The sequence below is a fragment of the Hibiscus syriacus genome, unplaced genomic scaffold, assembly GCF_006381635.1.
Source record: "Hibiscus syriacus cultivar Baekdansim isolate YM2019G1 unplaced genomic scaffold, ASM638163v2 tig00110383_pilon, whole genome shotgun sequence".
NCBI lineage: Eukaryota > Viridiplantae > Streptophyta > Magnoliopsida > Malvales > Malvaceae > Hibiscus > Hibiscus syriacus.
This window is the reverse complement of record NW_024062714.1, coordinates 119,179-263,357: the sequence shown is the minus strand read 5'-3', so window position 1 is coordinate 263,357 and position 144,179 is coordinate 119,179. Positions and strand designations below refer to the sequence as shown.

Genomic DNA, 144,179 nt, shown 5'->3' with positions numbered 1-144,179 from the left:
TCGACCTAAATGTAGAGAGCATGGAGGAGCCATCATCTCTTCCAAAAGAACCACTTCGTGAGCCTGGTGCAGATGGTGCTGAGACTGGACTATTCATTCACCCAGAATCACCGCAATTCAACTCCGATGATGATGATGATGTAAATGAAGTTTCAGGAAATGTGGCACAAACTGACCCTCCAGCACACATGTATGAAGTTGATTATGGTGCAATATATGGGCCAGAATTTGCGGATATGTCTCATCTCGGTGGCTATGGATATTACTCATCAATAAATAATGGTGAGTTATCTTTAGGCATGGAGTTTTCAAGCAAAGAAGAAGTGGTGATGGCTATAAAAAATTACAATATTCGTAATTCTGCTCAGTCTAGAGTCAACCGCTCGACGACTGAAAAATATGTATGCTACTGTACCCGACACGAAAATGGATACAATTGGATGGTTCGCGTATCGAAGAGGAAGAGGAAAAACAACATATGGGAACTAATAGTATACAACGGTCCTCACACATGTTGTGCTGGAGGGGTCAACCAAGATCAACCCAACTTGGACTCTGAAATGATATGCCAAGCCATCATGCTCATGGTAAAAACAAGCTCTCATCTAGCTGTTACAGTGTTGATTTCAGCTATACAGTCGTAGTATGGGTACACTGTCTCCTATAAAAAAGCTTGGTTGGCAAAACAAAATGCCATTGTCAAACTTTATGGCGAATGAGATGCATCTTACAACAAACTTCCAGGTTGGTTTAGGCTGGTGCAAACGTTGAATCCTTGGATAATTGTGGACTTTGAAACCTTCTATACATACCATAATAATCGAGTTCTTCGCGATCGATGCCAATTCTACCGGGTTTTTTGGACTTACCCACATTGCGTTAATGCTGTCAAATACTGCAAGCCTGTGGTCCAGATTGACGAGACTTTCTTGTATGGAAAATACAAGCAAGTTTTATTATTGGCAGTTGTCCAAGATGGCAATCGCAACATTCTTCCAGTTGCTTTTGCTCTTGTCGAAGGAGAAGATACATATTCTTAGGCTTTTTTCCTCCAAAATTTACGTGCACATGTTATCACGAGGGGAAAAATCTATGTCATTTCAGAACGCGAAGCTGGGATCAAAGAAGCAATGGAGTGTTGGGGTCCAATGTGGCAACCACCCTTTGTCCAACATAGGTATTGTCTCCGACACATTGCTGCAAATTACCATGGAAGATACAAGAAGAATGATGAGCGTCAATTACTTGTGCGCATGGGTAAGTGAAACTAATGTAGTTTGTTTTCTTTCGATCCTTTTGATTAGGTTAGTAAGTTATACATTTTTTGATCAGGTTACGAACTACTTCCTCGAACGTTTGAATCAATGCTTCAAGATTTACGGGCGAAGAACGAGGAAGGATACGATTACATCAGCCTCATCGATAAAGAAATGTGGACGAACGCATATGATGGTGGATATCGATATGGACACATGAAGACTAACTTGGCAGAGGCAATCAATCCAACCTTAAAGGGTGCACGTCACTTACCTATAGCGGCTTTGGTAAAGACTACATATTTTCGTTTGGGGGTGCTTTTTGCGAAGCTCGGGGGACAAGCTCAAACCTGGATGCAAGGCGGTCATGTCTATTACCCTAGATTAGTTGCAGATCTACAAAAAAAATTGATGCATCAAATGGAATGTATGTAACAAGCTTCTCTAGAAGGCATAAAATGTTTCGTATAAGAGTTACCGTGACCTTTTCAAGGGATTGAAGTTGTATCGTTAAGAGTAAATCTAAGGAATATAACGTGCGACTGCGGGTTTTTTCAAGCTCTGAAGTATCCATGCTCTCATGTGATAGCAGCTTGCTCGCATACACGTCAAGACTATAACCATTTTGTGGATCCCGTATACCTACTATATGAAGTTTTTAAGGTATATGAATTTGAGTTCCCCCTATAGGTAATGACAAAGACCCTGATGAGGTTCAAGATTGGCTTCCGATTGTACCAAATCTGAGTTTATTGAAGGAGCGTGGCCATCCAAAATCCAATCGAATTCATTGTGATATGGATATTCGAGAAAGATCTAGACAAGACAGAAGATGTGAGCATTATAGAAACCCAGGACACACTAGAAAAACATGTCCACTTATGTTGTCATCAAGTAACAATTGATGAGGAAATGATGTAGTTGTGTATCAAATAATAATTATTGTACTTTAATTTGCATTTACTTCAAGTTAATGTTATTCGATAACCACTGATGAAGATTAAAAAAACAATACAATTATACGAGATTGGACGTTGGAGTTATATTAACGAATAACTGATATTAACGATACAATAAGTATTAAATGATAAATGATAATCAAATTACAATAACTGATATTAAATGGTAGTAAACAAAATTAAGCAAAAATAAATTAGCAAAAACTCCAACAAATTTAACAAAATAAATTAAAATAAATCCAACTATATTAACAAATTAAAGTAAATATTAAATGATAAATAATAAAAAATACAATAAAAAGTTCAATAAACAACTAAATAAAAAAGTACTAAATACAAATATAATAAAAAAAACAAAATCTATCGATGTCTGCGACGCGAATATGTTCCGCAGGGCGGTGGCTGTCGGTCTCGAGGAGGATTTCTTCATATCACTGGTTGTGACTCCTCGCTGTCATCATCATAGTCCTCGTCCTCGTCCTCGTCCTGAGCAGCTAAATTTTATTGATGAGGAGCTGATGACGATGAAGCACCTCCATAGAATAAGGACCCTGGAGGTGTATGACTGACTATCTCACCGGCCTGCGAAAACTGGGAAAACTTATAAAACCCAGACATCGCTGAGTGTGAAAACTATACAGGAGGCGTCTGTGCTGCGGCCATGGGTAATGAGGATGAACCCGCCAAATATCTAGCATATGAACCCCAAGTTGGATCTGCAAACATAGACTCATAGTAGCCTCCAGGATGGGTCATATAACTCTGTGACGGCGGCGGCGGCATCGAGTAAGGGAATGGTAGTGGCGACATCGGGTAAGGGAATGGTGATGGCTGCTGTGAAGGTCCTGCTGGTGCAGCTGAGGATGAACCGGAAGCACCTACTCTCCGTCCATGAGTCGGGGGACGTTGGTTCTGTGTCGGTGAACGTCTCTGTCAACGTCGTGGAAAGGTCTGCCCTCATGCATCCTCGGGAAGCAGAAATGGTTTCCCGTTACTGTTGAACCACTCATAATAATCGTCAGTAACCATCAAGAGGTCATCAAAAATGGGCTCTCTACGGGGAAGGCACCGATGTCTATCCTCCCACAACACGACACACTCATGATGCCTCACCAGCCAATATGTATCTGTCTTGCCACGTCTATCTGTGCTATGCAACTTGTCCATATTGTGAGGTGCTTCCGGAATTGGTTGAAAACAATCAAATTGTCAGAGCACGCATTCAGTGGAGTGCCACTCGACGGTCGCATAACAGATCAAAGGAACCATCGCCATCCAAACATCTGATAGTCCCCTCAACTCAGGTGGGATCATCGCCCTCACATCATCAGTATAATATGGCACCCATTAAAACTAAAACAAATATATATAATTTTTATCAAAATAATAATTTAATTATATAACTATAATCTAAAATCGATTTTTAAACATTAAAATTCATACATGTGTGACAGCCTTTTGATCGATGAGCACCCTAATTTTTTTCTAAATCATCAGGTAGATCCTGATGATTTTTCCTATCAGTAAACCACCTATTCGAGGAAAAAAAATTATTATACGCTGTATAAAATGATTAATATAAGAAATTAGTTTTACAATTACCTCAAGAGTAGCGTAAATACGAATGGGTTCTTCAACACGGGACATAAAAAGGGCAATCGATACCATGTCCAAGACTGCAGCAGCAGCAGGAGACATCTACCGATAGCATTACGCCTGTAGTCAGTGGCTCGACACATCTCCCTGTACAAGAAAGCCAAAACTGTCGAGCCCCAACTGAGTGATCCGACCAAATAAAAGTCACCAAGGTGTCGCAACCACATGCAGTGAACTTGGTTGCACGATTTTTCTGGCATCAACAATCCTCCTATCAGCTGCAATATGCATGTCCGTGCATACATTTTAACTTCACCCTCAGACGCGTCCTCGCTCAACTCCCGAAAATTGGCATCTAACAAATTTAACGGTATCCGACCACCTTTAAAATTTTCTGGGACACGTCCTAGATTTTCCCGGCATAAAGAAGTCTGGGAACCCTGCACGATTCCTGATATCACATCTCCATCCACTGGAAGCCCCAGGTGCATAACAACATCCTCAAGTGTAATCGTGCACTCTCCGCACGGAAGATGAAATGTATGGGTCTCCGACCTCCATCGCTATACTAAGGCAGAAATAAGGTCTGGTTCTATCTTACAGTGACCCTGATATCTACCTATGTAATTAAATCCAGCCTCTACTAAATACGACAAGACACAGCTAGGTATCACTAACTTAAGATTCCTAATAAAAGGATCTAATACACGATCATTCTCCTAAAATTAAATAATTACAAAAATTAATTCTTAATCTAATAATCATGCATTAAATAAATCAACAAAATATTACTAATAATTTAAATTAAATTAACACGTTAAAATGTTACCGTATCAACAAAGTGTCGAGATATATGATTTTCATCCAAGCGAAGTAGATTGCCTTCCATTTTATATCTGCAAAAAAAGTAAATAAGTAAAATATTAAATAAATTAAATACAAAATATTAAAAATATAATAAAATATACCTTAGAGAGAGATTATAGAGAATTTGAGAGAATTTGGTGTGATGAAAGTGATTGAGGATGGGGGTATTTATAGGGAGGATTGGGGGTATTGAAGAGTCGGGGTAGGTGTGTAATTACACATAATGTGCGGCGCAGGGCGCGCGCCTTCCTGAAGCGTGTCAGATTTATAGGTAAGGCGCAGCCCCTGCACCGCGCCTTAGGTGTAATTACACACCTACCCTGCGCTTTACACACGTGTATACATGTCAGCATAAGATGCGTCGCAAGAGGCGCGCCTTATCTCACGTGGCGCCAAATCAGCGTAAAGCGCGCTGCAGGGGGCGCGTCTTTTTGCAAATGGTGTTAGATCGGGAAATATAGTCTGAACGGTGCCTGATCGGGAATATTAAATGGGAGGGGTGATTTTTCGGGAAAAACACCCTTGAAACTAGTATTTGTAAATTATCATTTTTTAAATAAAAGTGGGGCCTCATTAAAAAAATTCTTCATAACCGCTATTGAGCCAAGATTCAACATCGAAATGCGGAAGAGGAAAAAGAGCACCTATTTATTATAGTAGAACTCTCCGAATTCAAAGGTCCATACATACGAAAATAAGTTTATATCTTGGAGCTACTAAGTATAACAAAAATAACACAATTTCAACCTAAAAATTTAAAGAAGATTAAAAAAAACCTAACAACTATCAATAATGCCTTTTTCTCTATTTAAAATTAGACACAATATTAATGTAGGCGTAGAGATTGAGAGAACCAATATTATATATTGTTCCGCGAACGATTCTAAATGTATTGATAAATTATTGTAAAAGAGGATCTAAGTATGTGTGACCATTGATCTTTCCTGATGAGGAGGTGCACCGCAATGAATGCAACACGAAACGTCAAACTATCATAATGGTATACAAAATTGTGTCATAGAAATAGAAAAACAATTGTGCCATAAAAGTAGATAAAATAATGTTAAAACAATATATGAAAAGAAAGAAATCAAAACGGAAGAATATTTATTCAGATATAAATTAAAAAAATTAAACATATAGAAAAAGAAAATAAGAAAAAGAGAGATGACGAGAAATATGACACTTTGAAAGAAAAATTAAAAATTACTTTAGAGAGAAAATTAGGTCAATTTACGGGGTTTCTTATCAAATAATATTTTATATTAGACTTAAGAGTGTAAATAAAATGAGAGAGATCATGAGTTACTCGAGTTCAACTCGGTCAACACTCATTTAAATGAATTCAATTCGAGTTAGAACTCAACTTGTGTTCTTAACGAACCAAAACGAGCCACTTAATACCCGATTCAAAAAGCTCGCGAGTAAGTCAAAAAATAATATATAATTTTTTAAAATTAAATTAATAATAATAATAACATTTGTATATTTTTTTATAAAATATGCAATATAAGGTTTTTATGTACTTAGGGTTTAGGTTCGAGCATTAATCGAGCCAAGTCTAAGAATATTTCGAGTTTATTTTTTTTCAAGCTCAAGTCGAGCTTCAAAATTTTTATTTTGTGTCCAAGTTGAACTTGACAATTTTAAGCCCACGAGCTTTTGAGTTGAGTCAAGCTCAACTTTAAACTTTTCGATTCGAGTTGAACTAAACAATATTCAAACTTAGTTAATTCATTTTAGGCCTCGGTAATGGATGGGCATAAGAGCGATATGTTTTTATAAAATTTAGTTGCTTTATATTTTTGTAGTGTGAATGATTGATGTTCACTAATTGTTCATAATGTATGTATGTGGTCTAATTGCTCAACAAAAATAGATGCAGATATCAACCATTAAATTTAATCATCAATGCTTCTAAAGGATCTCGATTTCTTCATCTTTGATATTTTAATGGCTTAATATCTCATTTATTTTGGTAATATTTTTACTCTTTCACTGTATACACACTACAATACAATAGGTTTTAGAGTTGAATTCATATACTCTCTGTATAGGATGATATCTTTTTTCAAAAAAATATGTAAATAGCTTGATGTTGTATTTATTATGATTGTATTGACTATATTAATATTTCTGTGTGATTTTTAAGCAGATTATTAATCTTTCCATGCATATTTTCAACAATCATTTGGCCTTTGGAGCAATTTATTTCCCTACCGTTAATTTATCCCTACCCTTAGGGTGCGTTTGGTTCACGGAATGTAAGATTATCAGTGTGAAAAAGATTATCGGCGGGAATAAGATTATTGGGAATGTTGTATTTTGTGTTTAGTTCATTTAGCATGAATGTAATATTATAGTGTTTGATTAAAGGAATAAAAGATTATTGGAATATATATTTTACCAAATTGTCATTATTATATATTTATTTTTTAACAAGTTGAATTTTACTATAATATTACTATAATTAATTTATATATTTTCTTTAAAAAAATAAATTCATAAAATTTATATACTTTTTTTTTACAAAATTGAAAAGATAAATAGGTTTAATGAAAGGGTAAAATTTTATTTTAACCCCTGAACTTCATATAAAATTCTAATTATATAAAATTCTAATTATAGATTTTTTTTGTAAATATAAAATAGTTTAAGGATAAATTTGTAATTTAACCTTCGTAGAATTTTTATTATTCAACGACAGAAGAATGATATTTTTGAAAGAAAAAATATTAAGGGCATTTTAGTCCAAAACGCCGGTAATCCAATAATACCTAAGGGAATGGGATAATCACATTCCTGTTAATATACCCCCAAAATATCACTGTTGGTAATAAAAGATTATCAGAGAATATGATTACTGGCCAACCAAACGGGGGAATGACATTACATTTCCTCTGTAATCTCATATTACTTGAATCAAACACCCCTTATTGTATTATTTTGTTCCTTTTTATTTTTAAACATATTGTTATGAAGATGGGTTTTGAATAAACTACAATAAAAAGAAGGCTGCTTATCGAAAGACATCAATTTTTAGTTATTAACATTTGATGGCATGAGAAATTTAGCTATTATGACAAAGCAAAATCAACACTATTCTCAAAAGTCTCTAAAACCTTTTAGATTTATTTAAAAAAATTAAATAATTTATTTAATATATTAGATTCAATTCTTATTGGTTGAATTTTTAAATATTTTTCCACGAATTTAATTCGTCTTAAATTCATATTTAATAATAAAATATTTAAATTTAAATTTAATTATAGAGTTATATAAAATGATAAACCCTAATGGCCAAATTAGAAAAGGGGGGAGAGTAAAGTGAATTCGGGTTAGAAATGGATGCTTAATATATAAACCCTAGTGTCTTACAAGGTCACGCCTCGAAATTTACACAATTCCTATGGTATATAAGTTATCTTTTTGAGTTTTAGGAGGAGGAACTAGGTCTGTAAACGAACTTTACGCACATGAATGGATGTATGTTCATGTTCATTCATTTAATAAATAAACGAACATAAACGAACACGAACATAAACGAACAATTTTTTTTGTTCATGTTCATTCATTAAGGAATATAACTTGTTTATGTTCGTTCATTTAATAAATAAATGAACATAAACGAACACGAACATAAACGAACACAAACATAAACGTTGGAGACCCTACATTCCATTGTTCTTTCATGAAAAATAGTCGACAATGCAAATCAACCAAATCTACAGTGATAAATAGCGTAAGAGCTAATTAGCAGTGATGAAATGTTTGAAGATATCATATATTTCGATCGATCTTTTAAAGATATTAAATGATCCACACGACTTTAATTTAATATTATAATATTTATCTTAGTGATCCATGATTACATATGAACAATCATTTTCCACTACGTTATTCTAATAAATTCGATGGCTAAAAGTTTTGTGACATCAATGTCAGACTTTAGTGAGATTTGTTAATAATGATCCTTTCCATTAGCAGAATAGAAAATTTAACAACATGAAGATTTCGAATGGTACAAATTGGACTACAAGACAATAACATAGATCCGAAATCCCTCCGATGCTACATATCTAACTGATATTATTGCTAAACCATCATTCAAAATTTTAACCTATCTAAAGTCTACTCCACAACTAAAGGTCACACAAGAACTATGAAAACAAAAGTTCATTGTCAAAGTGTATTTTCTACTTATAAATGGGTTCTTCCTGGGAAACTCATTACTTCCGCTATTACACTCCTTTTCAGAAATTGAATAGAAACCTTTATTTTGTTTTTTTGACAAATTCTATATATTTTTCTCTTTACTGATGCTCATATACTTCCGATTATTACATTTATCTTCTTATCTATTTCTAGAAAGAAGTATGATGTTTTCTTGAGATTTAGATGTGAAGATAACAACAATAACTTTACATATAAACTATTAAGCCAAATAAAATAGAGAAAGAGATGAAAACAGACCTATAAAACTTCATATTGCACTATAATATAACTTGTTTTGAAGCTTTCACCGATCGTCTCCACTATCCAGTGAACACTAGGGTTTGGGAAAAAAGGAGGAAAATGAATATAGGTGCGAGGTGTCTCACGGGTTAACATATTAGATTTAATCTCCAAATAAAATTGGGTTAATTATAGAGTTGGTCATCAAAATATGGGATTAATTAATATTTTTAAGATACTTACAAATTGATCACCAAAATTGATTTAAGAAGATTAGATTAAACATAAATGAATGAATATAAACGAACATAATTGAACGAACATAAACGAACATAACCGAACGAACATAAACAAACATAACCGAACGTTCACGAACGTAAATGAACGAACGAGACCTATGTTCATGTTCGTTCATTTAATTAAACGAACACAAAATCTGGTTCATATTCCTTCATTTAATAAATAAACGTATATAACGGTTCGTCAGTTCATTTACATGTAAAGGTGGAACCGTCATTTCATCTTCCCTTTCTAGCTTTTCGTTCTGTTCTCTCCTTTGATCATTTCACGGCGAAGATCCGGCCCTTTTCATCACGTCGTCTTATGCATCATCGGTGGTTACCATCTACATCAACATTTGATCGCGAGTATAACCCAGATAACCGTACTCTCCCTTCGTCCACCGGTTGGGTGAAACGAAAGAAAACCTCTCGGGGTTTTTAAAGGCACCCGTGGTCCACCGTTAAGTAATCTGGTAAGCCTCTGAGTTCTCTTTTCTTCTTGTTATTTTCTTTTACCCCCGTCGGACGTCTCGCACGTCGATGTACCGTTTGCCGCCGATGTCCCTGAGCTGTTGGTTGTTACTCCTATGGAAATATTGCAATTCTTTACCGTAGGCAGGTCAAGCTTACTTTATAAGTGTTAGTATGCTTGAAATATGAACTATATTCTGTATGTTTACTGAGATGTATTCGCATCTATTTGTTGTACATGGTTCAAGGAAAGTTTTATTATTTGGTAGTTCTAAGTTTTTCAAATTGGTATGACAAGGTCAGAATATCTAGTTGAGATGGGCTTTATATGTGTCCTTTGTAAGGAATAACAAGCCTATTTTCACATATATATACTTGTCTAAGTTGATGATATTATTATCATTAGACAATCAAACAAGAAATAGAAGAAGTGATAGCTTGTTTAGGCGCAAAGCTTTCAATAAAGCATTTGGGTGAACTCCATTATTTCCTTGGTATTGAAGCTCAGAAATGTGGAGAGTCGATGCTTCTAAGTCATAAGAAATATATACTGGAGTTGTTGAGAAGACTAAATTGGATCTGGCGAAACCTACTTATTATCTTTAAATTTTAAGTTAATTCAACTTTCTATTTTTACAATATACCTTAGTATATTATATGATGTGATATGATTTGAAAAAAAGTTAATTTTCTAGTAGGAAAAGAGAAAAAGGGGGGGTTTTGGATTTCAACGGGCCTTTTCTTAATAGAAGCATGAATGGTAAACTGCCCAAGTATCGACCATTTTATGTAGGCTAATAAAAAAATCAAACTCATTATATTTTATTTATTAAAAAAGAAAGAAGAAACCTCTTTCAAGGGGTTTTGAGTTAACATTGGTCGTCTTTTCTTACAGATTATCGAAGTAAAAATCCAAATGGGGAGCACTGCAGTCGAGAAGACAGCAGATGAGCTTCAGCGAGAGATCGATGAGCTTCATCGGCAACAACGAGAGGTTTCTCTTTCCTTCTTTCTTTGCGTTTTCCTCTTTAATGTGAGTCCACAGTATACTGTTAAGAATTAAGATGTATATTTTTAATTAATCTGTTTATACTGTATTATTTATATATAGATCACGGAGAGGCTGAGGGATCCTAGAGGTCTCCGAAGGGGAGGATTGTCGAGCATCGGTACTCGTAAATTAGCATCCAATGGTTCTCGTCAACATGGCTTTCTTCGACCTGTATGGTTATGTTTCTCTTTAAGTCTTGCTTAAGCTCCTTCTCTCTTTCGAGGGTTCATGGAATTTTTCTATTTTCTTTTCCTAATGCTTGTAGTCAGATGGGACAGATGTAGAAGATCAACCTCCGGCTAAGAAGCGATTGTCATCAGCTGTTGTAAAGGTAAACCTTTTCTTGCTGGATTGAGTAAGACTGGATTTACGTAGATTTTCTTTGCACTTCCTTTATACTGTTTTTCTATGGCGCCTGAAACATTCTATTACGATTTTCTTAATTTCGGACTGAAGGTGGAAGATGGAGAGATTGTTGATGATGAAGTGGAAAAGGATATCAGTGACATGGCTGTTGAACGATCTGGTCCAGTTGATGAGAGTGATAAAAACATTCAACTCTGCAGCAAGATGGTTGGTCTAGAAGGGATGGAAACCAAAGACTGAAGAAGGTTTTTCCGCATTCTAAATTTAAATTTTATTGAACCGTGACATTATTTAGGTCCATGAATGCATGATATTTTTTGTTGTCTTTTTTTGTTAGGATGCTGAAGTTCCAATTGCAGATCATGTTCCAAGGATTCTGCCCAAGGATGAGGACCCAGGCTTGATTAATAGGAATAGAAGGATGTTGGGGCAACTTTTAGGGACTTTGGAGGTATTTTTATTGTGATTGTTGTCTTAGGGAATTGGTAATTATTGAAATTCCTTCTCTGGATTGAAATCAGACTGCCTAAACTTTATTAAGTAAAGCAAAGATCTAAAGAAATGGCTTAACAAGAAGCTGTGAGCTGCAAAGTTGCACAACGGTTGCAATATAGGTCTCTTTTTCGTAGATAATCAATTTCAGCCTCCCATCTCCGCTTTTGGGTGGTTTTATATCAATAGATTTTTGAACTGGAACTTGGAAACCCATCTTTGTACTTAACTCTATTATTACCCGTTTCTATGTGCTGGTTTTTGTAGATTCATGATAATATCTTCTTTTAGTTTGCATTTTTGCAGAGATTCAGGAGAGAAGATAAGCAAATTTCGGAGACAGAGGCATATATGAGACGATCAAATTCTTTGCAAAGAGTAAGCTTTGGTTTTTCCATACTGTGATTTCTGGTTTCTTATGATTAGCTCAGTGATTCTTAGGGAATTCAAAATGATTATCAATTGGCTGGAAAAACCATTGGGTGACATTGTTTCCATGAGACTCCTAATTTTTTGTGTCTCAAGTACAAATAAATAATCATTGAACAGTTTGGGGATTTGCTGGTCACTACATGTTTGGATTTCTTTGTAGGCCGAGCAAAGAGCTCGTGAAGAAAGTGAGAAGCTGAGGCAACAAGAGCGTGAACAGATTGCAGAAAAGAGGAGGAGAGATCTGGTTGTCATTGACCATTATTGCTGTTAGTGTTCAATGTAGAAGGAAGTAAATGGTTCTTATTGCTTTCTGCTTCTGCTTTCAGACTCTCAGGGCTCGGGTGGCTGCGAAGGCTGAAGAAAAGAAGATGGAGTTGTTGTTTCTTCAGTGGAGTGAGCACCACAAAAAGCTTAACAATTATATAAGGTATTTATGTATTATCAATTTTATTATTATATGGTGTCAGCGCCTTTGGGGCATAAAATCTTTTCTGCTTTAATATTGCTTTGGCAATGAATGACTCTAGCATTAACACCCGTTCTGCACACCCATCTGTTGCAGGTTAATTTTAACTTTGATCCAGTACTATCCATATTCACAATTTTATTGAGACAGATAAGTTTCTGATCAAGTGCATATTTGTTTTGAAGCATCCGAAGACAAATTCCTGCTTTCTGGGATTTAGGTAGATTGCAATAGTTCTTTGATAAATTTGGGCTAATTTTGATTGCTTTTGGAATATGTTTCAGGACCAAAACCGAGCCTCCAATATATTATTTGCCAACTAAACCATTGTATGAAGATGCGGCTATACATGAGCAACAAAAAGAACAAGTAGGTTCTCTCCCCTATTTGTTTTGGCATACTGAGAAAAGTTATAGCATATAAAGAAAAACTTTCTTTGCTAATTTTTTTTTCCCTTCAAAAGCTAGGGGTGTCATTTTTTTTCTTGTGCTATCTAGCTATATTTTATTAATATGTGATGTTAATGTTCATGATATGTATATATTTGCATTTGCATAACAGGAGTTTCTAGAATGGAAGGCAGCTAGGAGGGAAGAATTATCTAAATATCAGAAACAAATAGGAGAAGAGTATGTTGGAAACGTAGAAAAGGAGTTGGAGAGGTGGCAAAATGCCCGGAAAGCTAGGAAAGCAAACAATGACATGAACCTACAAGAAACTATGGACAAAGAATTGGATAGCCACAGACTGGAGCATGGTCCAAAGAAGAGAAAGATACCTGGTGGAAACAACAATGAAGATGAGGAAAGATGTGGAAGATATCAATGTTGGGGAGGATGATATGATGGATGATGTTTTGGATGTTGATGATAATAATGGGAGGGCAGATGAGGCGGCCAAAGTGGAGCTTGTAAACACTAGTCCAGTCCCTGATAATGCTGAGCGGCCATGACCGTAGACAATGCCGTTGATCAGGTCAAACTTATATGAGGTCTTTTGTATTATTTTTGTTTTTGTTGTTGAAGTCATTTTGTCACGATCAACTTGTTCTTAACGTGCTTTAGCTCAAACAAATACCACCCACAAATAAGAAATTTGTTGTAGGATTCATTTTGTCATGACCGTAGAATTCATCTCTCTTTTCTCTAAGCAAATAAGTAAATTTAGCTCAAACAAATCCCAGGAAAGCAGAGTGAGGGAGAGGGTCCTATGAAAAATAAAGAGTAAAAACCAAATGCCACCCGCAAACCTGAAAACACCAGCACATCCAAAGGCACATAAGAGAAATGCGTCCAACACCCAACTGGCGGCCACCACAGACAGTAGGGATGTTCAACATTGGGTACTCGTATTTTCAGGCATCCGAAATTTCGGGTAATCGGGATTTCTGAGTATCAAAATGTCTGTGTTCCAGTCTGTTGAATTTTTGGGGTAATCATAAGTTGGTTATCTTAAAATCTAGGTATCTATATTTCTGTGATGTTCGGGCACTCATAAGTTGGGTATCCGTAAAATCTGGGTATCTATGTTTTTGGTTCCGGGTATTTGGTTCAATTTTTTTCTATTTTCTTAAATTTTATTATTTTAAAAAATATTGTGTAAAAAAATAAAAAATTTGAAAGTTTATAATACATAATTACAATGTAAAATTTTAAAATTTAAATTATATGATTTTAAAAATAAAACTTATTAACAAATAAAATTGAAGAACTATAATTAAATTTAAAATATTTTGACTGATTGGAGATTGCGTTTTCGGTTTGCCCCTCGTGAATGTAATGCGATAGCGAACGGTACGGCTCGGTTGGCATGGAATTGACCGTTTGGGACTCACTTTTCACTGTCCACCCGATGAAATTAATGATACTGTCCAGGGAGAAGCTCATGGTACCGGTGTATTGAGTGCCATCAGATTAGTAGTTATTTCTCTTTATCATTCAATACCTTTTACAATATTTTAAAATTAAAAAAATAATTTAGATATGGGTGAAATAATTTTAAAAAGTAGTAATTTAAAATATTATGATGAAATAATTTAATAAATTAGGAATTTAGAATGTTATAATGAAATAATTTATGAATTATAAATAATTTTTTAATATAAAAAAATAAAAATAAAAAATATAAGAGATCGAACTCTGGGTTGACGAATATCCGATTAAAGGATATTTTGTGATCTGAATTTGATCCTGAAACTCAAGAAAAACAATGGGTTGAGTACCCAACTTGTAAAATCATGTATTTTTATTATAAATATCACGTATTTTTTAATTTAATCAACTGGCCATATAATTTGGATCAGATATTTTAAACACCCTAAACATACAGGGTCTCTCAGCCTTACCTCCCAAACACCGCCTCTTTCAAAGGTTGTTGTTAGGGGTGTAAAAAGATCTGATTCGATGATCTGATTCGAAAATTTAGATATTCTATCATTTTATAAATTTTTGAATAATTCATATCAGATATTAAAAAAAATCGTATAATCAAATAGGATACAAATCAGATAAATTTCAATTATGAATTATTTGAAAATTCAAAAAATAAATGGGACTTTAGTCCTAAGCCCTAACTGAGACATTTTCAAGCCTTACACTGTTATTATGGCTTCAAGTATCTAATACTCGGACCCCCACCAAATGCTAGGCGCCTACTATGTTCATGGACCTTTCCTTCTCCAGATATAAACAACCCATTTCGCCTTGGCTTCTTCATTAATCTTCTGGTACGCAAGTGACTAAAGATGGAAGCAATGAATGTATGCTCATCTTCTACAACATCATCTAATTCATCTTCTTTGGAGTCTAATGTGCCTGCAAGGGCTTGTTGAAAGATATGGACCTGGAAACTGGTCTGGATTTTCTAAATTAGATTTTAAATATTAGACACAGAAGGAGGGAGCTCAACCGCGTTCGTACGTGTTCTCAGACCGCAAAATCTACTCTCTTCATCTCAAACGGCATTCATGTGTGTTCTCGAGTTCGATTCAGTCAAGCTTAAAGTATCGAAGTGAGCTATTTGATACCTGACTCAAAAAACTTGCAAACAATTAAATATTAATTTTTAATTTTTTTAAATTAAAATATTAATAATATTAACATTTATATGTTTTTTAATAAAAAATATAATATTTTTATGTACTTAAAGTTCAAGTTCGAGCTCGAGTTTAAGCTTCTCAAGTTAAGCCTGAGAATGTTGAGTTTAATTTTTTTTAATCTAGAGTCGAGTTCTAATTTTTGATTTCGAAATCGAGTTTGTCAATTTTAAACTTGCGAGCTTTTAAGTTGAGTCGAGCTCAATTTTAAACTTTTTTGAATCGAATCGAACTTAATAATACTCAAACTCAGCTTAACTTATTTATAGAGTTAATTATACTTATGCTTCTTAAAGTAAAGAGAACGTTAAGATTTGTACAACAATGACCTTAGTGTATATAGTAGAAGATGCAAATTGCAATTGACATTTTTGAGTTGGTGACAATCGTTATGGAAGAAACCTGGGGAGCCCTACTTTATAACCATATAGTTGAACATCATCCTGGACTTTCTGCATATATTCCCTAAAGCTAAACTTGGTGTAAACCGAGGGGTTACTGCAACTCTCTATCACCGTCTCATTAGATGGGCACAGGAAATATGCAGCCGAAAACCTTTCTTTTGTTGGATGCGTGACCACACAATGTTCAACACTTGTATAAAAATCATTGCTCCAAGCCTGCACAAATATCAATCAATAAGCATCCAATTCAGCAGCTCTTTAACATAGGGTTAAATTGTGGAAACCATTAACAAGTTTTATACTAACCTGAAATAAATCTCCAATGTTGATGATTAAAGCATCGGGATTGGGTTTAACAGAAATCCATTTCCCATCTTTCACTAATTGCAAACCTCCAACCTGATCTTGACGCAATATAGTGATGAAGTCGCTGTCGGTGTGTGGCGTTATACCATAAATGTCTAAAGGAATGGGACAAGGTGGGTATCTGTTCAGTCGGAGATAGCAAGTGCTTGGCAAACAACTTTCCTGGAAAAAAGTCGATTTATGACCTAACTTCTCTGCCAAAATTTCAGCTAGTTTCTGAGCAACACTAGCAACTTTTGTTGCAAACGGCTCCATTGATGAGCTGGTTAACACAACGAGATGGTTAACATATATATATATATATATATATAGTTTGAAGAAATGAAAATTGAAAAAAGGATCTCCCAACTATGAGGAGGTGGGTCCAATCGTACGGTAGGGAGTAGCAGCGTTATAATTATTTTTTTCCTGAAGGTAGCTGCGATATACGCATTGATCATCAAGAAAACGAGGACCATTGTTGAGGCCACATCAAGCTTGTCAGACTGAACGTCTAAATAAAGTCGTGACCTTCACGTCTGGAAGGTAAGTCGCCATGAATAAAAAAGAGAACATGCATGGCAAGGAAACCCACCATGATGCTGATTTTTCATACCCTTTGTTTTTGACAGGGTGCAATGTATCTGTGGTGTAAGCCGATTACAAACACTTAGCACCAACTTGACCACGAGAAATTAAAGCCAACATTGATTGTGTCGCTAAAATCTGAGAAAAAAGCTACTGAGACGTTGCAGAAGCTAATTCCACAAAGAGGGTGACACCTCACACATTTGACTATGGATACATGTGATAATAACTCAGTCTGAAGCAGGACCACCGACTATGGCCATGGAAAAAAAAAAGATAAGAGTTTTCTTTCTTAGCACGGATTCGAACCGGAGTCATCTAGGGCTTCTTTGATAACCAAATACACAACCTAGGCAATTCAGAAGGCAGTGTGTCTTACCCTTTTACCACTTGTGATGAAATGAAACATTCAGTTTTCCAAATTTGGTGACTATAGGGCGTTTAATATCAACCTCTTGTTTGTAAATTATTAGGACATGAAAAGGAAAGTTATCAAATCAAATAAAGATGGATACAAAAGAAATGTCTCTCTTTCGATCTTCAATTGATATGCACTATAACATGTGTAACTACGTCCTAGGCTGATACATACTGATAAATTTTAGGTGAAACTCTTGTATCTATATATATATTTTTTTCAAAATAGAAAACTATATGGATAACATTGAGGAAATTTATATTGTTTTACTAACTTTGAAAATTCTAAATTTTACTGTGTTTGGGAGGGTAAGATATCTTCTTATCTATAAGATATACAATAACATAACTAAAGGAGGGCTTCAAGATTTTCTTTTTGAACAATCCCTACCTAGGAAAGGAGGTAAGAAAATTTTACTCCTAATAAATATTGAACTCACAGCTTAAAAGAGATATGAGGTACGTAACAACTTAAAGCTTTTAACTACCGGCTCTAAGATTATTCACCCTTCAAGATTTTAAAAATTTATCAACAGACTTTTTGACATTTAAAAAAAGGTTAAATTTTCCTAGATGCTAAAATCTAATATGACAAAACATTGATAAGATACTAATGAAATATCATATGAAACATATATATATATATATATATTTAGTCTTTTCCTAGGTTTTTCATTTTAGTATTACATATTTTATTATTAATCAAATCATAGGACTTTTGATTTTCTTTTATTTTTAATATTTTTAATAAAAATCAAATATGAAAAAAAAAATTTGGAGAATAACCAAATTTTTTGGAATCACTCTTAATTCTAAATTCACGAAAATTTAGAGTTTATAAGAATAATTTTTTTTAGATTCTTAAGTTTCTTTTATAACTTCAAATTCCTGCCAATTTATTCAAGGGAAAAATAAACCCTGTGAAAGAGCTTATAGTGAATGTTTAATTTACATAATATTTTGACAAAATATTATTTTTAATCAAAATTTATCTTCTTGAAAATTGATAAGAATCAATGATTGAGATTATATTTATGGCTTGACAAAATAGAGGGTAAAAATATAGATATGATCACGGAATGAAAAAATATTAAATATAATTTCAACCATGGATCTCTATTAATTCAATTATTATAAATTATTGTAAAATTGATTAATTTTATATTGTACAAATAGATCATATTTCTATTATTAATTCATCACTAAAATGATAATATGTTCTACGACTTTTTTAAAAAATGATATTTTTTCATTATAATCTTAAATATTAAGCTTTTATGCCTCTATTAATATTAAAGCCGTCTAAAAACTACTTAAACTCTATTAATAATTCTTTTAAATTGTTTTATAATATATGAATCTTTTTTTAAACTGAATAATGCTGTCCTTCACTGAAATATTGATTCTAGCCAACCTTCTAACTTTTAAATAATATATTTATATTTTTTTTCTACTCAAATAAGATTAAAGTATTAACATATTCAAATCTTATGTTCTATTAATCCATTTTGTTGGTGAAACTGTAAAATAATAAAAACTTACCACATCTAATCACATGGTAATCTTACACAAACATCAAAGATTTAATTCATCACATCTGCTCCCATGCCATGATTAACAGCACAGTAGTCTCCACACCTATAAGCTCTGCTAATCAATCTTTAAGCTAGAGTTTTATTAAGAGATCATTTTACAATTGAAAACAAACCATATATATTAATTAGCGATTCTCATAACTGTATATAGCTTCTCGTTTGTATACTCCTTATTTGTTCAAAAATGTAGAGAAAAACATTTCTTAGGTTTAATACAACCTTAAGCTTAGACACAATTATGTTTAAATAGATTTTGTTGATATTACGGGAATTGGGACCAGAAAAAGAGCATGGATTTGAGCCATGTTGTCTTGTCTCGTCGTTATAATAGTTGGTTTCTTTCCAAGAAGAAAAAACTATAATATTTGTGTGTAGTAGCTAAGCTTAAATTACATGCCGACATGAAATATCAGCAGTTATACACTACACAAATGATAGTAACAGAAAAAACAAAAGGCTTAACCGTCGTAGCTTAGAAAAGGGTAGAATACGAACAACTGATTCCTGGTTAGTAGTATTCGTTATACCGAATTTGCCGAAAAGAAGAGAGGTAAGGAGATGGAGAGAAAGAGAGATCATTAAAAAAAAGGGGGAGAAGGGAAAATATTTCATAGAACAATTAAAAAACCTACCTTGAGATATCGGTCATGGGGATGTGGAAAGCTTCAGACCATGATAACTGCCCTATCGAAGTAGCAGTTGGAGTGCCCCAACGGTAACTGCCAGCGGAGAAATTAAGGAACTTGTCTTCTCTGCACTTGTTTTGGAAAGGTTGTTTGAACACTCTCACTTGCTCCTCTCTCAACTTCTCCAATAACTCCATGGAGATCCCATGGTTTATGACTTGAAAAAAGCCCCATTCATGTGCTGCCCTAGCCATCTCTTCCTTGCACTTTTCTTTCTCCAGCTCGTTCTGGCTTAAACGGCTGAGATCAATCGATGGAAGGTCGCGTTCCTCCACCGTGACAAGGCGGCGGCGGTTGTTTGAAGAGATTTTGGTGTTGTCGAAGAGGGGCTTGTAGGTCTCGTGAAGAGGGGGGTCTGGATCCATGTGGAGAGGCTGATCGAAGAGAGAAAATTGTCAAATAATAAGCGGTTTGTAGGGCAGGAAAGAGAATGGAGACAGAGAAGATTGGTCGTTGTTTGGGTTCGATGAAAACGTTAATATGGGGGTTCCTTTCCTTTTTCTCTCATTTTGGACTTTGGAGACAAAGTTCCATTGCATGTCTTTTTATTTACACATCTATCTCTAAACCGTCAAATTTTATTACACTCTCTCCCTCTCTCTCTAAACCGTCAAATTGCTTATCCCAACCCAGTATTACATTGAAATCATAGATACTACTAAGACATACCGAAACATATCATCAATTAAGTTATTTTTATTAAATAAATATTGAAAAACTCAAAGACCACTCTACTATTAATCCATTTTAAGAATTTAATTTTAACTATAATTAGATTAATTATAGATATCCTTGAGTTTTTTAATATGAGTATATTATTTAATACACAAATTATCACTTTTATTTCGTTTTAATAATTAAATTTTTCTTTTTTTCAAAATTAAATATGTGCTTATACCGAAGAATCCGCCCTTCATATATTACGGAATTGCAAGGAAGCACACTGTTTGGCTCAAAATGCTAACTCCAGCCCTCTCTTCTTTTTTTCTTCTGAATTTGGAGGATTTGACTCAAGAGTGCATAAGTTCTCATGCTATTGTTTCTGAATGGAACCTTCCATGGCCTATTTTATTTGTTTCAACTCTTTGGCAGCTTTGGAAAGCTCGGAATGACTATGTCTTCAATGCTGTTGCACCTTCTTCAATAGGTATCCTGAACAGAGGGTTCACTTGGGCTCGATATTATTCTGATTGCTCCACCCCATCCACCTCTTTATCTGCCCTGCATCCAGCTGCTCATTGGCATGGTCCGGAACTAGGGTGGTTATGCTTGAATGTTGATGCGCTGTATCGTCGACATTGGTTTTGGCTCTGTTGCTGGTCTCCTACGTGATCAATCAGGATCTTGGCTCTCCAGTTTTCAGAAGGCTATTGGGATTGTGCAAGCTCTCCAAGCTGAACTCTAGGCGGTTCTCATTGGGCTTCAATACGCTTGGGAACAGGGGTTTGAATTTGTGCAGGTTCAATTCGATTGTGCAGAGGCAGTCAATCTCTTGAATGCTTCGACCGCGAGTGTTAGTCCACTCTCTATAGTCAGGGCTATTGACAATCTCAGACAGTACAGATGGGCTACGGATATTATTTGGATTTCACGTAACTGCAACAAGCCAGCTGACATGCTCGCCACAAGTGTTGATCCTAGCTGGCTGGAAACCATCTACTTACCTTCCCCACAAGCAGCGATAATTCCACCGTTAGCAATGGATTCCTTGCATTTATCAACTGTAGGACATTAGTTCCTTTAACTCTCTTTAGGATTCAAAAGAAGAAGAAAAAATCTGTTAAAGTAGATGTCTAACGTTTTCTATGTTATAATTTTAAATGTTTATGTCCCTTAAAAAATCGTTAATCGACATATGTCACTATTATATTTTTTGATTTTTTTAAATAAAATTATTGTTATTTTGGGTAATTTATGCATTTAGTACCTAAATTATCAGCTTTTATATGTTTTTGTACCTAAACTTTTAATTTTTTTCAAAATCATACCTAAAGTTTACTTTTTGTTTCATTTTAATATATTTTCGTTAAAAACTTAATGTGTTTAGTACTTAAATTATCAGTTTTGATCCGTTTTAGTACCTAAATTTTCAAAACTTAAGTATGATTTAAATACTAAACGTGTTTTGATACCTAGACTTTCATTTTTTTTCAAAACTTAACGGGCGAGTACTAAATTGAAACAAAAACTAAACTTTAGGTATGGTTTTTAAAAAATTAAAAGTTTAAGTACTAAACCGGATTAAAACTGATAGTTTAGGTACTAAATGCATATTCTACCCTAATATTTTTAAAAAATATCCAAATTTCTATAAAATTACAAACAAATCCCAAAATCTTAAAATGTCTAATATCAATTCTCATTTTCAATAGTCACTGGTCATCATCGTCATACGATCACTCATACGTCGCCATCCATTCAGTGATCTATCATTGTTCTTACCATCACTTGATCCCTAAAATCTCAAATATCAAAATCCCTAATAATAAACCCTATTTCCCATGTTATAAAACCCTTAGTTTATAACTTAAAGGTGTGATATGTTTGATGCAAATGTTATGATGAAATTGCATCCCATTTTTTGGGAGCTTTCAGCGGGGATGATGGGGGTGGGGGTCTGTGCTAGGGGACGATGCAAGGGGAAGGGAATTTTTATTTTCTAAAAAATGTTTTTTTTTTCTAATAATACTTTTAATTTAAAAAGTAAAAATTAAAAAAAAAACATAAACATTGTACATGTCAGTTAACAATATTTTTTTTAATGGTTGTCATGGTGTATGTACTTAAAAGTGTAATGAAAAATGTTAGACTCTTATTTTAAACGAAAAATTCTTTAAAGGGTTAAGATCCACTTACACAATGTAAAACTTTTTAGTTTTACAACCGTTGGATGAGTGAGAATAGATGGTTGAGATTGACTCCTTATTTTTTTCCAGTAAATATATTCTCATATCCTATTATTATTCTCAACCATCTATTTTCACTTATCCAACGGTACTACATTCGTGTGTAACTAAAAGAGTTTAACATTATATAACAAAATCCTATATAATTTAAACACTTATTTTTACATTAAATATAATTAAAAATATGATTTTATGGTTATTTCAATTTATGAAATAAATCTGATGAGATATTAGGATGTTAGCATATACCAATATCTGAAAACAAATAGTAAATGCCGATGAAACCAGGAGCCCATTGGAATAAGTGGACAGCTACAAGCGTCTCATGCAATGTTTTATTACCATTTCCATGTCGGCTAAACTATTCCTCCATCAAATTCGAACACTTGTCTCCGTTTAAACTATTATAAAGATGATGAGTTATCAATAAATACAAGGTTGAATGACAACATTGATATAATATCCAGTATTCCCACTGGTTAGCTATCGACTCTTGATTTTACCCTTTTTTTATTGCCACAAATCAATCAAACTAATCAGCTCTCTGTGTAGATCCTGTTAATTTTCAACAGGAAATGTCTTTGGGTGTATTTCTTTTTATATGCATTATTATTATTATTTGCAGTTACGAATTTTGAGGGAAAAATATTTGGATAATGTACTAGAAAAAAGTTTGGTTTATCATTGGAAAATTTTTGAAACATCTTTCAGAGGACATTAAGTAATTCGTACATTTTTCTATCATCGATACTATAATAAATACTCTTTTTAAAAAATAAATTTTTAACCCCATAAATCAACTAATTTTACAGAGAGAAAAAATGTCCAATATTTCCGAGTACATGCATCACTCGAGTTTCATTTCAGGTGCGTCGAGAAGAGCTTTAATATATGAAGCTAAACAAAACATGCGTTTAATGTGTGTGAAAGTAATAGGTTTTTATTACCGTTGCAGGAAGGTTTTAACATAACAAGTAACGTGGAATATTATGCATAGATGATTCTATATGGTCGCTGCTAGAATAACGGCAGTTATATTATGATAATAATATCGTCTAAAATTATTATTGTACGACTTTAATACATAATAACTGTAATAACATCTATTTTTTTCGCAATCACAATAAATACAACATAATTAAAACACGATTATAACCTTAATTTAAATCTTGGTCTCCAAGATCATTTATTTTGTTGTGCTCATGTAATCATGAGTGTCACATGGATGACAGGAATGGGAGAGTGGAGAGGATAAGGAGGATGAGGCTGTGAATGATGATCATCTGTGCTTGTGGAACCTTACCTGCAATGCTAGTCACTTTTCTTGTGTCAATACATACCACACCGCCTTTCCTTTTCTATCAACTGGGGATATTATGTGTGTGATATTGTCCAAAATTCAAATTAAAAAAAGCATGTGATTCATTCTCAGGTGCAGAAAGCATCAGTGCAGCAGTTGGGTCGTCCCTTGGTACCTTCTACCTTGAGGGACCAACAAATGCAAATATCCGCGTAATGAATTAAACAGATGAGTTAGAAAATTGAACAGTGTTTTGGCCTCCATTATTGCCTAGCAATCGACTTGGACGATTAGTGTGGAAACAAAAAAGGAAATATTCTCTAGTGGCGGTCGATGGTGGGTCATGTCGTTTGTTGGGAACCCCCGTCGCTTCCCTTCCGTTTTCCGACCATATATTTTTTCTTTTTTGTCCCAGTCTAACTATTCATATTGATTGACACAAACCTTTAATTGTATTGTATTAATTAGACGGCCACCCAATCATTAAGACTCCCCAGAGATTCGCTCTTTTCATCTTTAATATGCAAAATTTTTGGTTTTCCAAGTCGTGGCCATTTCCCATTCAATAGGTACGGTGAGATAGCCTTTTAGCACAGTCCTCCCCTTGCCGACCTGCCATCCTAATGGTCTACTCTACAGCAGTAAATTTTCTATTGGGATAATATTACCAATGGTCCTTAATGTCGAAAATTGGATTTTCAATACACCGAAAGGTGCAAGTTGAAAGTTGAAAAAAAAATGCACCGAATGATGCATGGTCAAAAAGGTGCAGCATTTGTGGAAATTTCAACAATGGTAAAACTCAATATTAGTTATTGTAATTTAGGGTATTTACAAATTAGTCCTTAAGTTTCAACTATAAATATCCTAGCTCATTTAGTTTCAAAATCATCCCAAAGTATTCTAGCTTTCTTTCAATACTAGAGAGAATTTAGAGAGTTTCTTGAGAGTTGTTTTCACCTTTTTATCAAGAGAGAATTATCATTGTTTTCTCCTTGGTAGATTGAGAGAAGTTGTAATTCCTATTTTCTCATAGTGAAATTCTTCTACTCTTACCCGTGGTTTTTACCCTATATTATTTAGGGGTTTTTCACGTAAATTTTGTGTCTATTTTATCTTCATTTTTATTTTCTCAAATTATCAGTTGTGATTTTGCTCTATTTGATAGCCGTCTTCCGCAACAATTGGTATCAGACTAGATTTGAGTGTGTAATATCTGCTTATTGTCTTTGTGGTTGCTACCAAAAGGTGGATCCTCCAACATAAGAAAGTAAGAAGGTATTACCCATTCTTTGAAGGTTCCAGAGAACTATTCACGATAGTGAAATAGTGGGAGCTATCTGTAATAGAAGCTATGGCAACGAAATTTGGTATTGAAAAATTCAATGGGAGAAATTTCTCATTGTGGAAATTGAAGATGAAGGCCATCTTGAAAAAAGACAGTTGTCTAGCAGCTATCAGTGAAAGGCCGGTAGATTTCACAGATGACAACAAATGGATCGAAGTGGACGGGAATGTTATGGCAAACTTTCATCTGGCATTAGCAGATGAAGTATTGTCAAGCATCGAGGAGAAGAAGACAGCTAAGGAGATATGGGATCATCTCACCAAATTGTGCGAGGCCACATCGTTGCACAATAAAATTTTCCTTAAGAGGAAATTGTACACTCTCCGGATGCCAGAATCTACTTCAGTGACGGAGCACTTAAGTACACTTAACACTTTATTTTCTCAGCTTACATCCTTAAGCTGTAAAATATGAGAACAAGAACGTGTTGAACTTCTACTTCAAAGTCTACCGGATTCGTATGATCAACTCATCATCAACTTGACAAACAATAATGCCACTAGTCTAGTCTTCGATGACGTTGTAGCTGCTATTCTACAAGAAGAAAATCAGTGTAAGAACAAGGAAGAAAGACAAGTAAATCTGCAATAAGAAGAAGCGTTGACAACGATGAGAGGGAGATCAACAGAACGTGGCCAAAGCAGTAGTCACAAACATGGTAGATTGAAGTCGAGAAGCAAGAAGAATTTAAAGTGCTACAACTGTGGAAAGAATGGTCACTTGAAGAAGGATTGTTGGAGTCTAAATAAAAACTCCAATCCACAAGGCAATACTGCAAACACTTCAGATGATGGAGATGATCTATGCTGTGAAGCGTCAACCACCGTGGAAGGTAGAAAAAGATATGCAGATATATGGCTCATTGATTCGGGAGCAACATATCACATGAACTCAAGAAGAGAATGGTTCCATCATTATGAACCTGTCTCAGAAGGATCTGTGTATAGTTGCAATGATCATGCCTTAGAGATCGTTGGCGTGGGAACCATCAAATTGAAGATGTATGATGGAACAATCAAAGTTGTTCGAGATGTGCGGCACGTGAAAGGCCTGAAGAAAATTTTATTATCCTACGGATTATTGGATAATAATGCAAGCAAGATTGAAACACGAAAAAGAATAATGAAGGTGTTCCGTGGAGTGCTTGTGGTGTTGAAAGGCGAAAAGATAGCATCAAACTTGTACATGCTGAAGGGAAAGACTTTGCTAGAAGCAAAAGCCTCTGTTGCCTCATATAGTTCAGATTCTGCAATGTTATGGCATCAGAAACTTGGACACATGTCAAAACAAGGAATGAAAGTCCTTGTGGAGCAAAAACTACTTCCGGGCTTAACAAAGGTATCACTTACTTTGTATGAGCACTGCATAACAAGTAAGTAGCACCGATTGAAATTCAACACGTCAAATTCTAGAGGCAAAAGTGTTCTAGAATTGGTTCACTCTGACGTATGGCAAGCACCAGTTACATCCCTAGGCGGAGCAAAATACTTTGTCTCATTTATTAATTACTACTCTAGGAGATGTTGGTTGTACCCTATTAAGAAGAAGTCAGATGTGTTTTCAATTTTCAAAAACTTCAAAGCGCAGGTGGAACTTGATTCTGGAAATAAGATCAAGTGTTTCATAACAGATAATGGAGGAGAATACACAAGTGAAGAATTTGATGACTTTTGCAAAAAAGAAGGCATCAAAAGACAGTTCACAGTGGTGAACACTCCTCAACAAAATGGAGTGGCAGAGCGGATGAACAGAACCTTGTTAGAGAGAACAAGAGCAATGTTGAGAGTTGCAGGCCTAGAAAAATCATTTTGGGCAGAAGCAGTCAATACCGCCTGTTATTTGGTGAATCGAGCTCCATCAACTGCAATAGAGCTGAAGACACCAATGGAGATGTGGACTGGTAAACCAGTTGATTATTCAAACCTCCATGTATTTGGAAGTATTGTGTACGTGATGTACAACTCCCAAGAAATCTCAAAGCTGGATCTAAAATCCAGGAAATGCAATTTTTTGGGGTATACTGATGGAGTAAATGGGTGTCGCTTGTGGGATCCCACCGCCCGCAAAGTGATCATCAGCAGAGATGTTATCTTTGTAGAAGATAAACTACAAAGAAAAGAAGACGATGATAGTGCTGAAAAGTCAGAGACTACTCAGATACATGTGGAAAAAGAGTTTGAACAAGGAGATTCTTCTGAAGCAGAACCAGCACATGATGAACAATAACCAGAGAGTTCTAAATCTCCAACAACTCATCAATCAGATCGTGTGAGAAGACGTCCCAATTGGCACTCAGATTATGTTATAGAAGGTAATATTGCATACTTCCTTTTAACAGAGGACGGTGAGCCATCAACATACCAGGAGGCAATAAACAGCTCAGATGCTTCACTGTGGATGATGGCGATGCAAGAAGAAATTGAAGCCCTTCATAAAAATAATACATGGGACCTTGTGCCACTACCACAAGGAAGGAAGTCAATTGGTAACAAATGGGTCTTTAAAATCAAGCGAAATGGTGACGATCAAGTTGAGAGGTATCGTGCAAGACTGGTGGTCAAAGGATATGCTCAAAAAGAAGGTATTGATTTCAATGAAATATTTTCTCCTGTGGTTTGACTAACAATAGTTCGAGTAGTTTTGGCAATGTGTGCTACATTGAATTTACATCTAGAGCAGCTAGATGTTAAAACAGCTTTTCTTCATAGAAATCTTGAAGAAGAGATTTACATACTCCAGCCTGAAGGTTTTAAAGAAAAAGAAAAGAAGAACTTGGTTTGCAGGTTGAACAAATCTTTGTACGGTCTAAAGCAGGCGTCGAGGTGTTGGTATAAGAGATTTGATTCCTTCATTATGTGCCTTGGATACAACAGACTTAATGCAGACCCTTGTGCTTATTTCAAGAGGTCTGGTGATAACGATTTTGTTATATTGATGTTGTATGTGGATGGCATGTTGGTTGCAGGACCCAACAAAGATCATATTGAAGAATTGAAGGCACAACTGGCCAGGGAATTTGAAATGAAGGACTTGGGATCAGCAAACAAGATTCTAGGGATGCAAATTCACCGAGACATAAGTAATAGGAAGATTTGGCTTTCACAAAAGAATTACTTGAAGAAGATCTTGTCAAGATTCAACATGCAAGATTGTAAGCCAATTTCTACCCCTCTTCCTATTAACTTCAAATTATCCTCCAGTATGAGTCCTAGCAGTGAAGAAGAGAGGATGGAGATGTCTCGAGTACCATATGCATCAGCAGTGGGAAGTTTAATGTTCGCTATGATATGCACAAGACCAGACATTGCACAAGCAGTGGGAGTGGTTAGTCGGTACATGGTGAATCCAGGCAAAGAGCATTGGAATATAGTAAAGATGATCCTGAGATACATCAAAGGGACCTTAAATGTTGCATTATGTTACGGAGGATCAAATTTATTAATCAATGGGTTTGTAGATTCTGACTATACAGGGGATTTGGATAAAAGCAAATCTACTACAGGGTATGTGTTTAATGTTGCTAGTGTAGCTGTAAGTTGTGTTTCAAAATTGCAGTCAGTTGTGGCTACATCCACAATAGAGGCATAATATGTAGCAGCTACACAAGCCAGTAAAGAAGCAATTTGGTTGAAGATGCTATTGGAGGAGCTTGGGCACAATCAAGAGTATGTCTCTATGTTTTGTGACAGTCAAAGCACCTTGCATCTAGCAAGGAATCCAGCATTTCATTCAAGGGCAAAGCACATACGAGTTCAGTACCATTTCATTCGTGAAAATGTGGAAGAAGGAACTGTAGATATACAGAAGATCCATAATAAAGACAACATAGCAGATTTCATGACGAATACGATCAACGCTAATAAATTTACCTAGTGTCGATCCTCTTGTGGCCTGTCAGAGACGTAAGCAACATGAAGGTACAATGTAGAAAGAATGGTGTGAAGATATGATTGTTCCAATCAAATCTTCAAGTGGGAGATTGTTCAAAATTGGATTTTCAATGCACCGAAAGGTGCAAGTTGAAAGTTGAAAAAAAAACAAATGCATCGAATGATGCATAGTCAAAAAGGTGCAACATTTGTGGAAATTTCAACAATGGTAAAACTCAATATTAGTCATTGTAATTTAGGATATTTACAAATTAGTCCTTAAACTTCAACTATAAATGCCCTAGCTCATTTAGTTTCAAAACCATCCCAAAGCATTATAGCTTTCTTCCAATACTAGAGAGAATTTAGAGAGTTTCTTGAGAGTTGTTTTCTCCTTTTTATCAAGAGAGAATTATCATTATTTTCTCTTTGGTAGATTGAGAGAAGTTGTAATTCCTATTTCATCATAGTGAAATTTTTCTACTGTTGCTCGTGGTTTTTACTCTATATTATTTAGGGGTTTTCACGTAAATTTTGTGTCTCTTTTATCTTCATTTTTATTTTCTCAAATTATCAGTTGTGATTTTGATCTATCCGATAGCCGTCTTCCGCAACACTTAACTATAATAAATCTTCTGATGTGATATCCGTATTTTAAAAATAATAATTTCTATACTTACACGTATGTATCTACTCAAATATTGTTAAAAAGAAGTAACTGCTGTAAAATAAGTGGAATGAAACCATAAGAAGAAGAACAGGAAGAAAAGACATGAGAATAAAGAGGGAAATATGTATTATTATTTTGATCTAAGTTGTTCTTCTTATTGTTTCATTCGGTTTATTTTACAACACATTATCAACATGGTTTATTTATAAATGATAATTTTATTTACATTAAAGGTCAAATTCACCATCCACGATTCTTCATTAGAAATCATAGCTGATAAAGACCAATATTTTAACAATATCAATACATTACAATTTCATATAAGTATATTTCATACCACTTTTAATTTGATAAGTTAGTATATTCTGTTTTTGTGTATATATCAACCATATATTTATAAGATAGATGGCAAAAAATATGATTCAATCGCAAAAATACACTTCATGTCGTTATATTAATTTGCTCATATATATATATATATATATATTCTTCGATTACTCACAAACTATGTACCTTATGTGGAACGAATATCATAACTTTGAGAGACCTACTGATTTTGACATTCATAATTTTTTTTTATGTTGGTTTTGTCATTCATGATTTTAAATGTACTTTATATCTTTAAATATATAAATAATACAGATTTTTTTCTTTATTCTAATATTTCTTTTTCCTGTTCTTTTTATTACTTTAATCTGCTTATTTTACGACAGTAACATCTCTTCCATTACAATTTATCACATACATTATATAATGATAAAATATATTAAACTAAAAAATAATTATCTTTTAACAATAAAAGTTTAACATATGATATCATACAATGATAATTCTTTCCCAGTAAAATTTAAAATTTATTAATATATAAATGCATAACACTGCCAGTAATAGGTTACAGTCAAAGGAGGCTGTCAAAACACCTCCCTGAGAAACAAAGACACCAGGAACAAAAACAAAGGAAGCGAAACTGCCAAAACATACCAGATCATCAAAGGACAACAAGAATTCACCCATCAAAACCATTCATCCACCATAATGATCAAGAATAAAAGCCAACCTCATCAAAACAAGAACATGCCTTTTCTTCTCAGATCAATGCTCAAAACCTTATGAATTGAATTACCTCTCGTAATGATCAAACAATAACGCCACTCTCATGAAATCCACCTCCTCAGGCATCACTCAATAAAGCCAAACCCACACAATAATATCACGTGTCAAAATACAACCTTTTTCGTCTAATAACAAAATTGATATGTGACATCACACAATAACACCATATAATATTATGGTATGGTATCATATGTTAAGTCTTTTAATTTTAAATTAGATTAATTGTATTTTTTTTTTCTTTTTACAAAATCACACAATATGTTTGTCACATGCCAATTATTTTTAAGGATATATTTTAGAAATATACATGAACATTAACAAAACATACAATGTTACATATGAACATTTGATTTGATTAACTTTTCACGCACAATTAATACTATTATTGACGTAGCATCATTTGACATTTACATATTACGTACATAGATAGTTATATTTATTTAATATAAAAGTAAATAAATTTCTTTAAATGAGTATAGTTAAACCAACATAAAAGTTTTATGTATAAATTTAAATCACAACTAAAGTTTCATAATTATAGTTATATCGAATCTAAACTTATGAATCAAATTTCATATTATATCAAAATGTATGTATAAATTTGATATTTGTATCATTTTATTACAAAAATTTAAAATATTTAATTATTTATTAAGATATAAAACATTATTGATGGTATAATTGGAATATGATGGATCGTGAAGATTTATTAGGATTATATTGAACACAGAGTCATTTTATAAAGTGGTTTGAGGTTTGTAAATGTCGTTGATTAGAGGGAAAATAGGTTGATGTCCCTTCACATAAAGCCTTTATTCTTTTTCTTCCTATTATGCCTTTGGTATGCGGTTCCTTAGCGTTCCACGTGCATCCCAAACAGATGAGTCTAAGATTAATAATTTGGATGAGTTTAGATGATTTGTGGATATCATTGATCCAAGTCTACTAAGGGTAAAGCAATTAATATCCACACACGGATGTCGATTTTCGATTTCCAATAAAAAATGACGAATCTAATTAGAATCTATTGATACGGGCTAAACACTCGGCTAACTGATTCGTGCGTCCCTTAGATATCTCGTTCGGTTATTTGGTGTCTAAGTCAGTCTAAACTCCTCGGTTAATGTTGTTATAACGATAAACACGATGAAAAAGCATAAAAAACGTAAATAAGTGTGTGTAGAAAAAATTTTAGCACGAATGCCTGAGTTTATTTACACAAAACTCTCTATATCCAATGGAGGTGGGAAGACCTCCTTTTATATTGAAGTCCCCTTGCATCTCATGACTACTCTTAGTCTAACTACAAGTAAAACTCTTTACTTTAGTTGAAACTCTAATATTTGAGTCATATTCAAACAATGACTATGCTACTTGACTTTATTTTCCAAGTAATTGTCAACCTTGCTAGGTGGACAGACCCTAAGTTGGTGCTGACCTCGGCCCTTAGTGCACCCTCGGTGTGCGCAGGCCTTGGCCCTATGTGCCCCCGATGTGTGTTGCCCTTGTCCCCAAGTGGCCCTCTTTGTGCGTTCATATCGGTTCTAGGTGCATACCCGGTGTGCGTTGGCCTCGACCCCTAGTGCATCTCGTTGCTTGTTGGCTAGAGCCCTCGGCTGACATTGTCGTGCGTTGGTCTCGACTCTAGGTGTACCTTGGCATGCGGTGATCACAACCCTAGACGACCCTTGTTGTTTGATGGTCGTGCTTGTGGGTAGATTAGGGCAGGCGTGTCTTGACCCTGTTTATAGTTGTGTGCCTTGGTCTCGTGTTGGTCTCAGCACCACAGTGAAAGCAGCTTATTTTGTGTTGGTTGTGATCCCACAGGTAATGTATTGTGTGCCAACTTCGCCCACAAGTTCGCGTACGGTGACATTCTATCATGAATTACCAATCAAATGTCCATGAGCTATATCATAAAAAATTTATACATCTCGAACAAAGTAAAATGAAAATCAGTCTCCAATGCACACAACAAACAATACTTTCCCGTCCATACCCAAACCATAATTGTTGGGTTGAATACCTTTACACAACAATAGGTTTCACACATCTGTTGCCTCACATTTACAGTCGAATGAGCCACCCACAATTAATTTCCTAGCCATTGTATTAGAAGGAAATGCAAAAGAAACATTGAAAGAAAACACTCAGCTGGATTTAGTACCCGCAATCATCGACAAACCGAAGAATTTATGTCAAAAACACTTTCTATTTACCTATCATATAGGCTCAACCAATAAATATAATACATGTCATAAAATGTTACACATATAAACATTTAATCTTAAATCATATTTAATTTTATTTAATCCTATATATTAAATGTAAAAGAGAGGAAAAAAGTTCATCTTCTCTTCCAAACTCTCCAGCACGAGTTTCATGTCGTCTACAAAAGAGCGGATGATCCTAATCTTCGGGCAACGGGGCAAGTGACGTCCGAGAGTCTTGTTCTTATTCTTCATTTTTATTTATTTGGTTAAGTTTTGATTTTAGGGAAATAGTGATGAATGAAAAGACTGGTTCTAATCAAAATGTTGATGACTTAAGAAGATCCAGTTATGGAAAAAGTTTATTCTAAATCTATTCCAGATTTGATTAAAGATGATGATGGAGGAGGAGGTTAAAGTGATGGATCAGAGAGGGTGTTGACTTGATAATGATGCAAGTAAGAGCGAAATTGGTAACTAGTTGGACTTGGAGCTTTAATTTGAACCCCATTGGGCCCTTACAGATGAAATCAAACACCTTATAGTTTTCTTGCCGGCCTTGAGACGTCTGCCTTGCAAAATGTAATTTCTCAAACGACAACAGACACTCTAAACTCTAACCTCAACTCAGATGAACTTTCGCTGCTACTCTCACCGTTTCGTCAAATCATTTTCGAGTCTTACCCCGACAACGAAAACAACAAATCATTCTTCTTCTTCTTCTTCTTCTTCTAATTGGAGAAGTCAAATCAAACAGGCTCAGCTAGTTTCCCAAGTCTCATCCATTCTCTTACAAAGACATAACTGGGCACCACTTCTTCAAACTCTCAATCTCTCCTCCAAACTAACCCCGGCTCTCTTCCTCCAAATCCTCCGCAAAACCCAACATCACCCTCAAATTTCTCTAGCTTTCTTCAACTGGGTCAAAACCCATCTGGGTTTTAAACCGGACCTCAACTCCGAATGTCATATCATCCGAATTTCACTCGGCTCGGAGTTTTCCCCATCCGTGGACCCCATTTTAGACCCTCTGATTCAGTCGCATGCTGCACCGGTTGTTGCAGATTCTATGATTCAGGCTTGCAAAGGTAAAAATTTTGATCCTAGTGCTTTAAGTTCGTTGATCAAATGTTATTCGAAAAAGGATCTTTTTATGGAAGGACTAGTGGTGTTTAGAAAAACGACAAGCTGCGGATTTACTCCTTCAATAAGTTCTTATAATGAGCTGCTTCATGCTTTACAGAGAGGAAATGAGGTGAAACTAGCTTGGTGTTTTTTAGGTTCCATGATTCGAGGTGCTGACCCTAATTCATTTTCGTGGTCATTGGTTGCGCAGATTCTTTTTAAAAGTGGGAAATTTGGTAAAGTTGTTAGATTGATAGATAAGGGCATTTATAATTCTGAAATTTATGATCTTGTTGTTGATTTTTATAGCAAAACTGGGGATTTTGAAGCTGCATTTCATCGATTAAATGAGATGAATGAGAGAAAACTTGATACTAGTTTTTGTACCTATAGCTCAGTACTTGATGGGGCTTGTAAATATGGCAATAGATGTGTGATTGAGAAGATAATGAGGATGATGATAGAGAAGCAATTGCTTCCAAGAAGCCAAGTTTCAGGAAATGATTTGATCATCCAAAAGCTTTGTGATTTGAAAAGGACACATGCAGCTGAAATGATGTTTAAGAAGGCTTGTAGTAAGAACATTAGATTACAGGATGATACTCATGGATCTTTATTAAAGGCAATATCCCAGGTTGGGAGAATAGATGAAGCGACAAACATGTATAGGATGATGTTGAAAAGGGGAATTAAGGTAAAAGAAAGTTGCTATAGTGCATTTTTAAATATCCTTTGTGAGGAAGATCGGTTCGATGATGGATATGGATTGTTGGTGAACATTATGAAACAAGGACATAGTCCTTGTCCATCTCAATTGTCCAAATATATAGCATCACAATGTAGAAGAAACAATTGGAGAAAGGCTGAAGAACTCTTGAATGTGATGCTATAGAAAGGGTTATTGCCTGATTCAGTTCCTTGTTATTTGGTGATGGAGTATTATTGCTTTAACAGGGAGATGGATAAAGTTGTTGCATTGCATGATAAGATGGAGAAAGTGAAGGGAAGGTTAGATGTAACAACATACAACATGATTCTTGAAGGGCTATGGAGGGAAAACAAAGCAGAAGAAGTGGTCCGGGTGTTTGATTATATGATAGGGTTGAACTTGGTTGATAGTGCAAGTTTTACAATCATGATCTGTGAGCTCTGCCGCTTGAAGGAACTGAGAAAAGCCATGAAGTTTCATGATGAAATGTTGAAAATGGGGCTTAAACCTGACAAGCGTACTTATAAGCGGATGATTTCTGGATTCAAGTAATTGATATAGCTAATGCATTTATCACATGGCAATTACACTTTGCAAACACGACTTTTTAGGTTATGCGGCATTCTCTAGCTTGGGTCGTTCCACATGGGAGTACGATAAATTAAGATTTGGCTTTGATACTATCTGTCACGGCATTATTGTGCATTTCTCGCAAAACTAGATTATTAGGATGTGCAACGCCTACATTTATATGTTCATTTTTGCCCTTTTTCGACATGAGATTGAAAGCTCCATGCATAGTTTGTAACATGACCGATGCCATCGTACTCCAGCTTATATAATCCCGATTATGGAAGAATGATTTATGATATGAAAATGCTGACTATTAAGTTTCGAAATGAGAGGGATGATTATGAGCTTATGTTGCCACCATTTTGGTATTCAAAACAACATTATTTTGGTATAAATTGTCATATTATATCATCATTTATTATTCAATTGTAGATTAACTAAAGTAGGAGCAATTCAAAAGTTGAGTAATTAAAATTTTGAAGAAAAATAAGTTTAGCCCATGGGGTTTTGGTTAATGGAACTTGCTCCCACTGTGATCATTGTATATTTTTCTTACCAAAAAACAGAAAAGTGCTGACAATGGTATGGCCGTCCTATGTCCTTAAGATTGTAGTTTCACTCCTATAACAGGGATCTAAATCTCATGGCATTAGTTGATTATGGAGATTTGGTCCATTAGCCAAGTTTAGACATAGTTTCTAATAAAACCTTCGTCAAGCATTAGGAAATTGGAATCCATCTAAAGAGTATTCTTTTGTCAAGGAAAAGAAATGAGGATATATTATCAACTTTCGGCCCACCTCCTTCATTCTCACTTTTAGCATCTGGTTGCTGATGAGTCACTCGCGACCATATAGGGCTTTTAAATATCATAAAAAGGTAGCTGATGAGTCCTTTGGACGACTACAAAAGGCTCTGAATTATGGTGGTGACCCAAATCTAGTCCCAACTCTTTTCCTCCAAACCAACTTTGCGTACACCTGCAGGCATCGGTGTCGATTCCTCATCCTTCAATTACAATTGCACCCTTCATTTTTGCTATAAGAAATCTCTGAACTTTAAGCTAAATGCAAATGAATACGAGGTCACTATGGTCATCTGAATGGCAACCCAGGGAGACAGTCCCCTTTTGGTTGCTTAGCTTAGCCCACATGTTATTCTGTTTATGGCATATTCATTTATCCTTATATTCCCATGGCATGGTAACACTTGAGAAGAAGGGAAATCTTTCCAGAGACAATAACCAATGGAAGAACAAATTGATTTGGTCGGGAAGGCATTTACAGATCATTACTACCATCTTTTCGATAATGATCGGCAAGCTCTCTCTTCTCTCTACAGGCCTTCCTCCATGTTGACGTTTGAGGGCCAAAAGATACTAGGTGTTGAGGACATCACTGCTAAGCTTACCAGCTTTCCGTTTGATCAATGCCAACATGTGATCAGCACCATTGATTTACAACCTTCTACTTTCGCTGGCGGCATTGTCGTCTTCGTCAGCGGCAGCCTGCAGTTGCCCAGAGAGGAGCACCATTTACGGTTCATCCAGGTTAGTTATTTCGTACTCGAGCTTGGTTCTCATTCTTGATTAATAAACATTTCCATTTCTCATTTTTTAGTCTAATTTTTAATGGTGTTACAGATGTTTCATCTAGTACCCGTACTTGAAGGAAATTTCTTCGTGCATAATGACATATTCCGCCTCAACTATGAATGAATGTTTTCCCCATTTGTCGCGCAATATACATTTACTTGAAGGAAGCACATTCCTCTTTACCTTTCATCTTTTCTTCATTGTATTATTGGATGCAAAAACTCTGTAATCTCTGATCAAAGTGTTCCTCTAGTTATCTTATACGATAAAAGGCGTTTTAAAGCATGTTGGGCCATTTCGATTTAATTATTCATGGACCGTTTCGATTGTGTAATTGTTTGCGTTGTGTTAAGAGTAAAAAGCCCTCGAATTCTGTATCTCAATTTACATGCGTGTAACCTAGCAAGAGCCCACCGAAAGTAGTGCAAGTTGACGTACAACACAGCATTTTACCACTACAATTTAAAATAGTTGGCCTTACTATCCTGTCGGTTTTCCAATTAACCATGTCGGGTTACCTACTGACCCAAATATCGTTTTCAAATGTTAAAACTAGACAAAATGCTAGGGAAAATATGAAAAAATGTAACAGGACACAAAAGTAAATACTAATAAAAAAAATAGTGGAAGACAAGGGCAGGTCGTGTAGGTGTTGGGTTTGTTGTTTTAATGGTGAATTTCAGCAATTCCATGATGGCTCACAGTACAAGTGGAAATAAAATCCCCCACTTGAATTCTAAAGTGGCAGGCATTGTCATATGATGATCCATTGCTTTCTCCAAGGCTCTAGAAATTCTACCATTGATGATTAAATTACTCCTAAATTGTCAATAATTAAATCTAATGAGGAAAGAGGTTTGAACGTTTTAGCTTTAGTCCAAGAAACATGGGTACGGGCATGTTCCTGAGCCGAGCTAGCCTTGGCTTGAATATTGCCTCTTTAGTCATTGTGGGATTCAAATAAAAAGTAAAAGCCAAAACATGCTTACTAATGTGAAAATGTCCCCCTTTTCCAAAGTCGACAAAATCCACTGAAAAAAAAAATCAGATCATCTCAAATCCAGGGCTAATGATAACTTCCATCTTCATTCATGGAGTTGATTAAATAACACTTCTTTCGACCTACGTGTTATAGTTTCAATCATTATCCCCTTAATTTGTTTATTAATGCTTTGATTAGGGAAAATCCCATCATAGAGTCCCTTGCTTATTTAAGGATTAATATGTAGGACAAAAGAGCCTACGACTGCAGTTAAGCAGATCAAGCTCACCTGATACCATGGCAAATACCCGTCAGCCTCTACTAGACAGGCCAAGAGCTTCTTACAGCAGGATTCTCCCCCTAATTTTCACATCGGTACTTCTAATATGCTTAGCTGCTCCGGTTGCCATTCGTTTAGTTAGATTTAGCTCCATTGGTACTAATTATCACCCATATGAATATTGTGAGAGAGCTGTTGACCAGAGATCGTGCACAGCCTTGCTCTCTGAAGTCGCCTCAAGCACAAGCATGAGAATGAAGGATGTCGATCTGCTACATGCCTTCTTAGAGCGATCGGCAGCTCATATGCAAAGTGCTATCAACCTGGCTCACAGCTTCAACGATGCGAACAATAATCCCAGAGAGCAAGCGAGTCTAGCCGATTGCCTGGAGTTGATGGAGTTATCCAGGGATAGGACCATGGATGCTATCGTTGATGTTGAAAGACGAGATGTTAATTGGCATACAAATGGTCAGGCATGGCTAAGTAGCGTGCTGACTAACCATGTCACATGCTTGGATGGGCTACAAGGGTCAGTGAGGAGCCTTATGGAACCAGTGCTCTGTGACCTTATATCGAGAGCAAGAACTTCCCTAGCCACTCTGGTTTCAGTTTCTCCTATGAACACAGAGTTTAATGACGACCCGTTGATCGATGGATTTCCATCATGGGTCGGCCGCAAGGATCGAAAGCTTTTACAAGCTTTGCCTAATGAAATCAAGGCCAATGTTGTGGTGGCCAAGGATGGAAGTGGCAACTACAAGACGTTAGGAGAGGCTGTGGCAGCTGCACCAGATAAAAGCACGAACAGGTACATAATTTATGTGAAAAAGGGTACTTACAAAGAAAACGTTGAGATTAGAAAAAGTAAGAAGAATTTGATGATTGTTGGTGACGGCCTGAATTCGACTATAATCACTGGTAGCTTAAATGTCATTGATGGATCCACAACCTTCAATTCAGCCACCATTGGTAAAGATATTTTTCCCACTTTTTTGAACTATTTGATTACAGTTATATATTATCCTTCATGATACCAAATGAGCAGCTAAGGCAGTTTTTGCTATCTACAATGCAGCGGCCGTTGGTGATGGATTTATGGCCCAAGACATATGGTTTCAAAACACAGCTGGGCCACAAAAGCACCAAGCAGTGGCTCTCCGAGTCGGAGCTGACCAATCGGTTATAAACCGTTGCAAGATCGATGCTTACCAAGACACACTTTATGCCCACTCGAACCGCCAATTCTACAGAGATTCCTACATCACGGGCACGGTGGACTTCATATTTGGTAATGCAGCTGTGGTGTTCCAGAACTGCAAACTCGTGGCCCGAAAACCCATGAACTCACAATCAAATATGATCACTGCCCAAGGCAGAATAGACCCAAACCAAAACACTGGGATTTCGATCCAAAGCTGTAATATAATAGCAAGTGCTAATCTTGAGCCCGTTAAAGCCTCCATCAAGTCATATTTAGGCCGGCCCTGGAAAGAGTATTCGCGATCTGTCGTGATGCAATCCTACATTGGTGACCATATTGACCCTTCGGGGTGGTCAGTTTGGAGTGGGGATTTCGCCTTGAAGACATTGTACTATGGGGAGTACATGAACATGGGACCAAGAGCCGACACTAGCAAGCGAGTGAAATGGCCAGGCTTTCATGTCATTACTAGTGCCGAAGAGGCCAAAAAGTTCACTGTGGCTGAGCTTATACAAGGAGGATCTTGGTTGACATCTACCGGGGTGGCTTTTAAAGAATGGCTGTAAAAATTCACTGTCTGTTGGTGTTTTGAATAAATGAAATTTCAGAATCTACTCTTTGACTGTAACAATTTTTGCAATGCATTAACACTTGTTTAAGGTTCAATGAAGGCCTGATTCATTAACTAATCGATTGCTTTGAAGCAAGGGTAATAAGAAATTGCTGTTGTTTTACTCGTACATTAAACTAATCTGGATGGTAACCTTGCACTTATAGTTTCGTCGAACTTGAGAGATTTGCCGAGTACAATACTTGTCATTTGGGCCAAAACTTTTGTACAAAAAAATGCAGAAATCCATTATCGAAGAACAAGGCCGTGTTTCATTCGAAGAGACAGCTGCAACAATCAATTATATTTATAAGATATTGTGATTTCCAAAGACACGCTTGGAAAATTTAGTTGTATCAGATTCCAAGATGATGTTGGTCACAAGCAGTTTGAATAATATTATAATAAACACCCCCCCTGAGAGGAAAACACTGTTGAAAATCAGATTGAATGCCAGAAATATTTTAAAGATACGATTATCCATGTGGTCGTCACGAAATATGCATTCATAATTGCTTGATAGTTATGAAAAGATACGTTTCGGTTAATGAACCGAATAAATGAATGATTCTTTAGTGTTCGACTTCTGAAGAATTAGCATGGTTGTAATAAGGTAGAAAACAATGGGGAAAGTTTAATTTTTTTAGGGAGGATTAAAAAAATTATGAACAGTAAAAGCATATATCTTTGTCCTTCTCCGGCCTCTTCTGGTTTTTACCAGCGACTAAAGAAAGAGGGCTGTATATTTTCTTTCACGGGGTAGCCTTAAAAACATACATATAAAGTACCTGCATTCCGCACTTTACTCACTCTCAACAACAAAGCAGCCAACATACCCCGACAACAAATATTGTCTCAATTCTTAATCTTGTGTTTCTCAGCCAAACTAACAAAGCCACCACCCAGCTTTTTATTTATGTCCTGACTCGATTCTTTGTTGTTTTGTTTTTCAACACCCATATCGTCTCGTCTTTGGCTTTGGGAGTTTCTTATTAGTTCCATCTCAGGGCTCTCCTCCACCATCTCTTCCATTCCCTTTAGAACCCTCTTATCTTCATTCTCTCTTCTCCATCTGCATTTGCTTTACCTTTTCTCTTCCTTGTATGTTTCTTTTAGAAAAAGGGTTGTTGAATCTCTGTTGGGTGTTTCTTTTTAAAACTTTTATCTTTCATGTTTCTCCATTTGTGAAAAAGTGATAGCAAACAAGATGAAGCAAGGAACCTTGCATGAATGCTTGGAGGAGATGACGAGAATTTTGTAGGTACATAAAAGTTGTTTATTTTTTACCCCTAAAAGATCTAGCTTTCATCTATTATCATCATAATTTGCTTTAGTTCCAAAGATAGATACTGAAGATACTAAATTTTTTTATCCATATTATTATTATTATTATTATTATTATTATTATTATTATTATTATTATTATTATCATTATTAATATTATTATTAATATTATTATTATTATTTTTATTATTAAATATATTAAATACAAACCAGTTACAATTAAACCGGCTCAGTTACAAACCAACTGAAACCGGTCCAAATCCAACCGGAAACCCTAAATATTTGGGTTTCCAGTTAGGGTTTCTAAACCCTAATCTAGCCAGCCGCCAGCCGCCATCTTCAATCTCAACCGTTGGATCTGGTTTGATCCAACGGTCCATCATTTGCCAGAGGAAACCCTAGGGTATCTATACCCTAGGGACACGTCCACCGCCGCCGCTGCTGCTTCCAGAAGCCCTCACCGCCTCCGCCGCTGCCACGTCCCGAATGAAGGATCCAGAAGATCAACGTCGGCCGTCCACGCCAAGGCTACGGGGTGAGTCACCACTGGTAGTCCGGTGACTCACCGAAGCCCTCTCTTTGGACCGGTCCGATGACCGCACCGGTGGTGGCTATAAAAGCCACCACCCACCTGCGAAGAAAAAGAAGGAAGAGAACAGAGAGACCGCAGGAGAGACAGAAACCAAAAGAAAAAAATAGAGAAAAGAAAAAAATAAGCTATACCAACGATCCCAGTCTACAACCACAGCAGTAAACCAAAGGAAAAGAGAAGAAGAAGACTTACCCTTGAAGCCTTTGTAGCCCTCGGAAGTCAAACGTTGCCAAACCGCCGTTTAAGAAGGTAGAACCCTTCGGTTTTGTTTAGATTTACTCCGATTAGGAGTCTTTTAGAGAAAACAAAGACCGGAATCGGTCTTAGGGCATTCCGATCTACATTTAGGATTAAAAATATTTTTTACGGCCACCGGCGGCGGTGGCCGGCGGCAGAACTCACGGCGGCAGACGGCCGCCGGATTCCCTCCGGTGAGGGAATCTAGAGAGAGGCCAGAGAGAATTCTGGCTCTCTCTCTCTCTCGGTTTAAGAAAGAAAAAAAAAAAGAAAATGAAATGGCTGGCCCGAAGGGCCAGCCGGTTTGGGACTTTTATAGTCCTTCCCGAACGACGTCGTTTCGGGAAGGACTATACGCGTAATTATAAGAAAATTAAATCCCTTCCGCAGTCCTTAGTGCTTGTACACTTTACATTTTAGTCACTAAATTGAATTTATAATATTTTTAATTCAGGCTTCGAATTTTAATTTCTTCTATTTTAGTCCTTCATATTAAAATAATATATTTAGGATAAATTACAGATTTAATCCCTTAATTTTAATAAATAATTTTTTAATCACTAGTTCATATTTTTAATTTATTCTATTATAAAATTTGAATTTTAAATAATTTCCTTTTGGTCACTAAATTATTAAATAAAATATTTAAATCCTATAATTAATTAATAATTAGTAATTATTTTTATAATTTAGTTATTAATTTTATATGTCTTTATTTATTTTATTGTTTTTAAATATATTGTTTAATAGATTTATTATTTTATTATATTGTTAAATATTTTGATATATATTCATAAATATATATAATAAATATTAACTTTTAAATATTTATTTTTAATATCGAAGAAAAGGACAGTCTTAATATAACTGGATGTCCTATTCTGATGTTTTAAAATTAAACAATATTATTAATATTTATCAATATCAAAGAAAAGAGCTGTCTTAAGGTACCTAGAAGTTCTTTTCAGATATTTTTAAATAAAATTTTTTACAATTTTGAAATTATAAGATTATAAATTAAATATATTTTTGAATTTTTAAATTTTAAATAATAGAGACAATTTATAAAAAAAAAAGTACCAATTTTGGGCGTTGTAGGGGTGCTAATCCTTCCCTAAACGTAACCGACCACGAATCCCTTTTTATTATTAAAAAGAATGAATTTTTGGTTATAAAACGCAGATCAGTTCGATTTTTTAATTGATGTTTTCTTAAAACTCTTTTAAAAAATAATTTTTAGGTATTCGATCTACCTGATCCAAAAGGTCGATGGCGACTCACAAATTATTTTCAAAATTATTTATTAACATTAATTTCCCCGCCAAAATTTAATATTTCGTGCCCGGACGAAAACCGGTTACGACAGCTTGGCGACTCTGCTGGGGACTTGGTCAAACTTTTAAAAAAATCAATTATAAATTGTCTCTATTAATTAAAAAATTAAAATTTATATATTTAATTTTTAATTTTTCTTTTCAAAATTTTTTATATTTACTTATTATTTTTATAATATTTATATGTTTTATTTGCAATTATTTTATATCATTATTTATTTTTTTCTGTCAAAGGTTTGAACATTTCTCCTCACACACAACACTTGCATTGCATTACATAAAGCTCTATAGTTGAGTTGTCCCTTTTAAGTGGAAGTGAAAGCGACGTCTTCGTGAGAATTTATTCTCCGTGTCAGACCTAGCAAGTAACTTTCGGGGTTCATATGCTCTATGTCTTCGTGAGAATTTATTCTCCGTGTCAGGCATAGAGAAATGTATCCCCTCGAATTGAACTCGATTCACTTTAGTCTGTGATGGACTAGGATTGAGGGTTAGCAACCCAAGGGGGCACTAACAAAGACAATTCGGGTACCTTTATTCCTAGATCTGAAACCTTGCATATAAAAAACCCTTAGAAACTCTTCCGATCAGAAGTCATGCCGAAATTTTGTCCAAAATAGGTGTACACACAGGAGAAATGAATTATGTCTTTCCTGTTAATTTATTTTACATGTTTATTTAAATTATTTAGAAAAGCATGTTTAAATTAAATAAATGTTATTATCCTTTAAACTAACTTATTTTCTTTTTGTGTGTTCTTTATTTTTCTGTTTGCATAACATCATACAGGATAAAAGACATTGATCCTTGTGTTAATAGTCTCATTGGAAAACCTTCATCCATGGATAAAAAGGGTTCAAGTCAAGTAATTCTAAACTCAGAAGTAAGACAGTGGGCTGAAGATTTACAAAGACAAGAAGGAGATAGTCTGCCAGATGATTATGTATCTGACTTATCCAGTTATGCTTCAGTTTCACTAAAAAGAAATGATATGCAAGATTTGCGAAGCATTTGGGAAAGTTGGGATTCAAACAAAAAATTGCAGTTTTATCAGACTTACGGAGATATCCCATATCTGCTCTATGTAGAAATTAATGATGAATTACTCCGAGCCCTAGTTCAATTCTGGAATCCAGGGTACAATTGTTTCACTTTCAATAAGGAAGACTTGGTCCCCACTATTGAAGAATACACAACTTTGTTACATATCGAAGGGGCTTTGGAGAATCGAATCTATTCAAAGTCAATAAAAACTCAACCCTTCCGAGTTAAATTAGCAAAGATTGCCGGGGTACGAGAAGAATGGGTAGCGGCCCGTACAAAACAAAAAGGCGAAAGCGAAGGAATTGCTTGGACCAATATCAGGGAGCTTATTCAGAGTCATCCAGACGCTAAAGTACGATTCGATCTATTTGCTCTGGGTATATATGGTATGGTCATCTTCCCAAAAGTATTGGGATATGTTGAAGCTGCAGTGGTAGATTTGTTTGAACAACTGCCAAAGAAGATTAACCCTGTTTCTGCCATCCTAGCAGAGACCTTCAGATCGTTAAATGCTTGCAGAAGGCTAGGAGGTGGACGATTCTCAGGGTGTACCCAGTTGTTATATGTGTGGATCCGTAGTCATTTCTGGAGGACGGAAAAGGTTTCATACCGACGCTTTAATACGGATTACTCACCATTAAAAGAATTTCTGGAGCAGGAATGGCCGAAAGAAATTAAGAAGGATATGTGGATTAATGCCTTTAGAAATCTGCAAAACAATGACATTGTTTGGCGAGCCCCGTGGCAAATACAAAGGGAATTCATTTACAAATGTGGTGATTACAACTGGATAATGCTGCTCGGATTATGGGGAGGAATTGGATATGCACCACTTCTGGTTATAAGACAGTATGAAGGTCGTCAATTTGTACATGTCACTGCTGGACTACAGTCATCTGAGTTCGCATTCCACAGCAAAAATTATAAAAGAAATATCATGGAAGCCGTTACAGCTTGGAAAACAACTTTTTGTATCCGAGCTAAAGCAGCAAAAGAAATGTTAACTCCTGATTATGAAGAATGGAGATCTATCAGGAAAAATGAAAATATTCCTCTACCAGATCAAAATGAGGATATTTCTATGGATGATCGCATCAAGGTGGTTCCATCAGAGATTGAAATCTTGAGAGCTGAGTTTGAAGCAGAAAGAGATGGCTGGTCGAAAGAATTAGAGCAAATGAGACAAGATAAAGCTATGTTGGGGGTTGACATTGACTTTCATTCGTCACAATGTGCAATATTGAGAAAAGATAAAGAAAAAGGTGAGGATGAATACAGAGCTTTACAGAAAGATTACCAGGAGTTATACAAATCCCGAAAAGCATCAGGACCCAGCCAATCAACGGTACAGATAACCAGAGATTTGAATATCGAGAAAAGACGAGTTGAAGATCTAAAAGAAAAGAATAGCCGTCTACTCAAAAGCCTTGAGAAAGGGAAGCAAAAAATGGAAGATTTTGAGGTCGACAGAAGAGAGCGAATTATAAAACACAAGGCTGAGCATCGCGAGATCATGAATGAAATGCAAAGAGAAAGAGATCGAGCCAAAGATTTAGAAGAAATGAAGAATGATATCTTTAATAAGTTTGAAGGTGAGAAAAATAGCATGTTCAAGGGATTTGAATCTGAAATGAACCAGTTGATTGTTGAACTTGAAGTCAGAGGCCAAAAGATGGAAGAATCCAATGTTGAAAAAGAAAAATGGGAGTTAGAAAGAAAAAATTTCAACACCAGACTTGAGGTAGAGCAGGAGGTGGCTAGCAATTGGATGCAAAGATGCAGAAACAAAGATGTTCAAATCCAGAAGCTTAATCAAAGAACGCAAGAAGCACGAACAAAACTTGAAGAGGATCTGGATCAGTCTAGAAATAAAAACTCAGAGTTTAATGCTTACATTTTGCAACTTGAGGAATCATTGTTTCAAGAAAAGGTTCGTCTAGGACCTAATGATCTCAAAGAAAGTAATGAGGAAAATGCTTCACTACGAAGACGCATTAGAGATCTTGAAAAAATTCTGCACAATTGCCAAGTCAGAATCACTGAGTTAGAGCAAACTCTTGAAGGAACAACTGAACGATGGCAAAAGTCAACTGAGTTCTATATCGAAAGAAGTGAAGAAAGAAGCAATATGGTGTTCGAGGCCATGGTACAAATGAGCGAAGTTGCCAGATATGTTGGGGAACTAGCTATTGAAGCCGAAATAATTGAGCATCAAGTTGATCCAGTTTCTAAGTGCGGAAAGAAGGTGTCATGGTTAATGAAAGAAATTATAGAGCTTAATAGGAAAGCTACGCCTTATCTGTAGTTATGAACTATTATAAAGAAATTTTTGTATGCCGATGAAAGTTGTTCTATGACAGTTAACTTTTTGGGATCAATGTTTTTACATACATGCATTTTGCATACATTCATCATTCATTTCATAATTTTCACTATGAATTATTTTATTAAGTTAAAATTCATTAATTAAAATTTGAAAAAATAATATTAAAAGATTTTTCAATCGCAGTTACTCTGGCCAAAAGAGAAATACTACATCACTACGGTACTAGACAAGCCACTAAGAGAATTATGGAGGATAAAATACAGCGTATTGAGGAACAGCATCATAAAGAACAAGAGGAAATGAGAATGAAACTGGAAAAAATTGAAGCCAGCATTGCAAATTCACAAGACAGTATGATGAAGAAGATAGAGGATATGTTTAAAAGGCAGGCTATCAGTGGAAAAATGCAGGAAAATCCTGTATCTTTTGACCAAGAACCCATATACCCTCTAGGTTTTCCACCAGAATCAATTTATCACTCTGGTACTACCCCTATACAAATCAATGCTCGTACATCTGCGTTACAAGAAGTCAAACCACATGAGGAACAACAAGTGGATCCTGCATCTTCAAGCAAAAATCTGCTTATGTCCGATGTGAAAATAGGGGACCTTAATACTGAGCATTTGATCCCAGATTTAAATGAGCTGAATGAGAAACAAAAAGTAAATGAAGAACTGACCAGACAGATCAAGAGCTTAGAAGAGCGAATGAAATCCGTGGAAATAACTGAATCATTCTATGGATTTGATGCTAGTGAGCTGAGTTTGGTTCCAGACTTAATCCTCCCTATCAAGTTCAAAGCTCCCGAATTTGATAAATATAACGGTACTACATGCCCTTCATCCCACATTACTATGTTTTGTCGAAGAATGGCAGGATATGTGAAAGACGAGAAATTGTTAATTCACTGCTTCCAGGATAGTTTGACAGGACCGGCTTTAAAATGGTATACTCAATTGACTAAAGCCAACATTAGATCCTGGAAAGATTTGGCTAAAGCATTTTTAGAGCAGTACCGCCATGTGACAGACATGGTCCCTGATAGATGGACTCTACAGAATTTGGAGAAAAAGAATAATGAAACATTCAGACAGTATGCCCAGAGATGGCGTGACACTGCGGCCCAAGTTCAACCACCTTTGTCAGAAAAAGAGGCCACAGTGATGTTTGTTCATACATTGAAGGCTCCTTATTTAAACCATTTAATGGGGAACGCAACAAGAAATTTTACAGATTTGGTCATTTCTGGAGAATTAATTGAAAATGTCTTGAAAAGTGGCAAGATTGAATCGAATGATGGGTCTAGTTCCAAAAGACCTACATACCGGAAAAAGGAGAATGAGGTCAACAATGCCAATTCTTACAGCAAAGATTCATCGAGAAGTGTTACAATAACCCAGCCAAGGGTTAAGAAAGAGGAAACAAACACTAATCGAGCAGAGTCCAGAGGATCTCGAAAGGAAAATGAAAGGTTGTCTTTTACACCTTTACCAGTATCATATGCAGAGATCTATGATTCGCTGTTAAAAGCAGATGTTATAAGGCCCTATCCTTTGGTTCCCATGCAACCACCATTCCCTCCTTGGTATGATACAAAGGCACACTGTGTTTACCATGAAGGAATTACAGGACATTCTATAGAAAACTGTCTAGCATTCAAAAGGGTGGTTCAAAATTTGATCAACACTGGGAAGTTGGAATTTAATACACCATCCGCATCAAGTCATCCATTGCCAAATCATGGAGATAAAAACGTGAATGCAATTCAGGAAGAGAACAGAAAGAAAGCAAAGACTGACATTTCTGAAATTAAATCTCCATTTGTTTGGATATTTCAACAGCTTTCTTTAGCCGGTATAATTCCACAACAATTCAGGCCAAAGCAGAATGAAGGCAAGAATTATTGTGAATATCATCAGGAGAAAGGGCATAAAATTCAACTATGTCCTGAGTTTAGAAACTTGGTGCAAAAATTGATGAACAACAGAGAAATACAATTCTTTGAAGAAGAACCCGGAAAAAAAGAAGATGATGTTTGCTCATCAGAGGATTCTAAACCAAATCAAAGAATAAATGATCCTGTGATCATTAATGTGAAATCATCCACGGTGATTCCGGCACCAATAAGGCCAAAAGTAGTCATTACCACTCCTCTACCATTTCCATACAAAGATACCCGCAGGGTACCTTGGAATTATACTACCCATGTTTCAATGGTAGGAGGATCTGATTCTCTAACAGAAGAGAAAAAACAGAGTTTGAGTACTACATCGACATCTGAAGCAGTGAGCGAAGTCGGTTTCTTTACAAGAAGTGGGAGATGTTACTCTCCCGAAACATCCAATGCTTCAGAACAAGTAAAAGCAAAAGGAAAAGCTGTGGCAATACCTCAGAAGGTATTTGAAGATGAATCCCTTCCAGCATTCAATGAACCTGTGACAGAAAAGCAAGCTCAAGAATTTTTGAAGTTCTTGAAACATAGTGAGTATAGTGTGGTTGAACAACTACACAAACAACAGGCGAGAATTTCTATTCTTGATCTTTTGATGAATTCAGAAGCACATAGGAATGCTTTGATGAAAATTCTCAATCAAACATTTATCCCCGAAGATATATCCCTCAATAAACTTGACAGAATTGTGGGACATATAGCCGCCGACAATTACATAACCTTCACAGATGATGAAATACCAGAAGGCGGAATGGGGTCAGTAAAAGCTTTAAACATCACGACACATTGTCATGGTCATGTGTTGCCAGGAGTATTGATTGACAATGGGTCTGCCCTCAATTTGATGCCTCTAGTTACACTTCAAAGAATGCCTCTGGATCAATCACACATGAAGAGTTATCAGAATGTGGTACGAGCCTTTGATGGTACTCAAAAAGAAGTGCTGGGGAAAATGGAAATACCTTTGTTAATTGGCCCAGTCGTGTACAATATTGATTTTGTGGTGATGGACATCCACCCCACATATAATTGTCTATTAGGAAGGCCATGGATTCATTCAGCTGGAGCCGTTCCTTCTTCATTACATCAGAAATTGAAGTTTGTTGTTGATGGACAACTAATATGTGTCAGTGCTGAAGAAGAAATCATTGCGTCCGTAACAAGCGATGTTCCATATATTGACACCAATGATGAGGCTCTTGAATGCTCTTTTCGAGCTCTTGAATTTGTAAATGCAACCTTTATTGCAGAAGGAAGCAAAATTCCATATCCCAGACTGTCTGATTGCACCAAGATGACGGTACAACAAACTTTAGGCATCGGAGCTAAAGCTGGAAGAGGTCTAGGAAAGAATCTTCAAGGGATTTCAGTTCCTGTCAGTATAAAGATGAAAAAAGACCGTTTTGGGCTGGGGTTTAAGCCAAATCTTCAGCAAAAGAACAAAGAGATGAAAAGAAGATGTGAAGACAGAAAGGCAAAATTGAAAGGAGGAGAAATCCTTTGGAAACACATGTCTTTCCCACAGTTGAGGACAACATTCAGATCAGGGGGAACAATTAATGTGGAACAGCAGCTTGTTGAAGCCTTTAAAGAAGAGAAGTTGACGAAAGATCAATACATAGTTGAAGAAGCTATGAATGGATTATTTATCAACATGATCATGAATGACAACAAGACTGGCAAGTACTTGGATATGATTCGACCATGTCTTCCTGGAGAAACACTCACCAATTGGACCACTGAAGATCTTCCTATAGTTTTTAATATTAATGCAGAGTAATATTCAGAACTAATCTTTATGTTTAGCTCAAAAATATGAAAACTTTTTGTTATCTTGTAAAAGAAATTATGTTAAATATAAGAAATTTTCTTTAAAATTTTCATATGGCAATCATTCTTTACATTTTCTTACATTTTTACATTTATTTATTTTCATAAATTTACTATATTCTTTCGGAAATGTTCCGATTTAAACTTGCAGGTGTCACAGTGTTAATAGCATGTGTATTCCTAAATTTAATCCAGTGATAAATTTAGAGCAGCCTATATGTCTGGAAGAAATCAATGGTTGTGAAGATGAACTGGAATGTGATGTTCCTACTGAACTATTAAGATTGGTAGAAAAAGAGGACAAACAAATTCTACCACACAAAGAAGAGGTTGAGACTGTGAATTTGGGAACAGATGAAGACAAAAAAGAGGTGAAAATTGGCACTACTCTGACAGTCCCGATAAAACAAGAATTGATAAATCTCCTTCAAGAGTTCAAAGATATATTTGCCTGGTCCTATCAAGATATGCCTGGTTTGAGCACAGATATAGTGATACATAAGCTTCCAATCAATCCAGAATATAAACCAGTCCAACAAAAGCTCAGAAGAATGAGGCCAGAAATGTTGTTGCAAATCAAAGAAGAAGTGATGAAACAAATCAATGCAGGTTTCCTACAGGCATCTAAATACCCAGAATGGGTAGCCAACATTGTTCCCGTACCAAAGAAGAATGGGAAGGTTCGAATGTGTGTGGATTACAGAGATCTCAACAAAGCTAGTCCGAAAGATAGCTTTCCTTTACCCCACATAGACACATTGGTGGACAATACTGCAGGGCATGCATGGTTTTCATTTATGGATGGTTTTTCAGGATATAATCAGATAAAAATGAATCCTGAAGACATGGAAAAGACGACATTTATAACCATGTGGGGCACATTCTGTTATAAAGTAATGCCATTTGGATTGAAAAATGCAGGGGCAACATATCAAAGAGCCATGGTAACTTTGTTTCATGACATGATGCACAAAGAGATTGAAGTATATGTAGATGACATGATTGCCAAATCCAGAACGGAAGAAGAACATATTCAAAATCTGAGAAAGCTTTTCCAGAGACTGAGGAAGTATCAATTAAAGCTTAACCCTGCTAAATGCACTTTTGGGGTAACTTCTGGGAAACTTTTGGGATTTGTGGTCAGCAAAAAAGGAATCGAGATTGATCCAGATAAAGTAAAAGCAATTCAAGATCTTCCACCACCCAACACAAAAAAAGAAGTTCGAGGCTTTTTGGGAAGATTAAATTATATATCTCGGTTCATTTCTCAATTGACTGACAAATGTGATCCAGTGTTCAAATTACTTCGAAAGAACAACCCTGAAGTCTGGAATGAAGAATGTCAGGAAACTTTGGATATTATTAAGAAATATTTATCCAATGCCCCCATTTTAGTATCACCAATGCCTGATAAACCATTAATTCTCTATTTGACGGTCTTCGAAAATTCGATGGGATGTGTACTAGGACAGCATGATGAATCAGGAAGGAAAGAAAAAGCTATTTATTATCTGAGCAAGAAATTTACTGATTGTGAAGTTCGATATCCACCAATACAAAAATTATGTTGTGCTTTGGTGTGGGCTACTCGAAGACTCAGACAATATATGTTATACCATACTACTTGGTTGATATCCAAACTTGATCCTTTAAAGTTCTTAATGGAATCACCAGCTTTGACAGGCAGAATGGCTAGATGGCAGATGTTATTATCTGAGTTTGATATTGTATATGTCAACCAAAAAGCGATAAAGGGAAGTGTCATAGCTGATTTTCTGGCCAGTCGTGTATCAAATGATTATCAGCCTTTGAACTTCAATTTTCCTGATGAAGATTTGTTGTGCATATCCATGAATGAAGAAGTCAGAACAAAAGATGAATTTGCAACTTGGAAGCTTTATTTTGATGGAGCATCTAATGCTTTGGGACGAGGAATCGGGGCAGTGTTAATTTCTCCAGAAAATATTTATTATCCCTTTACAAGTAGACTGGAGTTCTTTTGCACCAATAACATGGCAGAATATGAAGCTTGTGTCATGGGATTGAAAGCAGCTATAGAAAGAAAAATCAAATTTCTCAAGATATATGGAGATTCATCTTTGGTAGTGTATCAATTGCGAGGAGAATGGGAAACAAAAGATCCCAAATTATTGGAATACCGAAATTTTATCCTCGAATTAGTGAAAGAATTTGAAAAAGTTACATTCAATTATCTCCCTCGAGAAGAAAATCAAATGGCAGATGCTTTGGCTACATTAGCTGCTATGTTTCAGGCAACTAAGAAGGTTGATATGATGCCAATCAAAATGCAAGTATATGAAATTCCTGCACATTGTTATAGTGTGGAAGAAGAGGTAGATGGTAAACCATGGTATCATGATATCCTGCAATATATCAAAAATCAAAGTTATCCACCAAATGCATCAGAAATTGATAAAAGAACTTTGAGAAGAATGGCTGCTGGATATTTTCTTGATGGAGAGACTATGTATAGAAGAAGCAGTGATCAAATGCTATTGAGATGTTTAAATACCAGTGAAGCTCGAAATGTCATTGAAGAAGTACACAGTGGAATATGTGGAACACATGCAAATGGTCTTTCCATGGCCAGAAAAATAATGAGATATGGATATTATTGGGCTACCATGTACACAGATTGCATTGATTACGCAAGGAAATGTCATAAATGCCAGATATATGCAGACAAGATTCATGTACCCCCATCTCCTCTACATGTAATGACAGCACCTTGGCCATTTTCTATGTGGGGAATAGATGTCATTGGGGCAATCACACCAAAAGCATCAAATGGACATTGCTTCATCCTTGTGGCAATTGATTATTTTACCAAATGGGTTGAAACTGCTTCATACGCTAATATTAAGAGGTCCACAGTCTGCAAGTTCATAAAGAAAGAGATAGTTTGCCGATATGGCCTACCAGAGAGGATCATTACAGATAATGCTCTGAACCTGAACAACAAAATGATGACCGAACTTTGTACACAGTTCAAGATCAAACATGCAAACTCAGTGGCATATCGTCCAAAGATGAATGGGGCAGTTGAAGCAGCAAATAAGAATATCAAGAAAATCATTACAAAGACTACTGAAACCTACAAAGATTGGCACGAGAAGTTACCTTTTGCTCTATATGCATACCGAACTACTGTTCGAACATCTACTGGGGCAACACCGTTTTCTTTAGTCTACGGAATGGAAGCAGTCTTACCAATTGAAGTTGAGATTCCATCGCTTCGAATATTGAGAGAAATAAAATTGGATGAATCTGAATGGATCCAAGCTAGATTTGATCAATTGAACCTTATTGAGGAGAAAAGATTGAAAGCTATTTGCCATGGACAGATGTATCAAAAACGGATGATGAAGTCTCATGATAAGAAAGTACATCCAAGAGAATTCCAAGAGGGTGATCTAGTACTAAAAAAGATCTTGCCTATATATAAAGATTTCCGTGGGAAATGGATGCCTAATTGGGAAGGGCCATACGTTGTGAAAAAGGCCTTTTCCGGAGGAGCATTGATCTTGGCAGAAATGGATGGAAAAATTCTGAAAAATCCAATAAACTCAGATTCTGTCAAGAAATATTATGCTTGAAGAGAAAAAAAAAAAAAAAGAAGAGAAAGAAAAGAAAAAAAAAAGGAAAAGAAGAAAAAGAAAAAGAAAAAAAGGGGTCAAGGTGAAAACCCGCAAAGGGCATCTTGTAACCAAAGGAAGGATTTGAGTTGAAAACCTGAAAAGGCGGCTCAAATACAGGTTGATATTAGGCATCTGGCAATTGAACTCTCTTAAGATTTTGATGGTTTGGAAGAAGATTCACATCTACAAGCATTTTGACAACGATTGAGATCTTCCAGACAAAGGCTTACATCATTACTCTAAGTTGTGTCAACTTGATTAATTTAGAAATACTTATGCTTATAATTTGTTGAGACATTTGAATTTTTATTATTTTTATGATTGCCAGAATTTTGAATACAATTCTATCTATTTCAAGTTCAATTTATTTGAGATTCAATTTATTTTTGGAAATTCAATTTATTCTTTTCTATTGAATTAACATAATTTTGAAATAATTTAAAGATTTCTGAATATCACTTTATGTTAATATTTTTGAATACATGGAATACAAAGTAAGCAACTCATCACTAGCTTAAAGCCATGAACATCAAGATTGTTACAAGTGGTGCTACCGACAACGAGGTCGAATCCGCTAATTCTACTCATCAATTGCTCCAACCGATCACCATTCAGTTCTTGCACATCTGTTTTCAAAGATATACTAAAACAGTAGAAGATTCTTTGCAGTATTGATTCCAGCAAAAAGAAACAAGACATTGATATCACTAGGAAACATGTTTCTATACAGATCCTTGTATATGGTTTTTAAGGAAACCTAGAAGCATTTCCACCTCATCAGGTTCAAGTGGAGTAACTTTATTCCTTCCAACCCATACTAGATTCCATTTTCAGCACTCATCAAGAACATACTTCTGGACACTTGAAGGTGGCTCATTGTCATAGGCTTCAGAAGCCTTACAGACCCTTTCTGTCAATTCGGCACTTCCTGTACATGTTTATAAACAATTCAACCTTTTATATGTGCCAATAGCATCTTCTGGAAGTGTTCTTTGAGTTATCTGATCTGGTTGGACAGAACATAGCATCTTCTGGAAGTGTTCTTTGAGTTATCTGATCTGGTTAGAAGAACATAGCATCTTCTGGAAGTGTTCTTTGAGTTATCTGATCTGGTTAGAAGAACATAGCATCTTCTGGAAGTGTTCTTTGAGTTATCTGATCTGGTTGGACAGAACATAGCATCTTCTGGAAGTGTTCTTTGAGTTATTTGATCTGGTTTAACAGAACCAATCAGTGAATTTGGAAGATGAATTTGCCAATATCATCTTCTGGAAGTGTTCTTTGAGTTATCTGATCTGATTGGACAGAACATAGCATCTTCTGGAAGTGTTCTTTGAGTTATCTGATCTGTTTGATCATAACATAGCATCTTCTGGAAGTGTTCTTTGAGTTATTTGATCCGAAGAAGTGCATCAGCAGCCTTAGTCATTTGAGCAGCACAAATAAAATTTATCAATTTTACAATTGATAAGTTTGGACCATATTTCTACATGGCTATTGAAGCTTCAGCCTTTGAGAATCCCATCTTGTCAAGTATAACATTTTATTCTCTTCATCAGAATCAGAATTCAAGATTTCTTGGTATTAGAAGAACTATCGATATCTGTGAAATCATCTTGAAAGGTCACTTCATAATCAGATGAATTGTTATCAGAATCAACATGTTGCCTGAATGCAAGCTTTTCAAGAGCCTATACAATTGAGTTTTATTCTCAAGAAATTTTTGTGACATTATATCTACCTCTACATTTGTCAAAGAGGATAGATTCTCTGATTTGAAGAAGAAAGATTTATTGGGTTTCTACAACTGAAGAAATATTCAGTTCACCAATCTGAAATCAAATAACTTAACATTCATGCATCATATTTTAGGTGTTTACAAAAATAGGTGCATTTTCATTCATTTTATTCTTGTTGAATTTTTAACAGGAATTTCAAAGATTTTAGCAAAGATTCAAATTCATCACTTGATGGATCAACATTTCCAGAGAAAGAGTTCATAATGAGAAGAACTCGTCATCTGAAGAAGGAAGAAGAAGTTCATAATGAGAAGAACTTGTTCAACCTTTTGCTTGAATTCATCATTTAATGGATCAACATTTCCAGAGGAAGAGTTCATAATGAGAAGAACTCGTCATCTGAAGAAAGAAGAAGAAGTTCATAATGAGAAGAATTTGTTCAACCTTTTACTTGAATCCGTCATTTGATGGATCAGCTTTTCCAGAGAAAGTTCATAATGAGAAGAACTCATCTGAAGAAAGAAGAAGAAGTTCATAATGAGAAGAACTTGTTCAACTTTTTGTTTAAATTCATCATTTGATGGATCAACATTTCCAGAGGAAGAGTTCATAATGAGAAGAACTCGTCATCTGAAGAAGGAAGAAGAAGTTCATAATGAGAAGAACGTGTTCAACCTTTTGCTTGAATTCATCACTTGATGGATCATTCTTTTCCAGAGGAAGAGTTCATAATGAGAAGAACTCGTCATCTGAAGAAGGAAGAAAAAGTTCATAATGAGAAGAACTCATCAAAAGCTTATTCAACCTTTTGAATGACTCTATCACAGAAAGGAGGTCATCCTCATCCCCAGCAGAGAGTTCATAATAAGAAGAACTTATTTGGAGAAAAAGAAGAATTTATTCAATATCTCCATCATGATCAAAGTAAAGTCAAATGGATAAAAATTTTATTATCTTTTTATCTTTGCCCTATTCTTGTTAACACAAGAATGAGCAAAGAGGGGCAGCTGAAGATACTAAATTTTTTTATCCATATTATTATTATTATTATTATTATTATTATTATTATTATTATTATTATTATTATTATTATCATTATTAATATTATTATTAATATTATTATTATTTTTTATTAAATATATTAAATACAAACCAGTTACAATTAAACCGGCTCAGTTACAAACCAACTGAAACCGGTCCAAATCCAACCGGAAACCCTAAATATTTGGGTTTCCAGTTAGGGTTTCTAAACCCTAATCTAGCCAGCCGCCAGCCGCCATCTTCAATCTCAACCGTTGGATCTGGTTTGATCCAACGGTCCATCATTTGCCAGAGGAAACCCTAGGGTATCTATACCCTAGGGACACGTCCACCGCCGCCGCTGCTGCTTCCAGAAGCCCTCACCGCCTCCGCCGCTGCCACGTCCCGAATGAAGGATCCAGAAGATCAACGTCGGCCGTCCACGCCAAGGCTACGGGGTGAGTCACCACTGGTAGTCCGATGACTCACCGAAGCCCTCTCTTTGGACCGGTCCGATGACCGCACCGGTGGTGGCTATAAAAGCCACCACCCACCTGCGAAGAAAAAGAAGGAAGAGAACAGAGAGACCGCAGGAGAGACAGAAACCAAAAGAAAAAAATAGAGAAAAGAAAAAAATAAGCTATACCAACGATCCCAGTCTACAACCACAGCAGTAAACCAAGGAAAAGAGAAGAAGAAGACTTACCCTTGAAGCCTTTGTAGCCCTCGGAAGTCAAACGTTGCCAAACCGCCGTTTAAGAAGGTAGAACCCTTCGGTTTTGTTTAGATTTACTCCGATTAGGAGTCTTTTAGAGAAAACAAAGACCGGAATCGGTCTTAGGGCATTCCGATCTACATTTAGGATTAAAAATATTTTTTACGGCCACCGGCGGCGGTGGCCGGCGGCAGAACTCACGGCGGCAGACGGCCGCCGGATTCCCTCCGGTGAGGGAATCTAGAGAGAGGCCAGAGAGAATTCTGGCTCTCTCTCTCTCTCGGTTTAAGAAAGAAAAAAAAAAAAATGAAATGGCTGGCCCGAAGGGCCAGCCGGTTTGGGACTTTTATAGTCCTTCCCGAACGACGTCGTTTCGGGAAGGACTATACGCGTAATTATAAGAAAATTAAATCCCTTCCGCAGTCCTTAGTGCTTGTACACTTTACATTTTAGTCACTAAATTGAATTTATAATATTTTTAATTCAGGCTTCGAATTTTAATTTCTTCTATTTTAGTCCTTCATATTAAAATAATATATTTAGGATAAATTACAGATTTAATCCCTTAATTTTAATAAATAATTTTTTAATCACTAGTTCATATTTTTAATTTATTCTATTATAAAATTTGAATTTTAAATAATTTCCTTTTGGTCACTAAATTATTAAATAAAATATTTAAATCCTATAATTAATTAATAATTAGTAATTATTTTTATAATTTAGTTTATTAATTTTATATGTCTTTATTTATTTTATTGTTTTTAAATATATTGTTTAATAGATTTATTATTTTATTATATTGTTAAATATTTTGATATATATTCATAAATATATATAATAATATTAACTTTTAAATATTTATTTTTAATATCGAAGAAAAGGACAGTCTTAATATAACTGGATGTCCTATTCTGATGTTTTAAAATTAAACAATATTATTAATATTTATCAATATCAAAGAAAAGAGCTGTCTTAAGGTACCTAGAAGTTCTTTTCAGATATTTTTAAATAAAATTTTTTACAATTTTGAAATTATAAGATTATAATTAAATATTTTTGAATTTTTAAATTTTAAATAATAGAGACAATTTATAAAAAAAAAAGTACCAATTTTGGGCGTTGTAGGGGTGCTAATCCTTCCCTAAACGTAACCGACCACGAATCCCTTTTTATTATTAAAAAGAATGAATTTTTGGTTATAAAACGCAGATCAGTTCGATTTTTTAATTGATGTTTTCTTAAAACTCTTTTAAAAAATAATTTTTAGGTATTCGATCTACCTGATCCAAAAGGTCGATGGCGACTCACAAATTATTTTCAAAATTATTTATTAACATTAATTTCCCCGCCAAAATTTAATATTTCGTGCCCGGACGAAAACCGGTTACGACAGATACCAACCTTGTTTCACGGGTAATATAGTTCCTCAAATCACATGTAATTACTCCTCTGATACGCTTGAACTTTTTGTCCTTTTGTATTGTTTTTGAGTTTTTGTTGATTATATTAAAGCGAAAAACCTCATCTTAAGTACAACTACTTTCCGGGGAGCAAAATTACAATCTCTTCCCCCTTTATCTAGAGGTTCCTTCAACATTCAATCATTCTTTGAACCGGCTGCTCGATTGAGTTCCTAGTCCACCATCATGGTTACCAAGATGAAAGGGATCTACAAAGGTTTCAAATTCATTTCCCAAATCTTTGGTGAGTCCTTTCTCTGTCTCTTCCTATATAACATCCCAGAAATGTATGAAATATGTATGTATTTATTTGAGCATATTTCCTGGGTTACTTTTGTGTTTGTTTTATGTGTTTTGATTTCTGTGGAACTGAATTGGGAAAGGGTATTGTTGTTGCTATAGTAGTTGTTAAGGAGCGAGAGATGGAAATTGGGTATCCGACAGATATCAAACATGTGGCTCACATTGGTTGGGATGGCCCTTCTGGCTCTGCACCCAGTTGGGTATGTTATTGCTATGATCTATCTCTACTCCGTTCAATATTTTGATTGAAGCCCATTGTGTTCATCTCTTAGTTGTTGAACTTATGCAGATGAACGAATTCAAGACAGACCCTGATTTCACAGCAACATCAATTGGTAACTCCAAAGATTCTAATCCTACATGGTCCTCTCAAGGCATGTTTTCTCTCAATTTACCTTTTCTTGATATGATGAATGTTCTCAACGTGATGCATGATTTAGATGAAATAAGATAGAATATGCAATAGAGAGAATACTAGGTAAAAGCCAACGATTCATTTATCTATTTATTTATTTATACTGCAAATCATGTGTCCCTAAAGCGGTGTCTGTTACCATATGGACAATCCTTAAATAAGAGTAAGACAAAGGATAATAGGGTCATTTCATGGGTCTCGTTGACAAGGGGAGATGCATTATAAATCTCAGTTTTATTTAAGCTAAGTTTCCAAGACACGGAGAAAGCTTTTTAGTTTATTTGCCCCTTTGGCTCTTCTGTCACGGGACAAAAGCTGCCATATCAAGGGGAACCTATATGCTACAAGTCCCGGCTAAAATATCATTCTGGTGGTCCCTTGCAATAATTTTAATGGCCTCACTCCTATAGAGATATGTCTTTTGATGAGGTCTTTCATTGTTTAATTACAGATTTCGAGCAATCAACGGGATGCCAACCTGCAACAGAGATGATGAGGAACCTGTCTGGCACGGATATCCCAAATATTCCTAGGAAACAAACGAGAAAAAAGAAGACAACTTGCTCTCCCAAGTGATACGTTTATGTAATAGGATTGTGGCTTTTGGTTTCTGCTCATCAGCTGTCGATATAGAAGTTCCTTCTAGTATTCAAGATATTCATGAAGATCAGAAAGAAGTGCCAGAATTTGAACCAAAAGCTAGTGTAAATTAGAAAATTCTATTTAATTTACGAAAGGTTAAAGTAAATTAGGTGTGGAACCAAAAGGAAAGATCCAAGTCCAAGGACGCGACTTACCTAATGGCAGAAGAAAGTTTCTGGTTTACTGCGAGTAATGATGCTGCTAGACTTAGTTGTATTGAGTTGTGTTAGTGGAAAGTTTTGGTAATTCAGATTAGTGGTTCCGACAAGTTTGTAAAGGAATCGAACTTTTTTAATGTTATGGATGAAATGACGGTTTATTTTATGTGTCGACTTCCTAGTTTATTTCACGTGCATGTATGTTAGTACAGGTTTATTTGGAAGAAATTACCTTCGGCCAAGAGCAATTTCTTCTTGGCCTGGGAAGATGATGCAGTGAAATTCTGATACGAACTGCATATTATGAGCATCAATCATAAACGATCCAGGGACTGTGTTCTATATCAACAAGGCGCTCCAGGAACCCTCTTAAGAGTTGGGAGACAAAAATCCTGGAATTAAAATCGCAGCACTTCGAGAAAACAATACTTTATTGGTTGTTGGGGATTCTGGCCGAAGACTGGGAGAACCCTCAACAAGTAACATTCTTATAAACTTTATTAATGCATTTGCTGAAGAACAATAATTAAGCTAAAGGGAAGCCAGAGTGTAGAATAATTCACGTACTGTAGCATATAATCATTGAGGTGACTACAACTTTAGTCTAAAGCTGCAGGAGAATAAGAAATCAAAAGAGAGAACTTATCAAAATACAGGCAAGTTTAATTGTTTATAAATTAAATTTAGATGCTAAGACTAAAGCTAGATGGATTGAAATGGAAGATAGTTTTTATAAGTGTTTTGGTAAAGGAGGTGTTGAGATGAAGAAGAGTAGAATTGATTATGGGCAGAATGTGGGAAATGATGGTTTAAACGTTCGGGATGGGAATAGAAGGGTAGTTAGGAGAAAAAGGATTAGTAAAGGAATGAACAAGGAGGTAACTTGTGCGAGGTTCATTACGTTGATAATTGGGGTACGAGTGGAAATGTTAGTGATAAAAAGGAAGGTGATGATCTGTGGGTGACTGACCTATAACAGCCCCTAAAGGGAGTTCATATCTTGGAACTGTCAAGGGTTACGGTAACCCTTGACAGCCAAAATGCTAAAGGAAATGGTGAGAGAGTATGACCCACAAATGGGTTTTCTGACGGGAACGAAGAATAAAGAGTGTTTTCTGGAAAGGATAAAGACTAGGATGAGATGGTCTGCTTGTTGCTATGTACAGCCAGAAGGATCAGGTGTTGGAGAGATATAAGAATATTATTGGTATAGTGATGGAGATTGATGATTTGGGCTATGTTTGTAGGGTGTTCTTGGTATATGAGCCACCTAATTTTGAAGATTAATATGTAAACAGGCTTGGGTATGTATAGGGATTAATACTCCAACAGTTTAGATTAAGGCAAGACTGTTGGAGTGAGGAATTCAGGTTGATTCTTTTTGTTGTTCGTATTCCAAGCAACTGTGGCTTCAAGTGTTTCAGGCCTGTCGTATTTAGGATGAATTAGTTGAATTACAGGATCATTTGAATTGGATTGGATGGTAAGGAATGGAGGAGGGAAGAACTGGTTTACACTTTTTGAGAATTGGTTGGGGTATCTATATATTTGATATCGCAGGAAAGAAACAAGAGTTCATGGAGTTCCTCTCCTAGACAAGTGCAGGTATTGTTTCAACAAGTCATATGTATAGTTTAGTATGGATTGGCAAATACAAATGTTGATTTATCCACACACACAAAAAAAAAGTTAAAACATGGACGTGAATTTATTACGAAAATATTTATGAAATTCATTTATTTATTACAATTCTCTTTTCTTCCCGAATACCTCTTACGTGCATGTTATGTCCATTGCTTATAAGTTATGTCATGCAGTTATGGATGAACTGAAATAATATGGATAATCTCTCTCACGAGAAGAAATGCAAAGAATTAGAAGGTTGGGCCCACTTGGTCCTTTTTAAACTTTTGATTTGTGCTGTCACGACCTTTTGTCGAGGGCATATATAGATCCATTGCATGGTCTTCGTGCGTTTAATAAAATGGTACGGTGGTGAGTAGATTCACTAAGACGTTTTACAGCTCACGATATCAGAAAATGAAGTTTTCATACATGTGCAGAATCTGTATTAGTCTTCTCACAACCCTAATAACTTTGCTTCCTCTCCCACCACTATTACTTCATAGAAAAAGGGTCAAGTTTCTTTTTCTAACAACCTTTTTCTTTCTTATTTTGATTGGTAGGGGTTGGATGAAGAGAGTAAGTTACTGCTCTCTAACCTTTTATCATCTTCTTCCCTCCCCAATCTATGGGCTTGACCTGCATGTTTGGCACTAAAATTCTAAGGCCCCTTGTAAACAGAAATGAGACCTTTCACAACACGAGTGACACGTACCATAAAATGACGGTATATCCTCATTGTATACAATTTAAGCCATTGTGGATCTCCACCAGGGAGATCTAGCTTCATAAGAGTGCTCACCATCATCCCATGAAATTTGACATGCTTGCAAACCAATGGCAACACTTGGCTCTTTCCCAAACTGGACAATCCACTTTGTGACAGCCATTTCTTTATCACTCTCACTAGTGTACTCCTTGTATTTTCCAAATGGGTTTAGCCCTGGGTTTGCCATCTCTGCAATAGCAGATGGCATGTACATCGAATCACCCACTATTGGAGCCCCACAGGCAGCCAGTTGTGCACGAACCTGCATCAAATGTTTAGTAGTTATTAAACTCGGGGCTTTAGTATTATGAAAATTCACATAGAGGTTTGTTTGTTTTCTGCTCCTCCCTATTAATTGAAGTCCCATAAACTAGCACCTAAATGAAGGTTAACGAATGCAGAAATGGACTTGAATAGTTCAGAAACAATTCTAATTGTAGCTGAATCATCAGGAATCAACAAACTTCATTTCCCCAAGGTTTAAGCTTTTTATATTTCTAAACCTCATTATAATCTAAACTAAATATTTGCTTAATATTAGAACTTAGAAGAGCATTCTCTAAGACACATGGCAAGAGATTACTATGATTATCTTTCGAGTGCCACCATGAACAAGGGAAAATGATAATAAGAAAGACTGAATATCAAATTAACTTAAAAGACTGCAAAAAGGAATAACTTGATAACCTGATGAGTTCGACCAGTCAAAAGGTTTATTTTACACTCATAAGCATGATCTTTCAAAGGCCACCCAGAGTCTTCAATATAGTAGTTTTCTTGAATGACAGAATCTGGCCAGGGAACCTCCCTGCATTCCATAACCTCGAGCTGACACAAGTACCATCCTTTAATGAAGTCTGCAAGTCATATAACTCCCAGGCTTTAACCCATATTACAAATGTTGAAATAGGGCAGACAAAAAAAGGTAATGAACAAACTGTGGGAGTGACAAATTGACAATGTAAAAATATATCGAGAAAATTAGGGAGTGAAATCTTTATGCACTTGTAGAAATCATGTAATAAGCAAAAGAATTTTCACACATCCAACGAAAATCCTATATAACAGGAATGCAATTATTTTCTACAGAAACTGGGTACTCATTTCAACAAATAAAATCAAAAGAGGCGAAAAGGGTGAGAAATCATTAGGTCAGACGAGCAAAATATGGAGTATACTGAATCTTATTTTCCATGTTTTTCTCTAGTTCTTAGAGTTTCAGATTTGGTTGAGAAATAGCATAAACAAAATGCTTAGGAGACGGTATTACCTTCTGAGACTAGTCTAGGAGCCATATTGATTGGACGCATATAGTGTGTCATTATTCCAATTGGTACAGGAGCAGCGGTGAGAGCAATATATAGTTTCTTTACCTTTTTCTCCTGTTGTAATAAAACCAGAATATTACGAGTTAATCTATTAACAAAGTGAACAAATATTCATTTGCTAAATTAAATTTATACCCACTCATACATAGTTAATTAGTTAATCTATTAACTTCGGAAAAAACATAACTTCACAGAATATTATGAGCTGAAGCTCTGAAATAGAACTACCTTCCTCAAATTATACAAACCTATTAGAAACTTACTCTGATTTTCCCATGAAAAACCGAGCAATACTCCTTAGTCCTAGCTAATACAACACTGCAAGTGAATTACTAGCTATTACTTATCATACCAACAAATGACGGAAATAAAATAATAAGAAAAAAAAGTCTATAATCAACCACAATCAATGTAATATGTACAAGATACAATACCAGCCTTCTGTGCAATTATCTATCTGATGAGTAGTTTTCAATGGAGTGGAAAATCCCAAGGCTCGACTAGCAAATGTTGAGCAACTTTCTTCTATATTATCTGTAGTTCCTCCAACCTAGCAAGTTGAGACAGAATATAGTTGTTATAATTCATCCACATGCATTAACAAAATGACTTTGCAGAGTTCAAATCACAATTGAAGAAGTAAAGGAACGTTTGGGATGTACATGTACACGTAAGTATGTTCCAGCTTCAACAAACTGCTCAACATGAGTTATACGGAAAGTCTTTTGTGCCTCTCGCACAGTTTTTCCCTTAATGGATGCTCTTTTACTCAAAGCTGATGGTGCTGTTACTTCTTTAAATATCTTAATTTGCTCTGGGGTGGCAGTAGGAGGAGGCTGCGGACACACGAGGGCATAATATACAGCTCCGAAATGGATGAGATCTGCAACAAACCTTCAATGAATGAAATTTTGAATATATCACACTGTCCTTATTAATTAAAGATTAGACCATAACAGCATAAATCACATAGTTTAAAATAAAATAACCAAAAATGATAATGACTTACAGAGGAGGAAGATCCAGTGCTTTACAGATATACTCGAGAACAGGCCCTCCTTCTGAAACAACTAAGTGTTCGACTCTTGGCGGGCCATTGTCCGAGGGGCACGGGAGTAACCGGTCATATTTGGGATAGCTGCACAAGGGAAATGAGTCTCGATTACAAACCATATAATTAACTTAAAAAAAAGGTTGAACGAAAGGGAAAATAATGATAAGCTCAATATAGCACTAAAAATAACAAACTATGTTAGAGAAACCTAAAAGGTTCGCCAAACTGTGACAATGTGAGAACACCCAAAAAAATCCCACCGTTCAAAGCAATTTCATTTGAGATAATAAACTATTCGGAGGAATTCTTAATGCAACTGAACCCAAGAAGCCTCCATGCCTTTCAAAGAGAACCACTTTTTGAGTTAGCTATCTTTGCTTCACATTTCTAACCCGAAAGATATAGTTTTTCTCCTCTAAAAGCAGAAACCAATAAACCAAAAAAAAAAAGCAAAACAAAATAAGTTGAAGTACCCATTAACAGAAGAAGTCGTTGTTTTTTGGACAACATCCACTCTGGAAGAAAAACAAGAAAGCTCTCTCTTCCTTGAACTCAAACAATGCAAAATGGCACTCTTGCTATTGCTCTTGTAATGCGTAAATAAAGAAGAAGACGCTAACGTTCTCAGGGAGGAGACTGGAGCGCTGAGACTCCGGTAGCCATTGCTGAAGATTGAAGCTAAGCCTGCTGAAGCTGAAGCCATCTTCATGGTTTAGCAGCGCCTTGTATTGGCTTTTTGTTTTCCGTTGTCGAGGGTTTGAGATAAGACTATTCGGGCATTTGGGTCGGTGTTGAGTGATTGGGCCCCTTGTTTTGCAATCAACTTCTGCCGGAGACTTTAGGCTCAATTTCCTTTATTTTTCGCCCATTTTCCAGTATAATCCAAAGTACTCCATATATTATAAAGGGTTTATTCTATAAACTGATATATATTTTAATTTTTATCTTAAATTAAAATATAAATTTAATATTTTTAAAGTATTATATGTATTGATTTAATATCATAAAATTTAATAAAAAACTTAATGTGATATTAATTAGTAAATAATAACATTATTAAATATCATGTGTCACAATATTTTTAATTCTTAAAATGTTATAGTAATATTATTTACTAATTTAATTTTTTTAAATTACATATTAATATGAAAGTATTTTTAAATTAAAATATTAACTGGCATAAAATAAAATAAATATCAATTTAAGAAAAAAAATATTTAGGTGTTAATTTGTATAAACAAAGGGAAAGAAGAAAACTTGGATCATTATAACTAATTGTTAAGACTGTCATGAGTACATTATCAGTGGGAATAAAAGATTATCAGGAAATAGAATTACTGAGAATATTGTATTTTGTGTTTGGTTGGTTTAGCATGAATGTAAGATTATAGTATTTGGTTAAAGAAATAAAAGATTATTGGAATGTATATTTTACCAAATTGTTCTTATTATATATTTGTTAAATTATTTTTACAAAATTGAAAAGATAAATAAGTTTAATGAAAGAGTAAAATTTTATTTTAACCCCTGTACTTCATATAAAATTTTAATTATAGATTTTTTTGTAAATCTAAAATAATTTAAAGATAAATTTGTAATTTAAGCTTCGTAGAATTTTTATTATTTAACTACAAAAGAAGTATATTTTTGAAAAAAAAAATTAAGGGCATTTTAGTTCAAAACGTCGGTAATCCAGCAATACTTAAGGGAAGAGATAATCACATTCCCATTAATGTACTCCAAAAAATTTACTGTTAATAATAAAAAATTACCGAAAGCTGAGAATGTTGACCAACGAAACGGGATGAGAATTTTATTTCTTGTAATTAGATATACCTTCAAACAGACCCTAAGATGACGTGGTTTAGTGAATTCTCTTATTTTTATTAATCGTAAAACGACAAAAAGAAAGGACAAGCGTGGTGTCAGACAAACAAACGAGGAGTTCGTAGTTTTCATAGGAAAAGAGAACAAATACTGTTCCAGGTTTCTTTCAGTGTCTCATATCCCTGGAAGTTCCTGCCTATAAATTTCTCTGAAGTGCAATCCTTAACAATAGAAAAAGGAACTTCACTTCTATTCTCAAATGCAAATTTTGTTTTTCTTTCCATGAACAAATGAAAATGTGAATCATCATCAGAACCGTCAGATCGGGATCACAATTCTATTACCCGCGCATTTTTACTGTCCGATCACAATGTCTTGGGGATTAGGATGGAAATGGCTTACGGATACCTTCCGTTTATCTCTAAACTACGGATACGAAGAATTCACGGAAATTCCTGACCGCACAGCATCATCGCCACCATCGCTTACTCGCTCTTCTTCCTTGTCCCAATTATTACAGGCCCAATACCAGCAACAGTTGGGATCCAGGATCGATCTGGATTGGGTGTCTGGAGATGACGAGGACCAGGTGGCGCTCAAGCTGCGATCTCAACTGATGGTGGCGCTTCCGGCGCCTCAAGACGCGGTGGCTATTGAATTGAGAGAGACCGAAGGAAATGCCGTGAGAGTGGAGATGAAGGTGGAGAAGAGAAGGGAGCCGTTACGAGCGGTTATAATGTATAAGGCGGGCGGGTCGAGTCAGCAGAGTGATGGAGTCGGAGTTCTGGTTCGATTGTTAAGGTCGGATTTGGTTCTTTCTGGTGACGGGACTTCCATCGGAAATGGTGACCATTGGAAAAGTATCACTTTGCTTAGTCTTTGTGGATGTGGTTTAACGGTAATTACTTGTTACAAAAAAGTATAAGCCTAAGTCTAGGCTATTTTTAATTAATATCTTCTTTTTTTTAGATTTCTCTTTGTCAGCAATACATATTGGTATTGAGAAAAAGTGGGTCCATAAACTTTAGGTAGGCCTGTTTCTTTTCCTTTCCTTCTGTAGTTTGATACTCACTGCTCGCTTACTTTTTGATACAGACACTGCCCATCGAGCTAACCAGATTGCCAATTCTTGAGAAAATATACCTTGATAACAACAAGCTATCACAGTTACCACCTGAGTTTGGTGAACTAAAAACCTTGAAAGTTCTTAGGGTCGACAACAACATGCTTGTTTCGGTTCCTGGTAAGTATAATCTTGTTTTTAGAGTTGGTAATCTATCATTATTACATTATATTTTTGTTGGTAATTTATGAGCAGTGGAGCTGAAACAGTGCATCGGGCTGGTAGAAATATCATTAGAGCATAACAAACTAGCTCGGCCTCTTCTTGACTTCAGGTCACTTTATTGACTATCAACTTATTTCTTTTAGGCTTTTGAATATGTAGCTTTCTCTTGTCTAATGCTTTTCTCCAGTTGGATGGCAGAGATATGGTTGAGTTACAGATTCTGAGGTTATTTGGCAATCCACTCGAATTCCTTCCTGAGATCTTGCCTTTAAGGAAGCTACGCCACTTGTCTCTTGCCAATATCAGGATTGTGGCCGATGAATATCTAAGATCGGTGACTGTGCAAATAGAGGTGCAGCTCAACAAATATTAGCTGCTCGCCTGCTCATGCCTTTGAATGAGCATAATAAATGTATGAAATGAACTGCTTCTCTTGTTGTATTGCAGATGGAGAATAATTCTTATTTTGGCGCATCTAGACACAAGCTGAGTGCCTTTTTCTCTCTCATATTCCGTTTCTCCTCTTGCCATCACCCTTTGCTTGCCTCTGCACTGGCCAAGATAATAATGCAAGACGAGGGGAATCGTGTATTTATTGGTAAAGATGCGAATGCATTGCAGCAGCTCATAAGCATGATAAGTAGTGACAACCGCCATGTGGTACACTGGCTACACTTCCCTTTTATGAGGTCACATAGGGCATTATATCTTTTTCTTTCCTCTCCCTACTTGCACTGTCTTTATAGTTCAGATTTGTCTCAGGTCAAAGAAGCCTGCTCTGCTCTATCAACTCTTGCTATAGATGTTTCTGTGGCGATCCAGTTGATGAAATGTGACATCATGCAGCGCATAAAATATGTTTTGAAGTCTCCAGCTCCAGGAAAACTGGTTTCCGTGCTGCACATTGTGGTCACACTCGCCTTTGGATCTGACACTGTAGCTCAGAAGATGCTAGACAAGGATGTTTTGAGATCATTAAAAATATTGTGCGCCCATAAAAACCCAGAGGTAACTTTCTGATAATTATCACTCTTATATTGAATGGTTCTGTACGATTAAGCCTCTATATTTAATCAGGTGCAAAGGCTTGCTTTGATAGCTGTAGGAAATTTGGCCTTCTGTCTGGAGAATCGCCGCTGTCTTGTCACCTCTGAAAGCTTGAAGGAACTTCTCATGCGCTTGACTTTTACACCTGAACCACTTGTAAATAAAGCTGCAGCTCGTGCTTTGGCCATTCTTGGTATATTTTTTTTGGATTTGACTTTTCCTTTGAGAATCTTAAGATCATAAGATTATCTTATTGTTTCTTTTTTGTAGGAGAGAATGAAAATTTGAGGCGTGCTATTAGAGGGAGACAAATACCAAAACAAGGCCTACGCATACTCTCGATGGATGGAGGTGGCATGAAAGGTCTTGCAACTGTGCAGATCCTTAAAGAAATAGAGAAGGGAACTGGAAAGAGGATACATGAACTATTTGACCTTATATGTGGAACATCGACAGGTGGTATGCTTGCTGTTGCCCTTGGTATTAAGTTGATGACCTTGGAGCAGTGTGAAGAAATTTACAAAAATCTTGGTGAGTATGCAGCATAAATATTCATTCAAATAACAAATTATCCGTGGCATATTTTTTTAATGTTATTCTCCCATATTGGCTTTGTAGGAAAACTTGTTTTTGCTGAACCCGTGCCAAAGGATAATGAATCGGCAACTTGGAGGGAAAAGTTTGATCAGCTTTATAAAAGTTCATCTCAGAGTTTCAGAGTTGTTGTACATGGATCTAAAGTATGAAGTTCTTAAACCAATGGGAATTTTTATTTTCCTACCAGATAATTTCAGAGGTTTTAGGGAATTTATTATAGTTAACTTTCAGAGGTGTTCATTTTTGTTTTACCTTTCAAAGTATCATTTGCTTTCAACAAGACATAAAAACTTTTAGTATTGCAGCACAGTGCAGATCAGTTTGAGAGATTACTAAAGGAAATGTGTGCTGATGAGGATGGCGACTTATTAATTGAATCTGCTGTGAAAAACATTCCAAAAGTTTTTATTGTGTCAACTTTGGTGAGCGTTGCGCCAGCTCAGCCTTTTTTATTCCGCAATTATCAGGTTGAGGCCAAGAGTTCCTTTTTAATCAAATTATACGAACTCTAGATGGGTTCAAGTTATTTTTTTTATGCTTATTTATGGTAATGTCTCGTTAGCTGTATAAATTTGTAGACATATTTATTTTTCTTGATGTGCAGTACCCTGTGGGAACACCAGAGGTGTCTCTTGCAATATCTGAAAGTTCAGGAATCACTGTTCTAGGACCTCCAACTACAGGTTCTCAGATTGGTTACAAGCAAACTGCTTTTATTGGAAGTTGTAAACACAATGTGTGGCAAGCTATAAGAGCATCTTCAGCTGCCCCATATTATCTTGATGACTTTTCAGATGGTATTTTTCTTCTGCTTGCTTAGATCAACTACTTTTAAGAATGTCTAAGCTTCTTAACCTTCATTTTTCCTTTTGTGTAGATGTATACCGCTGGCAAGATGGTGCTATAGTGGCAAACAATCCAACTGTGTTTGCCTTGAGAGAAGCACAACTTTTGTGGCCTGATACAAAAATTGACTGTATAGTTTCAATTGGTTGTTGTTCTTTGCCAGTCAAGGTAACTGCCGTGCTTTTGCCATCTAAGAAATTTTCATGACATGGCTTTTAGTGGCGCCATAAAACTTTACCAATAAACATGACCATGAACTGCAAGTCACCATTTCGTGAGGATATTCAAGCAGAATAAAAGGAAACAGCATGGTTGCTTTCATTGATGTTCCAAGTTCAATACATTTCAGAGTGGTTTTGATAATTCGACTACTGGATAATAAAAATAAAAAGATATATGTTTCTACTTCCATTTATTTTCATATTGAGGTTTCAGATTCATTACTTCATTTCAGAAATTCATGATTATCTCCTCTGTTGTAGGCAAGGAAAGGTGGTTGGCGTTATCTAGATACCGGGCAAGTATTGATCGAGAGTGCATGCTCTGTGGATCGAGCAGAGGAAGCTTTGAGTATATTGTTACCTATGCTCCCTGAGATCCAATACTTTCGGTTTAATCCAGGTACAAAAGTTAACAGGTTCGTTGTGGCTTTCACAGTTGAGGGTTGGAGGTCTATTTTACCCCTGCCATGATATCTCCATAACTAGCTTTAATCCAACCAGTTTTTACTTTGATCTTTCCATATATCATAGTGTAACAGTTCTTTAGTTAATTAATTACAAACTTTTCATTGTTTTCTATTGTTGTCCCTGTAGTTGATGAACGTTGTGATGTGGAGCTGGATGAGACTGATCCAACAGTTTGGCTCAAACTGGAAGGTGCTGTAGAAGAATACATCCAAAACAATTCAGATTCCTTGAAGAACGCATGTGAAAGGCTTCTTCTACCCTTTACACATGATGAGAGATGGGCAGAGAGTCTGAAATCTCCATCCTTTTCCAGGAAAAAGTCATCAATTTCAGGTGTGGTTGTTTTTGTTAATTGTCACATGTTCTAACTTTCTGGATGCCATGCTGAATCTTTTTCAATTCATTTTTCTTGGGCTATACTAGTTCTAGGAGAAAATAGCCCTTCATTAGGTTGGAGGCGAAATATACTACTTGTTGAAGCTTTGCACAGTCCTCATTCTGGAAGAACTCTGCACCATGCTCGGGCACTTGAGTCATTTTGTTCAAGCAATGGAATAAGATTATCTCTTTTGCATGACATATCTGGAATTCCAAAGACATTACCGGCAACAAGATCTCCAACACCATTAACCCCTCCTCCGATCACTGAAACCTATCCCTCAAGCCCTCATGTTTTCAGTCCTGATGTTAGCTTGCAGAGGCTTGGCCAAATTGACACAGTCCCTCCTTTAAGCTTGGATGGATTAAAACCTGTAAAAATCACTTCTTTATCCCCAGAGGATTCTCCCAGACCCAGGCAGCTTTCTTCACCTGTACAATCATTGCAAGAGAAGTTACAGAATCTACCACAAGTTGGCATTATACATTTGGCACTTCATAATGACTCAGCTGGCTCAATATTAAGGTCTAAAACCCCGTCTGTTTTTTCGCATTATTTGTGAGTGTAGCTTATGGGCCAATTCTAACCTATTATCTGCTTCTTTCACTAGTTGGCAGAAGGATGTGTTTATTGTGGCTGAACCCGGAGAACTGGCTGATAAGTTTCTGCAAAGTGTCAAGGTTACAATGTCCTCAATGATGCAAAACCAGCATCGGAAGGGTCCAGCACCTTTTTCCAATATAGCAACTATTGCTGATTTGGTTCATTGCAGACCATGCTTCCAAGTTGGAAATGTGGTCCACAGATATATTGGATGCCAAACCCGAGTGTGCATGCTTTCCTCATTTGCTTTGAAATGACTCCATTTGTTTTCAGTTTGGTGTTACTGAAACTAATGAACTTCTGTTGTGATTTTTATTATCTGTTCAAGGTCATGGAAAATGATAAAGAAATCATGGCATACATGTTTCGTCGCCACATACCCTCTTTGCACATGACACCTGATGATGTTCGTTCGATGGTATGCATTTGGTTTTCATTTGATTATCTGATTTATCTTCAAAGCACATGAGACCTGAACCCTGATGATGTTCACCTCCATTGTCTATTGACGTTCTGTGTCCTGTTCCGTGGCTTGTTTGTTGCACCTTTTGTTAGACCAATATCTGATTTACCGGAGTAGAGTAATTTCCCTTGGTCCAATTGCACATAAACTTTATAGATCAAGATGACCTTGCTAGACACAAGATTTTGAGTTAATTACCTCTTAATCGTTCTACCAAAATATATATATATATATATTACCTCTTAATCATTGAAGGAATAATAATAAGAACATTATGTTACAAGAATGTGAGGATTATAGTTGCTGAAATCCTTTATAGTTGCTGAAATCCTGTATTATTGATTATCAGTAGTTTTTAGCCAAATAGCATTTATTCTCGATGTTGTATGGCCAATAGATACTGAGCTATGATACACTGAAGAAAATTGTTTCTAACAAATGATACATTGTTGAATAATACTAGGTTGGAGCTTGGAGGGAGAGGATCATAATCTGCACAGGAACTTATGGTCCTACTGCAAATTTAATTAAGGCCTTTCTGGATTCTGGTGTCAAAGCTATTATTTGCCCCGCTGCTGAGCCCCAAGATGTGTCACCAGCAACAAGTACTGGATCAGGAAAGCATAACAGCCTGGAAAACGGGGGGCTCAAGGTTAGTCTGGAAGATGTACAAGATGAAGAGGCTGAACATCTCAGTCCAGTGAGTGATTGGGAAGACAACGACTTAGAGAAGAATGGAAACCACCAATCTGGAGGTTTTCAGGACGAAGAGGAGGAACTGTCTCGGTTTGCCTGTCAGTTGTATGATTCAGTATTTTGTGAAGGAGCAACCGTGGATGTTGCCCTGAAAAATGCTCTTGCCTCCCATCGAAATCTGAGGTATGCCTGTCACCTTCCGCATGTAAACGAGCTTGCCAAATAAATCTCATTCAACGTTTGAAATTAAAGACAGGTAAATAAAAACCAAAGAAAAAGAAGCAGAAAGAGAAAGATATGATAAAATATCAAGTGCGTGACTAAATATGAAAAATAAACAAATTAAAAGGCGGCGCCTTTCAGTTTTGAGGCTTGTAAGAAAACATTTGTTTTATATCTTTCGTTATATGAACCAGGAGAGCCTTTTCTGTATGTGAAATCGTAATATTTCATGTGTGTTCTAACCTAACCCATGTCTTATGAGCTTTTTCTGTAAATTTATATATATGAGCTTTGCTTCAGAGTAGCGGGTGTTTATATTTTAGAGTACAGTAGCTGAAAATCACCAGTTAGTTACTATTGACGGTAAGGGAAATTAATTGAACATGATGCTTGCTATCTAAACTCATTAAAGGGATCATACATTTCAATAAGCTAGGTTTAGCAAAGTTAAAAGTATTTTTCTAGATTATAATTCCTAACATGTCGTAAAACCTTACAGGTTAAATTATGGAGGAGGAAAAGCAAAACTACATTGCTTTGAGTTGTCAATAGGGTAAACAAAAAGAACTTATCAGGGAAACGTGCCTGCTTTCATTGCAAACACAAGTAAGGATATGATTATGTTATCCCTATCCAACGATCCAATCATACAGAAACTCATGATGACCACTTCCTTCGGCCACAAGCTCCCAATAATCATACCACTTAAAATGCAGTATAAAGATAGCTTTATATACACCGAGTTTCCCCTGTTAAGATGGCCGCAACTGCTCCTGTTGCAATATGAACAAGAGGAATTATAGGACCATTTCTCAAGAAGGAAATTGAATGAAATAATTTAATAAACTGAAGTTTTGTTACAAAAACAAATGTTTATGAAGTCCATTTACATTCCCAAGCTACCATGTTTTACAGTCAGCTGCCGTGTCATTGCATACTTGGGAGACCATAGTCAATAACCATAGATGCACTGAGCTTTGCGAAGGCCAAAAATCAAAGAGTTAGGTTTAACAACATATAGAGAGAGATATCTAAGAGATTGGGAGTTTGGGATTAACCATTTTAGTCCTATGGCTAATGACTGCTCCATCTGAGTCCGTCGTATATGGTGAGATAGTGTTCTTAATAAATTGATACACCGAACGAAATGAATTTAGTAGTTAAGAAATTTTATTATCTTTTAAGGTTTTAAGTTTAAGTATACGTAAGGACATGCCATCAATGAGGCAGTGAAGAAACTTCGCGTCACAAGCTGCTAACGTAGTACTCCCTCCATGATCGTGGGACCCCATTGCTCTGGAATCTCAAATATCGCATACGGCATATTGCCATCTAAGACACCTGTGATCCTCTTATTCAGTCAATACAGCCGCCCCTTTTACTATTAAAAAAAATCATACCATCTCATCAACAATAATTTTAACGAATAATTCAATTCTATGATTTGGATCAATGAAGTATACAAGGCATTATACTATGTATTGTGATTTTATTTGTGTAAATTTAATGATTGAATTCATATTGGATATACATGAATTTTGGTCATTGACATATGAGTAATGTAACATATAAAAAAAATGCTAAAACCCTATGATTGAATTTCTTTTTAAGTATGATTAGAATTCATATTGACTATAATTAGATGTACTTTTTATAATGATTGAATTTATACTCACCTTGTCTATGGGTTTCGACAACTAGCTGGAGAAGAAAACAAATTGACTCACCGTTACGATACTAACATGGCACTTCACAGTGCGGAGATAGTAGTCCATGGTGAATGATGACTTGAATGATGAGCTAAATTAATTTTTTATTGAGTTCGATGGTTAAATTATTTTTTTTAATTTCAAAGAGATATTTGATTTTAAAAAAATAAAAAAATATTTTAAATTTAAAAATATAATTTTTTTTAAAAAAAGTTAAGTATAATAAAATATCAAAAATTAAAATTAAATTTCTAAAAGTTAAAATATATATTATTACTTTTTATCTTGAATTTAAAATGATTTTTATTTGAATAATTCTAAACTCGTTTATCTTGCGCAAATTTTATTTTATATATTAACCTCTAATTATCTTAAACTCCAAAAAAATTTCTAATTTTATTTTACTTTTTTATAAAATGAATTAAATAAATCTTATGAAATCTTATAAAAAATAAAATTTATTAAATTAAATTTTATTTATGAATTATCATTAAATTATATAATTTAAAAATATAAGATAAATATTTTTTTAATACCCCAAATTTGGACCAGTGACTAAAATGTAAGTTTAGAAAGTTTAGGGACTAAAGTATAAACTTTGAAAAATGTAGGGACTGAAAATTTGTAATTTTTAAAAGTTATATATATTTTTAGTCTGTAAATGAATAGTTTGGATTAAAATAGAGATTTTAGCGAGAATTAGATTTATATATATACGGGAATTATAATAAAAGCTAGAAAGTAGTAAAGTTCGGTATTGAAATTGGATAATCGAATCAAACCGAAATTTTACGAAAATTTGAAGGATGTTATAAAATGGTTGGAAATATTATTTTCATATTTTAGATTAGAGAGATTTTGCTCAGAACAGTGCAATTTTAAAAATTTGATCGAAACAGTGAAATTTTAGTGACTAAAATGCAATTTTTGGAAAATTTCATGATCAATTTCGAAAGTTAAAGTCAAGTTATATCATCTTTGACCAAGGAATATTTTAATGGAATATAATACAATGGCATTTGGTAATTTTCAAGATTTATTAAGGGTAATTTTGGTATTTGGTTCAAAAAGGAATAAAAAATTCGTTTAATTAGTTTTAAAGGTTAATAATTAGAGATATTTTTTGAGAAACATCGTGAAACTCTTCTCTCTTCTCCAGCTAGTTGTCGAAACCCATAGACAAGGTGAGTCAATTTGTTTTCTTCCATTTTTGATCAAATTTAGTGAGTTTTGGGACTAAATTGTGAATTAGGAAATTGTTCTATCCTATTTTATCTACAAGATGCTATAATTATTTCTTGGTTTCATGCTTAAATGTGAAAATGGGAATTTATGTTGGTTGAAGGGGAAGTTGATTTTGATTGAATTAAGGTTGAATTTGGATCTTAGGAATGTTGTGGACGAATAACTAAGCATGAAAATTGATTTGGAAACATTAAGAGGGATTGGTTTAGTGATTCAGCCAAGGGATTACATGAAGGAAATGGTGAAATTGGAATTTTAAGTGTGGCTTTAGTTGGTTTGAAGTTTAACATGTGTGTAAATGTTTTCCTATTTATTAACCTTGTTTTGTTCCATTTCGTGCCAGTTTCTGAAAGAAAACTCGTGTTCCAAATGTTCAAGTGTCTAATTGTGAACAAGTGTTGCGAGCCTGCTTCGTTTGGAAGTGCATTAGTTAATTTCGTTGAATCATTGTGTTCATTGCATTTAGACATTAATAGTATGATGAGTAGGATTCATTTTTTTACTATAATTAATTTGGAGTTGGTGGGCGTGAATTGGGTACTGGACGTCTGTCCAGTGGAGCACCAATTTTGTGTAAGGTTGGTGAAGATTGAAATGAATTAAAGTAATGTCAAGGGACTTGTTTGCAAGTTATTAAATGTAGAAGTATTGATTTGGGTATGTGATTTAAGTGCTGGAATTTTAGTAATTAATTTACAATGATCATAATAGTGAAGAGCTATTATGAAATTAAAGGAAAAGTTGAGTTGAATTCTATAAAGAAATTAAAATATGTGGTTTGATTTTATAATTGGTAAAAGTTGAAGATCATGTTGGGAATAATTATTCGTGGAATTGAATAAGTGTTTCGAGAAGTTTGAAGTTATAATGGAGTTGTGAGTTAGGTTGATATCAATTTAGATATCGATTTTATTTTATAGATTTTCAAATGTCAAAATGAGTTTATGTTAGAACGATACTAATATATAGTTTAAACATTTTGTGTTATAATTTGGTATTGTCATATTACAATAATTCTAGTAATCCGAACGATTCAAAAGGAAAGGACAAAGCTCGTGATTAGTATTATTATATACAAGTTTTGTAGTGAGGTAAAGGTGAGTGCAAATTATTTATTTAATTATTTTTGATCGAGGAAGACTTGCGATGAGTCAACCTCATTCAAATTTACAATATGATTTATAAAGTTTATAAAGAATATTTTTATAATATTCTATATCAGTTTTATGAATGATTTAGGGTATGAACTACCCAAGCATGATATTTTGATTATGGATTTAATTATGGCACATAAGTCTATTGTATGTATAATTAGAATTACTGGTACACTTGGCATGCTATTAGTTGAGTATTATCAGCTTTGATACATTTGTGTATCAATGTTATCATATCAGCTTTGATACATTCGTGTATCAATGTTATCATATCAGCTTTGGTACATTCGTGTATCAATGTCCAGCACCGTTGGTGCTTATTCAGGTTATGATGGCATTGAAGTGCATCATATCTCAATATCAGTTACGATTTGCACCGTGTTGTGCATAGTGCACACCTTACTCACGTATCTTATGTTATCATGAATATGCATTGGGCTATGAAAATGAATATGCAAGTTGTGAATGATTTTCAGTTGATAGAAAGTATGATATGCTTATTTTATCATATATGATTTATCATAATTATCATGAGTTCATGATTTAAAAAGAAATTCAAGTCTTCATGAAGAAATCGACTGGATAGTTGGTTTGTTATTTAATGTTTTAAGTTGAATTATTTTATTTATGTTTATGATATTTTCATATTTTACTCACCTTAGATTATTACTGACTCACTAGTTATACTTAGCGCGTGATGATTTTCATGTGTAGGTTCTAATAAGGATAAGTACGATCATAAGGAGATGTCGGCATCTTTCTAGAAAGACATACATCATCAGTATTAGTAAGACATCTATGATGTTTCTTTTGACTTATAGTGACATGTATATTATGTCAATAGTTTCTAATTATCGTATTTATTTAAATAATTTGTAATAGTAAGCTAGAACTATTTTAGTTTATTTTACTTAGTTTAGTTTATCGGTATCTATGCATGACAAGATTTATTACATATTATGTTTTTTAAAAGGTTTTACGAAAAGACATGGTTTAGTAAAAGTACTGAATAATTAATGAATTTATTTTCATGTAATAAAGAAATAAATTATAGCTAAACATACTTTAAAATAGATTTTTAAAGTTATAACAAGAGTGTTTTCAAAGGAAACAAATTTTTAGGGAAATTTCAGTACAATAAATGTTTTCAAGTTGATGTGACATCTTTGACTCATATATCGAGACATACGGGTTAAGGGTATTACGTTTATTGATATCATAGCTATAGGTTTATCCGATTCTTGGCCTAACCGAGCTTATATTATATAAAAAATATGTATATGATACTAGGATTGAAATTACTGATCTGGTATGGTTTGAGGATTTTATTTATGATGTTGCTCCTACTAACAAATTTGTAATTTTGTTTTAGATGCAGGGTTCGGAAGGCATAAGACATGCCACGGAACAAGAGGTTCCCGAGGGAATCGATAGTGGAGTAGTAACGAGGTAGAGCACGTACCTCAACGTTAGAAACATGTACATCAGGGAGTACCCGCTACATCAGGGAACGTTCTTACAAGCTCTGGAGCTATACTGGCTCGATATCAACACCTCCTTTTCTCCGCCTCCACCTCCTCTTCCAGTTTCGAGAATATCGGTTCCAAAAGAATTAAAAAGTTTAGGAGCTGCAGATTTAAAGTGAAGCAAATGAAGGCCCATAGTGGCAGACATGTGCTGAATGATGTGAAAATAATGTTAGAGAGTCTTCATTGTTCGGAGGATGAGAGATTGGGGGGAGTAGTTTCACTATTACGAGGTCAGGCTCGTATATGGTGGATGAACGTGACGACACGTGTTCCTCCAGATCATATCACATGGCAGTTTTCTTAGAAGCATTTCAGAAGAAATATATTGGAGAGCAGTTTATTACTCAGATGAAGCAGGATTTCTTTAATCTGATCCAGGGTGGTAAATCTGTTTACGAGTACGAATGTGAGTTTAATAAATTTGCTCGATATGCCTAGAGATGGTTCCCACCGAGAGAGATATATGTCTGAAATTTATTCGAGGTCTCCGTCCAGACTCAGAGAACTTTTGTTGGCTACGAACTTAACCACTTTTCAGGAAGTGGTGAACAAAGCAAAAATTTAGAAATGACGCAAAATGAGAATTTTTGATAGAGCGAGACGACAGTCTAAAAGATCAGGAGCATCATTCTGATCTCAATCTAAAAGAGGTCGAGGTTCAGGTTATCAGTACCAGAGTAAATCAGAAGTTGGTGTACCTAGTGCAGAGGATCCGAGGCTAAGGAAAAGGGCGTCAGGTAAAGACAATGGCTACAAGAGCTGGCAGATTAGCTCAGTCCCAGGGACACACCCATTATGTCTACGGTGGAAAGTATCATTCTGGTAAATGTACAGCTGATCAGGAGTTTGTTTTCGTTGTGGAGACCCAAGTCATTATATCAGAGACTGTCCAATGGCAAGAGAGAGACCTGTTTAAACAGAGATATCAGTGGCAATGCCTCAGAGGTAGTCAAGGCAGGTAGAGGGAGGGGATATTCAGAGACAGCCTCTCATATGTTCATGTTCATGCTCCAGCAATATTTATAACATCAAGACTAATGAGGATCGTGACGATCCAGAGATCATAGCAGGTACTTTCTATCTTTATGATGAGCCTGTATTTGTTTTGATTGATCAGGTTCTACGCATTCCTATGTTAGTTCGGAATTATTTAAAAATAAGAATATTCCGTTAGAACCCATCAATAGTGATATGATAGCTATAAATCCATTGGGTCATAGTGCTAGAGTCACGGATTAGTAGAAATTGTCCGATAAAGATTCAAGGGGTTGTATTCCAGGTGAATCTTTTGGAGTTACCGTTTGACGAGTTTGAAATTATATTGGGCTTGGATTGGTTATCTAGGCTTATGGTTGGGTAAATTGTCGCATGAGCGATTATTATAAAGGATGTAGAGGGTAACGAGATAATAATAATTGGAGAAAAGTGAGATCTTTGCCTAATGTAATATCAACAGTGACGGCAACGAAAATGATGGAAAAAAGGTTGTACAACTTTCTTAGTAAATCTGATTGATACATGGAAATCTGAAATTCGATTGGAGGATATTCCAACGATATGAGAATTTTCCAGATGAATTACCTGGATTACCTCCTGATCGAGAAGTTGAGTTTAAAATTGATATTTTCCCGGGCGCTGCACCTATTTCAATGGCTCCATACAGGATGGCTCCAACGGAACTCAGAGAATTAAAGGCGCATTGCAGGAGCTACTTAATCGAGGCTTTATTAGACCGAGTGTATCTCTATGGGGTGCACCGATACTTTTTGTTAAAAGAAAGATGGATTGATGAGATTATGTATTGATTATCGTTAACTAATAAGGTGACGGTGAAGAATAAATACCCTCTTCCAAGGATCGATGATCTGTTTGATCAGCTTAAAGGTGTTTCAGTATTTTCTAAGATTGATCTTCGATCAGGATATCATCAGCTAAAGATAAAGGAGAAGATATTCCAAAGACGGCTATCAGACCCGATATGGTCATTATGAGTTTGTTGTGATGTCGTTTGGACTGACCAATGCTCCAGCAACATTTATGAATTTAATGAATCGAGTGTTTCAACCATATTTGGATAAATTTATGGTTGTGTTCATTGATGATATTTTGGTGTATTCTAAGATTAGGGAAGAGTACGACACACATCTCTGTATCGTACTTCAGACATTACGAGATAAAAAGTTATATGCTAAATTACAAAATATGAATTTTGCTATCAGAGGTCGCCTTTCTGGGTCATGTAATTTCAGCAGAAGGAATTAGAGTATATCCCAAGAAAGTGCAAGCGGTAGTGGAGTGGAAACCTCCGAAAAATGTTTCTGAAGTCCGAAGTTTCTTGGGTTAGTCGAGTATTATCGAAGATTGTGAAATTTTTTCAATAATTGCATCTCCACTTACCAAACTACTTCGAAAGGATGTACCATTTGTCTGGACTGAAAAGTGTCAGAAAGTTATGATATGCTTAAAAAGATTTTGATAGAGGCCCCGGTGTTAGTGCAACTAGAGTCAGGAAAGGATTATGTAATCTACAGTGATGCTTCTCATAATGGTTTGGGATGTGTTCTAATGCAAGAAGGTAAAGTGGTAGCCTATGCTTCAAGGCAGTTAAAGGCACACGAACGGAATTATCCGACACATGATTTGGAGTTAGCAGTTGTGGTGTTTGCTTTGAAGATATGGCGTCATTACTTGTATGGTGAACGATGCTACATTTATACAGATCATAAGAGTTTAAAATATTTGCTCATTCAGAAAGAATTAAATCTAAGACAAAGGAGATGGATTGAGCTTCTCAAAGACTATGATGTGATTATTGATTATCATCCTGGGAAGGCTAATGTGGTAGCTAATGCACTTAGCCGAAAAACCTTTGCTGCTATGAGAGCGTTAGATGCACGACTATCAATGAATGAAAATGGTTCATTGGTTGTAGAATTGAGATTGAGATCTGCCCTAGTAGATCGAATCAAGGACTTCAGAATAAAGATAAGAAATGTCTAGATAGAATGGAGCAATCAAAGAAATGAGAAATGACAGATTTTGAAATTAAGTCTGATGGATGTTTGTATTATCGGAATCGAATTTGTATACCCGATGACGAAGAATTAAAGAAAGATATTCTTTCTGAAGCTCATTATAGTCCTTTGACTATGCATCCAGGAGGAAATAAAATGTATCAAGATTTAAAAAATCGATATTGGTGGGTATGTATGAAAAGAGATATCACTGAGTTTGTTTCTAAATGTCTAACCTGTCAGCAGTAAAAGCATAACAATTACCTTCAGGTTGTTACAACCTATCTTCATTCCTCAATGGAAATGGGAACGAGTTACCATGGATTTCGTATCAGGTTTACCTTTGACACCCAGTAAGAAAGATTCGATCTGGGTGATAGTTGATAGATTGACAAAGACATCACACTTTATCCCAGTTTGAGAAGATTATTCTATGAACAAGTATGCTGAGTTATATATCAGAGAAATAGTACGACTTCATGTAATACCCATTTCGATAGTTTCAGATAGAGATCCAAGATTCACTTCGAGATTTTGAAAGTATTTGCATGAGGCATTAGGAACTCGATTAAATTTTAGCACATCTTATCATCCTCAGATAGATGGTTAGTCTGAGCGAACTATTCAGATACTTGAAGACATGCTAAGGGCGTGTGTTATTGATTTCAAAGGATCATGGGAAAAGTATTTGCCTTTAGCAGAGTTTGCTTACAACAACAGTTATCAATCAAGTATCAAAATGGCTCCTTTTGAAGCATTATATGGAAGAAAATGTCGAACGCCACTGAATTGGTATGAATTAAAAGATCGAGATGTAATTGGTCCAGATCTAATTAAGGAGGTGGAAGACAAAGTGAAGGTAATCCAAGATAATCTCAAGATAGCTGCAGACAAACAAAAATCTTATGCTGACTTAAAGAGAGAAAATAGATTGAATATCAAGAAGGTGATAAAGTATTTCTTAAAGTGTCACCTTAGAAAACGATTATGAGATTTGGACAGAAAGGGAAATTGAGTCCAAGATTCATCGGGCCATATGAGATTGTAAAGAGAATTGGACTAGTAACTTATCAGTTGGCGTTACCTCCAGAGATGGACAAGATTCATAATGTATTTCATGTATCGATGCTTCGAAAATATCGATCATATCCTTCACATGTGATTACACCGGAGCAAATTGAGATTCAGCCTGACTTATCATACGAAGAGGAGCCAGTAAAGATTTTAGCACATGGAGTTAAAGAACTAAGAAATAGGACAATTTCATTGGTAAAAGTTCTCTGGCGGAACCATAAAGTGGATGAAGCAACTTGGGAACAAGAAGAATATATGAAGAAAAATTTTCCTCATCTATTTAATTCAGATATGTACATATGTATAGAAAATTTGAGGACGAATTTTCTTTAAGGGGGGAGGAATTGTAATACCCCAAATTTAGACCAATGACTAAAATATAAGTTTAGAAAGTTTAGGGACTAAAGTATAAACTTTAAAAAATGTAGGGATTGAGAATTTGTAATTTTTAAAAGTTATATATATTTTTTAGTCTGTAAATGAATAGTTTGGATTAAAATAGTGCACACCTTACTCACGTATCTTATGTTATCATGAATATGCATTGGGCTATGAAAATGAATATGCAAGTTGTGAATGATTTTCAGTTGATAGAAAGTATGATATGCTTATTTTATCATATATGATTTATCATAATTATCATGAGTTCATGATTTAAAAAGAAATTTCAAGTCTTCATGAAGAAATCGACTTGGATAAGTTGGTTTGTTAGTTTAATGTTTTAAGTTGAATTATTTTATTTATGTTTATGATATTTTCATATTTTACTCACCTTAGATTATTACTGACTCACTAAGTTATACTTAGCGCGTGATGATTTTCATGTGTAGGTTCTAATAAGGATAAGTACGATCAGTAAGGAGATGTCGGAGCATCTTTCTAGAAAGACATACATATCATCAGTATTAGTAAGACATCTATGATGTTTCTTTTGACTTATAGTGACATGTATAATTATGTCAATAGTTTCTAATTATCGTATTTATTTTAAATAATTTGTAATAGTAAGCTAGAACTATTTTAGTTTATTTTACTTAGTTTAGTTTTATCGGTATCTATGCATGACAAGAATTTATTACATTATTATGTTTTTAAAAGGTTTTACGAAAAGACATGGTTTAGTAAAAGTACTGAATAATTAATGAATTTATTTTCATGTAATAAAGAAATAAATTATAAGCTAAACATACTTTAAAATAGATTTTTAAAGTTATAACAAGAGTGTTTTCAAAGGAAACAAATTTTTAGGGAAATTTCAGTACAATAAATGTTTTCAAGTTGATGTGACATCTTTGACTCATATATCGAGACATATACGGGTTAAGGGTATTACGTTTTATTGATATCATAGCTATAGGTTTATCCGATTCTTGGCCTAAACCGAGCTTATATTATATAAAAAATATGTATATGATACTAGGATGTTGAAATTACTGATCTGGTATGGTTTGAGGATTTTTATTTATGATGTTGCTCCTTACTAACGAAATTTGTAATTTTGTTTAGATGCAGGGTTCGGAAGGCATAAGACATGCCACGGAACAAGAGGTTCCCGAGGGAATCGATAGTGGGAGTAGTAACGAGGTAGAGCACGTACCTCAACGTTAGGGAGAACATGTACATCAGGGAGTACCCGCTACAGATCAGGGAACGTTCTTACAAGCTCTGGAGGCTATACTGGCTCGATATCAACACCTCCTTTTCCTCCGCCTCCACCTCCTCTTCCAGTTTCGAGAATATCGGTTCCAAAAGAATTAAAAAGTTTAGGAGCTGCAGATTTAAAGGTGAAGCAAATGAAGGCCCAGTAGTGGCAGACATGTGGCTGAATGATGTGAAAATAATGTTAGAGAGTCTTCATTGTTCGGAGGATGAGAGATTGGGGGGAGTAGTTTCACTATTACGAGGTCAGGCTCGTATATGGTGGATGAACGTGACGACACGTGTTCCTCCAGATCATATCACATGGCAGTTTTTCTTAGAAGCATTTCAGAAGAAATATATTGGAGAGCAGTTTATTACTCAGATGAAGCAGGATTTCTTTAATCTGATCCAGGGTGGTAAATCTGTTTACGAGTACGAATGTGAGTTTAATAAATTTGCTCGATATGCCTCAGAGATGGTTCCCACCGAGAGAGATATATGTCTGAAATTTATTCGAGGTCTCCGTCCCAGACTCAGAGAACTTTTGTTGGCTACGAACTTAACCACTTTTCAGGAAGTGGTGAACAAAGCAAAAGATTTAGAAATGACGCAAAATGAGAATTTTCTGATAGAGCGGAGACGACAGTCTAAAAGATCAGGAGCATCATTCTTATCTCAATCTAAAAGAGGTCGAGGTTCAGGTTATCAGTACCAGAGTAAATCAGAAGTTGGTGTACCTAGTCACAGAGGATCCGAGGCTAAGGAAAAAGGGCGTCAGGTAAAGACAATGGCTACAAGAGCTGGCAGATTAGCTCAGTCCCAGGGACAACACCCATTATGTCTACGGTGTGGAAAGTATCATTCTGGTAAATGTACAGCGGGATCAGGAGTTTGTTTTCGTTGTGGAGACCCAAGTCATTATATCAGAGACTGTCCAATGGCAAGAGAGAGACCTGTTTAAACAGAGATATCAGTGGCAATGCCTCAGAGAGGTAGTCAAGGCAGAGGTAGAGGGAGGGGATATTCAGAGACAGCCTCTCAGTCAGATGTTCATGCTCCAGCAAGAATTTATAACATCAAGACTAATGAGGATCGTGACGATCCAGAGATCATAGCAGGTACTTTCTATCTTTATGATGAGCCTGTATTTGTTTTGATTGATCCAGGTTCTACGCATTCCTATGTTAGTTCGGAATTATTTAAAAATAAGAATATTCCGTTAGAACCCATCAATAGTGATATGATAGCTATAAATCCATTGGGTCATAGTGCTAGAGTCACACGGATTAGTAGAAATTGTCCGATAAAGATTCAAGGGGTTGTATTCCCGGTGAATCTTTTGGAGTTACCGTTTGACGAGTTTGAAATTATATTGGGCTTGGATTGGTTATCTAGGCATTATGGTTGGGTAAATTGTCGCATGAAGCGATTATTTATAAAGGATGTAGAGGGTAACGAGATAATAATAATTGGAGAAAAGTGAGATCTTTGCCTAATGTAATATCAACAGTGACGGCAACGAAAATGATGGAAAAAAGGTTGTACAACTTTCTTAGTAAATCTGATTGATACATGGAAATCTGAAATTCGATTGGAGGATATTCCAACGATATGAGAATTTCCAGATGAATTACCTGGATTACCTCCTGATCGAGAAGTTGAGTTTAAAATTGATATTTTCCCGGGCGCTGCACCTATTTCAATGGCTCCATACAGGATGGCTCCAACGGAACTCAGAGAATTAAAGGCGCAATTGCAGGAGCTACTTAATCGAGGCTTTATTAGACCGAGTGTATCTCTATGGGGTGCACCGATACTTTTTGTTAAAAAGAAAGATGGATTGATGAGATTATGTATTGATTATCGTTAACTAAATAAGGTGACGGTGAAGAATAAATACCCTCTTCCAAGGATCGATGATCTGTTTGATCAGCTTAAAGGTGTTTCAGTATTTTCTAAGATTGATCTTCGATCAGGATATCATCAGCTAAAGATAAAGGAGGAAGATATTCCAAAGACGGCTATCAGAACCCGATATGGTCATTATGAGTTTGTTGTGATGTCGTTTGGACTGACCAATGCTCCAGCAACATTTATGAATTTAATGAATCGAGTGTTTCAACCATATTTGGATAAATTTATGGTTGTGTTCATTGATGATATTTTGGTGTATTCTAAGATTAGGGAAGAGTACGACACACATCTCTGTATCGTACTTCAGACATTACGAGATAAAAAGTTATATGCTAAATTATCAAAATGTGAATTTTGGCTATCAGAGGTCGCCTTTCTGGGTCATGTAATTTCAGCAGAAGGAATTAGAGTATATCCCAAGAAAGTGCAAGCGGTAGTGGAGTGGAAACCTCCGAAAAATGTTTCTGAAGTCCGAAGTTTCTTGGGGTTAGTCGAGTATTATCGAAGATTTGTGAAATTTTTTCAATAATTGCATCTCCACTTACCAAACTACTTCGAAAGGATGTACCATTTGTCTGGACTGAAAAGTGTCAAGAAAGTTATGATATGCTTAAAAAGATTTTGATAGAGGCCCCGGTGTTAGTGCAACTAGAGTCAGGAAAGGATTATGTAATCTACAGTGATGCTTCTCATAATGGTTTGGGATGTGTTCTAATGCAAGAAGGTAAAGTGGTAGCCTATGCTTCAAGGCAGTTAAAGGCACACGAACGGAATTATCCGACACATGATTTGGAGTTAGCAGTTGTGGTGTTTGCTTTGAAGATATGGCGTCATTACTTGTATGGTGAACGATGCTACACATTTATACAGATCATAAGAGTTTAAAATATTTGCTCATTCAGAAAGAATTAAATCTAAGACAAAGGAGATGGATTGAGCTTCTCAAAGACTATGATGTGATTATTGATTATCATCCTGGGAAGGCTAATGTGGTAGCTAATGCACTTAGCCGAAAAACCTTTGCTGCTATGAGAGCGTTAGATGCACGACTATCAATGAATGAAAATGGTTCATTGGTTGTAGAATTGAGATTGAGATCTGCCCTAGTAGATCGAATCAAGGACTTCAGAATAAAGATAAGAAATGTCTAGATAGAATGGAGCAATCAAAGAAATGAGAAATGACAGATTTTGAAATTAAGTCTGATGGATGTTTGTATTATCGGAATCGAATTTGTATACCCGATGACGAAGAATTAAAGAAAGATATTCTTTCTGAAGCTCATTATAGTCCTTTGACTATGCATCCAGGAGGAAATAAAATGTATCAAGATTTAAAAAATCGATATTGGTGGGTATGTATGAAAAGAGATATCACTGAGTTTGTTTCTAAATGTCTAACCTGTCAGCAGGTAAAAGCATAACACCAATTACCTTCAGGGTTGTTACAACCTATCTTCATTCCTCAATGGAAATGGGAACGAGTTACCATGGATTTCGTATCAGGTTTACCTTTGACACACCCAGTAAGAAAGATTCGATCTGGGTGATAGTGGATAGATTGACAAAGACATCACACTTTATCCCAGTTTGAGAAGATTATTCTATGAACAAGTATGCTGAGTTATATATCAGAGAAATAGTACGACTTCATGTAATACCCATTTCGATAGTTTCAGATAGAGATCCAAGATTCACTTCGAGATTTTGAAAGTCTTTGCATGAGGCATTAGGAACTCGATTAAATTTTAGCACATCTTATCATCCTCAGATAGATGGTTAGTCTGAGCGAACTATTCAGATACTTGAAGACATGCTAAGGGCGTGTGTTATTGATTTCAAAGGATCATGGGAAAAGTATTTGCCTTTAGCAGAGTTTGCTTACAACAACAGTTATCAATCAAGTATCAAAATGGCTCCTTTTGAAGCATTATATGGAAGAAAATATCGAACGCCACTGAATTGGTATGAATTAAAAGATCGAGATGTAATTGGTCCAGATCTAATTAAGGAGGTGGAAGACAAAGTGAAGGTAATCCAAGATAATCTCAAGATAGCTGCAGACAAACAAAAATCTTATGCTGACTTAAAGAGAAAATAGATTGAATATCAAGAAGGTGATAAAGTATTTCTTAAAGTGTCACCTTAGAAAACGATTATGAGATTTGGACAGAAAGGGAAATTGAGTCCAAGATTCATCGGGCCATATGAGATTGTAAAGAGAATTGGACTAGTAACTTATCAGTTGGCGTTACCTCCAGAGATGGACAAGATTCATAATGTATTTCATGTATCGATGCTTCGAAAATATCGATCATATCCTTCACATGTGATTACACCGGAGCAAATTGAGATTCAGCCTGACTTATCATACGAAGAGGAGCCAGTAAAGATTTTAGCACATGGAGTTAAAGAACTAAGAAATAGGACAATTTCATTGGTAAAAGTTCTCTGGCGGAACCATAAAGTGGATGAAGCAACTTGGGAACAAGAAGAATATATGAAGAAAAATTTTCCTCATCTATTTAATTCAGATATGTACATATGTATAGAAAATTTGAGGACGAATTTTCTTTAAGGGGGGAGGAATTGTAATACCCCAAATTTAGACCAATGACTAAAATATAAGTTTAGAAAGTTTAGGGACTAAAGTATAAACTTTAAAAAATGTAGGGATTGAGAATTTGTAATTTTTAAAAGTTATATATATTTTTAGTCTGTAAATGAATAGTTTGGATTAAAATAGAGATTTTAGTGAGAATTAGATTTTTTTATATATATACGAGAATTATGTTAAAAGCTAGAAAGTAGTAAAGTTCGGTATTGAAATTGGAAAATCGAATCGAACCGAAATTTTACGAAAATTTGAATGATGTTATAAATGGTTGGAAATATTATTTTCATATTTTAGATCAGAGAGATTTTTCTCAGAACAGTGCAATTTTAAAAATTTGATCGAAACAGTGGAATTTTAGTGACTAAAATGCAATTTTTGGAAAATTTCATGGTCAATTTCGAAAGTCAAAGTCAAGTTATATCATCTTTGACCAAGGAATATTTTAATGGAAGATAATACAATGGCATTTTGTAATTTTCAAGATTTATTAAGGGTAATTTTGGTATTTGGTCCAAAAAAGAATAAAAAACTCGTTTAATTAGTTTTAAAGGTTAATAATTAGAGATATTTTTTGAGAAACATCGTGAAACTCTTCTCTCTTCTCCAACTAGTTGTCGAAACCCATAGACAAGGTGAGCCAATTTGTTTTCTTCCATTTTTGATCAAATTTAGTGAGTTTTGGGACTAAATTATGAAATAGGAAATTGTTCTATCCTATTTTCTCTACAAGATGGTATAATTATTTCTTGGTTTCATGCTTAAATGTGAAAATGGGAATTTATGTTGGTTGAAAGGGAAGTTGATTTTGATTGAATTAAGGTTGAATTTGGATCTTAGGATGTGGACGAATAACTAAGCATGAAAATTGATTTGGAAACATTTAAGAGGGATTGGTTTAGTGATTCGTCCAATGGATTACATGAAGGAAATGGTAAAGTTGGAATTTTAAGTGTGGCTTTAGTTGGTTTGATGTTTAACATGTGCGTAAATGTTATCCTATTTATTAACCTTGTTTTGTTCCATTTCGTGCCAGTTTCTGAAAGAAAACTCGTGTTCCAAATGTTCAAGTTTCTAATTGTGAACAAGTGTTGCGAGCCTGCTTCGTTTGGAAGTGCATTAGTTAATTTCGTTGAATTATTGTGTTCATTGCATTTAGACATTAATAGTATGATGAGTAGGATTCATATTTTTTTACTATAATTAATTTGGAGTTGCTGGGGGTGAATTGGGTACTGGGCGTCTGTCCAGTGGAGCACCAATTTTGTGTAAGGTTGGTGAAGATTGAAATGAATTAAAGTAATGTCAAGGGACTTGTTTGCAAGTTATTAAATGTAGAAGTATTGATTTGGGTATGTGATTTAAGTGCTGGAATTTTAGTAATTAATTTACAATGATCATAATAGTGAAGAGCTATTATGAAATTAAAGGAAAAGTTGAGTTGAATTCTATAAAAAAATTAAAATATGTGGTTTGATTTTATAATTGGTAAAAGTTGAAGATCATGTTGGGAATAATTATTCGTGGAATTGAATAAGTGTTTTGAGAAGTTTGAAGTTATAATGGAGTTGTGAGTTAGGTTGATATCAATTTAGTTATCGATTTTATTTTATAGATTTTCAAATGTCAAAATGAGTTTATGTTAGAATGATACTAATATGTAGTTTAAACATTTTGTGTTGTAATTTGGTATTGTCATATTACAATAATTCTAGCAATCCGAACGATTCAAAAGGAAAGGACAAAGCTCGTGATTAGTATTATTATATACAAGTTCTGTACTGAGGTAAAGGTGAGTGTAAATTATTTATTTAATTATTTTTGATCGAGGACGACTTGCAATGTGTCAACCTCATTCAAATTTACAGTATGATTTATAAAGTTTATAAAGAATATTTTTATAATATTCTATATCAGTTTTATGAATGATTTAGGGTATGAACTGCCCAAACATGATATTTTGATTATGGATTTAATTATGACACATGAGCCCATTGTATGTATAATGAGAATTACTGGTACACTTGGCATGCCATTAGTTGAGTATTATCAGCTTTGATACATTCTTGTATCAATATTATCATATCAGCTTTGATACATTCGTGTATCAATGTTATCATATCAGCTTTGGTACATTCGTGTATCAATGTTATCCTATCAGCTTTGGTACATTTGTGTATCAATGTCCAACACCGTTAGTGCTTATTCAGGTTATGATGGCACTGAAGTGCATCATATCTCAATATCAGTTACGATTTGCACCGTGTTGTGCATAGTGCGCACCTTACTCACGTATATTATGTTCTCATGAATATGCATTGGGCTATGAAAATGAATATGCAAGTTTTGAATGATTTTCAGTTGATAGAAAGCATGATATAATTATGTTATCAGATTTGATTTATCAGAATTATCACGAGTTCATGATTTAAAAAGAAATTTCAGGTCTTCGTGAAGAAATCAACTCAGATAAGTTGGTTTGCCAGTTTAATATTTTAAGTTGAATTATTTTATTTATGTTTATGATATTTTCATATTTTACTCACTTTAGATTATAATTGCCTCACTAAGTTATATTTAGCGCGTGATGATTTTTATGTGTAGGTTCTAATATGGATATGTACGATCAGTAAGGAGCTGTCGGAGCATCTTTCTGGAAAGACATACATATCATCAGTATCAGTAAGACATCTATGATGTTTCTTTTGACTTATAGTGGCATGTATAATTATGTCAGTAGTTTCTAATTATCGTATTTATTTTAAATAATTTGTAATAGTAAACTAGAACTATTTTAGTTTATTTTACTTAGTTTAGTTTTATCGGTATCTATGCATGACAAGAATTTATTACATTATTATGTTTTTAAAAGGTTTTACGAAAAGACATGGTTTAGTAAAAATACTAAATAAATAATGAATTTATTTTCATATAATAAAGAAATAAATTATAAGCTAAACATACTTTAAAATAGATTTTTAAAGTTATAACAAGAGTGATTTCAAAGGAAACAAATTTTAAGGGAAATTTCAGTACAATAAATGTTTTCAAGTTGATGTGATATCTTTGACTCGTATATCGAGACATATACGGGTTAAGGGTGTTACAATTTTAGTGAATATAACAAGAGCATCATGCAACCTTTTGTTAAAAAAAAATCGATTTACCTATCAATTTTTGATAGATACATATCTATAAAGTTAATGTGTATATAGACTTCATGTGTTTGAAGGTTTTCTGTCACCCTTAATATTTACTTTTTTAATTTTTTTTCAAAGAATAAAAAATTTATCTCTACAAAATAAAATTAAAATAAAACTCACAATTAGAATTGATATGTACGAACATAATAATATAATTATATAAATAACATAAACTCACATTAAAATTCGTCACTAAATACAATGAATAATTTAACAATAACATTTTCAATCACTCTTGTTATATATATATATATATTAGTAATTTAATTTTAATTTGTATATTTTAAATTTTATATTTTAAATAATTTTTTTAAAAAATAAATAAACTCCTAAACTTTGAACAAAACTAATATGATTATAAAACTCAATAAAAATAAATTTAACCCATCTATTACCTAACCATCGCCTTAGCATCATAAATCATCATTTCAGTATCGTAAAGTACCAATCAACATCGTAATTATTAATAATGAAAATCATTTATCAAATAACCTTATTGAGTATATTTCTAAGTTTAAATACTATATTACATATAAAAATAATTCAAGTATCACTTTATTTTTTGTTTTAGAAAAATACAATAGCCTCGTTTACCTTTTATCAAATATTACAACTACCACGAGCTGGTAAAAGCTTAGGTGAGAGTCGAGAAGGAGAAGAGACGAGAGCGGCCCATAAAAGAAAACAAAAGCATAAAAAAGGGGGTTTCCTTTACTTAAGTACTGAAATTAGATGTTATCTCCATCGTTTTGGACCGTCTGGTAAGATATGTAAAAGAGAAATAAGATTTTCTCTCTCTTCGTGTTTGTCACTCACAGTTGTATTATTTTCTTTCGCGTCCCCGACTTTTCAAAAAGTTTCATTTCAATTTCAGCTCTTTTTGTGTTTTTGCTTTTCTTCGATTTCTGTTTGGCTGAGGGGATTTTGACTTTCCCGAGAAAGCTCGGGGAATTAAGGAAAAATGGTTAGAACGATGAAAATGTCACTGACGCCTATGGAGGTTCCAGCTCTGCTGTCCGATTGGTGGGACGAGATCAATGAGTCCACTAAGTGGCAGGATGGCATCTTCTACACTCTCTGCGCTGCTTATGCCCTAGTTTCCTCTGTTGCTCTGGTCATCTCTCTCTCCCTCCTTTTATTTTAACAATTTTTATGACCTTTTATCGTATTCACTGAATTGTTCAATTTTTTTCTGCTTGGATCCGTTCTGAGTAGAAGATTTGTTATTTTATTTTTATGTTAATACTTTCCAATATTTTAGGATCCAAACCGATTAAGTTTATTTACCTAGGGATTAGTAGTAGGCACTCTCTGTTTGCTCCTACAATTCTTTATTTGTTTATTTACTTAAATGGCTGGAGTAAATACTTCATATACAATCAAAGCTTTTAATTTATATTTCACTCCAGATTTTATTGTTAATGATTCCAGTTTCGAGAAATTTGTTCACAATGTTAGGATTCTGGATTATTTTGTTTGTAATATTTGGTGTTTTTAATGTGCAGATACAATTGATAAGGATTGAACTGAGAGTGCCCGAATATGGTTGGACGACACAGAAAGTTTTCCATCTTATGAACTTCATTGTTAACGGAGGTGATATTTTAAAGTCCTCAAAACTTATGTAGTGTTTTCCATTGCATTATTGTGAGGATTTAGGGTTTTAGTTTGATTATTTGATTGGGAGCTTTGCTGTTTGTGCAGTGCGTGCAATTGTGTTTGGATTTCACAAGCAAGTATTTGTATTGCATCCCAAGGTTAGTTTGCTATAGGATCCGATCCAAAGATATCAGTACATATACTGAAGTCCTCCTTGTCTGAAACAAAGCTTATATTGCGTTTGAAATGTGATATATAAGACTACATTTCATATTTGGGCATGATAAGCAAATTCATTTCACTCTATCTGTTTCACAATCTAGGTTTTGTTGTTTGTGTTTCTCATAAAATTAAGGTTTATTGGGTTGCATAAAGGAAATGAAGGAGAATGCTATTTTGAGAGAATAAGGAGTATGTAACTAACAAGTTGTTATGATCCAATTGAGACGAGGGTTTTATACTAATGTGAGCTGTAACTTCTTGAACTAGGTACTTACACTTATACTGTTGGATCTTCCCGGCCTTCTATTTTTCTCCACGTACACATTACTTGTGTTGTTTTGGGCAGAGATTTACCATCAGGCAAGAACATATTCTTAATTGTTCTTTTTTTGTGAAATAGCGTATCAAATTTAGCTTCTACTTGATCAATAGACTGCGTTACAAACTCGTATACTTGGTTCTTTCTTGTAATTTTGTGAGGAGCTGTGACATTTTACCCTGCCATTCTGAGCAGGCAAGAAGCTTACCAGCAGATAAACTCCGAATTTTTTATGTGTCAATCAATGCTGTTATTTACGTTATACAGGTGCGCTCCAACTTGCATTCTCTTGTGCTGTTTACTTTGCAAATTACAATCATTAATATCAGGTTAATGTGTGAAGGATTGATTATATCTGTTTACTTATTTTTTTTTCGAGTCTTTTTCTCAAAGTTTCCTGCTACCATAGCTCTAACACATACTTGAATTTGCAAGTGAAGCTAAAAATGAAGTTTTGACTTCAGGTCTGTGTCTGGGTATACCTCTGGATAGATGACAACAGTGTGGTGGAGTTCATTGGAAAAATATTTATTGCAGGTAAGTGTTACAGTGAATCATCAAAACAAGTTCACAAGGTTTATCTCTGGGTATTGCTCATTTTTCTTAATGCAAATCTTTTGCATTTCAAGCCTTTTTTTTTTACTCTGCCACTTATTTCGCTATTATTTTCTCCAGTGGTGTCATTTATAGCTGCATTAGGATTCTTGTTATATGGAGGAAGGTAATTCTGGTTTGTTAACAAAATTTTTATGGATAATTGGAGTTTGAATTTCTAATATGACCAAATCCTACTACTCAACTCCTTCCAGACTGTTTTTCATGCTAAGACGATTCCCTATTGAATCAAAAGGAAGAAGGAAGAAGCTTCATGAGGTATTTTTGTTCCTATATAGTTTCTATTAAGTAACAATTCATTTTTGGTAAAAGTCTGACATAGGTTAAGTTTAACCCACATTTCTATGCGCAAATCACTTGGTATTTATGATGGCATAACTTTTATAGGATATTGTCAATATTACTATTGTTTATTTGACGTCTTTTCTGTTTGTAGGTTGGATCTGTTACAGCCATTTGTTTCACCTGCTTCCTTATTAGGTGCTTTGTGGTAAGTTTTTCTTTCTTGACTGAACTTTATGATAGGTTTTCAAGCTACATTATTTATTGCTTGACGGAGAATGTAGCTTTTTAAACCATTACTTGTTTGATATGTCTCTTGCATGTAACTCATACAGAAGTGTCTCTTTTCTCAACAGATGACAGTCCATTTGATTTTATATATTGGGGCAAACTAATAATCTGAACTCGTATTCATGCATTTAGACATTCTACATCCTTCACCTGAGAGGGAACCTCTGAGAGATTTAGTTTTTAACCTTTTTTTATTTAAAAAAGAATTAAAAAACTTCAAACAATATTTTCCAAGGAAAAGTTCAATACTTCACCATGAGTTTATTCCACTTATTTTTCTTTTGAGTTGAAAGGAAGCTTGAACCTTTCCCGGAGCTTTTATTTTCTTGAATTTTTTTCTAATAATGAGTGTAAGATACACATATAGATGGTTCCCATTTCACAAAATAATCCCAGGGTGAACAGCTGAATAGCTGATGTAAGTAAAAATATGTGGATTTGCCCTTTGAGAGAAATATAGAGAATCAGAGAAGAGAGGCATGAGGCTAGGCTTCACCTGAGTTCTGCCTTCCAAGCCTTCAACATAGATTTTCCTTGCAATAGAGAAATAGAAATTGGTCAAGCTGAATGGTATGAGAAAATACAAGTTACATCAGATGCCGATCTTTGACCCAGACTCTTTTAGGTTGACAACTGTTGAACAATAAAACTCTTTCCATCAACCTTTAGAAACATTAACATTAAGTTGCTGATTTCTTGATTTCGTTGCAAAACATTTTTCTTGTGCTTTATGTGCTTTCTTTAAACTACTTTCTCTACATGCAGGTGGTTTTATCTGCCTTTGATGAGGCAGTGTCACTTGATGTTTTGGACCATCCAGTTTTGAACTTGATCTATTACATGGTATTTAACGAATCCATTTTACTTGTGTAGTACTATTTCTCTCACTTATATTCCCCTTAACATGCATTTTTATCGATAAAATTACAGATGGTTGAGATCTTACCTTCAGCTCTAGTGTTGTACATCTTGCGTAAGTTGCCTCCAAAGAGAGTATCCGCTCAATATCACCCAATCCGTTAGGTGAAATGCTTTGTTCGTAGGATTGTTCCGGAAAACACAAAGAGATGGTTTTGGCATGTTTTAGAGGGTCAGTTACTTTTTCCAGTTGAAGGATGGAAGCAGAACCAGAAGTAGAACTGGAATGGTTCATAATGCATGCCAAAAAAAAAATAGTTTGTGTCACAGCTGTTTGCAGCTTTCTTTTTGGGAGATCATTGTTGATTTCTTCATTCATTATTGTGATAGAAGAGTTGGTTTATCTGACGCTTTGCGCGTTTAGTAGTTGTTTCATCAGTTTGTTTACTAGAAAATGAACATGGTCAAGATTTGTCTTGGGCATGCATGCCTTTGTCATGGGCAAAACTGTTGGCCTTACTAGCAGAAGCTTGTTTAAGGGAGAGTTGAAAATATAAATTTTCATTTTCGGTTACAAACTAAAGCTCTTTTCTAGTGCTATATATGTGCTCGCATCCTATTTGACGACTTGAAGTCTCAAAAGAAATGAATCATTCTTGCTTTCTTCTGTTCAATTATGAGTTTTCCGTGTCTTAATTATTTTCCCCGTTTATTTATTGTTACTTTTTCCATCGTTCTTTTAGTTTGCTATACAAATTATAAATATTTTTTATAAAATTTATATATATATATTTTTTAAAGGTAAGGAGGGCCTCGTTAAAAACCCCTCACATCTCGATCGAGCCTAAGCTCAAACAAGACAGGGGAAGGGGAAAAGAGTACTCAGAATTTTATTAAACACAACCAAAAATACACCAAAATCAGTTAATATCCGGTACAAGGGCTTACAATGAGAAGCAAAAGCAAAATCAACCCAAACCAAGAGATTGGTCCTTAGAACAAAAGCAAACAATGCAACTAAAAAAACACCAAACTAGTAGAACGTAAAGTTCTGGATCTAGAACCATGAACAAAAACCAAATAATGTCCAGCGAACCTGCAGCCAAGATCAAAGCACAAATTTTGAATTACATAGCACTGCAATTGAACTTGATGTTCCATGCTTTAGTCTTCACCTGTGGAAGCTGAATAAAAGCTAAAACTGGGCTGATTTAATTGTACAAGCCATTTGAGACACATATGAATTAACCAATACCCTATTTAGCAAGACTGTCTGCATCAATATTACAAGCTCTTGGAATAAAACGGAGAGACATTGTTGGAGCTAATAACACCAGCAACACCACGAACTAATGCTGCAAAACAAGAAGGGCAGGACTCAGGACAAGCTACCCATTCCACCACCAGCCTACTATCGCGTTCAACGATGAGGCGAGGCAATGGAGCACTGCTTGACCGAAAATACATCTCAAGGTCTTAATTTTAGAGCTAAAAGTTAGGCTAAGACATGAGGACCTTGGCCAACTGGTTCCGAGAATGAGCCAATCTTCAATCCTTCAGCATTCCTAAATATTCCACCAAATCCACCAGACAACCCATCCCTACGCATTGCACCATCCACGTTCAACTTAACGGCCCCAACAGGTGGAGGCTTCCACACAGCATTCACAACTGGTTTGGTAATTCTAGTGGCTTGATCAACTAATGAAGGGTCTGCCACTATATCCTCCATTGAAATTTTAACATTGGGATTCTTCACTTTGAACCAAGAAGCTAACCGATATTTTGCTAAGAACCAAAGTTGATTTATATCCAATCGGCTTTTTTGAAAAGCCATTTCGTTCCTAAAGAGCCACACCGGCCACAAAACAACAAAAGGGATAAAATTTCAAATTGAACAGAAGGGGGCAGGAGGACTAGCCTCGTTCCATTGTAGCATGAATGATTTCAGATCTTCATGGAGTACGAGGGAACGACCCCAACAATTTGCAAATTGCATCCATACAGCCCAGGAAACGTTGCAACTAAACAGTAAGTGAGAGACGGACTCCATGTGAACTCTGCAGAGGGGGCAAGAAATATCAGTAATTGATGTTATCCCTTGTTTAATAAGCTCAGACTTCATCGGGATTCGCTTTTGAATGACTTGCCAAAGGAATAGTTCCACCTTCAGGGGAGCCACACCAACCCAAACATTTCTCTTCCGATCAACACTCAATGAGCTATGAATGTATTTTTTTCATCGAGTAAACAGAGTATTTCCTAGCCCCCGAAACCGACCTGCAAATCCAACCCTTCTTCAAATTACTCGCTCAGAACCTACTGAGTGCTGCGTTGAACTCTAGCCATTGGTCACATTCCCAGTCAAACGGCTGCCAACGGGGAACGACGTTCCAAGACCAACCCGATTCTACCTTTGTCCCCATGTCTGCAAGAAACCCATCCTTCTTGCAGGAAAGTGAAAAAATACGGGGAAAACTCAACTTTAAAGGAGTATCTAACAGCCAGGCATCTTCCCAAAATAGTATAGACTTCCAATCTCAAACTTGGACAACGAAATTGTTCCTCAGGCACCTTCAAATGCTGTCCTCACTAAGGTAAGAATTCATCACACCTTTCCATATACATGAAGTTCTGTTTTAACGCGGAGTAGAGGGGATTTGATTTGAGATTGTACTTACAACTGATAACACGTTGCCACAAGCTATCTTTCTCATTTGCAAATCTCCATATCCATTTTTCGATCAACGCTCTATTGTGAACAGCAAGATCTGAAATATCCAGCCCACCCAGTTCTTTTGGCTTACATAATTCAGACCACTTAACCCAGTGTATTCTTCTCCTATCATCGGAGCCACCCCACAAGAAATTCGACATTGAGGTTTGTCAATCTCCTATATACTCGATCGGGCATTTTGAAAATAGATAAAAAGAAAGTTGGTAACGATGCTAACACGGACTTCAATAAAGTTAGTCGACCTCTAAATTATAATTCCTTTGCTTTTCAACCAGCTAAACGATGGACAAATTTTTGAATCACCGGATCCCGTCCCATATGGCAATGGAGTTCCTCTTCGGCCCAAGAGGAAGTCCCAAATACTTAGCCGAGAACTTTCCCACCGCACAACCCACAGAGTTAGCCCATGTGGCTAGCTCGTCTCCAGGGACATTAATCCCAAAAAATCTACTCTTCTTTAAGTTTAGTTGAAGCCTTGAAGCTAATTCAAAAACCCGAAGTATCCTCTTTAAATTCCTTAGTTTAACAAAAGATGCATCACAGAAAATCATTAAGTCATCAACAAACTGTAATTGAGTAATGCTTATTGATCTCTCTCTGTTTCCCACCACAAAACCGGATAAAAGACCCTTCCTGTTTGCTTTAGCTAGCATCAGATTTAACCCTAGCCAACAATGTTGAAGAGTGGTGGAGAAAGGGAACATCCTTGTCTTAACCCTCTAGCTGTCGAGAACCTTTCTGTTGGTGACCCATTAACCAACACTGATATTGAAGCGGTAGAAATGCATTTGAAGATCCAGTCGCAACACCTGTCCCCGAAATTCATCTCCTTCATTAATCGAATTAGGAAGTGCCAGTCCACAGTGTCATAAGCTCTTTTGAAGTCAACTTTAAACACAATTCCCTTTGACCTCTTCTTTACTATTTCATCGATACATTCGTTTGCAATGAATGAGAAGTCCGAAATTTGTGTCCCAGGTATGAAGGCAAATTGAGTGTTGCTGATAATATAATCTGCACAAAGACGAAGCCTGCTAGCCAGTACCTTTGATAGTATTTTGTAGATCCCTCCAACCAAGCTAATAGTCCCGAAATCCTTCAAAGCTTCCGGATTCAATTTCTTTGGAATCAAAGTAATGAAGGAGTGATTGATACCTTCCTCCCATTTTCCGCCACGGTGGAATTCATCGAAGAATTTGAGGATTACACCCTTTAGTTGCGGCCGGAATTTTTTGAAGAAGCAAATATTTAAAAATAATATGATTGCGACATGCATGAATTTAAAATCAATGTTTTTACAATTATCAAAGAATAATACGAACTCATCTCATGATATTAGCGGTGAAGAAGAAGTATTATATTTTAGAAGGTTTGAATTCGAATATGAATTTATAAGATGTCAATAGGTTAAGAAAGTTTTAAATACGTGTCATATTATAATCACTTCAGACTATTTAAAAATAAATAAATTATCATTATTTAATATATTCATGTAATTTTTTTAAATCGATCATGTATCCATTTTTTTTTCTTTTTTAAAAGATTAAAATCTTGTGATATTTTTAAGTTTTAACTTGTTTCTAAGTTTTGAATTTTTAAGTAAAACTAAAGCGTTTTGATCATAATTTTTAATAGTTGGAACTTTGATTTCACTTTTGCATCTATCATAATCAAAATGTTTTGAGATAAACTTTTGAAATTTAAGGTTTTTTATTTTGCAAAAATAAAAATAACAGATCAAAATTGATACACATGGAATAGATGAATTCTCAAAATCAAAATATTTAAGACTTGAGACTGTTTGATTTCTTAAAAACGAATCAAGCTTTATTATTTTTTTTTCTATTTGTTTCTCTAAAAATTCGAAGGGAATAATGCAATCGAAAGTCGTGTATTATTCATTCATTTTGACAATTTTTTATGGACAACATGAAAATAATTACAAAATCAAATGGGACTCACATATTTTAATTTAATAAAAAAACAAATCACTTAAAACAAAAAAATGATATAACTTAAATATTTATTTTATTAAAGATTAAAATTTATATTACACTATTTTTAATACCATAAATTATTTAATTTTGGGTAAACTATTGATTTGATCATTTTCTTCGAGTTTTATAAACCTATGACCACTGGGATCAAAACACATAAATTTCGATCACATACGTTATTGTTTTATTAAAATTTAGTCACTAGACATTAGTTGCCATGAGTTTGATAAAAATGTTTAATGTTTATTTTAGCCCTTAGACTTTAGATAAATTACTAATCATAAGTCTTTTTGTATATAAAAAATAGTTTAAGGCTAAAATTTTAATTATCCCTTTTTACACCTCTCCACAACTCTATCTTCTCTGCAGTCGTCCCTTTCTTCCTGCATTCCCGCTCCCCAACATCTATGCTTTCCACTGAAGGAATCTGAGAAGGAACCCATGGAACAACAGCTAAACAGCCTTCGTTATCCTTCTTGTCCTCTTCGGTTTCGACTGATTTCATGTCGATTGCCCGTAAGAATTGGTCTACACAACAAATTTTCATACCCCAAAATCAGAACCAGGAAAAATACTGCAAGCATATAAGAATTGGAAAAATAAAATGATGAGAAAACGTACTCTTGAAGTCGGAGATGAAGTCGTAATGGAGGGAGACAATAGGGTTAGATGGAGAAGAACACAAGGGAGGTGTGTTACATTGATGAAGTGGGCTTGGGTTAAAGATAATGATGGCTCTTTCGTGATTCTCAGGGAAGGAGTCTTCTTCGATTATGGGGGACAAATAAGCATCGAGACGACAAATCTTGGTAGCCAGCGACGAAAGCAACAAATCGGAGAAGTCGTTGTTCTTTTCCTTAAACTTCCGATCAAACTCATTTCTTTTTTCCTTTCCCCTCTCAGTTTCAAGGAATCATTCAAAGAATATTGTTTTTTTTGTTGTTGGAGAAATTGGTGGGTATTATATATTTGAGAGAACTTAAACGAGGGATGAAGAAATTTATACATTGGATGAAGCTATGGTCTTTTGGCAGAAGAAGGAAAGAATGCAGAAGGGAACGATGTAAAGAAGATGGAGTTGTGGGAGGTGTAAAAAGGGGTAATTAAAATTTTATCCCTAAACTGTTTTTTATTTAAAAAATATCAATAATTAATAATTTATCTAAAATTTAAAGTTTAAAATAAAAATTAAATTTTTTAACTGACAACAAACTCAAGACAACTAACGATCAAATCTTAATAAAATTATAATGTAAATAACTAAAACTTATATTTTTTGAATTCAATAACTATAACTTTAAAAAAACTCAAACGAAAGTAATCAACTTAGTAATTTACCCTTAATTTTTCTATAATTTTTTTAATATAATTAAATTTATTTTTATTAAAATAATTATTTAAAAATTAGTTAGTTGATAAATGATAAATTTATTAAGTGAACATAATAATAAAAGAAAATATTAATTTTTTAAAGGTTATATGTATATTATTAATTGATTAAAAATTTACATAAATATTATTTTGTAATTATCTAAAATAAATTATATTTACTTTTTATTGAACAGCTAATGTGATACGATTGGTTCGTGTAATCTACGTGCTTTCTGGTTCGCTTGGATTTGTCATTAAACAAGACATGTATACAGGTACAGCATAGCCAAATTACTCTCAATTATATTTTTTGTTCTCTATCGCGACTCCCGTCACTTATTCCTTTTGGTTCTTCATTAATCTCTGTTTCAATCGTGAAGAACCCCAAAGCCTAGAAAATCAAACTAGCAATTTTATTAAATTACCCTTTAAGTTATATTGGTTCAATTTTTATTTTATTTTTTACATATTAAAGAGAGCTTTCTTTGTAAAGAAAAGAAAAGAAAATGGCTCAAGCTGTTGAAGAATGGTACAAACAGATGCCAATCATCACCCGTTCTTATCTCACAGCTGCCGTAGTTACCACTATCGGTTGCTCTCTCGAAGTATGCCTCTTTTCCTTTTATTTTCTTTTTAAAATGTGTTCTTATTGCTTTTATTCTTGTTTTGCTGTTATTTTTCTCTATCTGGGCAATATGATTGAAATCTTATCTTCAATTTTCATTGATTAATTATTATTATTTTTTCCTTTTAATTCATATGCAAAGGGGTATGGATATATTCGGCAGATTTGATCTGTGCTCGTCTCAAATTTATGAATTTGGCGACTCCCAATTGGATTTGCCATATGGTTTTTGATTTTGTCATTTATGCTTCGAAATTTATTTCTTGAGAAACTTAATTGGGAATTTCAGCAGGCAAAGCTAGCCAGTAGTTTGCTCCTCCTGTTTGATTTTGGGTATACTAGACAATTGGGTATTATGTGTTTTCCATCCTGATTTAAAAAGAATTTTTTATATTATCGGGGATTGTTATGCTAATCTAATTTAATTCTGAATCTTTGCAGATAATATCACCTTATCATCTGTACTTGAACCCTAAGCTCGTTGTTGAGCAGTATCAATTCTGGCGCCTCATTACTAACTTCTTGTACTTCCGCAAGATGGGTAAATTTCATGTGCTTTTACGTCTGAGCGTCAAGAAATCTCCGGTTTATTTTACCTTTGGAATAATGCTGTGCAGCATGTTGTGCATGTTATTGCTAAAGATGTAGAATGTTCCAACTGGAACAAAAGGGAGTTGTAGTGTGGTACTTAATGAAAAATGAAGAGTTCGAGCAACATGAGTTTCTTTATGCCTGCCTTCAAATTATAGTCAAAAGTATGCAAATGCAGTTGTGTTTTAGATGATTTTATGTGTAGCTAAAAGCGAAATGAGGTATATATTTTTTTAAAGAAGATTTGAGTCCATAGTCCATACCCTCTTCTTGCCCTTTTCATTTCATTTCTTAGTTCATTCTACCACTGACATTAAACATCTTTAAAGTTCATAGTGATTGTCCAGGCATGTATATGTGATAACTTTGATATGATTGAAGCTGGTATTCTCAAATCATTTTATATCTTTAACACAGTATCCTTTGATAACGCCAGATTTGGATTTCATGTTTCACATGTTCTTTCTTGCACGGTACTGCAAGCTTCTCGAAGAGAACTCTTTCAGGGGAAGGACTGCAGATTTCTTTTACATGCTCTTGTTTGGAGCTTCTGTCTTAACTGGGATTGTTCTTATTGGAGGAATGATACCCTATCTATCAGCATCATTTGCCAAGATCCTATTTCTAAGCAATTCATTGACATTCATGATGGTAAGTATGTCTGCCTTCATTTAGATGCAAAATATGGTTTACTAGTATCCATCTTGGAAGCCTTCTTATTGTACTACATGTTATAGGTTTATGTGTGGAGCAAACAGAATCCTTTTATACATATGAGTTTTCTGGGTCTATTTACCTTTACAGCAGCTTATTTACCTTGGGTAAGTACTTTTTTCTTTTATTATTCTTCGATTATCTATTTTCTATTTCAAAGGCTGCTATGGTGGATTTCCCATTGGACTAAAGTTTTACTATTCTTATTTATGTTTGTGATCTTGATCCTACTTCTAGTTAAAGAATGTGATTGCTTCCTTTCCCTGTCTTTCAGGTGCTTTTAGGATTCTCTGTCCTTGTTGGGGCTAGTGCGTGGGTGGATCTCTTGGTACGCTTCCTTTATAGAGCCTACTATATTGTCGAAATATTGGGATAGTATTATGTGATTTTTTTTGCATTATTCCAAAATCCATTGTAGCATGTTCAGCCAATTGGACTGAGCTATACTTGTATAATAAAGCCTTTTCAATCTTTGGTCGCTGCTAGAAAAGCATTGTTTTGTCTCGAAACAGTGTGGAAAAAGGAAAGGGGATTGATGTGGGGGAGTAAGTCTGTCTGTTGGACTGTGAGACTGCCATATAATTGTGCTGTAGCTCTATAAACTTCCACCTGTTCTAGTCTCGCTTTGCGTAGATCATCATTGCTGCCATATTCTACTTTTGCATCTTGTCGGTTAACGGTTATCATTATTACTTCTGTGGCTTTTGTTTCATGAAACTAAGTATTTTGTTTATCCAGGGAATGATTGCTGGTCATGCCTACTATTTTCTCGAAGATGTATATCCACGAATGACCGGTCGTCGACCCCTAAAAACCCCATCCTTTATCAAAGCCATGTTTGCTGATGATGCTGTGGTGGTAGCACGGCCAGCAAATGTTAGATTTGCTCCACCACCTGCAGATGAACAACTGCCCTTCGAAAACTAGAGCAATTTTGGTTGAATGGATCTCCGAGAGGGAAGGCCTAAAAAATTTCTTGGTTGGCCTATTTCTTAAACGTGTAGCTTTAACATGCTAAATTGCTGATTATGGACAATACATCTTTTGTTTAGAATTAGAGGGGTGTATATCTGATGTTTCTACTTGCGCTATATGTGAAGAATTGGGATGAAAAAATTGTAACTATTACTTGATTGAGTGCCTTTTGTTGTTATAGAATGTCCCTTCTCTTCGTATATATTTGCGATATTTCAGGTTGCAGCACAGCAGATATTTTCGCCGACAAAGAGGCAACTTTATTTCCCTTGCAACTTTGTTAATTACAAAGCTGGTTTCTTCAAGTACAGCTGCAATTTTCTCTATTATTGTTTAATATAAATAGTCATTCAACTTAAATTAATTTACTGGTGGTCTCCCTCCCTAGTCCCTATGGAAGCTGCGCACGTGAATGATCTGATATTGTGGCCGGGGATCCACCCCAAAAAATATCTATCCACCTGCATAAGGGACCGTTTGGCCAACTGGGAAGCCTACTTTAGCTTCGCAGCAAAATAAAGTACCACAAACAAGTCCCTGTGGTTAACATGTTTTCAGTCGAAGCCTGTTTGGTTGTCTGAAAGCGTATCTTCCACTGCAGTTCTTTGTCTACTTTTAAGTTCACAGCTGTTCTACAATTTAGATTCAATAATCTCACCAACAAATAGATAAAGGAAGAGGAATTGAAACAGTTAAAAGGTTCCATATCAAGCGGGCAAATTGCCTGACGAAATGAGAGGTTACCTTTTCTTTTTATGGTGGGTAGTAGAACTGTAGAGAAAATGTACATTATAGATCTATTTGTTTGCGTAAAATGAATTACGGAATTGAGTTCCTGAAATCTCATGTTTATTTTATGTAATTTATTTTTCAAAAAATATTTTCTCGTGTTTGTTTCACGTAATTCGTTTTTCGAAAAATATTTTTTAGTATTTGGTTGGAGGAAAACTAGTTGGCAACGTAAAACATTTTCCTGGTCAACAGAATTTCCTGTATTTTCTGGAAAATAACTTACGGTCTGATTTTCCGTAAGTCATTTTCCGAACTTTTCACTTTAAAGAATAAATACTCAAAATAATTTTATTTTATAAATTTAATATTAATAAAATATTTTAATATCATTTTCATCAAAATATTAATTATTAAAATATTTAAAATATGTTTATTAATATTTATAATAATATAATATTATATTTTTAATATTATAATAAAATAAGCAATTATATTATAATAATATAAGATATTATATTTTTATTTTAATAAATATATAATAAAATTTTTATATATTTAATAATGAATAATATTATTTATATATTTAATATTAATATAATAATCTAATAATATTTTAATAAAGATATTTAAAATATGCTAATTAATATTTTAAAAATATAATATAACACTATTACTTTAATAAATAATTTATATAATTTATAATATTTTTATTTCACTAAAATATACCACTATTAATATATTTTTATTAATAAAATTATAAAAATAATATTTAATAATAAATAAATTATTTTAATATTTTAAAATAATAATATTAAGTTTTATGATAAATAATATTATTTATTGTATTTAATATTTGTAATAAATAATTTTTAAAAAACTCATCAACTAGTGGAAAAAATGTTTAAATAACATCTTCCAAACATCATAAAATATTTTCCAGAAATATAATTTATTTTCCAGAATTCAAATTTCAGTAATTCATTTTCCAGTAATTCAAATTCCAGTAAATTAAAATTTCAGTAATTCATTTTTCAGAAAATCAATTACAACCAAACAAACATACCCTATATTCAACCAAATGAATGCAATATAATGTTTACCAAATATCCAAGGATGTTTTTTTCCAGGGAAAACTTAATTGTTTTCAATTACGGCCATAGTCCACATTTAATTCAATCTTTCCTACTTGGAATCAACTTTTGTTACAGCAATGTTCCCCAGGATCAATTCCCAGACCAATCTCACAGCCCACAAAGAGAGGCTTACAATAAAATAAAATCTAATCATTGACTAGGACACCAGTGGCTAACTGAACAGGTAACCAATATGCATTTCCAACTTCAGGCAGCCCTTGCAAGAACCTCAACCCTATCAGGCACATCAGCAGGGTCAATATAGAAACCACCCCTCCTGAAAGACCTTGGCACGGTTACTGTCAAGACCCCATCTTCATATTTAGCTGATATTCCATCGATATCTACCGAACCAGGCAGCCGGAATTTCCTCATGAAGTTCATGGCTGGCTTCGTCGAATCATTGATTCCCTCAGTCCTAATTATAAGATATTTCGAGTCTTCAACTTCCACTTTTATCTCCTCCTTCCTCACACCTATTATAAAAACACAAAAAATGACATGAAACAGAATCCTAAGTACATAAACTAACGAGGTAAAGGAAAAGAAAGCAAGGGATGAAAATGAATTGTCTATGGCAGAGAGTTACCGGGCAGATCAGCAGAATAAACGTGAGCCTCTGGGGTTTCAGTCCAACTAACATAGTTTTCAGTAACAAGCTGGTTGGAGAAAAGGGAAGGAGATGCATGGAAATAATGCAAGGGAGAAAGTTGGTTTACAGGGAAAGGAACCTCCATTTTCTGATGAGAAGAAGCTTTTTTGGCTGCCTAATTGGATATATGAGGAGATAGGAAGACAAGTTGCTTGTCTGCACCTTTTTTTATAGGCCAAGTGGGCAAATTGATGCCGTGGGGCCTTTAATTGGGACCTTATTGGATATCCAAAGTTTCAAACTTTACGGAACGTAATTAAGATCTTGAGAGAATTGGATATTGGATTGGACGAATCTCAACTTTTAATTGTGATGTCCTGGGATTTTCATACTCAGTTATTGAAGCATGCAAGCCCATGTTAGCATTAGGATAGGATATTATCCGTGTATAAAATTGAGTAATTGATCCTATTCATATTGTAGGATGAGAAAGGAGTTAAAACATATATGAAAACGACAATTCTTTAATAGACAGATGCTCTAAGAAGAGTTTTATTACTGCGGTAAAAAGATACAAAAATTGTTAATCACATTGAAACCAGGAAACTGTGTCCAACAATAGTAATGAAATGTGCCAACAAGGCAAAACCTAAGCAGAATAATATCCGGTACTTTCACAGTCAGAGGGAGAACATAAAACTCGCGTACAAGCATTGGTTGTTTTTTTAATCAGAAATGACGGAATAACAATGAAGTTTACATCAACTAGTTGGTAATTCAACTCAATTACATTTAGATTTTCATTCCCACATTGACTCTCAGGCAATACCTGTGATCAGTAGGTAAAACAATCAAGAGCATACAATATATGTTTCAAGAATAAAATCATGACAAACTTTAGGTTCTAACTTCCGCTAGTTCCTGAAACTTGAGTCATGTGTTTACCCCCAGCACAAATCCATTGCTGTAAGAAGGAAGATTGGTGGAAGAATTGTGATTCTTCACCGGAGATCGGAAGGGATTTGGTGCCACAGGGTGGGTGATATGTAGTCCAGCACCACGGAGAACCTGTTTAGCATTTGCACACAAAATTTCTGACTGCTCGGTAAAGAAAGCAGGGACTCCGATGGCTTTAATCAAATCAAGAGCACCACCCCAATTGGAGTACCTATCCAATGCACAGTTCAGTGCAACTATAACATGGGGTGAAGGCAAGTAGGTGGCTTCTTCCTGATAAACACCCCTGACTAGATTCACCCTAACTCTGCTGCTAATTCCTGATGTTGTACCTGACAAGCTCGTTGGAACTTCAGGTCCAACCATAACTATTTGTATATTTCCCAACCCGTTTAATAAGTGACTGATCTCAGCAAATGCAGGCATCCAATCCATCTCTCCTTCTGGCCCCAGGTAGTGAAGAATCACCTCCTTTCCTTTTAGTAAAAGATTCTTTGAATTAATACTGAGAGCTGTCAATATATAATATACTGTCAAAGGGTGGGAAAGGATATCAGCAACAGGACTCGACAATGGCAGAGATCGAAGGTTATAGTACTCGGACCAACCAGAGAGCAGGATAGGGCTGGAGATCCCATCTCGTAATTGATTGCGAAAGGGTAAATCACCAGGGTATTCTTCCTCATCTAACCCACCCCAGGAATCCCATAGCCCACCTTTAACTGGAAGGAGACCGAAAGGGCAGTGTGAATAACAATTGCACTTCCTTCTCCACATCCCTTTCTGATGGATACCTAATGATTCAAGCCATTTACAAGGTTGGTCAGCCAAGCAAGGGAACATGAAAATTTTCATTACAAGCTCTTCTTCCCTTTCCATCATAGCTTTGTACAGACCACACATGCTTTTATGTGATTCCTTCCAGTGCTGCTTTTGGCAGAGAGAAGTACAGTAGACCACTGCTCGACATCGCCCGCAGCTGAGAGACTGTTCTCCATGAACTTCTTTCTCACACATTGCACAGGACCTTGAGCTGGAATTTGAGTTTACTCTAATATCCATGAAGGTGGCATCATCTGGTGGCTCTGCATACTTGGTTGGCGTTGAGCTGGCTGTTGAACTTGTCTTTTCTTCATATGCCTGACCAGGCGGATGAGAGATTGTAACAGCAACAAGTTCATGACCTTTAGCCATTTCTGGAGGCCACTGAATGTCAACTGTTTCAATAAAGGGGTCGAAACGTATCAACCTTGTCCAGTTTGAACCACCTTCTTTATCTGCCTGAAGCAATGGGTGCACCAGGGAAATGGCTCTCATGAATGCGTAGACGAACTTTAGTTCTTCCAGGGTAGGATTCCTAAACTGAAGCTCGCCTGAAGATGTGCAGCGTGTCACATCAATAACAGGAAACCGATCGTTCCCAGATGCTTCCAGTGACAATGACTTGATCATTTTGCGGTTGGAAGGAAACATTAACTTCTCAATCTCATATGTAACCCTCAAAAGCTCAACATTCGGGACTTTAATTGTCTCCCTTGAGCCTGTCATCTTCTTAGCATCATTTTCAGATCTGAACATATAAAACCCGATATCCCCACCATCTCCTCCAATGAACTGGGAACAAGGAAAAGGCTGTTTTTTCCCAGACCAATCTGATTCTTTCCCGACTCGGATACCAAACAGATGTCCAGGGCGCAATCTCCTCCAAGGTTCAGTTCTATATAGGGCTGCAGAGGCTTTAAATAGGGGCTTTATAAAATTAGAAGAAATGCCTTCCACCTTCATAAGGCATGTCCCAGATCCAGGACCGAGGCCGGGACCAGAACCAAATTGCTCCTGGAATCTATCAAACAGGTTCTTTAAATGTAAATCCATACGGACCCTAGTATGAAATCTAGCAAAATCCTCGATGAATTAGAGAACGAGAGAGAAGACAACAATTCCAATTACAGCGAGGAAACCAATAAAAATCTATCAAAACTCAAAAGATTTCATAAGCAATCACTTTAAACCCAGAATTTTGTCCAAGAAATAAACTCTAAATTCAGTAACGAGCAGGTAATCCACCAAGTAATTGCTGATTACCAGGCAAAATGAAGAGTTGAAGGCAAGAATAGAAACCAGTAAATTACCTCTATTTGGAAGACTAAAGGTTAAAATTCCATACCATGACTTAGTTGCAATTTAGAATTCTCCCTCAACATTCAGATTCAAAAGAGTGAAATAGCTTTCTAGATCCGTTGGCTTTCACTTTCAGACTGTAGAGTCTAGAGCAAGTACACCGCATACTTATAAGACCGAAACGGAAACTGATTTGTGACAAAAAAGTTGATGTAAAAAAATCCAAATTAGCCCCAATTTTATTTGAATATACCTTAAATTCCATATTTTATATTCCCGGACTACTGTGATATGAATCATAAAAAATAGCGGAGGAAATGAGATAATATATGTAATTTTTGTTTAGATAATTAAAATTAATTAGGAAAACAAAAGGTTCAATGACTTTTTGCCCTATTTTTTTTAAAATAAGTCATCATACCGAGAATAATATTTAGTTAAAATTGTTCAAATAATTTTTTAATTACACATTTTGAATCTTCAATGAAAGGGCTATATTACAGTTATTGTTCAAATAATTAATTTTAATTATCTAAACAAAATGTTACAATATAGATCCTTAATTACACATTTTGAATCTTCAATGAAAGGGCTATATTACAATATAACCGAGAATAATATTTAGTTAAAATTGTTCAAACAAAAGGTTCAAAGATGCTGGCAAAGTAGCGGTAAATATTGCAGACACCTCTACATTAATATTTGGTCCTTTCATCAGCTTGGCTTGGACACTTCAAATCATATATCATCATCACGAAACAATTCCTCGGGCTTAAGATTAGAATATACAACCCTGTCTTCAACTTGAGGCTTCAGATTTACTTTCTCAGATGCTAGCAAAGTAGCAGTAAATGTTGCAGACACTGGCTCATATGCATTAAGTACCTATACGTTAATATTTGGTCCTATCATTCTGCACTCAAGGATCTAAGATTTGTTCTTGCAGGACCTTTTTCCCCGGGGGAAGACCTTTTACAGGACCTTGTTCTGGAAGGTTAGGTGCATCATTTTTACGCTCAACAGACTTCTCACTTTTCCTTGATGAAGAACTCACAACATGGGCATGATCCTGTGCATTTTCAGATGGGATAGAAATCTTTTTTCTTTCGTACATCTTAGCATCTGGAGCTACATCATTTTCAGCAGTAACTGGAGTGAGTCATCATGGTATAAATACAAGCCCTCTAAGGTGCGTGTTGGTATCACCCACCTTAACACTAATAAGATATCCAACATAAAAATAACCTTCAATGACACCAGAAACAATCTGTCCTACCATGTCATTAGTGTTGGGAAATAAAACAAGTACGAGTAATTTCCCTATAACCAGATTAGTGAGAAATCAAAATAAAAAACGAAAAAATAATACCCGAAATTGATAACGAAATTCAGCCAATTTTTGTTTACGTCTCCAAACTACTGCAGATCTTTTGCTAAGAGAGAAAATTTACAGGTGTTTACAAAACACTCACTACTCATAAGAAAGCTCTCTAGTATTGGGAGAAATAAATGATTTGTGATTTTGGGTTGATTTTAAAGCTAAATGGGATATGGTATTTATAGTTGAAGCTTAGGGACTAATCTTATAAATACTCTAAAGTGTACATTGGCTAAAAATGTAATTAACCCAAAAAACATTTTAATTAAAAATTAGGTCACCAAATTCGGTGCCCCCCCTTTTTGACATTTTCTTCCAACAATCTCCCACTTGAATAGGGATGGCAAAAAAACCCGAACCCGACGGGGAAAATCGAAAACCGAATTAAACGGGTCGAGTTCGGGGATGATAAACGGGGACGGGTTTGGTAATCTCCGCCCCGATTACCCGCCCCGATACCTGACCCGATAAATATTAAAAATAATTATTTATATATATATATATATATATATATATATATATATAAAATATTAATAAATTTAATTTAAATAAAAAATATATATTTAATTTAAATATATATATATATATACCCGGCCCGATTCTCGGCCCAATACCGACCCAATACCCGACCCAATACCCGGCCCAATACCCGTTTAAATAACCGTTTATGCTAAACGGGGATACCCGTTTCCCCGCGATTTTCCCCGATTACCCGACGGGGATCTCCGTTTAAATCCCCGTGGTTTTTTAAACGGGGACGGGTACCGATTTTTTAAACAGGGACGGGGGGACCAATACCCGGCCCGTTGCCATCCCTACACTTGAAGACTGATTTTAATCCGTCTTCACACCTCGATCAATGCAACAACATTTCTAGTCTTGTTATTCTAGCATGTCAACTGAAACTGAATACAACTTCAGTTTGTCTGTGGTCACCGTCTTTGTCATCATGTCTGTCGGATTTTGAGCTCCACTAATCTTTTCAAGTTTCAAAATCCCATCTTCCAGAAGAGACCGGATAAATGATATCGCAATTGTATGTGCTTCGTTCTGGAATGAAAAGACGGATTCTTTGCTAGATGGATAGCACTTTGACTATCGCAATACAAGACATTGTTTTCTTGTTTCTTGCCTAACTCTTCCAAGAAACTTTGGAGCTAAACCATCTCCTTACTGGCTTCCGTAACAGTGACATATTCTCCTTCAGTTGTGGAGAGAGCAACTATATTCCCAGCTCACTGCAGTTCCTCCTAGAGTATAGATATACCTTGTAGTGCTTCTTCTGATGTCGACATTTCTGGCTAAGTCAGCATCTACATAGCCTGTCAGTATCGTATCTCCACCTTTGAAACAAAGTGCTTTGTTTGTGGTACCCCGCAGATATCTGAGGATCCATTTGACTGCTTCTCAGTGTACCTTGCCCGGATTATTCATGTACATGCTAACAGCTCCCACTGCATGAGCAATATCTGGTATGATACAAAACATGGCATACATCAGACTTCCAGTTGCTGAGGCTTACGACACCTTCACCATGTGTGTACGTTCTTTCTTCATTTTTTGTGACTGTTCTTTGGAGAGTCTAAAATGAACACCAAAAGGTGTACTTACTGGTTTAGCATCTTGCATGTTGAACCTGGAGAATATTTTGTTGATGTACTCAGCCTGTGACAACATCAAAGTCTCCGACTTTGTGTCTCTCTTGATCCTCATCCCAAGAATCTGCTTTGCAGCCCAGATCTTTCATTGCAAACTGCTTCGACAATTTTTATTTCAAGTTTATAATCTCTTGCATGTCTGATCCTGCAACGAGCATGTCATCAACGTACAAAAATAAAATAATGAAGCTGTTGTCGAACCTCTTGATGTAGCAACAATGATCTGCTTGGCATCTGGTAAAACCACTGCTACTCATGAAGCTATCGAACTTCTTGTACCACTGTCTAGGAGCTTGTTGTAAACCATACAAGCTCTTCTTCAACCTGCATACCAGGTTTTTGTTGCTTGCCTCTATGAAGCCTTCTGGCTGCCTCATATAGATTTGTTCCTCCAAATCACCATGAAGGAAAATTGTATTTACATCTAACTGCTCAAGATGTAAATTCTCTGCAGCTACAATTTTCAACACCAGTCCGATTGTAGACAGTTTTACGACTGGAGATAAAATTTCATTCTAGTCAATACCTTCCTTTTACTGAAAGCCTTTGACAACCAATCTTGTTTTGTAGCGTTTGCTCCCATCATGCTCTTCTTTGATCCTGTAAATCCACTTGTTATGAAGCGCTTTCTTGCCTGGTGGTAATTTAGCTAATTCCCATATCTGATTTGACATAAGCGAGTCCATCTCATCTTTCATGGAAGACTCCCACTTGACTGAATCCTCCACTTGCATTGCTTCATCATAGCACTATGGTTCACCATTGTCAGTCAGCAACAAGTAGTGCAAAGAAGGAGAATACCGCTGGGTTGGTTTAGGAATTCTAGAGGAGCGTCTTAGTTCCGATGTGCCTGGTTCTTCTTGAACTGCTTCAGGACTGATTTGAACTGCTTCAGGACTGATTTGAGCATCATTTCCAGAAATCTCCTCGAACTCGTCAAATTCCTTTGTTTCAGCTTCGGTATTGGAGCTGCTTGATTCTACAGTTGAAAGGTTTATCTCTTTCTTGCTCCAAACTTCCTCTGGTATTCTGCAGAGTCTATGTGTGCATAAGAAATACAACCAAACACTCTTAAAAGTGAAAGGTTTATTTCTTTCTTGCTCCAAACTTCATCTGGTATTCTGCCATCCAAAAGAACTGAAGGCCCACGGTTGATCAGGTAAGCTGCAGTGTTGATAGCTTCAGCCCATAGAAATTTGGGTAATCCGACGTGTATCCTCATGCTTCTGGCACGTTCATTCAGAGTTCTGTTCATGCGCTCTGCTACGCCATTCTGATGCGGTGTCATGGGAATTGTTGTCTCCATCTTGATCTGTTTGCGTAGAAATCTCTGAATATCCTATTTCTGTACTCTTCTTCATTGTCAGACCTTAACCGCTTGACTTTCAAACTAGTCTCATTTTCCACCATGGCCTTCCATTTTCTGAAGGTATCAAAGACTTCTGATTTCTTCTTTAGAAAATAAACCCACACATTCCTTGTAGAATCATCGATGAAGGTGACATAATATAATGAGCCTGTAAGAGATGGAACTGGAGATGGTCCCCATACATCAATATGAACCAACTCTAACTTTTCAGCCTTGGGTATCTTACCAATCTTTGCAAATCTGACTCTCTTTTGTTTGTCAAAGATGCAATTCTCACATAGTCCGACATCTACATTCTTTAGATTCGACAGCTTCCCTTTTGACAAAAGTGTCTTCATCCCTTTCTCGCTCATATGACCAAGCCTTTGGTGCCATAGGTTTGATTTTGCATCAGCATCTGCTGCAACAATGATATTCTCTAAGTTTGAGGTTACATAGAGAGTACCAGTCTTCTTACCACGAGCAATGACAAGAGCTCATTTGGTAATCTTCCATTCACAGACTAAAAACAACAACAAAACCCTATTCTCATATGTAATGGGGTAAGGGAGAGGTAGTGTAATAGGCTGCCCCCAACGTTAGGTTGAGAGCAGCTTCCGTGGAAGATCTCCGGCAATCAAGGAAATTAAAAATAAAGATAAAATACAATGCATGTATAAATAAATAAATATATAGTTGAACAGTCTTCATATGCAGTCTTCATATGCGCGTATGTAATGGGAAGTAATCCCTACGTAATAATCTCTGCATATAAACAGAAATATAAGTCCCGGCTAAATTTAAAAAGAGGAAACATGAAGGGAATGAATACACAGTAGTCAACGATAACGAGCTACTAGAAGGAATAAAGTCAAATGGGTTACCATCTAAACTAAGGCAACACTACTCCGCTACTCTAGTTCTGGGCCTTAATAGATTCCAATGACAGAAACGTATAGAAGTAGAAGTCATGGAAATTACTACAGATGCATTAAAAAGAAGACAAAGATGCTACACCCTATGGTTGTGAACCACACTACTTGGCTACCCTGGTCTTAAGTCTCCATACTTTCCTGTCAGAGGTCATGTCCTCGGTAAGTGCTAAATCCTTCAAATCAGATCTCAAGCATTCTACCCACTTCCTCTTTGGTCGTCATCTCCTTCTGGAACCATCGACTGTAATTGACTCTACCCTCCTGACCACATCCGACGGTTGTCGCCTAAGGACATGCCCAAACCACCGTAGTCTTCACTCCCTCAATTTTTCGGATACAGGCACCACCCCCAAGGGTATCCTAATTGCAGAGTTTGGTGTCATGTCCCACAGAGTCTTACCACATGTCCAATGAAGCATTCTCATTTCTGCGGCCTTCATTCTCCTTACGTGATCTTTCTTGATTGCCCAACATTCTGATCCATACATCAACACTGGTCTTATTACCATTCTATAAAATTTTCCCTTAAGTTTTAGAGGCACCTTCTTGTCACACAAAACTCTAGTAGCAGCCCTCTACTTTAGCCATTCCGCCTTTATACGGTGTGTAACGTCATCATCTACACCCCTATTTTTATGTATCATAGACCCTAGGTACTTGAAACATTCCTTTGAGGGGAGAACGTGCCCATCGATGCATACTTCTACATCTTCATCGTTTTGGTTCCCACTGAAATTTGAACATAAATACTCTGTCTTTTCAATATTGATCCTTAAACTTTTTTCTTCCAAAGCAGTCTTCCAGGTAGCCAGTCTACTATTCAGCTCATTTTTTTGTTTCAGCAACTAGGACAATGTCGTCAGCGAAAAGAATACACCATGGAACACCGTCTGGTGTCGCACAATAGATGTCATCCATAATCAAGGCGAAGATGTAAGGGCTAAGAGCCGACCCCTGGTGGAGTCCGATTTCCACCGGGAAAGCCTCGGTGTCGCCAACTGTAGTCCTGACGTATGTAGTAGATCTACAGTACATATCATGAATCGCTCGGATATAAGAAGTTGGGGTCTGTCTCTTTTCCAAGGTCTTCCAGATCGTATCTCGGGGTACGCTATCATACGCCTTCTCAAGGTCAATGAACGCCATGTGAAGATCTTTATTCTTTTCCCTATATTTCTGCATAAGTCGTCGAAGTAGATAAATCGCCTCCATAGTAGACCTGTCTGGCATAAAACCAAATTGGTTTTTCGAAACCCTAGTAACTTGTCTCAACCTAGCCTCTATCACTCTTTCCCATAGCTTCATGGTATAACTGAGTAGTTTAATACCTCTTTAGTTACCACAACATTGAGGATCTTCTTTATTCTTATATATTGGTATCACCGTAGACTCTCTCCGCTCCACTGGCATCTTGCAGTCTCTAAAATAATATTAAAGATGTTGGTCAATCACTTAACTCTCTCTTCTCCTAGGGTCAACCACACAGTGATAGGAATTTGATCTGGACCGACAGCTTTGTCCATCCCCATCTTTCTAAGGGTCATTTTGACTTTCTCAATTTCAATCCTACTTGTAGGACAATCATTGGCCGTAGTATAATGGTCGGCTGACCCATCAATGTTACTATCTCTACAGGGAGAGACACCGTTATTAAATAAGCCCAAGAAGTAACTACCCCAAATCCTATTAATATTATGATATTTCACTAAAAGAACACCATTGTTATCCTTAATAAACCTAATACTACCTAGATCCTTTTTCCTATTCTCCTCGGATTTTGCAAGCCTGAAGATGTCGCTTTGTCCTTCCTTTGTGTCTAATCTATTGTACATTTCCTCGTATGCCTTATCCTTTGCTTTAGCCACTATTTTCTTTGTTTCCCGCTTTGCCTCCTTGTATCTTTGTTTAACTCTCGATCTTTCTTCGTCGTCATTGCATTGTAGCAACTCCTTGAAGCAAGTTTGCTTAGTCTTCACCTTTGTTTGGACTTTGTCGTTCCACCACCACGATTCTTTATGTTCCCTGACCTTCCCTGTCGACAACCAATGGTGTTTTTGTCCACCTCTCGGATTGAATTTGTCATATTTTTCCATAACATATCTGCATTATTTGAGTTTGTAGTTCCAAAACCTGTATGAGACAAAACCTTACTCCTAAAGTCATCAGTTGTCGCTCCATGTAAGTTATTCCAAAGGATCCTAGGTTTACCTAGTTTAGCCCTCCTAAGAGTGCTTTGCCTGTGGCATACGCGGAACACCAAAACCAACAATCTGTGTTGTGATGCACATGCCTCTTCAGGGAACACCTTACAGCCTGAAAAGGTTATGTTATATCCTTCTCCATCAAGTTGTCCTACAGAAATCAAATTTCTTTTGAGGCTAGAAATATGTCTCACTCCTGTCAGCTTCCAGGTGGTCTGGTTTGGCAGCTTTAGTCGGATGTCTCTTTTTACAACGATCTTCAAGGTTTCATCATCAGCTAGATGAACCTTCCCAAAATCACCACTGACATAGTTCTCTATGATTTCTTGGCATAAGGTGGAGTGGAAAGATGACCCTGAATCCAAGATCTACTATTCAATCGGACTGTTGACGCATAGAATCATGGTTGTTTCCTCTGTCACGTTGGCAGATTCATGTGCGCCGATATTTTTCTTCGATGCTCGGCAATTTCTTTTAAAGTGACTCTTCTTGCCGTAGTTATAACAGGTAAAATCTTTCTTTCATGTTCTTGATTTTCCCGTTCTGGATTTGGATTTGCCACAATTTGAATTTCTTTCTGAATTTCTCCCTCTGAACTCCGTGTGCAAGGCTGAGGAGGTTGATGATTCACCCGATTCTCTCCGTACCAGATCCCGAAGATCGTCAAATTTCAATTTGTTGTTTCCCGACGAGCTGCTGACTACTGTAACAGTAGCATTCCAACTGTCTGGTAGAGATGATAAGAGAATTAAAGCTCGAACTTCATCATCGAACTCAATTTCCACATAACTCAATTGGGTTGTAATTATATTGAGTTCATTTAGGTGTTGAGCCACTGATGCTCATTCTGTCATCCGCAAATTGAATAATCGCCTCATCAAATGAACTTTGTTTGAAGCCGATGGCTTCTTATACATACTGGAGAGAGCCGCCACAAGACCCGTCATGGTCTTTTACTTTACTATGTTGAAAGCAACATTGCAGAATAACGTCAGTCGGATAACTCCGAGGGCTTGTCTGTCGAGAAGAGCTCAGTTTTCATTCTTCATGCCCTCTGGTTTCTTTCCGGAGAGAGGTTGTTATAGATTTTTCTGGCACAGAAAATCTTCAATCTGTATATTCCAAAAGTCAAAGTCCGCACCATCGCTCCCACTCGAATATGGCTTCTTTGGATCTTTTCTGACAATTTCCACGAACCGTCGTGTATTTGAACACCTCCGTCGATAAATTCGTATCGCCGACAAAATTTTTACTATTAACAAAATTCACTATTAATGTGAATAGTAATAAATAGTAACATCGCAAAAAATTGACAAAATTCACAACCAAAAGCTATGATTACCAGCTTTTGGGAAATAAAACAAGTACGAGTAATTTCCCTATAACCAGATTAGTGAGAATATGAAATAAAAAACGAAAAAATAATACCCGAAATTGATAACGGAGTTCAGCCAATTTTTGCTTACGTCTCCGGACTGCTGCAGATGTTTTGCTAAGAGAGAAAATTTAGAGGTGTTTACAAAACACTCACTACTCACAAGCTCTCTAGTATTGAGAGAAAGAAATGATTTGTGATTTTGAGATGATTTTTAAGCTAAATGGGTTAGGGTATTTATAGTTGAAGCTTAGAGACCAATCTTGTAAATACCCTAAAGTGTGCAGTGGCTAAAAATACAATTAACCCAAAAATATTTTAATTAAAAAATTGGTGCCCCCATTATTGAAAACTCGTGCCCCCAATTTCTGAAAAAATACAGCCCCTTTTTGACTTTTTCTTCCAACAATTAGAGGTAGGGTCACTAGTTCCCACACTCTGCTCGTTTCTGAGATTCTCATATGGATGTGTCAAAGGTGTGTTGTCCCCTTGAATACTACTATCCTTGCGTGGACGCCCACGTCTCCGCTTCACAGGGGGATATGCTGTCCGAGATAAACTTGCTCCTCGACTCTGGTTACTCATCCTCCACAATTGGATGCACAACCTCCTTTATACAATCTTATTACGAATCCTTTTACAATAATCTTCCTGAACTTACCTGCAGTCACCAAGGGTATTTAAAACCTTTGTCATCAATACGCCAACACAAGAATTGAGTACACTGGGAAAATGGTGCGAAACATAGTTAATCAAGACTAGTACTACTTCTTTTGCCATGCTAGTAAATCGTATTTCACAAGAATCAAATATGCCAAACTAAGCATTAAGAAATCCTCTCGATTATTATAAACATAAAGATCGCCTATTTGGTGCAATAGCTTAAGTGTTCTCTTGGAGTAGGCCCAGATTTTGACCTAAAATTTTGATTTTAATAAGCATATCAAGAAGGTGATCTATGTAATTGGTAGATTCAAGAACAAGCCAGATGGATACAAATTCAAACATGACAAGTCATTGTGATATCATAGATAGACGCTTCCCAAAGTTTGGGCACCGACACAGATGATAAATTTACAAAGTACTTCAAGATTCTCTTTATGTTTAAGATGTTGATGAGTTCTGAGCTTAAAAGACAACTAGCCTTTTTAGTTATGGGATAAAATCAAAATATAGACATTATCTGTGAAGGATGTCTAGACTTCTAAGCATGACCAAGAAATTCTGGGACAGATTTGATGTCATGATGAACAACCAAAGTTCAAGCCATAGGTGTTGCTTGTTTGTCTATTTCTTTTAACATTTTGCCTACAGCAATTTACTGGTTGGCCTTATATGAATTGTACTGCCAAACAAAACCCCCATTTTTGGTCCATGATTTTGAAACAATTTCCAACATGAAATGATACTCAATAGAGCTACACCTTTATGTAAAAGAGAATACAGGGAAAATAGCAATAACGGGCCAATATGAAAGGGACAGTTCTAATACCTATGCATAACAAACATAACAAGCAAGAGACCATTCTATAAAACAACGCAGCGCAACTTATATTTTCGAAGAAGGCAGCCTTCCCTTTCTTCCCCCCCCCCCCCAACAGAACTATGTTGTTCTAGGATCAGAAAAACAACCCCAAATACGAGAAAAGTTTAACCCATAATCATAACCCAAATCAGCAAGAGTAAAAATGCAAGCACCCTTTTGAACACATTGCAAGTTACAACGGGTGCAAATAAAGAAGATAACAAAAGAACCATCTTCTTCACAGTATAAACAGGCAAATGAATCTTGCTAAGTTATGAACTCACACACAATCCCCCCAATATATATATTGCTCATTCCGTCAAAAAAGAGAAGAAAAAAACTCAGTGATCTGAACGCAATGATATAAGTAACACTATAGTTTCTAAATAGGAAAGGACGAGAAAATTGACGTACCTGCATTGTAGTTGTATGATAGATTCAAAACCACTGGAAAAATGGGTGGTGAATAATCAAGAAATCTGAATTTTTTTTTTAAATCGTAAAGCATTTGAGTGAACTTAAATCGATTTTTTTTGCTGATTTTCCTTTTCTTGATTTCTTTGGAGTGGCTGTTCAGTTCGTTGGGATATATAAAACTGTAATGCGAGCAAACGCAAAAAGTATAATTAATTGTATTTGGGCTATTCAGTGTGTTCTTCTCGTCTAAATTGTTAGTAGAAGATATCAAACACGCCTGGTGGGACTCGAACCCCCAATCGTCTGATTAGAAGTCAGAAGCCTTATCCATTAGGCCACAGGCGCCGGAATTGATTAACTGTAAATTAACTAGTAAAAATTGATGGGTCCTAAAATAATTTCGTGGTCTGTGTGTGCTGTCCACGATACCTTATCCTAGCCAAGAAAAAGTAGAAATTAGACTTCTAATTTCACACGTTTACTTTTGATTTCCTTTTATTTGTTGTTTTGTTTTATGGTGCTCTTTCTCTCTCTATCCTGAAACAACACAGCCGTAACCATGTCTTCCTTGCTAGCCAACGGCATCTCGGGCTTCTCAGCACGGCCTATCTCAGATTCAACCAAGACCCCTAGAGGGTTTTACCCAAAGCTCGATTTCGTCAAACCCATAACCTCAAAACCCCCAAACTCAAGGCTTACAAAGGTCAGAGCAGATGTTGGTTTCGATTCGCAAACCCTCACGTCCGATCCCAGCTCTTCATCAGGTAAGTCCTACGATGAGAAAATCCAGGAAATTCTTCGAAACCGTGATTATGATAAAAAATTTGGCTTCACTGTGGATATCGATTCGTTTGCGATACCCAAAGGGCTTTCTGAAGAGACGATTCGTTTAATTTCTTCTCTGAAGGAAGAACCTGATTGGATGGTGGAGTTTAGATTGAATGCTTATGAGAAATTTTTGAAAATGAAAGAACCCAAATGGTCTGATAATCGGTACCCGCCAATTAATTTCCAGGATATTTGTTATTACTCTGCGCCTAAAAAGAAGCCAAGTTTAAATAGCTTAGATGAGGCTGATCCTGAACTTCTAAAGTACTTTGATAGGTTGGGTGTGCCTTTGAATGAACGTAATCGATTGGCTAATGTTGCCGTTGATGCTGTTCTTGATAGTGTTTCAATTGCTACTACTCATAAGAAGACTTTAGAAAAGGCTGGGGTCATTTTTTGTTCGATCTCTGAGGCAATCAGGGAGTACCCTGATTTAGTTGGGAAATATTTGGGGAGAGTTGTGCCTAGTGACGATAACTACTATGCAGCTTTGAATACAGCTGTTTTTAGTGATGGGTCATTCTGTTATATTCCGAAGGATACGAAATGCCCGATGCCGATTTCGACTTATTTCCGGATTAATGCATTGGAGACCGGGCAGTTTGAGAGGACCTTGATTGTTGCTGATGAGGGAAGTTTTGTGGAGTATTTAGAAGGATGTACTGCGCCTTCTTATGATAGGAATCAGCTTCATGCTGCTGTTGTTGAGTTGTATTGTGCTGAGGGTGCAGAGATTAAATACTCCACTGTGCAGAACTGGTATGCAGGTGACGAGCTAGGAAAAGGTGGGATTTATAATTTTGTTACTAAGCGTGGACTTTGTGCTGGAGACCGATCGAAGATATCTTGGACGCAAGTGGAGACAGGGTCTGCCATAACTTGGAAGTACCCAAGTGTTGTTTTGGAGGGTGATGACACTGTGGGTGAATTTTACTCCGTGGCACTCACGAATAACTATCAGCAGGCTGACACAGGTACAAAAATGATACACAAGGGGAAGAATACAAGAAGTCGGATTATCTCGAAGGGTATTTCTGCTGGAAATTCAAGAAACTGTTATAGGGGACTGGTTCAGGTTCAATCGAAGGCTGAGAATGCTAAAAATTCCTCACAATGTGATTCGATGCTTATTGGTGATAATGCTGCTGCAAACACCTATCCTTACATTCAGGTGTGAATTTTTGATTTACTGGCAATTTTCTCTGATATTATGTTAAAATATTTGTGTCTGTACAAGTTTTTAGTACCACCTTTTTTATGATTATACATTTTGGGTAAGTGGGGTGACCCCCTTCTTTTATTTGCTTTCCTGTTTAGCCATGGTAATATACTGCTGCAGAACACAACCTGTTGGGTTGATATTTTGTCATACATGTGTTCTCCCGTCTGTCCAACTTCTTGTCATCTGTGTCCAACTGTCTATTACTCTTTGCTGAAACAGTGTTTACTCCCATACCGTGCGTGCTTCATAATCGTGTTTACCAAAAGGAGCTCCTTTATTTGACCCAAAGAAAGCAGTTGAATGCCAGTCAGGAGAGAGTTTTATTCTCATTCTTGTTTTGACGCGAATCTGCTTTTGATGTTTGTAATGTAATAGTTACTTCTTTTAAAATGGAATTACATTCCTATGCAAGACTCTCTGTTGTTATTTGTTGCATCAAGAAGTTTGGGGCTCCATTTTGTTGCTTATGATTTGATTGTTGTTATTGAACAGGTTAAGAATCCCTCAGCTCGTGTTGAGCATGAAGCCAGCACCTCGAAAATGGGTGAAGATCAGTTGTTTTACTTTCAGCAGAGGGGAATCGAGTATGAGAAGGCCATGGCTGCCATGATTTCTGGGTTTTGCCGTGACGTTTTCAATGAACTTCCTGATGAGTTCGGTGCTGAGGTTAACCAACTCATGAGTTTGAAGCTCGAGGGATCCGTGGGTTAAGCATGATGCAGCTTTTGGTCAATTGATGCCATGTTGGATGATTAAATAATTTTTTAAAATGAATTCAATAACGTTCAAGTTCTTAGGAGTCTTTTTATAAACTACTAGTTAGCTTAGATGTATTTTCCGTTTTCAAAGTGCTGTTTTGGACACTAAAAATATACATATTTCTCGAAATATGTATACCTGTGCATACTATATACTTGACCTGTTATACCCTTAAAAACTGTGTAATATACAATCTTAGAAGTCCGTTTTGTGTATTGCCGTGAAGAGGAAGTTTCTCTTGGTTTTCCAATCATGTTCTTTCAATGAGTTTGCTTTTTACACTGTCAGTGTAAGCTTATTATACGTTGGAGTTCCCCTGGTGGCTAGAAATCTTAGAAGCACGGACTGTGATGAACTTATTGAGAGAATAACCTGCAAACTAAGAACCTAGTCTGTTAAAAGTCTATCCTTTGCAGATAGGCTTCAGCTCTACAGAATTTTTGGTGTAAGATCTTTTTTTTTTTTGGCAAAGGTTATTAAGAAATAATTTATCTTCATTTTCAGTAACATACTTTGAGTCCAACTGTTTTATCTGCAATATACATTCCATCATTGGTAGAATGACTTGCAAAAAGGAAATGCCTTTTGATAGTATAATATGTGACAATAAACACTCACTTCACTTTTTTAATTAATAATTTTTGCTTATCAACGGGGCTGTGCCAATCGTGCCGGTGGAAATTTGGTCAGTTTTAGATTTGCTACCTTTGACTTTCATACTTCTCTTTTCGAATCTCTGGCCCAACTCAGCCAATACAACACCGAAATTCTGTCTTTGAGTTTTACTCCCATTTATGGTATGCTCTCAAAAGTCAAATCTCATCAATAGCTGGACCATATGCTCCAGCTTAAACCAGATATCCAGCCACGTGCTTCATTTCATATCCTTTCTTATACATGCAATTATGAAATTAAATATGAATAAGCGGAATTACCATATGATGAACTTGATCTTAGCTTGATTTACGAGAACATGGTAGATAATACTCTTTTTCAGTAATTATATTTACAAGAGGAAAGCGTACAAGTTCTAATTAGGTGGAAATGCCATGGATTCATTGAGAATATCACCCCCATTGGATTCTGTAATAAACTAGTGGCAATGGCATGGTGTTTCCTGAGCAAAGCAGATCAGTTTTCACACTACGAAAAGGCCAGCTAATTGGAAACATGTATCTCTCCATTATGATTGTTTTTATTTTATGAAATTAATATCGCTTCACATGTACAGCTTCATCACCATATGACTTCTTCAGTAGTTTTGATACATACATCCTCTCTATAAATATTGCTTCAATCTAAAGACTCATCTTGCTCTCTTTAACTCCCCTTTTGATAGTATAATTCCCCCCCCCCATAGAAGAAAAATGGCGATTCTGGGGAGATCAAATGGGTACTCAAAGGTGGATAAGGAAGACCCAGAGGAGTTAATTCATCGACGAGCTCAGTTCTTGATCTACAAAGTGATGGAGCAAGCAAAATGCAGAAGAAAACCATCGTTTATACGAATCAGATTGTGCAGGCTAAAGGTGAAGATTGGCAGGAGATTGAAGAAGCTAAGGAAGAGTGTGTCGGTTAGTATTTCGGCAGCAAGAATCGGTGTTTACAAGCAGGTTATGAATCAGTTGAAGACATGACCACGCTTGTTTAGCAGTGGTAGACACCATGGAACCATTGCCACCCTTCCTCGTCCTTTGTTCACTTGAAAAACATACGTTGCAATTAGATATACATTCTCTTTGTTGAGATATAAGAATGATTTGTGTTTTCTTCTTTTTGAAATAACAAGTTCTTTTTTTAATTTATTATTCTCATTGTCCTTTCATATATTGGCATTTCCAGCACCTATGTTTTGGTTTGCTGGTTAATTTGCATCTTATAGATTTCTTTTTTTCCCTTATGAACTCCTAAGGAAGGTGAGGGTTATGAGATTGTGGTCCTCACTCCAGCAAGGTGCATAAAAATGATAAAGATCCAAAAGCAATTAGCTGAGATTTGAGACAATCTACTCACATGGGTTTCAACTTTCAGCATTTTTCTTATTTACTGAAATGTTGGCCATAAAGCCAGCAGGCACATTCAAGCCTTTGAAAATTGTTGGTACCTGTGAGTGCTCCAAAGATCTACAAATCAGACAATTTCCCCTATTTTTTCCATCTGCCGGACTGTCTGATCAATTACACCTTAACTATTTATTGGCTCGATGGCGGTGCCCAATTGGCTTGTGGTCAACCCAACCACACCTACACGGCCTAATTAATGCTAAAAAAAAAGTACTGTTTTTTTAGCTATTTCGGTTCTCGAATAGCTCATTGGAATCTGGTATTCTACGATTCTATGAATATACATTCAAACTAGTAATAATAAAAGTGTAAAATAATTAGTCTTTAAATTATTATCGTTTTATTATTCAATTATTTGATTTTTCATTCAGTTTCGGCATTCTCATTTTTTTTATAATTTATTGATTATTTTCCATGTTTTTTCCTTATTATTCTTCTTTTTCCCATCAAATATTTTTCTTTATCAATTTCTTTTGTACTTAATAATATTGTTTATCGTAAACAATATTTAGAGTACATGGTTAAAAACTCTTAGTTAACATATTTTCTCTCTTAGGTTATGGGTTCAATATCCGGTTGGACTTAGGAACTACTCTCCTCCACTAAATAGGAATTGTTTAAAAACAAATATTACCTATTATCGATTAATTAATTAAGACTTCAAATTATAAACAAAAATGATAGTAGGTTACCAGCAAAGCTTAATGATACCTTCAACAATCAGTTCTTAAGAAGAGGCTGCTTCTTGTCTTCCCATATGTCTAGCCGCCTTCTGGCAATCTCCACCTGAAATTTCGGTATGTGGTTTATCAATTCATAGGACATAAACTTTAAACAAATTTAGACGGTCGGATGTTTCGAAGAGACTTGCCTCTTTGTTCCAATCTGTTGTGAATGTCACCCATAATAAAATGAGGGTTTGCATCAATGTTCCTCCTATCATCCCGGACCATATTCCCTGCTCAAAGATAGGGAAAAACATTATTTATTTACCAATATGTTATAATGGAATCAAATGCCTCGGACTTTACCTTTGCACCGAGGTTGTACTTAAAGCCCAGAACACAGCCCAATGGAATCCCAACAACGTAATAGCATCCCACGTTTACATATGCTACAAATGCTTGCCATCCGCATCCAACAGCCACCCCTGCATCAATCAGATTTCGTTTCATTTTTACAAACTTGGAACCTCAAACCTGGTGGCTGAAAATTTTCTTACCAGACAAGACTGGTTGAATCCCATTAAGAATAAGAGTGACAGCCAAGAATGGGCATAGCTCCGAGACTGCATTCGCCACCGTCTCGCCCTCGGTAAATGCATAGCTTATAACGTCTCGTAGAGCCAAAACAATGATAGCTTCCACAACAGCAATGATGAAGGAAATCAAAGTCACAACGGCAACCGTGAATGCTGCCGACTTGGGATGTTCCGCTCCCAGCTCGTTGCTGACCCTAACACTGTTTTAACGGAAACAGAAACAATTGCAGGATTTGAGCTTAAATTACCTGATTGAATTCAAAGGGTGTACTTTATTTTGGGTGCTTTATGGATTAAAAATGACGAACCTTGCAGCTGCGTTGAACCCAACTGAAATCATGAACATCAAACCAGATATAGACGTGCTGCACCCATAGCAAATGATCAAATTAAACCTATAGACGTGCTGCGTTTCCCGACGTAATCAATTTCATGGAATTCAGCGCGACAGGATATAATTATATAATCCTTTGGCAGTGAAAATGGAGATATCGACCTCATTGTTAAGTGAATTTTTTAGACGACGAAGAATAATAGGATGAATGGATGATCACTTTAAAATATCCCACGTATATTACCAAATAGAAAGGGAGTCCAATGCAAGCTCGGGATTCTTCAGCAAACCAGCGACCAAAACAAGTATCTGAAAGTACCAAGTCTCCAAGCACAGCATAACGGCCGAAGCAGAAGATAGTTTCAAGAAGTCCCAAAGCCCAGAAAACGCCTGCAAACTCAACCCAGACCATGTAAGCTTACACTTGTCACTCATCTTGATGTACACCGCCTGGGCCACCATGACAAGCTGAGCACCAGAGATGCACCTATCAAACCCATACCAATCTTGTATACTGCCAACCAACTTAGCAGAAGGTGCACCACAAGCGTGGCGGCTGATATGCATGCACTGGGATTCACAATGCTTTGAGATTGAAGAAACTTTTGTATTGGGAAGTTCACAGCGTAAGCAAAGATTTGTGGGATCAAACCATAGACAAAAACAGCAGCTGCAGATGCAACTTCCGGCGGTTCGCCTAGTAAGATCAAGATTGGCTTGGAAAACACATAGGCCAACATCAATGGGACCCCTGTTAAAGTAAGGACAATGGTTGATCTCTGAAGGTAAACCCCTAACATGCCGTATCTAAGTGCCCCATAAGCCTGTCCGCATAGAGTCTCCACAGCACTCCCCATTCCTAGCTGCAAAACGTTAGTTACCCCTAGCCTAGTTAGATAAATAAACTCATAAAGTGATCGTTGAATGTCTCGAATATTAAAAAGAATCAAGTATGTTAAGTGTCAGTACCATGAGGCCATAAGCAAGGAGTTGGATTCCGCTGTTGCCAAGAGAGGCAGCGGCGAGCTCGAGATTGCCTAGATGACCACAAAAGACACGAGTGGATAAGGACATGGCGTTATTGATTAAATAAACAAAGACCGCCGGTGCCGCTAGGCGGAAAAGGAGCTTCATTTCAATCAACAAGGCAAATCGGAGACGCCTGAAGAAAGGCAGCTCCGGGTCTGACAAAACATTCTCAAGCCTAGAGTCCACTTCATGGCCATGACCAGTTCCAGATGACCCGTGTGAGGGTGGCTGGTGATTATCATCATCAGGCACGGAGTTATTCAAGATTTGTTGATTAAGCTGCTGTTCGGAATCCATGGTTTTTCGTAGCAGTTCTAGGCAATGGTGGGTTGTATTCAGAGAAAATATTTATTGATCTTAAAGGAAATAGTAAGGTTTTATCTGCATTTAGGTGATGGATAATCGATGCCAGTGGCCATTGTCAGGATTCTTTCTTAATCGATTTATGGCTGAATGAATGAATATTAATGAGATTAGAATACTTTCCAAAAACCTATGCCGTTTTCTTCTACCACCATGTTACTACTATACAATATATGGTTGATTGGTATGTTTTTTAAATTAAAACTTGAAGCTGTAAAAACTTTATTAATTACTACAACTTTTATACTGTCGCATATAATTTATTTTTTATAATTTAATCTTATTAATTACTAATGGGATGGGTGAATATGTAGGCGAGTGGATTTGTACATATATATAATTTATTATTATAATTGATTGAATTTAATTTAATTAGTATTTTTGTTGATACATTATATTAAAAAAAATATAGAATCAAACATATTTAGATGTTCAATACGTATAATCTATAGATAAAAAATGATTTGTCTAGTACACACATTTTATAAAAAAAACTAATTATTACATTAAATAATTAAATAATTATAAAAATTAATTAATATGAAAAAAATAGCAATCACAGTTAGTCAGTTGATCAATTTGCTCATCTTTATATCTTCATATTTCCTTAGGTCATTAAATAATTATAAAAGTTAGTTAACATGAAAAAAATAGCAATCACGTTTGGTCGGTTGGTCAATTTGTTCATCTTTATTCCTTCATATTTCATTTCACGAATTAATATTTTAATTTAAGGTAAAATAATATCTTTTTTAAAATTTTAATTGTTTGTGAACTAACAATTTTCATTCACAGTGATTTTTTAGTTCGAAATGAAATGTTAGAAGTTAAAATATTTAAAACAAATATGAATCAAAATAACTTTTCAGTTCTCATAATTTATATATTTAAAATTAATTGATAAAAACTAATAATTTTTGAAGAACTTATATATTTAAAATTTATCATATTTTTCAGTTTTTTTATAATTTTTATAATTGTTAATAATTGATTTAACGCCATTTGATATATATATATATATATATATATATATATATATATATATATATCCATACATAAACCTTCAAATTAGACAACCTACTAAGCGACCAAAACGACTAAAATAAAATAAGGATAATTGGGAATAAAATATCATTTTCATTGAAAATGAAGTTTTAAAAGATGAAAAATAAAGCGATTTCATTGGTTAAAGGATATGTTATTATACTTTAAGATTTCAAGTTTGAATATTGTGAATGTAAGGCTACGAATGTTCATTGCCAAATGGTTAGTTTTTTTAAATAATACTACCTTGAATTCACCTCATATTTATATAAAAAATGAAAAATAAAATTTAGCGATAAATATAAAATATATTATAAACTTTGGTAAAATATAAACTACACTACGTAAATTTTGACTTTATACGATTATATATATAATTTTGATTCGATTATTTTTTATCAATCACTAAAATAATTATTGATATAATATTATTTTATGGTATATATTATTTGTACAAATAATTATAACTACATAATTTATATATAATTTTAATATTTATAACTACATAATTCTTATACTATCAATTTATTTTTTTCAAAAAAAAAATTAAGTATTAATAGCTGATAATAATAATAATTAATCCTCTCACTACAAATGTTCTTTTAATAAGTAGAGGGATGCTATCGCTTGTCTAAAAGTATACAACTTTTAATTAACAAGTGGATGGATTCAGTTGGACTTATATGAACATTTTTGTTAAGTTCAACTTTAAATTGATAACTTCTTGTGGGTTTTGATTGATATCCCCATGATGCAAAATCGTTTGTTTTTTCTTTGTTAATAGATACGAAGCTGCTGAGCGATTGGATAACCATTGGGCTGCTAGATAGGTGGTAGTTGGACTATTAGGAACCCTATCCAGCTGTTAGTCGGTAGTTGGCTTACTTCTTTTAATAATCTTACTATGATTATAAGGTAATATATATTTAGAGATTTTTATCAATTATTGATAATGTATATATACCTGTATATACTTATAATTATATGAGATTAAGATATATATATATATATATATATATATAATCAATTATAATTTTAGAAGATATAATTGACGTGATGCATTTTTATTTTATATAATATAGATTATCAGTAAAAATATGTTATTTTAAAGCTAATAAAAATAAACGTTAATTTTTAAAAAGTAATCATTTGAATGATACTTTTGGTAAAAATAAAGGTTTTAAATTTTATCTACATCCAACAAGCAAAAACCAACTTGAATTCTCCTTCGCTTATAGTTATCTTCAGTTTGGAGTTTTCTTCATCAACGTTATAAAAAATTATCACTCGTCATTTCTCACTTGATTAAAAAGAAATCGCAATCGAGTGAGTTTAAATGATTGTTATTTTTAGAGTATTCATGTTCGAACGAAAATAATTGAAAGTCAAATAATATTTTACCAAATAATTATAGACCCGATCTCTCTGGGGACCGTTAACGCTACTAAAAAAACAAAATTCAAAACCTTCCCATATCTGAGCCCACAACAGATTCACGATGAGGGAAGATGTGGAGAGGCGCAGAAACAGTAGCAGGCGGCGCGCATAGCCAGCAATGGACCCGGAGTCTGGTATGGTAAGTGCTCACAAGAGTTACTATCCAATCACAAAGACCAAAAATAATTATGATTGCTACAGTTGTCGGTTCGAAACTGTGAGATTAAAAAAAACAATCAGAAAATATAAATAGCAACTTTCCTTTCTGTTACATGCATTTAATACTTCTACAAGCAACTTTATGTTCAACCTTTCCAATATCAGAAGAGGCTGGGCCAATCCCGTAACACTTGATTTGTTTTTTTAGTTTTGCATGCACAATCATCTATATATTTAAATATAAACGTAAAGTATTACGATCCTTCAAATGAGTGTCGGGCTTGGAAAACAGGTGACAACTGAGACTAGGCTTATCCCCAGATCTAATGCCATGTCTCCTTAATAATTCAGACCATATAGTACGAACACTAGCCTGTTGGGTTTAAAGACAAACCAAAATTACCACACAAAACCCAGCAACAGAAATGTCCAGCCCAACATGGCAGAATCACCGTTGTTCGTATTGCTGCTGAGGAAATGGCCCATTACTACATATCATCGATGACGAGGTATGAAATTTGAGCTAGTAGGCTAACAAGATTACGTGGTTGTTATCGCTGTTCAATCTCGTCACCTCACCTTGTCTTACCAGAAGTATATAAATATAATCATATAATGTAGTGTAGCAACAAATGTTTCCGCGTTTAGGTTTTACTTGTTCTAGTGTTCTGTAGGTAAACATAAAGATTTCTTTTGTAATTAAACTTTGGGCTCATTTACAAGAAAGAATAAAAGACAAATAAAAGATTAAGATGGGTAGCTATTAAACGAAAACTGTAGATGACTAGGCGTGATCATTGTCTCTCTTGTTCGCATCACCCTAGACCCACCTCAAACTTCCATGTCTGAAATTATTTGTCTTCAAATCATGAATAGTCTGACATAGAAAACATAACCTAATTTTCCAGTGTTCCTATTGGAAATGCATCGAACTATTTACCATCAGGCGTCAGCTTAAAGATACCCCATCCAAGTCCAATCTTGTTCCCCGTGACCCACAAGTAAACCCACTTGTGTATGTTAAGATATCATGGAAATGAGACTCTGGCTTCACTTCTCTCGATGGCCTAATCAAGAATAGGAACAACTACCTTTCATTATCAACTGATACACGAAGAAAGCATTTCAAATAATCCACAGTAGGCAGTGGAAAGGGGAAGCCCCAACTTCCTTTATATAGTCAAATTCAGATAACACGCTGTCGTGCACATAACAAATGGGTTAGCCAGAAATTTACGAGCCACTACTACACTTCAATGATTGGTTACTTTGTGCTGAAAAACTTGTGAACAGTTTCCACCTAACCTGGACTTCCATAGCCACTGATAGACGGTAGTAAATGAAAGCTTTGAGTTCATGTATGACGCAAACTGATTCATTCAGACATCCGCTGTAAATTTAGAATCGGAAAGTTAAAGTTCTAATTTTGGAATGAAACCAACCATCTTACATAATTGGAAATTACAGGGAATGGGACAAAAGTACGTACGTGGTCATGTCATTTCGAATAAACTTATGCAATAAGTCGGCAGAATCAATCGTTCACAGTGAGGTTTGCAAACTTTGAGGTAATGGTTCTAGCCATATATATGCATTCATATATCATGTTCCAGTTAATTCTCTGGATTAAAGTTTTGAGAAAATGAGTAAAGGTGTAGGAAATGACATCAAATTAGTTTCCTTACATAGTTTTTTTAGGGTGAAGTATATAAATAATCTCCAAACTTTTAGAGCACTTACATTTTAGTCACCCAATTTTTGAAACTTGTAATACAATCATCGAACTTTTAATTCGTTTTTAATAAGGTCACTACCGTTACATTTGCTTCTTCTTCTTCTTCTTCTTCTTCTTCTTCTTCTTCTCTCACACCTTCGATCACCCCACCTCCATTCAGCGGTGGCTCACACCGCCATAACCATCGTCACCAACGTCACCTCACGACCACACCCCGACCCTCGATTCATACTCATCGTCCAGCGTTTGTCCTAAATCGCGAGAAGACCGTTCGAACACTCATCCCTGATCTCCATCGTCAGTCACCGATGACCGTCACCGACAATACCAGTAGGAGCACCACCCCATTCTGACCAAAACCCCTTAGCCACTTGCCCAGACTCACCTCCATTCGTCGTGTAGAGGGCCCGAATCTCGTCATAAAACCTCAATGCCCCTTTTCTGTTTTCATTTATTTTTGGCTGATTGGGCCATTTGTTCACCACACCACCACCACTGTTGGAGTCCTCACACTGTTTCGACCAAAACCCAACCGATCGTGCCCCCTCGCCGTCGTCCCTCCTCCTTCCGCCGTTGGTTAAGAAGAATGAGAAGAATTAGGAGAATAAGAAGACCAGGAAGAAGAAAAGGGTTAATGTGGGGTTAATTGGAGTTAGGTGTCACGTCAGTAAAAATTAACGAGAGGTAACAACAGTGATTTTACTGAAAATGAACTAAAAGATTAATTATTGTATTACAAATTTCAAAAATTTGGTGATCAAAATGCAAACGTCTTAAAAGTTCAAGAAATATTTATATACTTTACCTTTTTTTATATTAACTCAAGGATTACCAAAATATTTTTAATTTAAGCAAAGGTGACTTTGATTTGACCTGTCTTGGGGTCTACGGACATCAGATGATAACACCCGATGTTATAGGCCAAACAAAAGTCATAGTGCATGGTCACAAAATTAAAAGATAAATCTCTCATCGCCATGATTCTTCATAGGTTACAAGTGGGTGGAGCACTTCTCTTGTAAACCGGTAATCGTTGTAACCTGATGTAAAAGATAACCTTCTTCAGTTCACTGTAACTATAACTGATATACCAGGGAGTTACAGTATTTTGACATGATCTGAAAGTGACTTTATGCCCATAATAAAGTTGTTTGAGAAGTTTTTTTTTCAATACAAGGGGGAGACCCTAATTAAAGTAAACTAAATCAGCGATGGAGACATGGGGGTTCGATCGAGCTACACATAGAACTGTTACTTGATTAATTAGGCCAATAATTCATGTTAGTTTAATATGTAATAATTATGATTGTCTTAATATGGGAAAAGCACTAGAAAGGAGCAGCAATTATGACAGGCACCCTTGATGATCCATATGAAGCGCGGCCATAGGGGCCAAAGAAAGAATCCCTTGATGTTTCTGAAAGGGTAAGATTCTTGCCATTTTATAATAGCAGCATTGATTAATATTGGTTTATTTTATTGAATAAATTACACAACTAGATAGTAATACTTGTATCACAACAAAAAAGATGCTTTTTTTAATAAACAAAAGAATATTTTTTTCTCAATGACTAAATTATGTACTGTGATTAATTGTTTATGTTTGAACTATAATGAAAGAAATAAACATTGGCCTTAATGTAACGGAAGACTGAAAACCATTGCAATATATTGGGAACCAAACTACCTTCCAAGATCCACATGGTTGGGCAGGCCATAACAAAAGTTGATGGTACTGCACCGTCAGTATAAGAAGTAAAAGAACGAGTGAACAACTGTAGTGGGCTACGCCACTGATTTAATCAACCTAGCCCTAGGAACATCAAACCAGTGTAGCCTATACAGATTCTATGAGATGTACCAATAAAATATCAATAATATTGGAAAATGAGAGATGTGTGGGCACATGCATACGAAAGGCAATGGGGCCAACCTGGAAGCAGTAGCAATTCCAAGTAGGGATCCGTTGGTGATTTATTACTTGTTTCAGTCTGTCATGGCTAAAAGACAGTATCCAAATCCCACCACCAACAGTAAAACTATAGTGCTATCAACTTGCATATATCTTTTCCAATATTTAATTAATCCTAACTCCATAAAATTAGCATTTATGTTCATATTGATAACCATTTCCCTATATGCTATAGTAAAGTGAAAGTCTTTGTCTCCTACTTGGCACCAACATATCAGTGCTTTCCAGACGAGCCTTACACTGTAGAGAAATATTTGTTTCTGATGCAAGCTTTTACAATGGAACTCGGCTTTGCACTGGCTAGCTGTTTTAGAGACGTTGGTCATGTGGTAAAATTCGAGAAACCAATGGAGCCCACTACAGTGGAACATTTGATTTGAGTATCTCGTGAAAGAATCAAAGAATCTCGTTTCATTGGCTGGCCCGACAACCCCAAGTCTCACTTCACGACAAAGCCCCCAACTGATTCTTTGGGTTATTTTTATTCAAATAGCAAGTTTGGGGCAATGTCACAAGTAATAATTATCTGTCAGGTATTATTTTTTCAAGTTTTATCGATTTAACACCCTGACAAGGCAACGACAGTTGGATTTCGTTCGAGCTGACAACACGTCATGAAAAGCGCGGATGATGCATTAATACTCCAACCGTTCACACCTCCCACATTAATACCCCATCCGACTAAACCCCCTCCTCTCTCCCTATAAATACCACGTTTCTTCTTCATTCAAACACACACCAAACACAAACATCCAAACCCTCTCAAAGCTCAAACCCTCTCAAAGCTCAAACCCTCTCAAAACTCAAACCCACTCAAATTCTCGCAAAGCTCAAATTCTATTATGAATGTAAAATATTTTATTGTATTATAATAAATTAATAATTTATTATTTTATTAAATTTTATTATATTAACTTTTTATTAATTTTTACAGTTATAAAATGGAAGGCAGTTTTCTACGTTTAGATGGAGATCATATCTCGAGTCATTTTGTTGATACTGTAACAATTTTAAATTATGTTTTCATTTTAATTATTGTTAATATTGTATTTATTTAATTTGTTTAGTATTAATTTATATTTTAATTTATATAATATTTATTAAATTATGAGAAAGTCCATATATTAGATCCTTCATTCATAATCTTAAGTTAGAGATACCTACCAGTGTATGGCAGTATTTAGTCGAGGTTGGATTCAGTTACGTAGAAAAATATGAAGGGCACTGTAACCTAGAATCCAACCTTATTTCTGCATTGATTTAGCAATGGAGACTAGAGACACACACATTTCATATTCCATGTGGAGAGTGCATAGTTACACTAGAAGATGTTTCTATGTATTTGGGGCTTTCGGTAGATAGAGATGTGATTTCTGGGGTGGCCATGGTGATTGGCATTCATTGTGCGAGGAGTATCTTGGAGGTGTCCCGTCTAATTTCAATGGTGTTCGAATTCCATTTAATTGGTTGGATGCAACTTTCAAGAATTTGAGTGGCGACGCCTCCGAGGAGCTTGTTAAAATGTATACACTGGCTTGCATATTAGAGCTTATAAGAGAGCTCTTCATGCTGGACAAATCGCACAACCAAGTTCATTGTATGTGGTTGTGTCACCTCGCCGATTTTCATCATGCTGGCACATTGAGTTGAGGCTCCATAGTTTTAGCATTTATGTATAGGGAAATGTGTCGAACTATTGACTATAGAAAAATGCTATCGACGGATGTCTACTTCTACTCCAGTCTTATGTGTGGTATCACATGCCCTTTTTATGTCGGGTGGTGAAAAACGCGTTAGTCTTCCCGTTATTATTGAGGTAATTTTGTATATTAATAATTTTATTTAGTATATAATAAAAAGTATTTCATTGAATAGGTGGTCAAGTGCAAGAAAAGATCATCAAGATTTACCTGATAAATTGGAAGAAATTAGGCTACTATTGATCAGAAGGCTATCACATATGTATGTATTTAAATAACAAAATGTACTTTTAATTATCGTTATATAATTAGATTATTATTTTGATAAGAATTATATATATTTATTTTAGTTTGAATGAGCTCCTTATTGTACTGAAGATATGAGGATTTGCATCCCACATCACTTAAGAGGCACATTAGATGTATGGATGGAGGTGGTCCATGTGATATGTTATGATATTATCGAGTGGCATCTCACTGATTGCGTGCTCTGCCAATTTGGTTTTGTACAATCTATTCCGGAAGCACCTAAGAATCTCAACGATTTGCATATCATCGATAGACGGGGCAAAAAAGAAGTCGACTGGTTGCTAAAGCACTATGAGTGGGTAATGATATGGGATGATCGACGTGGGCGTATTCCCCGTACAGAACCCATTTATATGGATCATTACTCGGTTGTGGATGGTTATTATGAATAGTTCAACATGTACATAAAATTATTGCTAATTTTTGAGGAATTACGAGGCGGAAGCATTCATCGACATCGATAAATACGTCCACCGTCACAACATCGTCGTCCCCCGACTCATGAACAGAGAGCATACGCTTTCGACTTGTCCTCAGCTGCAGTACCGGCACCTTCACAGTAGCCACCGTCTACACCATTGTATATTCCGCAGCCATTTCAGATGGCACCGCAGCCATACCAAATGACACCGTAACCATTTAATATGCCATTGTATTCAGATCAAATACCACCGCTTCCATACCAAATGTCACCACCGTCGTAGAGTTATATGACCCCTCCTGGAAGATATTATAGTTTCATGTTTGCATATCCAACTTGGAGTTCATATATTGATTATTTGGCGGGTGAAGCTTCACCAAATGCACAGACACCTCCTGTATAGTTTTCGCACTCATCGATGTCAGTCTTTTCGTAGTTTTCATAGTTTTTTATGAGCGGTGGGATAGCCAATCATACATCTCCAGGGTCCTTATTCTATGGAGGTGCTACATCGTCATTCTTCCTTCATAAACAAAATGTATCTGCTCCTGATGATGATGATGGTGATAATGATGATGATGATGGTGATAATGATGATGATGATGAGAGTGAGGAGTTAGAACAAGTTATACGATGAAATCCTCCTCGAGATAGACAATCACCGCCATACGGAACACATTCAAGACGCAGGCATCGATAGAGTCATACACTTTATTATTTTTGTATTTAATTTTTTTATTTACCAACAATTTTAATTTTTTATTTAATTATTTACTTTTTATGACTTAATTTATTTTGTTTGTTAATTTTTGTATTACTTAATTATTCGAATATTTTTATTATTTAGTGCTTTTTTAATTTTTTTTGTTGTATTGTTTTCTTGTTTAATTAATAGGTGATGTTCAAATGACATTAACTGAAAGTAAATGAAAATTAAATTACAGAAACTTAGATTTCATAAACAACAACTACATCAAGCACAACATCAACGGTTACTTGATGACAAAAGAGATGGATATTTTTTCCTAGTGTGTCATAGGTTTCTATAATGCCACATCTTTTGTTTTCTCTGGACGTTTCCCGAATATCCATATCATAATGAATTTGAGTGGATTTTGGACGACCAAGATCCCTCAATAAGGATAGATATGGTACAATCGAAAGCCAATTCTGAATCTCATTAGGGTCTTTCTCATTACCTATGGGGGGAACTCAAATTCATATACCTTAAACACTTTTGAAAGTTGGTATACGGGATCCACAAAACGGTTATAGTCTTAACGGGTATGCGAGCAAGTTGCTATGACATAAGAGTATGGATACTTCAGAGCTTGAAAAAATCTACAGTCGCACCATTTGTCTCATAGATTAACTCTGAACGAGTTAGCTTGAATCTCTTGAAGAGGTCGCGAGATCTCCATGACACGAAATAATTCATATGTTCTAGAGAATCTTGTTACAGACATTCCATTTGATGCAACAATTCCTTTTTGTAGATCTATAACTAATATAGGGTGATAGACATGATCGTTTTGCATCCAAGTTTGAGTTTATCCCCCGAGCTTAGCAAAAAGCGCTCTCAAATGAAAATATGTCATTTTTTACCAAAGTCTTTACTAGTAAATGACGTGCCCCCTTTAAGGTCGAATTGATAGCCTCAACCAAGTTGGTCTTCATGTGTCCATATCGATATCCACCATCATATGCATTTGTCCATATTTCTTTATTGATGAGGCTAATGTAATCGTATCCTTCCTCGTTCTTTCCTCGCAACTCTTAAAGCATTGACTCAAATATTTCAGGTAGTAGTTCATAACCTAAGCATCAAATGTAGAAATTACTAACTTTGTTTCCATAAAAAATGAAAATGATTGAGAAATAAAAAATAGCATTTGACATACCCATGCACACAAGTAATTGGAACTCATCATTCTTCTTGAACCTTCCATGATAGTTTGCAGCAATATGTCGGATATAGTACCGATGTTGGACATAGGGTGGTTGCCACATTGGACCCAAATAATCCATTGTTCCCAGCTCCGCGATCTGAAATGGCACATATTTTCCCCCCGTGATAACATGTAAGATTAAGTTTTTGAGGAAAAAAACCCTATAATCTGTATCTTCTCCTTCAACAAGGGAAAAAGCAATTGAAAGTATGTTGTGATAATCATCTTGGACAACTAAAAATAGTAAAACTTACTTTTATTTTCCATACAAGAATGTCTTGTCGATTTGAACCATGGGCTTACAGTATTTCATAACATTAATGCATTGTGAGTAAGTCCAAAAAAGCTGGTAGAATTAGCATCGATCACAAAGCACTCGGGCATTGTGGTATGCATGACAAGTTTCGAAGTCGATAATTGTCCCAAGATTCAATCTGTGCACCACCCTAAACCAACTTGGTAGTTCGTTATAAGATGCATCACATTCACCGTGAAGTTTTTTAATGGCATTCTGCTTTACCTTCCATGCTTTCTTGTATGACACGATATACCCATATTGTGATTGTATAGCTGAAATCAGCACATCAATAGCTATATGGGAGATTGCTTTTACCATGGACATGATGGTTTGCCAGATAATGTCGAAATCCAAGTTGGGATTGTAATACCCCAAATTTTGGTTAGTGACCAAAATATAACTTTTGAAGTTTGATGGCCAAAGTATAAAACTTGGAAGAATTTAGGGAATTAAATGATAAATTTTCTAAAAAGAATTTTATTCCATAAATAGATAGTTTACTATTGAGAGTGGGTTTTATAGAAATCATATTTTTTGATTTGGAATCTTAGTAAATAAAAATTAGAAAGAGTTAAAGCTGATAAGGAATCGGTAATTCATATCGAATTGGAATTTTACAAAAATTTGAAGGATGTTATAAAATAGTTAGAAATATTATTTTAATATTTCAGATCAGATAAATTTGGTTTGGAAATGTTCAAATTTTCAGATTTAACCGAAACAGTGGAATTTAGTGATTAAAAGGTAATTTTTGAAAATTTCATGGGAAATTTCGTAAATCAAAGTCAAATTAATTCATCTTTGACTTTGGAAGATGATAAGGTTGATGGTGTCTTTGTTTTATGGTGAATAGGAAGATTCATTAAGGGTGATGTTGAAAACATTTTGATGTTTCGATATAACAAATTAAATTAAAAGAATTTTTATTTTTGAAAATGACTTTTCTAAGCATATTCGATATATTAAATCGAATATCAAAATATTACTCAAAGTATTTTAAAGTTCATTTTAAATCCTTACTCAAGTGTAAAATTAAGTTTTAATCTTAAAATAATTTCAAACGATTTTACAAAATATTTCGAACCATTTCAAAGCCAAAAATTCCAGATTGCTCAGAGGGAATCTATTCCCCTGAGTGGTTTGGCTCCGAGAATTCCAGTATGCTCGGAGGGAACCGATTCCCCCCAGGGGTATCGATCCCCCCCACTGTTCAACGGTCGGAATATTTGAATTTTATACATAGGGAATCGATTCCCCATGAGGGGTACCGATTCCCCCTACGCTCCAAGCTGTTGTATTAATTGTTTTCACACTTAAACGGCTCCAAAAACTTCATTAATGATCCCCAATGTTCAGAAGTAATTCAAGGTGTATTTAAGCAAGCTTAGAAGCCATTGATCAAGAATAAGAAACATCAAGCAACTAGAATCAAGAGAGAATCAAAGAGAAAGCATCAAACCTCAAGTTTGAGTATTTCAAGTCTATTTTTCATTCAATATTCATTTTGCTTTCAAGAACACTTATTGTGCTCAATCGTATTTATTCTTGAGTGTTCTTTCTTTGTTCTATAATTGTGCAAACATATTTGCCTTGTGAGGTTTTTCTTGTAAGTTTGCAAATTTGTAATCTTCTCTTTGAGAAAAGAGTGTTCTCAAGAATTGGGGTATATTCTTAAGGGAGTTGTAAGGTTATCTCTTTGGCCTCAAAAGAAAGAACAAATTAGTGAATTTGTTGGAAAATCCTTAGTGTGGATAGCTAAGGTAGTGGACGTAGACTTTGGTTGATAAAGTCGAACCACTCTAAATCGCTGTGCAATTACTTTCAATTTTCTGCAAAAGCTTCAACAAATTTTTTAATTGCCAATTCACCCCCTCTTGGCCGATTCCGTCATTCGATTAACTCAATAATTGGCATCAGAGCCTAACTCATTTGAAGGTTTAATCGCCTCTTGAGTCGATTCGGGAATAGTTACATCGATAATCAAAGTCATCAATGGCCTCTACTTCAAACTTCGACTCCAATCTTAATTTGATGCCCGTCAACAAGCCTCCTTTCTTCAATGGGGCTAACTATGCCTATTGGAAAAATAAGATGATGCACTTCATTCAAGCAAGTGACATGGGAGCAGGAATGTCGTAGAAGAAGGATACATCAAGCCTCTCACTCATCCAA

At 35.5% G+C, this 144,179-nt stretch overlaps 11 protein-coding genes, 1 non-coding gene and 3 pseudogenes across 17 annotated transcripts; 9 read left to right on the top strand and 6 right to left on the bottom strand.

Annotated features, from left to right (window-relative positions):
- Positions 1 to 10,733: 10,733 nt before the first annotated feature.
- Positions 10,734 to 13,806, top strand: LOC120121772 (pinin-like). The gene is given in 12 exon segments (XM_039141060.1): positions 10,734 to 10,879; positions 10,997 to 11,107; positions 11,202 to 11,267; positions 11,503 to 11,547; positions 11,640 to 11,753; positions 12,101 to 12,172; positions 12,387 to 12,470; positions 12,553 to 12,653; positions 12,977 to 13,061; positions 13,254 to 13,499; positions 13,501 to 13,719; positions 13,788 to 13,806. Coding segments are annotated over 11 exon segments (1,146 nt in total). The 5' UTR covers positions 10,734 to 10,801; the 3' UTR covers positions 13,645 to 13,719; positions 13,788 to 13,806.
- Positions 13,807 to 16,040: 2,234 nt separating this feature from the next.
- Positions 16,041 to 20,354, bottom strand: LOC120121771 (gibberellin 2-beta-dioxygenase 8-like). Its single transcript, XM_039141059.1, has 3 exons — positions 19,768 to 20,354; positions 16,497 to 16,818; positions 16,041 to 16,406 (listed from the first exon to the last, which is right to left on the bottom strand). Exons 1-3 carry the CDS (start codon positions 20,184 to 20,186, stop codon positions 16,176 to 16,178), a joined length of 972 nt encoding a protein of 323 aa, XP_038996990.1. The 5' UTR covers positions 20,187 to 20,354; the 3' UTR covers positions 16,041 to 16,175.
- Positions 20,355 to 33,824: 13,470 nt separating this feature from the next.
- Positions 33,825 to 35,917, top strand: LOC120121854 (annotated as a pseudogene).
- Positions 35,918 to 36,876: 959 nt separating this feature from the next.
- LOC120121882 (nuclear transport factor 2B-like) lies at positions 36,877 to 37,457 on the top strand. Its single transcript, XM_039141175.1, has 2 exons — positions 36,877 to 37,193; positions 37,287 to 37,457. Exons 1-2 carry the CDS (start codon positions 36,891 to 36,893, stop codon positions 37,359 to 37,361), a joined length of 378 nt encoding a protein of 125 aa, XP_038997106.1. The 5' UTR covers positions 36,877 to 36,890; the 3' UTR covers positions 37,362 to 37,457.
- Positions 37,458 to 38,485: 1,028 nt separating this feature from the next.
- On the top strand, positions 38,486 to 40,272 carry LOC120121834 (pectinesterase-like). Its single transcript, XM_039141134.1, has 2 exons — positions 38,486 to 39,472; positions 39,579 to 40,272. Exons 1-2 carry the CDS (start codon positions 38,518 to 38,520, stop codon positions 40,268 to 40,270), a joined length of 1,647 nt encoding a protein of 548 aa, XP_038997065.1. The 5' UTR covers positions 38,486 to 38,517; the 3' UTR covers positions 40,271 to 40,272.
- A 19,174-nt stretch (positions 40,273 to 59,446) lies between these two features.
- LOC120121767 (CRIB domain-containing protein RIC10-like) lies at positions 59,447 to 61,172 on the top strand. 2 transcript variants are annotated; one of them, XM_039141051.1, is made up of 4 exons: positions 59,447 to 59,755; positions 59,914 to 60,014; positions 60,104 to 60,188; positions 60,681 to 61,172. In XM_039141051.1, the coding sequence occupies exons 1-4, from the start codon at positions 59,698 to 59,700 to the stop codon at positions 60,803 to 60,805; spliced, it is 369 nt and encodes a 122-aa protein (XP_038996982.1). In that variant the 5' UTR covers positions 59,447 to 59,697; the 3' UTR covers positions 60,806 to 61,172. The 2 variants fall into 2 exon arrangements, with proteins under 2 accessions (XP_038996982.1, XP_038996983.1); XM_039141052.1 differs by having other exon boundaries at positions 59,917 to 60,014; positions 60,681 to 61,169.
- Positions 61,173 to 63,060: 1,888 nt separating this feature from the next.
- LOC120121858 lies at positions 63,061 to 66,550 on the bottom strand (annotated as a pseudogene).
- Positions 66,551 to 67,949: 1,399 nt separating this feature from the next.
- LOC120121839 (phospholipase A I-like) lies at positions 67,950 to 74,491 on the top strand. Of its 2 annotated transcripts, XM_039141138.1 has the most exons (18): positions 67,950 to 68,528; positions 68,726 to 68,873; positions 68,949 to 69,027; positions 69,117 to 69,270; positions 69,366 to 69,578; positions 69,681 to 69,926; positions 69,996 to 70,158; positions 70,236 to 70,496; positions 70,584 to 70,705; positions 70,868 to 71,029; positions 71,167 to 71,359; positions 71,440 to 71,576; positions 71,891 to 72,029; positions 72,224 to 72,430; positions 72,521 to 73,001; positions 73,087 to 73,303; positions 73,408 to 73,497; positions 74,006 to 74,491. In XM_039141138.1, exons 1-18 carry the CDS (start codon positions 68,001 to 68,003, stop codon positions 74,462 to 74,464), a joined length of 3,999 nt encoding a protein of 1,332 aa, XP_038997069.1. In that variant the 5' UTR covers positions 67,950 to 68,000; the 3' UTR covers positions 74,465 to 74,491. The 2 variants fall into 2 exon arrangements, with proteins under 2 accessions (XP_038997069.1, XP_038997070.1); XM_039141139.1 differs by lacking the exons at positions 67,950 to 68,528; positions 68,726 to 68,873 and having other exon boundaries at positions 68,956 to 69,027; positions 69,106 to 69,270.
- A 19,695-nt stretch (positions 74,492 to 94,186) lies between these two features.
- LOC120121841 (tobamovirus multiplication protein 1-like) lies at positions 94,187 to 98,177 on the top strand. Of its 2 annotated transcripts, XM_039141142.1 has the most exons (12): positions 94,187 to 94,317; positions 94,475 to 94,670; positions 95,062 to 95,152; positions 95,261 to 95,313; positions 95,645 to 95,737; positions 95,892 to 95,963; positions 96,161 to 96,233; positions 96,372 to 96,417; positions 96,506 to 96,569; positions 96,748 to 96,801; positions 97,650 to 97,727; positions 97,815 to 97,907. In XM_039141142.1, the coding sequence occupies exons 2-12, from the start codon at positions 94,518 to 94,520 to the stop codon at positions 97,905 to 97,907; spliced, it is 870 nt and encodes a 289-aa protein (XP_038997073.1). In that variant the 5' UTR covers positions 94,187 to 94,317; positions 94,475 to 94,517. The 2 variants fall into 2 exon arrangements, with proteins under 2 accessions (XP_038997073.1, XP_038997072.1); XM_039141141.1 differs by lacking the exon at positions 94,187 to 94,317 and having other exon boundaries at positions 94,518 to 94,670; positions 97,815 to 98,177.
- Positions 98,178 to 104,171: 5,994 nt separating this feature from the next.
- Positions 104,172 to 106,734, top strand: LOC120121860 (derlin-2.2-like). The gene is made up of 6 exons (XM_039141154.1): positions 104,172 to 104,452; positions 104,914 to 105,013; positions 105,500 to 105,714; positions 105,801 to 105,884; positions 106,052 to 106,105; positions 106,516 to 106,734. Exons 1-6 carry the CDS (start codon positions 104,354 to 104,356, stop codon positions 106,702 to 106,704), a joined length of 741 nt encoding a protein of 246 aa, XP_038997085.1. The 5' UTR covers positions 104,172 to 104,353; the 3' UTR covers positions 106,705 to 106,734.
- Positions 106,735 to 108,608: 1,874 nt separating this feature from the next.
- LOC120121933 (15.4 kDa class V heat shock protein-like) lies at positions 108,609 to 109,407 on the bottom strand. Its single transcript, XM_039141202.1, has 2 exons — positions 109,207 to 109,407; positions 108,609 to 109,093 (listed from the first exon to the last, which is right to left on the bottom strand). Exons 1-2 carry the CDS (start codon positions 109,352 to 109,354, stop codon positions 108,825 to 108,827), a joined length of 417 nt encoding a protein of 138 aa, XP_038997133.1. The 5' UTR covers positions 109,355 to 109,407; the 3' UTR covers positions 108,609 to 108,824.
- A 491-nt stretch (positions 109,408 to 109,898) lies between these two features.
- LOC120121769 (zinc finger MYND domain-containing protein 15-like) lies at positions 109,899 to 128,536 on the bottom strand. 3 transcript variants are annotated; one of them, XM_039141054.1, is made up of 3 exons: positions 128,526 to 128,536; positions 128,123 to 128,132; positions 109,899 to 112,071 (listed from the first exon to the last, which is right to left on the bottom strand). In XM_039141054.1, exon 3 carries the CDS (start codon positions 112,039 to 112,041, stop codon positions 110,143 to 110,145), a length of 1,899 nt encoding a protein of 632 aa, XP_038996985.1. In that variant the 5' UTR covers positions 112,042 to 112,071; positions 128,123 to 128,132; positions 128,526 to 128,536; the 3' UTR covers positions 109,899 to 110,142. The 3 variants fall into 3 exon arrangements, with proteins under 3 accessions (XP_038996985.1, XP_038996988.1, XP_038996986.1); XM_039141057.1 differs by lacking the exons at positions 128,123 to 128,132; positions 128,526 to 128,536 and adding an exon at positions 112,334 to 112,484 and having other exon boundaries at positions 109,899 to 112,009; XM_039141055.1 differs by lacking the exons at positions 128,123 to 128,132; positions 128,526 to 128,536 and having other exon boundaries at positions 109,899 to 111,924; positions 111,997 to 112,245.
- TRNAR-UCU lies at positions 123,397 to 123,469 on the bottom strand. The gene has a single exon. It is a non-coding gene; the product is annotated as a tRNA-Arg (tRNA).
- On the top strand, positions 123,591 to 126,033 carry LOC120121770 (UPF0051 protein ABCI8, chloroplastic-like). Its single transcript, XM_039141058.1, has 2 exons — positions 123,591 to 125,123; positions 125,667 to 126,033. The coding sequence occupies exons 1-2, from the start codon at positions 123,684 to 123,686 to the stop codon at positions 125,883 to 125,885; spliced, it is 1,659 nt and encodes a 552-aa protein (XP_038996989.1). The 5' UTR covers positions 123,591 to 123,683; the 3' UTR covers positions 125,886 to 126,033.
- A 131-nt stretch (positions 128,537 to 128,667) lies between the features above and the next one.
- LOC120121764 lies at positions 128,668 to 130,932 on the bottom strand (annotated as a pseudogene).
- Positions 130,933 to 144,179: the final 13,247 nt, after the last annotated feature.

Excerpts from the sequence above, each read along its gene's own strand:
- LOC120121771 (XM_039141059.1), bottom strand. The coding sequence starts at position 20,186 with ATGGATCCAGACCCCCCTCTTCACGAGACCTACAAGCCCCTCTTCGAC. Across the intron at positions 16,819-19,767 it reads CCCATGACCGATATCTCAAG|CTCATCAATGGAGCCGTTTG; the intron begins GTAGGTTTTTTA and ends TGTGTTAACCAG. Across the intron at positions 16,407-16,496 it reads ACATTGGAGATTTATTTCAG|GCTTGGAGCAATGATTTTTA; the intron begins GTTAGTATAAAA and ends ATATTTGTGCAG.
- LOC120121882 (XM_039141175.1), top strand. The coding sequence starts at position 36,891 with ATGGAAGAACAAATTGATTTGGTCGGGAAGGCATTTACAGATCATTAC. Across the intron at positions 37,194-37,286 it reads ACCATTTACGGTTCATCCAG|ATGTTTCATCTAGTACCCGT; the intron begins GTTAGTTATTTC and ends ATGGTGTTACAG.
- LOC120121834 (XM_039141134.1), top strand. The coding sequence starts at position 38,518 with ATGGCAAATACCCGTCAGCCTCTACTAGACAGGCCAAGAGCTTCTTAC. Across the intron at positions 39,473-39,578 it reads CTTCAATTCAGCCACCATTG|CGGCCGTTGGTGATGGATTT; the intron begins GTAAAGATATTT and ends TCTACAATGCAG.
- LOC120121767 (XM_039141051.1), top strand. The coding sequence starts at position 59,698 with ATGGTTACCAAGATGAAAGGGATCTACAAAGGTTTCAAATTCATTTCC. Across the intron at positions 60,015-60,103 it reads CTGGCTCTGCACCCAGTTGG|ATGAACGAATTCAAGACAGA; the intron begins GTATGTTATTGC and ends GAACTTATGCAG. Across the intron at positions 60,189-60,680 it reads TCCTACATGGTCCTCTCAAG|ATTTCGAGCAATCAACGGGA; the intron begins GCATGTTTTCTC and ends GTTTAATTACAG.
- LOC120121839 (XM_039141138.1), top strand. The coding sequence starts at position 68,001 with ATGTCTTGGGGATTAGGATGGAAATGGCTTACGGATACCTTCCGTTTA. Across the intron at positions 68,529-68,725 it reads TTTGTGGATGTGGTTTAACG|ACACTGCCCATCGAGCTAAC; the intron begins GTAATTACTTGT and ends TTTTTGATACAG. Across the intron at positions 73,002-73,086 it reads TCAGCTGGCTCAATATTAAG|TTGGCAGAAGGATGTGTTTA; the intron begins GTCTAAAACCCC and ends TTCTTTCACTAG.
- LOC120121841 (XM_039141141.1), top strand. The coding sequence starts at position 94,518 with ATGGTTAGAACGATGAAAATGTCACTGACGCCTATGGAGGTTCCAGCT. Across the intron at positions 95,314-95,644 it reads TATTTGTATTGCATCCCAAG|GTACTTACACTTATACTGTT; the intron begins GTTAGTTTGCTA and ends TTCTTGAACTAG. Across the intron at positions 96,418-96,505 it reads TTCTTGTTATATGGAGGAAG|ACTGTTTTTCATGCTAAGAC; the intron begins GTAATTCTGGTT and ends AACTCCTTCCAG.
- LOC120121860 (XM_039141154.1), top strand. The coding sequence starts at position 104,354 with ATGGCTCAAGCTGTTGAAGAATGGTACAAACAGATGCCAATCATCACC. Across the intron at positions 105,014-105,499 it reads CTTGTACTTCCGCAAGATGG|ATTTGGATTTCATGTTTCAC; the intron begins GTAAATTTCATG and ends TGATAACGCCAG. Across the intron at positions 105,715-105,800 it reads ATTCATTGACATTCATGATG|GTTTATGTGTGGAGCAAACA; the intron begins GTAAGTATGTCT and ends TACATGTTATAG.
- LOC120121933 (XM_039141202.1), bottom strand. The coding sequence starts at position 109,354 with ATGGAGGTTCCTTTCCCTGTAAACCAACTTTCTCCCTTGCATTATTTC. Across the intron at positions 109,094-109,206 it reads TTATTCTGCTGATCTGCCCG|GTGTGAGGAAGGAGGAGATA; the intron begins GTAACTCTCTGC and ends TTTTTATAATAG.
- LOC120121769 (XM_039141054.1), bottom strand. The coding sequence starts at position 112,041 with ATGGATTTACATTTAAAGAACCTGTTTGATAGATTCCAGGAGCAATTT.
- LOC120121770 (XM_039141058.1), top strand. The coding sequence starts at position 123,684 with ATGTCTTCCTTGCTAGCCAACGGCATCTCGGGCTTCTCAGCACGGCCT. Across the intron at positions 125,124-125,666 it reads ACACCTATCCTTACATTCAG|GTTAAGAATCCCTCAGCTCG; the intron begins GTGTGAATTTTT and ends GTTATTGAACAG.